This window comes from Lepisma saccharinum, chromosome 1 (assembly GCF_977018435.1).
Source record: "Lepisma saccharinum chromosome 1, izLepSacc3.1, whole genome shotgun sequence".
In the NCBI taxonomy this organism is placed as follows: Eukaryota; Metazoa; Arthropoda; class Insecta; order Zygentoma; family Lepismatidae; genus Lepisma; species Lepisma saccharinum.
Window position 1 is genome coordinate 197,041,880 of NC_139229.1, and position 135,014 is coordinate 197,176,893.

Sequence of the window (135,014 nt, forward strand, 5' to 3'; positions counted from 1 at the left end):
TATTCTTTATTTATATCTTTTGTTTCGTTCATTGATTTTTCCTAAGGAACATTTTTATATCCTGGCTGTCTTGATTATTCCGTGGATTCTTTAGATGAGCTTCCCTTTATATCAATTGACGTAAATATCAAACTTCCAACTAAACAAAGAGAAAGGGCTTAGTTAAAGATCGCCGCCTAGCCGGTGCTAACCTTAACTTGGAGCTACAATGTATGCGCCTCCAAATGTGCTTGGGTGCTGCCCTGAAATGGCGCTACACCTGGGGAAAACAACCCAAAAGCCGCACGAAACTCTCAGTTCGTGGGAACTGTAATAGACCCAAAATCGAAATTGCAACTTCGTTACTTTTGTATATTAATCGCTTATGCCATTACTGAATGATAATTCCCCTTTTCTCCTTATTTATATCCTGTTATTATTTTAAACTTATTTATTTATTTCCTTATAATTAGTATTAATATATACAATCGTTATTTCATCACCTCTGCTCTTTCCGTTGTCTCTATTTACAATCGTATAAGTTCTCCTGGGTGGTGCCATCTCTTACCCACTTTACAAACTGATTTATGCAGCATCTTTTATAACCATTGTTCCTCTTGCCTGCTGCCATCTATGGTCCTTTATTTCGTAGAATAGCAACGCAGTTTGTGTACGTGACACGAAATTCCCCTCCTCTGGGTAAAATTTTTCCTCCTGAGAAGTTTCGTATGCAAGGAAAAATTTTCTTCAACATCCATTCTTACTATTCACTTCTCATGTGTACTTTTCAACATTTGTTTAACGTCTACCGTACAATTATATCTTTTTCCATTATCTATATTTTCTCTTCTTACTTCCTTGGTAATCATATCTTGTATAACTATAGTGTTCCTAAACGTTTCTAATACCATATACGGACCTTCGTACTTGAAAAACAGTTTTTTAATTGTGCGGTCAAGGGTCTTACTTATTGGATGTGTTTTACAATAAACTATATCACCCTTTTTTACTTCTATCTTCTTTCCTTTCACTTCCTCCTTTGACGTCCTCTTCTTTCTCTTGTTATACAAGTCATTGACAAATTCTTTCCTTGTTCCTCTTTCCATAACCTTCTTTGGCCATTCTAAATCATCGAAAATCATCGGCTCTGCTTCTTATCCCAAGAAAATCTCTGTCGGGCTCATATTAGCCTCAGCTGATATAGAGTTATTTAATAACATAACTACCCTATTAATTACAGCACACCACCTTGTATGATGATCATGACAGTACATTCTGAGTAACCTCACAATCTCTCCATTGTAACGCTCAATTGGATTTGAACTTGGATGATATCTTGTTACATTAATCAATTTTATTCCTTTGAAATATGTATACTCCTTGAAATACTCTGAAGTAAATTGAGTCCCGTTGTCTGTCAACATTTTCTTTGGACTACCATAATGTTTGATAAATCCTTCATCCAACTTCTTGACTATCTCTTTGGTTGTGGCTTTCTTTAAAGGATAGCACATGATAAACTTGCTACATATGTCCACACACGTCAATATGTACAAAAATCCCTTAGACCTAGGTAATGGTCCTATTAGATCTATCGAAACCATGTCTAATGGCCATTTAGCGATAATATGTAATTCTTCTTTCTTAAATTTTATCTTTGAAGGTTTAGTTTGTATGCAAACTGTACAATTTCTAACATGGTTAACAACGTCACTCTTCATAGTCTTCCATACGTAAAATCTTCTAGCTAATAACGTTTTGTCAACTCCGAAGTGGCCAGGTCCTTCATGCACTATCTCGAGTACTCTCCTTATCAAGGTTCGTGGTACACTAATGCTTACTTGGTTCGGATTCTCATAACTCACTTGGAAAACTATGCCATTTATAACTTTGTATCTGTTCTTTATCTTAGACATCCTTGTTTTCTTGTTTTCTTCCTCTCCTTCCAACACCTTGATAATCTCCCTTAATTCCTCATCTTCCTCTGTTCCAACTCGCCATTCCACTTCATTAATACCATTTACTTCTTCCTCAGCGATAGCCTTGATTTCTAGCCTAATCACTTCCTCTGGTTCCTGATTTCTCTTTAAAGGTGCTCTACTTAGAGTATCTGCAACATGGTTTTCCTTTCCTTTTATATCTATAACATCAAAACTGTACTGTTGCAGTAATATTGCCCATCTCGTAAGCCTTGCATTCCACTGTCTTGCAGAATTTAACCAAACTAGACTCTTGTGATCACATACCACCTTGAATCTTCTGCCTTTCAGATATGCAAAGAACTTTTCTATTCCAAATATTATCGCCAAACACTCTAGCTCACTTATAGTATACGCTCTTTCAAAGTTCTTCAAGCTTCTGCTAGCATATTGTATTACATTATCTTCATTGGATTCGTTTTTCTGAAATAGGTATGCTCCCAACCCAATATTTGATGCATCTGTGCCTAAAAAGAACATTTTCCCGAAATCATGTTGGCTTATGGCTGGTGCTTGTATAAGGTCTTGCTTAAGTCTTTAAAAAGCCTCTTCTTCGTTTTCTTCCCATTTCCATTTTATATGTTTTCTTAGAAGTTCGTACAATGGCTTGGCCTTGCTTGCGAAATTGTGTATAAACTTTGATCGCCAATTACATATTCCCAGGAATCTTTGAAGTTGTTTCCTTGTGTTTGGTCTTGGGAACTTGCTTATAGCGTCATTTTTGTCTGGGCACATCTTTATTTCACCTCCAGATACTACATGACCTAGGAAACGTATTTCCTTCCTTGCAAAAGAGCATTTTTCCAATTTGACAGTTAATCCTGCTTCTGCCAATTTACTTAAGCCTCTTGCAACGGTGATTCGATTCGGACAAAACGGCGCCACGGAATCACGATGCGTAGCTTACAGTGTTCTCTGTTCCACCCTTCTTTCTCCCTCTTCTATCTGTCCTCATATTTTTCCCCCATGTGTTCCATCAGCACTATGAGGTAGAGGTAAGGGACTCGAAAAAGCCTCTGACCAGTGGCGTCGATTAGGGGGTCGAGGGGTGTAGTTGCCCCCACCCACCTTTTCCAACTTTTGTCCCCGCACTATGCTAAATCTTATGTACCAAGGGAAAGTAAATTGTCCTTGCCCCCACCCCCACTTTTTGCACCTTGTCCCCTAATTTTGGAACCCAATCGCCGCCACTGCTTCTGACAGTCGCTTCGGTTGGTTGAGTGGTCGACTCGCGATTTCGAAATTGAATTATAAAGGTTCGAGTCTTGATCAGAACATGTTGGTTCATTTGTGAATGAACTTCATATAAAAATCATGCATCATTATCGATCCAATTTCTTTTTAATAGGTAGAAAATAAAAAAATAATTAGAAAATAATATTAAATATATAACACAACATTAATAAGGTGAAACCGTTAATTGAATTTGGTATTCAAAAGTACGTCATAACCTACTCCTGCTGACGTCACACTTCAAATCGCCGAAACAAGTATAATGGACCCACCTGTATATTACTACCTAACGACGCGCTGGATTGAAAACAAAAGAATAGCGGGTGATCCACAAGAACATGGCAACTGAAAAGGGAGTCCAAGTATAGATTGTATTTGCGTTTTTCTATTTTGGCGATACGTGAAAGTACGGAGGATTGAAGTGACATTCACAAATATCCATACCCAGGCCGGGATTCTAGCCCGGGTCCCCTGCCGTCGTAGCGCGATGTTCTAACCACTCCGCCACGGGGGAGGTGGGGCTGCAACAAAATGAAAATTACACGAAAGAAGTTTCAAATGTAAGTTGCAACAGCATATTAAAGACGAAATATTTTGTAAAGTTTGAAAAATGTACAAAGTATGTTTCTAGTAAGCTAGGAAGAATAAAGGAATATGTGATATATTTTACTGTACACGAGTTATAACTGTCTGTCAGAACAAATACACTCGTATTTTACAATGACATGCTGACGGGCAGAGATTCCAAAGCAAAATGTCACTGAATCAACACAGAAACGCAGAGGACACATTGCTGCAATGCTACTACCTCATAACGTCACTCGAAGTTTCATAATCTTGCATACGAAAGGCTGAGAAGAGGTTGGTTTCAACCTTGCCTGCACCCTGCGGTTGCCTATCGCAAGGATGAAGTGTTTCGAGGCAACAAGGTGGTAAAAAGGGTTCTTTATTGTATCCCGCGCTTGAGACAGGGTATCGACATCCACACACGATATTTAAACTTGACTGTATGCTTGCTTTTGACGCAGGTGGAACTCGTATTTCTCGTGCTTCACTGCAGGGAGAAATCCCGAAATAAGAAAGGAGCGTAGTCCGGTAAAAGAAAGGCGCAAAAACGAAAGGCTAATTGTCTATGAACTTGGACGCAAAGAAGCACCAGCAGATTTCTTGGATAACGTGGAAGTAGAGGTTAGGTGACCAACAGTTATCGTGATTGGGTGGTTACAAAGGATGAGATTTAGAAAACGTTTTCTTCTTCGCTCCACTCGCGAAACAAACATTTCTGTAAACTTCACATCAAGTTCATACTCTCTACTTTCAATTAAATATTTATTCATATGTCCTATTCAATTAATATTGAATTTGTTTGAGATGAAAGATTCTATTGACATTTCCATTAAGACACACGATTTTATTCTTGTAAGTTTACTGTACGGGATCTCTGAGAAATTAACACTATCAAAAGGTAAAGTGCTCCCCTGTGCTTAGCACCACGCCATGAAGGCGTATAGGGGGTGTGGGGGTAACGCCCCACACTTTCTTGATCCGGTCGTGAGTGGGGGGGATGTGATCAAAATCACGCCCCCGCCATTCGACGTTGGGTGGGCGCCGGGGCCGCTTCCAACGTTAGAAAAGTTCCCGGATTTGAACCGGCCGGGGATCGAACCCGGGACCTTTTACGTATCTCAAATAAAAATTCAAAATGAATGTAATAATATCCTATATACTTACATAATTGGAGAAATGTAGCGTATCGTACGGGAGTTGCGTTACGGTAGATACACTTTGACCACAAAATAAATTCAGTAAATGAACCAGTAACCAGAACTGGGTAATAAATATCAAGTTACAAGTGCTAAGTGGAGACAAGCTAAACTTTAGCAATTTTTAGGCAGTAACAATACGAATAATATAATTGAATAATAACTAAAAATTTATAAATCAATGAAACGTTTTGACATTCTCTATAATATTAAATGTGCAGTGTGTATCAGAGGTTGTGGTTACTAGTTAGAAAAATTAATTCTCTTAATGTTACTTGTGACCAATTTCCATTGAATTATTACTTCAAAGATATATTATAATTATATGTTCTCATTTCTATTATTTTTTAATCATTTATATTTCACCCATGTTTGACTTTCAACGTTATTATGGTGATTAGGATGGGTCGGTCAGTTTCAAAATACACTGAGAAATTGAATTAAGCTCCTTGTAATGAAGGGATTTCTGGTTCGAAACTCTGGTAGAGGCACATTGCAGTGATACGGGTCCCATTTTGAATTGTAGGTCCAGTCCCGATTAGCCTATTTGTGCATTAAGTGAACTTACAACATCAATTCAAAGAACCAAATAAATATAAATAAGCATACTTTAATAATTCTTTTTTTACACCAGCGAGTGATCAGACACTATCCATGTCACCATTGAACTCTAAAAATTGGACATGCATCACTTCAAAGAAAAATTATTATAAAAATAATATTTTTTCATAAAATATATTCTTTATTTGTCTAAATTTGTCAAAATACAATTTCTTCTGTTCTGTTAAGAAGTATTTCATTGCAGGTTCTCCGCTATAACCTCTTGTTGGAGTGCAGTAACATTCATTTTTTCCTGAAAGGAAATAATGTCATAATATAAATTCTGGTCAGAGTTTTCATTTAAAAAACAACAACAATATTTTGCACAAGTAAAATAAACATCTTAGCCTTGAAGAAAATTGCAAAGCAACATCAAGAATTTACATTCTTCATGTCAGGACCATTCAGTTTTTTTTTATAAAAGTAACCTTGGAGAATGCCGTAAAACAGATGCAATTTTGGCAAAAAAAAATTGCTTTTACTTCATATTATTTGCTCAGAACTAGCAAAAATATTTTTAGTGAATGCTCAATATGTTATGTAACATCCAAATCTTTAATATTAGTGAAAATCAGTGTTTCCATCTACTTTTTTAGAAAATTCCTCAGCATTCCGCAGAAAAAATGTCATATTTCATCTTTCGTTTAACATGCCAAATTAAATATAAAATCTGCAGTATCATAATTAGATTTTAATCTTTTATTTTATTTTTGTCAATAATCCATAATTCTACCTACCTAATTACAAAGAAATGATGCTTGTATGGATTTTTAGCATGAAAACAACTAAATATTACCAATTTTTTACCTCTTGAAACTTAATAACAAAGATTGAACCACAAATGACCTAAATCTACTATAATTAACTTGTATTGTTTCATAGTTTTGAATTATTGTAACTTGAAATCCAAATTTTCTTCAAAAATGATCAATCTTGCGAAAGAAACTAATCTTATATCAGCCATAAAATACTTAATTACTGCTAAATCTGCATAAAAACTAACTGTTGGAGTCCATAAACATCTTAGCCTTGAAGAAAATTGCAAAGCAACATCAAGAATTTACATTCTTCATGTCAGCACCATTCAGTTTTTTATAAAGGTAAGCTCGGAGAATTCCGTAAAACAGATGCAATTTGGCAAGAAAAATTGCTTTTACTTCATATTATTTGCTCAGAACTAGCATAAAGATTTTAATTGAATGCTCATATGTTATGTAACATCTAAGTCGTTAATATTAGTGAAAATCAGTGTTTCCATCTAATTTTTTAGAAAATTCCTCGGTATTCCGCAGAAAAAATTACATGTTTCATCTTTCTTTTAACATGCCAAGTATAATATATAACATCTGCAACTTGTGCAATCGTGCAGTATCATAATTAGATTTTAACCTTTTATTTTATTTTTGTCAATAATCCATAATACTATCTACCTAATTACGAAGAAATGATGATTGTATGGATTTTTAGCATAAAAACAACTAAATATTACCAATTTTTTACCTCTTGAAACTTAATAATAACAATTGAACCACAAATGACCTAAATCTACTATATTAAACTTGAATTGTTTCATAGTTTTGAATTATTGTAACTTGAAATCCAAATTTTGTCCAAAAATGATCAATCTTGCGAAAGAAACTAATCTTAAATCAGCCATAAAATACTTAATTACTGCTAAATCTGCATAAAAACTAACTCTTGGAGTCATAAACATCTTAGCCTTGAAGAGAATTGCAAAGCAACATCAAGAATTTACATTCTTCATGTCAGCACCATTCAGTTTTTTTATAAAGGTAAGCTCGGAGAATTCCGTAAAACAGATGCAATTTTGGCAAGAAAAATTGCTTTTACTTCATATTAGTTGCTCAGAACTAGCATAAAGATTTTTATTGAATGCTCAATATGTTATGTAACATCCAAATCGTTAATATTATATACGAAGAAATGATGATTGTATGGATTTTTAGCATAAAAACAACTAAATATTACCAATTTTTTACCTCTTGAAACTTAATAATAACAATTGAACCACAAATGACCTAAATCTACTATATTAAACTTGTATTGTTTCATAGTTTTGAATTATTGTAACTTGAAATCCAAATTTTGTCCAAAAATGATCAATCTTGCGAAAGAAACTAATCTTAAATCAGCCATAAAATACTTAATTACTGCTAAATCTGCATAAAAACTAACTCTTGGAGTCATAAACATCTTAGCCTTGAAGAGAATTGCAAAGCAACATCAAGAATTTACATTCTTCATGTCAGCACCATTCAGTTTTTTTATAAAGGTAAGCTCGGAGAATTCTGTAAAACAGATGCAATTTTGGCAAGAAAAATTGCTTTTACTTCATATTAGTTGCTCAGAACTAGCATAAAGATTTTTATTGAATGCTCAATATGTTATGTAACATCTAAATCGTTAATATTAGTAAAAATCAGTGTTTCTATCTACTTTTTTTTAGAAAATTCCTCGGCATTCCGCAGAAAAAAAATTCATGTTTCATCTTTCTTTTAGCATGTCACGTTAAATACAACATCTGCAACTTGTGCAATTGTTCAGCATCATAATTACATTTTAACCTTTTATTTTATTTTTGTCAATAATCAATAATTCTACCTACCTAATTACGAAAAAGTTATGAATATAGTATATGGAGGGCATCACAAGCCTCATGAGAAACAAATCTATACAAGACTACATGAGAGAGAAAGAGAGAGATGATTAACATAAGTGAGTAACCTAAGAAGTGATTAGAGAGAAATATAATTTGGAATTAAGTTTTGTAACACAAAAAATTACCCATGTGGTGATTGATGGCTGGAAATATTGGAAATGCTAGCTTTTACTATATAGCTATTTTTAACAGTAAAAACATGCAGGGAAATACTTTGCGTCTCGACCATTCACTTTTTCACTACACACAACGCAGGCAACTTATTTCTCGCGATTATCGTTTCATGAGGTGGAGAAGATTAGTGCTTCTTTACGTCCACATATTTTAATTAAGCAAACAAAACAAAATACTTCTTTAAACACTGGCTTGAACTGCCTTGTTTCCACTCACTTTTTCACACACGTTACACAACACAGCTTAAATATATAGCGTGCATAAGTATAACACAATTAAACACACTTTTGCATTAATAATATTCAACTTACCGCTCAATAAACAACATTATTCTTCATAAGATGTGCACGTCTCCCGGTCAGCGTTGAAGGTAACAACATGGCTGCCGCAGAAAAGGTCCCGGATAGCCGCCATGATGACTGAATCCAACGTTGCGGAAATGTCTCTGAAACATTTCTCAGAGATGTAAGAAAAATGAGACGTTGCAGAAACTAGACAATGAAACTATAATATTGCAATGTTTCAGAAACAAAACTGGGACTTTATGTGATGCTTTCTGTAACGTCAACGCGAAATCAGAATGTTAGAAACATAAATGAAAGATTGTAATATTTCTGAAATATGTCTGAAACTTGGTGTGCTGTATGGGAACCTGGAAGTAAAATTAAAAGTTTAATTCAAATATAAACGAAAGAAGGCAAGGAGAGGAGATTTAAAATTGTAAACAGATTTAATAAAGGATCCAAAGGTTCGTAGGTAAGCGAAGATATGTGGCCCCAGAGAAAAGTGAGTTTACACTGGATATAAAGCAAAGCAAACAGCCCGACTATTTATTAAAGTTCTTCAAAGAAATGGGTCAGAGGAAAAAGACCATCCCTTTGGCTGGTCGCAAATCCGAGTTAACCAATTTTCAGGACCAAACTTGAAACCAAAACTGAAGAAATGAAAACAGACAGTTTCTGGATCAGCCCTTCTTTCAAATATTCATTGCCGGTAATTGCGAAGATGAGGGTGAATGGTAATACGATCAGATTGATGAAGTGACAATCACAAACCTATATGGATGACACAACCCAGGCACCAGACACTCGTTAGTCTGATAAATGCAGTTCAGGGTCAGACTCCAAGACACACATTTTGGCGAAGTACAAAAGAATTTCAACTATAATCTTCTTATTATTATTATTCAATTTGTTCGACATAGCATGCAGTTTTTCTTGCATATCAATTGTGTTACTGAATTCTAATTAGATTTCTTTATGTGTAAATATTTAGCGTACTACAAACTGCACGAGAAATTACGCTACTGGTTTTATATATGGCCTCATTAATCAGTTCTTCAGGAGGGGGGGGGGGTGCAAAACTGATATAGCAGTCACCGTAATCAAGATGTCTCGGACTCGATTTTCAGTGGCGGCACATATAAATAGTATAAATACCGTCACAATAATAGCAAAGCCTGTGCTAAGGTGATAATGCATACCCATAAACCATAAGGTAAAATGGTTTCTGTGAAAGGGGGAAACGAACGTATGACAATTAAGGTAACATTGTCCAGATAGGCTACTGAAACACCCCTTAACACTCCCAAATAAATTTGTCTGCGCTTGCATATGTGTGTGAGGGGAAGGGAGAGGAGAGCGTATAGTTTTGAATTCTATTACCCACGTGTTTAAGTGACATTTCAGAAGCTGAATATCTTTTCCCCGGCATCATGAAACATGACCTTGAGACTGCGTATCGTATTGTTAACTAAATAACCGAGAAAAGGATGGTAATTGTACATTATTGATTGTTTTGGTGAAGTTCACTTTTCTTTTATGTCACTTTTGACTAATCGCGAAGATGAGGATGAGCTCTGGATTTCTCCCTATATTTAAGTCGCATGCACAGTTTTTTCCTCCACAACTAACGTAAGTTTGAATAGAAAATGATAGTTACAAGGAACACAGACATTTGCTAGTAAAAAAAGCGTGATCTCGGCGCTTTACAAAAGTACGAATAACATTTTTTCTTTGTAATTAACAAATCACCCAACTTTTTAACCGCTACGGCCACTAGGCCTAACTATAACAAAGCGCCTCAGGTTCAACTACAGTTTTTGCCTCGATCAATACTCTCATCACGGGAATTTTAACGTCCTTTCCAGTAGCGGCTCGTGCCTAAAAAAACAGGTGAAGAAGTACATTTATAGGCAATGAAAAACAAATAGTAAGTGTCAATGGGCCCCCACAATTTAAAACGTCTTTTTTGTCTTCATCCGTCCATCTGGAAAATGGAGTCTGCAACAAATTACAGACCAAGTCATTTACTGGGTTCATTGTAGAAACCACAGCTCAACACATGAACACAACTCACGATAGGAAACGCGAAACACACACGCGGAACAAGATCTCGCGAGAACGCAACGATTTTGCCACAACCACTGGATGCAATGTTTTCTGTCGACGAGAGAACTGCTGCACCTAGATGGCGACACCCGTTCAATTCCAACGCTAGTTGACGTCACCGTTGCCATGACAACCGGTTAAAGTCTTCCGGAACCTGGCGGCGTCTGCTCTTGGTTTTTTTATGCTACGACGAACTCTTCACGTGCGTAGCGCCGAGCGGCGTATTATTTGATTATTATCGTGTGCGTTCTGCTGGGAAATAGTTTAATTTAACAAGCAAATTAAAAATGTCAATATTAATTTGAAAATTAGGTGAAAACATCTGCACTTGTTGCACTTGGCCAGCCGCCACTGGTCCTTTCTACAACAATTCTTTTCTCAAAAACCACGACAGTGCAATTATGCAACGTACGTGTATAAATTTTAGCCACAGAAGATCCTACATGTGTAGGGGTTCGAGGAATGAAGAGTGTCTGCCAAATGGCAACCGTTACGGAGAAAGGGGGACGGGATGGATAAAGCCGCGTTTACACCGAATGTTACCTGCAAACGTTATCAACTTTTCGTTACCAACACGGTTAACAACAGATGTTGTCAAAATGTTGGTAGCCATAACACTACTTTCACTTTACTTTAAACGTTTAGTTTATGTTTTTAATAAAATAAATTACTGCCTTGGTCAGCATATTTATATTTTTTCACTTTACTTTTCTTAATAACTTTTGTTAACATTTTGGCTGCAAGATGCCGACTGTGGAGGAAGTTGTACTCTCTGTGGCAGCATGTGTCATTTTGTCGAAACAAAGAAGACCGAAGATTCTGGGTGAGACCTTCACTGCAGACAGGAGCTAATTGTAGGGGAAGTGCCCCTTGATCTGTACCGACTTCTAGTGGATAACAACATTTCTGTTTCCAACACGGGAAATCTGTTGCTAACATGAGATGTTGATAAGAAATTCACAAGCGTTTTTCGAAATATTAACAACATTTGCTGGTAACATGTGTGAGCAACCCCGGTGTAAACGCGGCTTAACATGCTTAACAGCATGCATAAATCCTGGAAAGTTTCGATACAAAGTTTGTTTTCCAACAGTTTTGTTATCCTGAATTGGTATTGAACTACAGCTAGGATCGTAGCAGTTAGTTAACACACTATTCTGTTCATCTTTTGAAACTTTTCAGGTACTACAAATCGACAGTAACACTCGAAATAGACGATTACGTTACATTTACATGTAAATGTAACGTAATTGTTTGAGCAATGTTAATTTGTTCGAGCAATAAAATGTAAATAATAATTTAAGAACTAAGAATATGATTTACATTTATTGATTTTACAGTATATAGATTGATTTGGTGTTTGGTATCCCAACAACTATGTGCCTCCACCGGGTATCGAACCCGTCGAACCCGGGACCCCTAATTTACAAGGCAACGACGCACAGTACATTTCTTTCTGTACTGAAAACTTCCGTTTCACTTTACGGAAAGAATATAAAAACTTAGGAAAATATACTGGCTCTAAATTAAGATCATAACATTGTGTAAGATGACATGAACTTTCGCTTGCTATGCATAAGTAAATATTGAACAGTATTTATTGATTTCATTAAACAAGAAAACAAATGAAAAAGTGTGAGCAAAATAATTAGTTGCAAGTCTAGATTCATTGGTGACAGTTGTTGCTTGATATGTTGAAAATCTCGCCGTAACTGCCGACCTGAAAGCGCCATGCAGCTCCCTCTCTCACACTCTGTGTGGGAGTATGTAAATAGGAGTCCTAAACCAGCCTCAAATATGGTTTTAGAGATTTCAGAAACTGGAAAAATTCGATTGAAAATTCAAAGTTCATGGAAAACTTAAAAAACTAATTTTACCTCGGAAAATAACAGTTGTCTCAATAATCAAATCGACTGAGGAGTAGTGTTGTCCACGGGACGAGACGGGACAGGCTTTTAAAAATTCGAGACGAGACGAGATTGACCATGTGTCATGAGACAAACGAATATTTTCGAGACGAGACAGCATTTCCACGAGACTTCCACGAGACGAGACAGGTCAAAGTCTCGTCTCGTGGGCAACACTACTGAGGAGAATGTATTTTAAACTTTTTGGCCGTTATTGTTAGTTCATTCAAAGAATCTTGCTCATGATAGCCTGTACTCAGAAGAAAATTGCTACTACGAAGGAAAATTTCATAGAACGTTTAAAAGACAGAAGGTAAAATTTTCCAAAATATTGAATTCAATTATTGTCTCTTCATTCCGTTTCCAGTCTCATAACTCTTATTTTGATCAAATATTGCTTATTTGATATATTAAAAATGTTTATGTGCAGATCTACTTGCTAATTTAATAGATCAACGTTTAAAATGTTTTACATTATTAATGACTAGACTATATATCTTGCAATTTCTTACGCAACTCACACTGTTTCACATGCAACATTATTTTTCACTTTCAACCTCTCTAGTGCATTCCAATTTAATAATTTTATTCCACCCCCCAAATAATTTGAAGCTACAGAAAGCAGTGATAATTCCTAATATTTTTGCCTTACGAATTTGAAAAAAAGTGGTACAGCAGAATGCCTGTGGTTTCATTTGATTTGGAGGGTTAAACCTAGAGCCTATTGAACGTAGAGGCAACTTTAGTAAATAAGGCACAAACGTGTTTTCCTCCCTCCTTATGTATGTGATTGTATGTGTTACCACAGAAAACCAGAGTAGACGTAGAGTGAGGTACCGACAGATTTTTTCTTAGTGTTTAGAACTAAGTTACAATATTTAGAACTAAATTATAATATTTAGAACTAAATCAACCTTTTTATTTGCCTATTTTATTCATTATTCATAAATTAATATTCATATATTTATAAGACACAAATTATTGATAAACCAAAAGAGTTGATTTAGTTTTAAATGTTACAAATTAGTTCTAAATATTATAATTTAGTTCTGAATTTTGTAACTTTCTTCTAAACACTAAAAATGAAACTGACGGTATTTTTTTCTTATTCTACCTCTACTAACCAGGTAGTACATAACAGCGGTGTTGAGAAGCACTGGCCTGGAGAAAAAGAATAAAAAATTGCTTCAATGTAAGAGAGGTGGTCAGAATTGCAACAGCGTGTTTGTGTTTACATTCTTTAATTGACATATGTTTTCAGCCACTATTGGCGACGACAAAGGTGAATTATGAGTTACAGTTACAAAGGTACACTCATGCCCAGGCCAGAACTTAAACATACTTGATTTATTTATTTAAATTATGGACACGTCAGCACATTGGCCATTGCATTTAGCACTCACTTGGGTTTCCAACCGAGTTCTCACTGCTTTATTTGAAAATGTTGATTTTTCTCAAAATTTCGGAGTGGTTCTAGTCCCTTCAAGCCTCCCCCTCTTCTGCCTACCAGTGATTACAATCGAGACAAATACTAGAACTGCTGTGGTCCGCAGGGCAAACATGTCAACACAAAGCAGAGGATTATGCTGCCTGTGTGTCTGGGCTCCAGAGCCTCGTAATTCTGCAGGATGCGGCCCAGGCGATTGGCACGTGGAATTTCTACCCTTCACGAAAGTCACACCTTACACCACGCACAGGGAATCGAACCCGGATCCCTCGCTATGTAGGTTACCAGTATACCACTTAACACGCTCGACCACCGAGATATCTACATATGACCCATTAAAAAGCAGAGAAGAATGCTGCACGCTAGGTTGATGGAAATCAGATAGCCTAATTATTAAAGAATACTTTTCACTGCGAGGTGGAAGTTTAACGACTAACTGATAGAAATCATGCTATACAAAAAATATTTTAGTGGTTTATTTTTGACTTCAGAAGATGTATACTTTCTTAAATATTCCCTCAAAATATTATAAAGTTCATGAAATAATGTTGTTTTGTTAAACAAACTTTACTTCTTTCCTTCATACACGGGAACAGACCCACCTGTGTATCTCAGATGACGTCATACGCCGGAAGGGCGAGTTTTCAGGACCGCGTTGCATTCACCTTGCGGTCTTTCCACCATGGGAGAGCGCCAGCTCTAACCCCTATACCTTCATGCCATGATTCATTGCACATATGTTATATTTACCTTTACCTTTTGAATAAGTAACACTGAAGATTTCAAAGACGAATTTAAAATCCCTTTTTCTCCCATTTCCCCTGTTCCCTCTCACGCGTTAATTGGTCGAGCAATCTCGAGTCACTCTAGGGACAGAGTATACAAACAGAGCTACAATGTGCCTAGCTCGTAACTTCACTTGAAGTTTTAGAAAATTGTACATGAAAGGCCGAGTTATCTTTCCGTACAGCACAGTCGGTGTGTTATAGGGTAGAATATTGGCCACCGTTCTTCATCACGTCACTGTTCGATCATATCAAGTTACAAGGGGCGAGCGAGTGATTTAGCGAACCAAGGAACACCCCCTCCTCCTTCTGTTCTAGCCGTAAATACGATAACGTGATGATTCAGTTACAGAAGAGGAAAATTAAAGCTACGTACTATAGTTTTATTTGATTTTTCGCGGAAGACGTCACCTCAGGCGCGTCTAAAAGCAACAGTAAGAACTGGCTGTGGAGGAGAATCGGTAGGTAATGGACAAATCGCAGAATAACTGACAACCTCGCAGAATACAAGAAGAAGAAGAAGAAATGGAGTAGGATCACGGCTGTTATCGCTCCGTAAATTTAGTGAAATATTACAGTGTGTGCACGTTATTGAAATGAAATAGTAGTGAGAAACAATGCAGTAAGTACTTAACTTTGTAACTAGATAAAAATATGGGAAGGAAATACGTTCTTTATGTACTTTATTAACTAATTTGTGGTCCTTGCAAATGTAAACAAACAGCATACAAGTCGATTAGTGCACCTATTTTTTATACAGCACGGTTGGAGCTTTGTGTCGGATTTCTCCAAATATGAGTACTTGCTCAGAATGTTTTAAACCTGTATCAAGACAGGATATCTCATCCAAAATACAGTGCAGTGGTTGCTGCAATTGGTATCATATGAAATGTGTCCAGTTAAAGGAAAGTGATGTGGAATATTTAAAATCTGAAAACAGGGAATGGCGATGTACAAAATGCATGAAAGAACGGCGCAGTAGTCTACTTCTTGAAAGTGCGGAGGAACCAGCTAAGGTAGTGAATCCATCCCTAACGGACGTATATGAACTGTTACAAGCTCTTACAAATGAAGTTAAAAACTTGAAGCAGCAGCAAGAAGAAACGGAACGTGAACTAGGAAAATCACTAAACCTTGCTCACGAGAAATTAGATGAAAACGCTGAACTAATAAAAAAACAGTCCGAGAGTATAGGTGCATGCTTAGGGCGGATAGATGTGTTGGAAAGTGAAAATCTGTTATTAAAGAAGCAATTGAAGGAGACACAGCTTCAAGTAGACGATCTGGAACAGTATGGTAGGAGAAATACACTTGAAATATATGGTGTACCAGAAAACTTGAATGAAGATCCCTACGAAATTGTAAAAAAAGTAGGACAAGTACTAGATGTAAAGGTAGAAAATGAAATGATTGACATATGTCACAGAATGAAAAAACTTCCGCAACAGAAATCGGCAGGCATTATTGTAAAGTTTGTTAGACGTGTAGTTAGAGATAAGATAATTGAAAGACGTAAAGTTAAGAGAAATCTAAACTGTACACATCTGGGCTACACAAATAACGAATTTGTATATATTAATCAAAGTCTCACTCCCCTCTGGTAGAAAGTTTATGGCTATGCCAGGAAAGTTAAAAGAGAGAAAAACTACGCATACTTATGGGTTGATGGTTCAGGGTCTATAAAATTAAGAAAAAGAGAAGGTGATAGAGATATTTTTGTTCTGAAAACAATTGAAGATGTTGATAAGTTAGTATAATTTGAAATGGCTTCACAAAAGGATGTATATGTAATAACTGATGACATAGATAACTTGAAGCAATAAATGGCTTCGTCAGATATTATGGTTTACTATCAAAATGTGAGGGGTCTCAATACAAAAACTTATGAGTTTTATGTAAATAATATAGCAAGTAGATATGATATTATTGTCTTAACAGAAACATGGTTACATGATGGGGTCCTAAGCAGTGAATTATTTCATGATAATTATAGGGTCTTTCGTCATGATAAAACTGGTAATCATAAAGGAGGTGGTGTTCTTATTGCAGTTAAAAATAAAATACCTTCAGATGTTGTTGAACTAAAAAGTAATCTTGATATGTTATGTATTAAAGTCTCTATATGTAACAAATTGTATTATATAATCGGGATCTATATCTCTCCTGCTTCCAAAATTGATATCTATAAATCACTTTACAATTTGTTTGAATGCAAAGAAGAGTTACAAAATAATCTATTTATAATTGGAGACTTTAATTTACCGTTGATATCTGACTGTTCATACAATCTACAAGAAGGTGGGCCCTGTTATAAATTGTTGCAAAACTTTTTAAGTTTTTATGATTTACATTCAATAAACAATGTTAAGAATGGCAATAACAGAACCTTAGATCTTATACTTACTAATGTGAATAGTTACATTACAGTATCTAGAGATGAATATCCTCTTGTTAAGGAGGATATACATCATCCTGCATTAATTATAAATGTGTCTATGGAAATAAAGTTCAAGAGTATTAAAAATAATATCACTCTCAAAAGGAACTTTTGTAAAGCAAACTTTATGCGCATGTACGAATTATTACGAGGTATAGACTGGGCATATTTATACAAAATGAATAATGTAGAAGAGGCCATAACTTATTTTTATAATGTAATTAATAAGGTATTTGATGAAACTGTTCCATATAAGAAAACTAATATGCACAGCAAATATCCACGATGGTTTACTGTAGAAATTATTAATAAATTGAAACTAAAAGAATATCATAGAAAGCGAAAGAAAGATAGTGTAAATAGCGAGGTAGAATATAAAAAGCTTAGAAAAATAACTAAAACATTGATAGATAAAGCATACAAAATCTACATCAAAGAAATAGAACAAAATATACAAAAAGATACCAAAGGATTATGGGAATTTGTGCAAAGTAAAAGGGGCAAGAGAACCAATTATAATCCTACAATGGTCTTTGGAAATAAATTACTTGAAACGAGTCAACATATTGTTAATGGCTTTGCGTCCTATTTTAAATCAGTGTATGTAGATAGTACTGGTGTTTATAATCCATCAGAATATTCTAAAACGGAAGTCCCTTATGAACTATCAATTAGGACAATAACATCTAAATAATATTTTGAAGCCATAAAAAAATTGAAACCAAAAAAATCAACTGGGCCGGATGGAATCCCTCCTTACGTATTAAAAGCCTGTGCAGAAATATTAGAAAAACCTTTGTGTTCAATATTCAATTTAATAATAAAAAATCAATACTTCCCTAATCTATGGAAATTAACGCAAGTCTGCCCCATTTTAAAAACAGGAGATTCTAGAAATATAGAAAATTGTAGACCCATTGCAATTTTATGTGCACCAGCAAAAGTATTTGAACATATTATATATATGCGAATATTTAATCATGTAAAGAGTTTTATAAGTGAAAGTCAACATGGATTTTTTACTGGTAGATCGACAACAACGAATCTAATTAATTTTGTCCAATATGCACACAACATACTGCATGATCGTTCAAGTATGCATGTAATTTACACTGATTTCTCCAAAGCATTTGATAAAATTAATCATGATGTCTTGTTAAAAAAACTTTCAAGCTTTGGGTTGACACATAATTTTTTATCTCTTATTGAGTCGTATTTGAATCATAGGAAACAGTATGTAACATATAAAAATGCTAAGTCATATATGTATACTGCACAGTCAGGGGTACCTCAAGGATCCAACTTAGGACCATTGTTTTTCATTCTTTTCATAAATGATTTACCGTTACATGTTAAACATTCATATTGCTTAATGTATGCTGATGATGTAAAGTTATATAAACAAATTAATGGGCCCCAGGATGTTATGAAACTACAAACAGATTTAAACAGCTTATTTGAGTGGAGTGTTAAAAGTAATCTTGGACTCAATATCAAGAAATGCTGTTTTATGATAATATCAAATATAGAACATACCACACATTATGAGTACTTCATTAATCAGGAAAAACTGAAACAAGTGAAAAGTATTAAAGATCTGGGAGTAATAATTGATTGTAAACTAGAGTTTCATGAACATATATCTCATATAATAAATAATGCGTATAAATCTTTGCGTTTACTAATAAGAAATTGTCTCAATTTTAGCAGTACTACTTCTATTAAGCTTCTGTATAGTGCCTTAGTTAGAAGCAAACTAGAATACACATCTATTGTTTGGTCGCCACTTTACAAAACCCACATAAAACAAATAGAACAAGTGCAAAAAAAGTTTTTGAGATACCTATATTACAAGAGGTACAACATGTCTGCATACGCAAACAGAGTTTCATATGTCCTTTTACTGAAGGAATTTTCATTTATGACACTCAGCAGTAGAAGAGAATTAGGACAACAGATATTTCTTTATAAAATTATAACTGGATTGTTGGATAATAGAGAGTTTCTTCACCAAATATGTTTCAATACTAGCACATGTAATTTAAGAAAAAGAAATTTATTGCTATATAATATCCCTAAAACTGAAAAGTACAAACAATCACCATTAATTAGAATGAGTAGTATGTATAATAGAATAACATCCACAAATCCAAATATTGACTTTAATCTTAACATTTTGGAATATAAAAATGCTATAAAAGCCACACTTAACAGTGATACTTTCTCAAATGGCTGATTATTTATTGTATTTATTAATTATTGCAGAATATGTTCTATATGTATCCCTATATCCACATAAATGTGTGTGTGTATATATATATAGATAAGCTTAAGGATATGTGCCCATTAATATGTGTATGTATTTATTTCATTGTTGTTTCCATCTTATTATGATCATATTTATTCTGTACACCTCATGTGAAAGGTGATAATATTGGTTGAGGATATATGAATAATTTATGTGTGTTGTGTATATGTTTGTGTGTGTGTGTGTGTGTGTGTGTGTGTGTGTGTGTGTGTGTGTGTGCGAGCACGTCATTACTCTACGTTATATAAGTGTATTTATGTTATAGTTAATAACTATGTAATATGTAAGCATGTTATTTAATCCCATTTATATTCATATTCACATTATTTATGTTATATTAATGCCTCTGTAATTGGAGATATCATTTCTCTGTAGAAGGCAAATAAATAAATAAATAAAATAAATATGTACTGACTATGGACTTAGCATCAATGTCCTTCAAGAACGTAGTTTCTCAGGTGTATTACATGGAAGTGGAAATGTTGATATTGGAGTGCCTTATAACAGTTCACTCATTAGGTCCTTAGTTATGTTGTTATTTATATAGGGTGACCGTACGTCCCGTTTTGAGACGACAGTCCCGTTTGAGAGGCGTGTCCCAGTCGTCCCTTCGATATTATTTAAAAACACTATTTGTCCCGTTTTATAAAAGTCTAGGTGTTAGCTTGAAAATCAAGTATAAAGTTGAGACATTTCATGCTAAAATAAAGCTGTACCTATTGTTTTGCGTGTGTTCCGTTATTTGTAGAGCAGTGCATAAGCATGCCCAAGAAGCGTACATGTAGTTTCAATATGGACATGGGACAAGACACAAACCACAAACTCAAATGGCAAATCTCGCAACAGATGTATGGGGTGTAAGGTTTTCGAGGAGATTTACAAACGGTTGGTAAAAAATAAAGCCACTCTCGAGAAGATTGATTGTTCTGATACATACTTCTGGCACTCCTCAGCTTCAGCGTAGGGATAACATCAAAGGTTGGTCAGAAGGAACCAGAAATACTGTGTAAGTCACACCGAGATTATAATAAATAATAGCTTTTGACAACGAGAGATCATATTTCAAAGAATAAAATAATAATAATGACACTTTAATTATAACAATAATTTTATAATTTGGCCTAACTGATTTTTCAGGAGGGGAAGAGGTCAACTGATCTCCTTGGGATGTCCTGTTTTGGGGTCAAAGTATTATGGTTACCCTCCTACTAGGGCGCCAGAATATCTTGCTCCTGGGTTCTCATTCCATTGTAATTATCATACTCTTACCATGAAAAGGTCTCCCGCGTATTATCTGCGGTCCCGGGTTCGAACTTAGATGAGAGCTCCAAAATTTGGGTGATGACGCAACACAATTAATATAATTCAAAGACTTAATAAGGTTCTCCAGGCGGAGGAGAACCGGAAAATTTTCCACCTGTTCAAGCAGCTCTGGCGTCCACCCAGCGTCGTATAAAGTGGGTACCTGGAGGAAACTGTGAGGGTTAAAGGCGGTAAGGGGCGTGGTGCTGATCACATCACCCCCCCTTCGGTCGTGATCAAGATAGTGTGAGGCCCTAACCCCACACTCCCTATACGCCTTCATGGCGTGGTGCATTGCACAGGGAAGGCATATACTATAGAAAATAAACATTTCTCAGTTAAGTGCATCATTATTAGTAGTATTAGTATTACGTAACAATTTCGTTTTTTGACGTTAAAAGTGCTTTACTTTTTGTTTTAATATTTACATAGTAATGAAACATGAATCATAATTGGATAGTTTCATATGGTCGGGTCGAGAACAGAATTTGACGTCATTTGTATCATATCTTAAGAAATTTTTATTAATACGTAACAAATATGTTTTAAAGAAGGAGAAGTGTGCATGAGCGTCATAAAGCAATATGTATTTCGAGCAAAGCAAAACGAAACTCTAAATGGGACATTGGGAGAGGAGTGAGCAAGTGAGCGGAATTTTCTTGAAACTGACAAAATCCATTTAAGTCGCCTGTTCTTTCTAAATAAGAATGAGATGGATGTGACTATTAAGAACGGTTCGCAGTGCGTGTCGGAGTGAGGAAGAAACGTTTAGTAAATATATTTATTGGAAAACTGAGTGCTAACTTTAAAGTAATAAGCATAACCTTGAGTTGCGGGCCATAGAAACAAATGTTTAGAATCCGGAGCGAGCAAATCAATTGTCACTGAATACATGATAAAAACAGACAATTTGGTCCAAATTTAACAAAGTATATCTTGTCCCAACCCTCTATCCCCTGTCACGTTCCTGGTCTTGTGTGTGTGTGTATATATATATATATATATATATATATATATATATATATATATATATACATACATATATATATATATATACATATATATATATAAAGTGTCAGTTCATTAGAAACCGAATTCGTTGACTGTGTGCTCACTGAAGGTCTTCTTGAGACGATTCCAGACACTTTGGCGCCAGCGGCCAGCTGGGTCGCTCATAACTTGCTTTTGGTGCGATCACGATTCGGATGGAAACAGACAACTCTGCTAGTGATTGTTGCAGTCTAATTCTCGAATGAATATTTCACCTTTCAACAACTCCCATATTCGCAAAATGGTACATATTGTGGTTGGTTAAGTCCACTTTATGCACAGTAAGGCTAATCGGGACTGGACCTACAGTTTAAAGTGGATCCGAGCCACTTGTGCCTCCACCGGGTATCGAACCCTGGACCCCTTGATTACAAGGCGACGACGCTACCACTGCGCCATCGGGGAGGCCCAGTACATCAGTATATTTTAAATAGAAGGTGTTAATTGTATTTTTGACTGTAAACACGAGAATCTAATAAAAATGTTCCTACATTTTTCATCACGTTTTAATGAAGTCAAAAATACAATGTTCAAACTTTCTTGTAATACTTTTCTAGATATCCAAGTTACAAGATGTTGTAACTTCACAATGATAACTTTGTTGCAACTTTAATATATTTCTGTCATTGTAATCAGCATTTCTCAGCTACTATATAGTAAACGTTCATGCAACTTCCCACTCTTTAAAATTATGCACTTTTTGCGTGAGGCCCGCCATCATAAATTAGGAGGTAGGAAAAGAAACGGATGACACGCTCACTCAACAAGAGGCCTTGCATCAGTGGTGCTTTCAAATCTGGGCCGATTAACAATTACAAAAGTCAGAACGAGTTTAGATTGAGCTGATGCACTTGAGTCCGGACTGAGATTTTCTGTGTCTTCTACAGATGACTGCAGGCATAGCAGCTTCGTCGACGGTCAATATTTTCCAAATAACTGCTCTAAATCAAGAAATGTTCCAAAATAGTGGGACATTAAGTGAGATATAATATGTAGCCCATTACAACTTCATCCATGCAACGCTGTAATGCACTTTACTTTACCCTTGCATGTTTCACATTCATATTATTTATTATTATTTTTTGTATTAAGAACTCTACATCTTTCCAACGACATTGAAATCTAAAGTCTTAAAATACCACCATAAAATAGAGATTGTTCATTGTATGCTCGTAGGCTTGTTGCACTAAGTCGCTGTGTATTAGTAGCGACATGTTTTGTGCTGCCATTGGTTGGAAATGTTCCGTGTGTACGTCGATCCAAACTGTTTCTTTCAAGGTTAGTTGGTAAAACTACACACAATAATGAAATTAGACCGTATGATCGCAATAATCGAGACAGTTAGCTTCTTGTGCTTTTGTAGTCGAGTCAGTTCGTTCTGCCAAGACGACACCATCTACTTTTTATAAGTAGTGAATTGAAAACATTTCTTGTGACTAAGAAATGTCTCCCTCTGTTGCTAATATCGGACTCTTGAGATAACAGTGCAGAATAATGGTGTGTTCGCCTCTACCTCAGTTTGGTGAAGCGACTTGTTTTATTGCGACATGTTATGAGAGTTTTTTAGTCGACATTCCAAAAAAATGTGACGCAACATTAGTTTAGGGTTGTACAGTCACGGACACTTCTGGGTAGTAATGATTCCATTGAAAGTCAATAGTGTTGCTACAACACAGAAGTGTCCGTGACTACGATATGATTATTTACCAATAATATACTTCTCCCAACTCGGCCTCGAGAACATTGGTTCATTTCTTTTTCTCAATCGTGGTTTTTTATCCTGCGTTTGAGACTGGGTAACGAAATGAAGACAAACGATATTTAAACTTCTTGACTGTATGCTTACTTTTGGTGCAAGTGGAACTCGTTTGTTTGAGTTGGTGTTTTAAGTCCACTTTATGCACAGTAAGGCTAATCGGGACTGGACCTACAATTTAAAGTGGAATCCAAACCACGAAATGCCTCCACCGAGTATCGAACCCGGGACCCCTTCATTACAAGGAGAAGAAGCAACCACTACGCCATTTTTTTTAAAGGAATACCCCCTAACCGGAAGTATCCCCCGTTTTCCCCTATATTCTCAAGATTTTCATTTCTCGGTTATTCTCAATTTTCAGTTTTTCTCATTTGGACAAACACAAATACCCGTGCCTTTACGGGACTCGAACCCGGAACCCCTGGCGTCGTAGCGCGCCGTGCTAACCAGTCCGCCATGAAGGTCGACATGGCCATCTGGGAGCCCTTAGGTGGAACTCGTACCCGTCCTACTTCACTGCGAGAAGAACTACGGAAGTAAGAAAGGACCGGGCGTCCGGTAAAAAAGGTGCGAAAACGAAATGCTTGTGCTAGGACGCAAAGAAACACCAGCAGACTTCATGGGTGACGTGGAAGTAGAGGTCAGGTGATCAACAGTTACTGTGATTGGGTGGTTGCAAGGAATGAGATTTATAAAACGTTTTATTGTTCGCTCCATTCGCGAAACAAACATTTCTGTACGCTTCACATCAAGTTTATACGTCAATCATTCATTATTACAATTATGCCCTATCTCAGGGGATCCCAAACTTTGTAGTTTTAAAATTTTTCCGCGGCGACCAAGTCAGAATGTTGGCATAGGCCTATCTAAAACTTGCAACGCTAAGTTAGTGTTGTTAGGTTGCTTGCCTTATATTAAAAAATAAGCACATATTTCAAATTCAGAAACATTGTTTATGTAAAAAGGACTAAATAAGCAAATGTTTGGAACAATCATATCTAAAACCATCTGTAGACTAACAAGTAAGTGGCATTTCAGTGAAAATATCGCACCCCGGGGCGCCAAGGAGCACACTTTGGGAACCACTGCCCTATTCAATATTGAATCAGTTTGTGTAAAAAGGTTTAATTAAAACGTCTATTAAGACTCACACCATTATATGCTTGGATAGTTTTACAGTACTGGACTTCTTGTAAATTAACAGTTGATTCATTTTACAAAGAAATTAAATAAGTTACTTTTCCATTGTTCCTTTTTTTCAAATGTAGCTACAGCCATCTGAAGCACCACCCTCCTCCCCCAATCTAATAAATCCAACAGAAGTAAATGTTTTGTCGAGTATAGTCTCCAAATTCTGTTCTCAACGGGAGACATAAAATCGTAACAATTCTATTGCGAGTGACCCTTCATAACGATGAGGAAGGTGAGATCCTAGTTCCAGCGAATAATTCGTTAGGGCCGCTTCAGTAGATTATAGTGCACGCTGAGTGTGCACAGAAAATAGAGTTTCAAATACAATGAGTGGCTTCGCAAATGATCTACGGAGACTGTATTTGTATAAGCATTCTCTTCCTTTCCTGAGGAGAATTCAATAACACAGTGGCTTGGTGTAGCTTTCAGAGAGGAGCTGCACGTGACACGCTTCACTTTTAAACCAGCATTCAGAAAGCGACAGGACAAGCTGCATGCGTCGCTCTGATTAGGCAGTGTTCTCAATACCGTGCATCCTGTCACCTCGTGCTCTTGTTAGCTCATGCGCGGTGAATGTTTGAATTTAAACTAACTGTGCTAGTGTAGCTTGCCGCTTCTGTGTGAATTCTCTGTGTCGCTTGTCGCCTCACTTGTCGTCTGTCGTTTGCAGCTTTTATGCTTTCTAAGGGAGATTACACACGAAAGCGACAACCAACACGTGTCCCTTGGAATCGAACCAGCAGTAATGAATTGAACCTTTCGGACAGAAGCGACACGACAGGATGCAGGTGTCGCTTGTACCTTCCTTGTTGCTATGATTGGCCAGTTTTGTTAATACCGTGCATCATGTCGCTTCGTACTTTTGTTCGCGCATGCGCGGTGAATGTTTTGCCTTATATTGAATGGTCCAATGTCGCTTGTCGCTTTGGTATAAAATCTCCATGTCGCTAGTCGCCTGCCGTTTATGCCGTTTAAGCAGATTCCAGACCGAAGCGTAAGGCGACAAGCGGCAAGCCTCGGTAATCAATGCAACGTTTCGAACTAATACAGTACGGTAAGCTGCAAATATTGCATGTTGCTTGGTTGTGGCACTCAAACTGGCTATTTTATCAATGTTGTACATCGTGACGCCTCCACTTGTTGTCGTGCACGGGCGGTGAATGTTTTAGTCTACAAGACAAAAGGAACCCGTGTCTCTTGTCTATGTGGAAGCACACTGTCGCTTGTCGCCTCCGTCAGAATTCTTCTTCCCCTGACTCCTTCAAGGAGACTTCAGATCGAAGCGACACGTGGCAGGCGACAATCAACAGGCAACACTGGCATGGACGTCAGCAGGTTTTTTTCCAGGGAGGGGCAAGGAAGGTATTTTTTCCAGGGGGGGCAAATAAGTCACATTTTCCCCAATGTTCCCTCAAAAAACATTGCTTACATTTGAATTTATCATGTTCGTGCATTAATAAACACTTATTATTGTGGCTGAAATGAAATTATATGTGTGAAATATGTAATTTGTGGTTGACTTTCATTTTCCAGGTGGGGGGGGCACGTTCCCTCTTGCCCCTCCTTCCGAACACTGGCGACTTCAATCTAAAGCAAGAAATTCACCGCTCATGCTCGAAAAACCTAATGCATCGACCCGCAAGTGACATGTGCAGCTTGTCCTGTCGTATCAATGCGAAAGGTCCAATTGATTACTGAGGGTTCAATTCCAAGCGATACGTATTTCTTGTTGCCTGTTACCTATTGCATTTCGCTTGGTAGCGTGCTAATAAAGAGCTTCGTTTCACACAGTTGCGTCTTGATAGGTCGCACAAGCTTGCATTATTTTTCTGAAATCTTCAAACAACACATAAAAGTATGCAAAGTAAAAATTAAGATTCAGCGATTAGGGTAAATGTGATTATTTTCTCAATTCCACAGTGGGGCAAAAACTTCTTAAGTACGGCACTGACTGCACAACAGTTAATCCCTTCCTAACTCCGCCGCGAAAGGAACTAACTCTTCTTTTCCCCCTCCCCCTTCCGAATGCTCTGCGCCGAGACAGATACGTGCAAGCTACGCGCTCTCAATTGACGCCGTATAGCGCATTTCACAACTATTGCCCAATTCGGTATGGCACGTAGCTGCTTACACACAGGAAGAAATCATTTGACCTACAAGAATTGTGATTGGTTGGACGGGTTTTGCAATATTGATTGATACCCACAACGGATGCAATTGTATTAAAATTACAACACGTAAATTAGACAGGTGATATTGGTACCAGGTTCCAACAAGAATAGTAACCATTTTCTCGTCAGGAAAACTGCATAAATGATAATTTTCAAAAACCACGGTGGTATTTGTAATCACATGCATTGTCTCGACATTTTAAAATGAATTTGATTATGATAATTTATCAAATTATAGTGGTTCCAACAACATATGTACACTCACTCGGCCCTTATAAGACCACGTTTACACGTATGTGTGTGTGTGTGTGTGTGTGTGTATCCTTTAGTGTTAATAGAACTTGAGGTTTCGTCATAATTTTAGATTTCATCAGATGTTCACTGATGCTTGTCTACATTTTCAGTTAAAAAGTTTTTTGTCTTCTTTTTTTAATAATAACATCGAGTGTTTTAATAAACACCATAGCTCAAGCACAATAAGTTGCTTTAGATTTTATTGCACTTAGCTGTGGGTGTCTCTTAAAAAGTGTAGCAGCCAGTCTTCACCTGTCATTTAGAGCTCTCTATTAACACACGTACTAATTCCACGTCATGTTGTGGCATAAAACATTACTAACTTAACCTGACTGTACATCTTATGGTTTATTAGCAAATCTCTTCAAGGCGTAAAGGACTGATTTATCTTAACCTCAGGCTAGCTAGCATACTCGTAAGAGTTCACATAACTTACTCACTAGCATTGCTAGTTTAAACTACTTTAGACTGAGCGGTATTTGTACCAAAACTCCCAAAGGTCATTAGTATGATCTAACATCTCTCTCTCTCTCTCTCTCTCGAGCTTAGTTTAATCTTGGTTTGCCAACTAACGTCACTTCATATTGTCAGTGGCTTCGTCAAATTAGCGTCACTCCAAACCACCTGATATACGTTGCAAATCTCAACAATGAATGCATCGTTCTAATCTCGGTTTAGTGCCCAAAGTTGTTTTGATCTTGTTTCATACCATTATTAACTTCGCTAGCGTAATCTCTATCTAGATCACATGGTAGTGGTTACAAACCTCATTGAGACAAATTTCGATTTCAAATAATTTCAGAAATTTTGATTTCGAAAACATACTTTCAGACTAAAACAGGTAGTCTTGGAAAAATAAGCTTTGATGAGTAAACTACACATTGAAAATCAAATGCATCAAATTTATCTACTCTCTCTCTCTCTCTCTCTCTCTCTTTCTCTCTCTCTCTCTCTCTCTCCCCTTCCATTTTCTCTTATACGGTATTTTCTATTCTCCGGACTTTCTTCCTTTCTCTCTTCTCATCTTCGCTGTCCATCTGTCTGCTTCCTCTCTATCTTCTCTAGGAACACCTCCTCCGCCATCTTGTAAGCATTCTATTCCCCATCTTAATGCATGTACCGTACATGTTGTTATCCGTGACTCTATCTCTCTCTATATATATCTATTGATGAAGGAATTGGGAGCATAAAAGTAGAAACATTAATTTGCCTCAAACATCGCTCTGTAGCGCGCAAGTTGAACGCTCATTCACCCCACATTCCACCGGATGCAGAGCCGAGCAACAAGAATTTTCCACTTGGCTCTGCACAGTCAGCAAGGCAACGGCCCTCGCCAGCGGCGAGTGCACCTCCACTGTAAATTTCCATCTGCATCCAGGGATACCCCAGGTGCACAGTGGAGGTGCAAAGTCCACCAAATTATGACTCAAATCCAATGTATAAACCCCCTGGAGACGGTAAATCGAGCTCTCACTTCGCTCCAATATCACCACCAAACTGATCGACGAGAAGAGGACGACGGCCTGCTGAGAGATCGCAACACTACGAGGCGGCAACAAGCGAGAAGTCCATAAGCAGTCCGAATTAAGCCAGCCGAAGAATCTGCAAGAATAAAACAAGTCGCCGAATTGCCTGCCGTCTCTTATCGTCATCTTCGATCTCTCCAGCGGACACCTGTCACCGTCGCCGACGCCAGAAGCCGAGGGCCAGACCTACAGCAAGGGGTGAGTAGCGTTCAACATCACAGGCTCCCAACAATCCTTCATCAGCTTCCTTAAGGGTAGAGGTGGTTAGCCAAGTCAAACTTAAGACCTATCGTATTTATCTGAGCTACGTCCCGGCGTGACTCGATCCCGTACCTTACCCGACGTCACGCTACATGGTGGAGGTAGCCGGCTCCACTCCGTGGAATTGCATATATTTTTTTTACGTCACTCTAAACCCCATAATTTAAAATCCCCGCCGCACACAGCAGCAGCCCTAGAAATTCTTCTTTTTTCGATAATACACTTCGTATTATAAAACCCCCACTTGTAAATTCTCTCTTCCGCTCACTATCTTTCATTTCTTGTGAATAAGTGCATAAAAATTCCCCCCACCCTAAATTCGCATGAACGAATCCCAAATTATTCTTCACGAAGAGCTAGACCGTTCTCTTGACCAGATTCTCTCCTTAGCCTCCGCTATTAATTCCCCCGCTCCTTCCCCCCGAATAACCAGATCCAAGGCTCAACATCCCGATTATCCCCAGTTTCTAGGTGGTCTAGAAACACCCAAACGAAAAAAGAAACACCCAGAACCCCAAACCAGTACACCTAAAATTAACACCTCTACCACCATCAATCCATCCCCGTCAAGAATGTCAGTAAATATACCCCATGGCTTATACCCCGCCCCCTTCACAGGAAAAAACCCTCAAGAAGTTGAGCAGTTTTTTGAAAAGTTCGATAGTATTGTGGGCGCTTTGGCGTGGGAGGAAAATAAAAAACGCGAAATGTTGCCATTGTTCCTCGCAGACATAGCGCTCACATTTTTGAACGATCTCAGGAAGCAGCCAAACTTCAACATCCTCACCTTTCCGCAAATCAAGAAAGAATTAATTTCATTATTTAAAGGCAGTCACTTAGTCAGCATGCCTATCCAAATTCTATTAGAGACAAAGCAGGAAATTAACCAGCCCATGATTATGTAATTCGTAAGAAAAATCTCGTCCTTCAATTCTTCCCGCAAGCGACGAACCCTCAAATCCTTTCCTATGTTGTGTCGGGACTTCGATCTAAACACATCGCTGCGATAGGAGACAAAGAGTTCACCGACACAAGTTCTCTTATTGCACATCTGCAGAATCAAGAAAGGCAAGACATGCTGATTCAAGCTAGACGCAATGAGGAACAAAGTGAAGCGATGAAACTGATAGATGCCGCTAAGTACATGCACTCCATTTACGCAACTTCCTCCCCTCAGTTTCCCAGCTGTACGCAACCACAGGTCAGCAACACGCATCCTTTCCCCACACCTCAGCCTGCTTCGTCATTTGTGACGTATTCCCCCCCTACCCCCCTCCCGCAGATCTCTCAAGTTCCATACAACTTTCTTCCGCAGCAATCTTATCAAGCAACACCAGCTCTCCCGATCAACTCATGGCAGGTCCAAACCGCGCCCACAGCCTCTCCTTCCCTCCCCTCCAGTCAAGCTCCAAACACGCAGTCCGCTAGTTCTCCCAGCGCTGCCGTTTCCCAGTCTTGCAACGCAATTTTGCCATCTGGCGGTTCAACAGCGAACCAAATAGATTCAGTCACAAATCAATTGCAAACCTTAACATTAGAAAATAAAATTGAAGCGTTGTGTCACACTGTCCAGAACCTGGCGGATCAAATACAATCAAATAACAGTAATCAATTTCAGACCCGGCCTACTTTTTACGGCCAGGGGAATGTCAATCGCAGAGGTTCTACTCGCAGCACGAGACGTAATTTCAGATCTCGAGGTGGAAATAATAATTCAGTCGGGGGGCGACAAAATTCACAGTCTTCGCAATGCCAGATTTGTTTCCGTTCAAATCACTCTACCAGGGACTGTTTTTATAACCCAAACAATGAAAACAAGGGCGATTTAAACTGAAAAACCGTGTGAATCGATGGGACGGATTCACACGCAAGACAAAATTTAACACAGTTCCTATCCTTGAAAAAAACAATCTATTCTTCATTCAAGCTCATGGAAATAATAACCCCCTAGAAATTATGATTGACAACGCAAGCCAGATTAGTATTTGTCCTGAGCACTTAATTCCACCCAATGCAAAGAAAATTCAAATGCACAGCATTATTAAAGGCGTCACTGGTAACATACTTTCTATCTCAGAAATTGTAATACTCCCCCTTCACATAGGAAGATATAGGTACTCCCACCCTTTTAGAGTTGTGCAACCCAAAGAATTACCTTCTCTCCTTGCCAATGACATCTTGAAGACACAAAATTGTGACATTTCACTTAGTACTAACCTGTTAACTCTTAGACGCTTAGGCCATATTCCGAACTATAACCTTCCCACAAAATCACACACCTACACCATCCCTGATGTAATTTTTTCTAAACTACACCCTACTAGCAACCAACACAGTTTAGTAACAATCCCAGAAAATGTAACCCTAAAACCTAGAACCCGAACATATGTTTCAGTTTCCATCACTCCCCTCCTCCCCCACAATATCCTACTCACACCCTCTCAGGAAACACTCCTTACATACAATATCCTCATACCCCAAGCTCCTTAACACTTCTTCCCCTCTGTTACTAATTCATAACCCCTCAGAAAAACAAGTCACTCTCGAATCCAACACCCCACTCGGCCAAGCAACCCCCCTGTGACATAATAGTAGACATGACAGACGCATCCAACACTGATATGACTACCACCACATACGCATGCACGGAAGACAATACAGAAAACACAAGACTGAAGGAAAGTCAGAAAAACTTTGACCCATCTTGCATCAGTATTAACCCTGACTTATCAGAGGCAGACAAACAAAAAATCATAAAGTTAGTATTTGATTATGCTGATGTTTTAGCTTGGAAAGGCGATAAACTCACCACAACCCCAATTTATGAGTATGACATTGACATTGGAGGCAATCAACCTGCTTATATGAGACAATACCCCATCTTAGAGAGCAAATGAAAATTGAGCTTAACAAGCTCTTACAAGATGGCATCATTCGCAGGTCAGAAGGTAGTCCATTCCGACACCCAGTTCTCTTAGTGCGCAAGCGAGACAATTCGTTCCGCGTGGTGTCTGACCTTCGGGCGCTGAATAAAATTATTCAGTCCTCTTCTCTTCCAACACCTAACATTGATAACATTTTAGCAGACATGGCAGGCAAGAAATATTACACAACCCTTGACCTTAAGTCGGCATTTTTTCAGGTAAAATTAACAGAAAGGTCAAAGAAAATGACCTCATTTGCAATTAGTAATTGTGGAAATTACGAGTATGAAGTATTGCCAATGGGATTGAAGACAAGTAGTCAGGTCATGAACAATGTAATGTCTATGGCTCTATCTGGCATAGATAGTTCCGAGATATCAGCATATACGGATGACATAATTTGCTACACAAACTCAGTTGACGCAATGCTACAAGTTTTACATAAAGTCTTTGCTAAATTACGTGCAGCCAATTTGAAACTAGGGCCAAATAAATGTAAATTTTGCTTTGAAGAAATTCCAGTCTTAGGCCATTTTGTGTCGCAAAAGGGATTCCAAATTTCTGATCACATCCTGCGTGCAATCAAAGAATTCCCTCCACCTAAATCTAAGAAGAATTTGAAATCCTTCCTAGGCATATGCAATTTCATCACACGCTATGTACAAGGGTTTGCGGAACCCGCAGAGTGTTTGTTCAAATTACTCAAAAAGAAAGTAAACTTTCATTGGCATGAAGAGCATCAGAAAAGCTTTGAGGCATTAAAAGATAAAATTATTTCCGAACCCATTCTTAGACCTTATGACCCAAAGCAAACTTCATGCGTATACATCGACGCGTCCTACCAGGGTATGGGTGGTTGTCTTATGCAGAAAGATACTGATGGAATACTACATCCGATAGCCTTCTGCAGCAGACACCTTACAGACACTAAGAAAAAAAGCAGATGTCTTTTCTCTTGAAATTGCAGCTGCCTTTTATGTCCTAAAGTCATTCAAATTCTTCTTAATCAACACACCCTTTATAGTTTTCACAGATAACCATGCATTGTTTTACCATAGAACAACAAAACAGTTGTCCGGGGTCCTTGCTAGAAGATCACTGTTCTTCCAAGAGTTCGACTTCCAAATCCACCATATCCCATCATCACAGAATGGTATTGCTGATGCATTATCGAGGAATCCTGTAGACCCAGCATCTTCCTTGCCCAACAACACAGCACAAGACACTTCCCTTGACACAGACGAGGACATACTAAATCAAGTCTTCATGTTACAATCCGATGACTTTGACATAGGTACGGCACAAAGAGAGGACCCATACTTACAAGCATTAATCAAAATTCATGAAAACCACCCAGATGCTGATCACAAATTAGAGAAAACAGCATACTCATTTGTTCTTGACAATGGAATCCTTTATAGGAACACTAAATTTTCAACAGGCTATAGAAAACAGTTATGTATTCCCCAAAAACTAAGAAAAGAAGTGTTTCAATTAATTCACAGTAACAAAATGATGGCCGCACATCAAGGTGCTGCTAAAACATACTCCCATCTTTCTTTACGCTACTATTGGCCTAATCTAAAGAAATATGTGTATGCTGCAGTACGCAAATGTACTGAATGTCAAGTAGCAAAAAGAGCTCACGGAGCCGTACAACATACACTGCAAACGAGCCCACCCGCTAGTCATCCCTTTAGCCAAATACATATTGACGTGTGTGGACCACTGACTTCAACATCTGACACCGGACACAAATATTTTCTATCCGTTGTTGACAATTGTACCAGATTTGCCATAACTATAACCCTCCCCAACCATGATGCCAACTCAATAGCTAACGCTCTTGTCTCGCATGTTTTTCTCATTTTTGGTCTTCCAGAGACGATTGTGCTTGACAGGAGCTCCCCGAACTGTAGCAAATTAATACAGTAATTATCCAAAATTCCTGGTGTCACATTAAAATTTATTGATACTGCTGCACACTTCAGAAATGGTGTAGTCGAATCATCTTTTCACTACTTGAAATCCATAATGAAAACTTATGTGGTATAAAAACAAGGTAAATGGCATGAACTTTTAGCTAGCGCGACCCATGCCCACAATGTAAGTACACATCTTGGTATGAACAACTCCCCCTATTTTTTGCTATTTGGACAACACCCTAGATTAATTGCACATGCTGTTCTCCCTACTAATACCAACACCACTATCCACTCTAATGAACAGAGAATAGAACAACTCCAGGCCGCTCGAGAACTAGCACACAAACATTTAGCAAAGCGATTTGAGCAGCAAAAACAATGTGCCGACAAAAAGACACTACAAACAACCTACTCCCCTGGACAATTAGTGTATATTTTGGACACTACCCCTCATCCCCACGTACCCAAGGCATTTTCCTCCTCCTACAAATTTCAAGGAAAAATAATTTCACAAAACGACGCCAATTCCTATTTGGTGGAATACACCGATGGTCGTGGCAAACTGAAAACCAATGCTATCACGATTCACCGTTTGAAAACAAGGCACCTTGACTCGGACGAGTCTGTCACTTAAATATTCAATTTTTCCATTTTTCATCGTTGCACAGTCCATTCACACTTTATACATATTTTTTGCGCACCCACATGTCAATATAATACTTGTATTTTCGCAATTTTTTTCGCAACTCGATTTTTTTTCACAACGGACATTTTTCACTCAGTCGCACACAAGAACGAGCACATGTAAAAACGGAAGTTCCGCCATTTTGTTTCACGTAGTAACCTCTTCTGCCTGTTCCCTCCTCCTCAACACTGTACACATAAAAGTGTCGGGAATTAACTTTCAAAGCAAGTTTGAAGACTAAAATAAACTTTTAATATTCAACAAAGTAATAATAATAAAGAAGTAGAAAGTAAAAACGGCCAATCAGGAACGTAGTCTCTCAACTGACTACTGGTTGAGTACGTGAATTTTCCACTAGCTTGAGACAACGCGATTTTTTCTGTCTGCAGCAAGGAGATTGTAGAAAAAAACTCGCACAAGTATCTGCGCATGCGCGACCTACCCGTAGACGTATCTTGCACAGCTGACGATGTAGCAATCGCCTCAGCTCGAGCAAATACATCGCGGAGCGCAAAACGTAAACAAATGGTAATAAAATACAATCAAATAAAAATGCAGAAGTTTATATTATAAACTATTCAGTCTCGAGAATCTCTTGCATTACAGCTTGTTATTCCTTCTCTTTTCTAATTTATCATTAGTGCTCTTTTACCTTTTTATTTGAGTAGCTAACTCGGAAAACATTTTTTTTCTCATCACAAATCTCATGCTTAATACATGCTATTTTTTTTAAATGCAAACTCAGTTTTAAAATTGTATCTTTGTCCCTTTCAGGGTTCACTACCGACAATGGCAGTAATGTTACTACTTTCCCTTTTTTCCCTCATTTTTTCGGTCACCACGGCGACTGAACTTGTGAAAATCATCTCGGGAATTTATCTGAAAGAACTACCAGGAACCATCTCTTATCATTATACCATCCCCATCTACTACAATGTGAAATTACAAATGCCTTAATCCCAACACTTCCCATCAACACTACATAATGCCATGTGCAACAAAGGTGAAGAAGATTCCAACCAATGTAAACTTGCGGTTCAACTCCAAAATTTATTTAACACCTTTTTTCACACCTTTCCCTCTTCACACGACCCACTCCCAACACTTCCGTAGTTAGACAAAAGCGTGCACTCCTTGGCTTTATAAGTAGCATTGCTAACTATTGCTGTGATTTTGCCACTACTAAGCAACTAGAACCCTTATTCCAAAATGCTCATGAAGTAAAACAAACGATATCTAACATTAAATTACAACTGCAAGCTAATCATATTTTCTATCAAAATTTAACTGGTGAAATTCACTCTTTCCAGCATCAGATGGAGGATGTTTTTACTGAATATGCTAACCACTCTGATAGTTTGGCTAGAAATCAGGAAGCATTAATTAATAAACTCAAAAATTTAACAATCAAAGATGCACATCAAGCACAGGCATATCTCATCGAATTTATGACCCTAACCTTGCAGCTTAGCCAAATTTTCACCCTTTTTGAATATGAGAATACCATTAACAATTGTAAACATCATTTTCTCTCTGAACATGTAGTATCTAAAACAACACTGCACCGAGACTTGAAAAAGATTCAAAAAAAGATTCTTCCTACTGGATTTGATATAGCGATTCCTCTCACACTTATTGACATGTATTATCAGATACCACTGTCCCAATGCAGAATTTCTGCTGATACTGTCAATATTGAGTTGAAAGTGCCTATCACTTCCACTCAGAAGAAATATAAACTTTATTTAGCAATCCCTGTCCCCTTTTCGTATCAAAATTTAACATGCGTAGTGTCGCACAATCCATCGTATATCGCCATCGATGATTCTCATAATGTTGTCACTATTAGTGGTACAGACCTTGAAAATTGTCAGGTCCATACACAGAAATTGTGCCTTCTGCCTCCTCACACAGGAAGACACGATGGGCTCAATTTCTGTTTTTCCAAATTGATTCAAGCAACAACCGTGGCTGATACGATGAATGTGTGTACCTACACATGTCACTAATCCCACCTCACCGATGTGGTCAAATTAGATTTAAATGTATATGCAATCATTAATCCTCCTCCTACCATCACCTTTCTTTACGCTAATGGCTCCACTTTACATTATAATCTTACTACTTTTCACGAACCCGGTGCAGTATTGTTACACGTGGCTTGCCGTACAGATGTCCATATCACCCCCGATATCAAAATTCATGCTATCTTTCCTTGTGGTTTCGATCATTCAACAATCCACCGAACAATTCATATCCTTCCTGCTGCCTGGACCAACAATCCCAATTTTCTACTCGACACCCATTATAAAATTTCCCCCCTTGTGAATGCAACGGCTCTTTATCATAAACAATGGACATTTCATATCCCTCACCTTAACCTCTCCCAATATAAAGTTCTTGACATCCCTCCTATAACTCCACTTTACAGACATGCGGATTTTCCTATCATTATAATTTTTGTCTGGCTCACATGTCTCACTCTAGGTGTCATATACCAATTTAAACTTCTCCACATTCCCCTTTTCTTATGTTTTACTTCTAAGGCTCGTGCACTTACCCCTCATGACCTTATAAAATCTCCTGCACATACAACCTCCTATCTGTTCTTAATTTTCATAGCTCTCCTGCTTCTTTGTATTTGCATTACATACACGTACTTACGTCTAAAACCTCGCACTTCTTGCTGTTCATATTGTCACCGGCGAACCCCATCTCCTCCTAAGACATGTTCCGTCCCTATTATTAGTCCTCCTATTTCCTTAGCTGCTATATCTCAACGTCCCGCACATTCCCCACCACCCCCTCCCACTCTTCGTCAACTTACAACTCCCACTCGCTTAGCTCCTCCTCTTCCCACACATATCACCTTCGATGATGGCTACTGTCATTTCACTTATGTCACCTTCGACACCAACCTTTAATCTTCCGCACTTAGGCGAACACCTTCTGTTATAACTTCTCCTTCCCTACGCTTGTCGGCTCCCCCTTGCACAACGTCACCATCTGGCCATGCTACACTCACGGCGTTTCTCAAGCATCTCTTCGGCAGTTCCACATGCAGCCAGTCACCCAGCAGTCGGTCAGCGAGCAATCACCATGGCGCAGCAGTCATCCTGGAGCAGCTGTACATGCAGCCAGCCAGCCAGCAGACATCTATTGCAGCTCATCATACAGACATCATGCAGCCAGTCACCCAGCACTCGATCAGCGAGCAATCACCATGGCGCAGCAGTCATCCTGGAGCAGCTGCACATGCAGCCAGCCAGCCAGCAGACATCTATTGCAGCTCATCATGCTGACAGCCAACCAGCAGATATCTTATTGCAGCTCATCATGCAGCCAGCCAGCCTGCAGACATCATGCAGCCAGCCAGCCTGCAGACATCTTATTGCAGCTCATCATGCAGACACCATGCAGCCAGCCAATCAGCAGACATCATGCAGTCTTCATGCAGCTCATCATGCAGACACCATGCAGCCAGCCAACCAGCAGACATCTTATTGCAGACATCATGCAGTCTTCATGCGGCTCATCATGCAGACATCATGCAGCCAGCCAGCCAGCAGACATCCTATTGCCGACAGCCAGACACCATGCAGACATCATGCAGCAAGCACATAAACATGTAGCCAGCAGACCACATGCAGCCTGCAGCTCAGCATACCACCAGCGGTCAGCATTCCAGCTGAACATGCAGCCAGACCAGTGCAGTACCAGCTATACCGACAGCTCCAAAATTTTATTTTTACTTACACATTATTGTATACAGGGTTTTTATTTTTCTTTACTCTATGTACCTTCAATTATTATTTCAAAATATACTGTCCATAACCATCTCTACTCTGCTTGGTAACCACTCACAGTGGATACATCTTGGCCAGGGGAATGATGAAGGAATTGGGAGCATAAAAGTAGAAACATTAATTTGCCTCAAACATCGCTCTGTAGCGCGCAAGTTGAACGCTCATTCACCCCACATTCCACCGGATGCAGAGCCGAGCAACAAGAATTTTCCACTTGGCTCTGCACAGTCAGCAAGGCAACGGCCCTCGCCAGCGGTGAGTGCACCTCCACTGTAAATTTCCATCTGCATCCAGGGATACCCCAGGTGAACAGTGGAGGTGCAAAGTCCACCAAATTATGACTCAAATCCAATGTATAAACCCCCTGGAGACGGTAAATCGAGCTCTCACTTCGCTCCAATATCACCACCAAACTGATCGACGAGAAGAGGACGACGGCCTGCTGAGAGATCGCGACACTACGAGGCGGCAACAAGCGAGAAGTCCATAAGCAGTCCGAATTAAGCCAGCCGAAGAATCTGCAAGAATAAAACAAGTCGCCGAATTGCCTGCCGTCTCTTATCGTCATCTTCGATCTCTCCAGCGGACACCTGTCACCGTCGCCGACGCCAGAAGCCGAGGGCCAGACCTACAGCAAGGGGTGAGTAGCGTTCAACATCACAGGCTCCCAACAATCCTTCATCAGCTTCCTTAAGGGTAGAGGTGGTTAGCCAAGTCAAACTTAAGACCTATCGTATTTATCTGAGCTACGTCCCGGCGTGACTCGATCCCGTACCTTACCCGACGTCACGCTACACTATCTATTTATCTCTTTTTATCTACCTCCTCTTCTCTATGATTTAACATTATAATAAACCTTATTTATTATAAGGTCGTGTATTAATACGGTACAATATATGACATTCATCAAGTAGCATAATTTTGTGTGCTATTTATGTACGATTGACACGCAGGGAGCTGGAACACTAACACGTCTGGCTACCTTGCCGTGAACTGAACATTTTGTGTATTAGGGCGAAGAATCTAACGCCGAACGCCAAAAAAGATAATTACTCGCCACTCATCACGTACTGGGCTCTTGCGAGATTTACCCACATGCTACCTTTATTCTGCTCGGAGATATGACACTCTTTCACACTCAGAGTTCGAGTCGGGTGCATAGGTAATGAAAGTATAAGTTAGATTAGTACATTTATTTAACTTAGTCGTTCGTATATCCGCTTTGAAGAGCAAGTTCAATAGTTTCGCTGCACGCAAACTATCCATGAAGATCAAGTTTCGATTCTCTGATGCTTAAATTCAGAAAGGGAGGGCAGTGATCATTCAATCTTTCTTCTAAAGAAATACCAGTGAGGAAATGGAGGACTGTAATTTATTTAGGATATTATTTCCCAACATACTATAACTTGAATCAGCATTCCATTAATCTTAGTGGAAAAATGTTTGTATATGGAGATAATAAGCCATCAATTTGTGTCGTAACTCATGAAACGTTTAGTCTCCATTCTTACAAACGAAAGTAAAAATAGGCACAGAAATAATAATAATTCCATCGACTTCTTAATTAATGACAATGACTTACTTGCAGCAATTAATTAACTGTTAATTCTTTATAGACACAAAATATAATGAACGGTGGACATCTTTAGTATGATCTACCTCTTAGACCAAGATATGCTTCTACCTGTCGTTTCCGTTCTAGCAGGGTTGGTCAGAAGACAATATCACTTCAATTTTGGTCATCGTGAAACGTATAGATCTAGTGTATACATTTATAAGGAGTGTTTCTTCAAATATTCAATTAATTCATTCAGTCTGGTAGACCGAAATACACGGGTACCTTTGAGTCATTTCTACTAGTAGACTGTCTCCTAACAAGGAAAGAAACACGATTGACCAGTATACCGTATACAATGTGTATTGTCCTACAAAGTAGGCAGATAAGAGTACCTTCCTGTACGGTTTAAGCTTTACGTGATACAATGAGTATGGATCTAACTATAGCTCTCACTAAGAGAACGTATCTTTCTATGGTAGCCCACCCCGTAGAAAGTTTATTTAGATACCGGTGTATTAGGCTTGACTATTGCGGGAACAGAGCTCGGCTATAAGTTGCCTGCAGAACAACAAAGACTGAGTTCCACTCGCTCGTTCTCTTATCTGGCTGGTGATGTGAAGAGTGGCGTTGCCATTACTTGCATCTAGGTTACAGCATGTAGTGGCATCTGGCTTGCAGGACGATGCTGGCTTACTTCTGCAACTGTTCCTTCCAATTCCATCTTAGTTGCTGGTTTTTGGTCCTTAGAAGAGCCGACATTGTGATCCGCTTTTGAATTGCTCGGTTAGCTGCTGTTACTGGCATGACTTAGCTCTAAAAGTTGAATTTGTTTGGTCCTTTTGGTAACTGCCTTCTGAGAGTTGATCTGAAGCATCTGACTGGTTTGGCGGGTGTTGTTCAGAAGCCAGCAAATGCGATGAAGTCGATTCAGGTTGGCAATTGGATCGTGGACCTGCTGGAGTCTTGTTCTGACACGGCAATATGGCCAAGGACTCGTCCATGGTCTTGCAAAACCTCTTTTTTCTTGCACTTCTTCCCCGGAGTTGGTGGGACTCCTGTTTCTTGGGCGATACTGCTGCAGCTGACGCTGTTGCTGCTTCTCTTCTCTCTCCGCGGTTGCCTTTGAAGACGGCCAGTTGTTTTCTTCTGAAGGACAGGCTGGATAGTTTGGCAATACCGATAGTTGTCCGAATGGTCTGCTCCGCAATTGTATACGTTAGTTATAAACCAGAGATCTTGTTTGCTGCAATCGGTTGTCATGTGGTTGCAACTCACTTCGCGAAGCGTGGTGAAGCTTGGCAGTGCTTCCTGGTAGTGGCCGATTCTCCGGCAGTAGTTACATTGAATAACAACAAGACATAGTAAGAATTGTTAATGTAAAGAGAGATAGCTGAGCAGCTCATGTAGAGGAAAAGGGAATGAATTACTGCATGAAACATTTCACACAAAAAAAGAATCAAATTAGCAGCAAAAAGAGAACGTAAAATTAATATATTTGATGGTATCCCAATGATCTATCATTTATGATTTTTATTGAATTGTTTTATTTTACTTCGCTTTTCGTGCCTTTTTGGCAAATTTGCAAATATTGGGATAAGTGGTGGTGTCATGAAATTAATGAATGGACACTCACAAACATCCATGCCCAGGCCGAGATTCGAACCCAGGATCCCTGGCGTCGTAGCACGATGTGCGAACCACTCCGCCATGGAGATAGGCTATCATCAATGAAAGTGAGAAGGTGGACATGAATGGCAAGTTATACAAATGCATTGAAGCTGCGAAAAAGGAAAAAGTTAGCATAGAACTATACGGAAGTTGGTAAGTTAAGGTAATATTGAAAGGAAACACGTATATAAGTAGTATATTAACAGCACAATTTATTGATCCTATAGTTTTACAATTAACTGCTTCGGGGTTATATCTTCATTTGTAACAAATATGTATGTGTACCAAAGTTGTTTGAATACAAATCTGAACAAAAAATTTCCAACATATTAACCAAGAGAAGCAGCATCAAAATATGTATTCTTCAAAGCTTCTTCAATGCTTTGAAATATTGTTTTGTAAGGTCTAACTGATGCCTTGATGTACTGACAACCTACTTCCTTGTTACGCAGATAGTAGTTCAGCTTAATGTTATAGTCTGCTTCGTTGTTACTCACTAACTTCCAATTTGATTCTGGAGTCTCCAAAATATTGAAATAACTTTCAGAAAGGTACAAATTCTGAAAACAAATGTAACATATTAATTTTTATTTATATTATTAGCATTAAAGGCAACAAAAAGATGTGCAAATATAGTGAACAGACTCGGTGACCGAAAATACTAAGCGTAGTCTTTTGACCTCGTTACCAAAGTTTCCGGTTTCGAATCATGGATGTTCATTGTGAGTGTCCTTCATTAATCTTTTGCCGCCCAAGCGTCTCGAACGAGATACCCAAATGTAACCCTCACTGTCCCAAGCATCTCGATCGAGACGCTGTGTCAAGGTCGTAGTTTTTACGTTTTAACTTTTCTATTTTTGACTAGAATTTCCATTTAATTTTTTTATATTGTTCCTAACACATGTATTTAACAGAAATGTTTTTTAAAATTTTTTTGTCTTCATGAAAATGTAGGGGAAAAGGCGGGAAAATTACTTCTCTTTTGCTAGCTCTTTTCAACTTCAAATTTTTGCCGACAAAGGAAGACCGGCTTTGTTGTTCTAAAGCAATGCTTTTAACTCCCTTCACTCATTCGAAGGAAGCTTGTTTATCAGTATCCGATGTCAAAATGAAAGTTTTCCGTGAGGGCGAAAGCACGGGGTTGGGGGAGGGGGAGGGGGAGGGGAAGACTGGTTGTTGAATCTGCTTTGTGAGAATGGAATTTCGAAGCGCGATGAAGGAAACCTTTGTTTTTTTTAGCACAAGTGTCCACAAGTGGCAACAGGGGTTACCCAGCATTGTCTAAAAATAGAATTTCAAGCAGGTGCAAGAATTGGCGCTCATTTTTCACTACGTTCTAGCTTTTCGACCGTGAATGTTGTGCGTAAGTGTCGTTTTGTGCCCAAGTGCAAGGACATTTTTTGGGTGACGTGACAATTTTTAAAATAATTTTTGGGGGTTTTCTCCCTTCCGCCTCCATATATACCCCAAATTTGCATAAATTTTGCATAAATTTTGCATTTTGACATTTTTTTCGGGGTGCGGGAGAAACACCATTTTTTTTAAAGAAAAGTATTTTTGAGGGGATTTCCCCCTTTTCTCCCCATATGTACGCCGAATGTGCAAAATTATATATCTTCTGAATCTGTGATTCATTCTGCGTACAACGATATATCTTTCATATCTCTAGGGCATTTAGTTTCTGAGCTATAGTCATTTCAATGTAACTCTGCATTTTGAAGCTTGAATCCTTTTGGGGGTACAACTCAAGTTGCATTAGTCATATGATAATAATGCAAATATGTTTGTGTTCCTTACATGTCAGCGATAATTTCTATGTGCATTTTGAACTTTTCATATCCTTTTTTTGGGGGGGCGGGGGGTGGGGGAGAAACCTCTTTTTTTAAAAAAAAAAAGTATTTTCAGGGGATTTACCCTCTTTTCCCCCATATGTACGCCGAACGTGCATAAATTATATATCTTCTGAATCTGTGATTCATTCTGCGTACAACGGTATATCGTTCATATCTCCAGGGCAAATAGTCTCTGAGCTAAAGTCATTTCAAGGTACCGCTGCATTTTGAAGCTTGAATCAGTGGCGTGCCGACAATTCGTTTTGGGAGTATAACTTAAGTTACATTGGTCATATGATAATAATGCAAATATTTTTGTGTTCCTTACATGTTAGCGATCATTTCCATGAGCATGTCGACACTGTCATTTAGTTTCTGCTTGAGGGGAGGGTGGGGGAACAAAATGTTTTTCCGGAAATTTTGGAATTTTGAGATTTAGCCCCTCCCCCCGCCACATACACGCCGATTTTGCAAAAATTTCATATAGTCTGAATTTGCGGTTCATTCCGCGTACAACGGTATATCACTCATCTCTCTAGGGCAATTAGCCTCCGATCTACACTCATTTAATTGAAACTAGGCATTTTGCTCAAAATCGGCTCGGGACATGTGAAAAAGGCCTTGGGCGGCAAAAGGTTAATGTTCAATGTTCGAGGATATTGTGAATGTCTTCTAACATTCTGGCAATTCTTTTTTTTTCAGGAATTCTCATGAATACAACATCGTATTAAAAATCCTTATCAATTTATTAGCGAACAATGTATTAGGTTTCGTTGTACGACGTAACTCAAAAGTCTAAGGACAAATACATTTTAAACTTACACAAAAAACGTTGGTGGGTTGTGTGCAGAGTTAGGCTCAATTTCAGGGTTGTCACATGCACAATATACATTTATGAAATACGCGAAAGAAATAAAACCAAGTATAATGGTATAAAACTATAAAATATATCAGTGTTAAATTTGTCTCAAATGAGAAATACTTTCTGAAAGAAAGAAAATCAGTTTTTTAGTATTTCATCGCTGATGATTCTACACAAAGTAAAAGAGGAGGGAAGAAACGAAAGGAAACTAAGGTGAGGAGAACAGAGAAAGCAAAAGGGGAAGAGGAAAAGCAAAGGAGGGAAGAAAATAGAGGACAGAAGTGAATGGGAGAAGTAATGAGAAGAAAGGAAAAAGATGTGAGGATAGATTACAAAAATGGGGCAAACAGAAGTACAGAGGAGGGAAACGAGATGATATGAGAGGAAAAGAGGAGTTTTGAGAAGAGAGGATCAGACGAGAAGAGGGAAGTGGAAAGTAGAGTAAAGGAGAGAAAAATATAAGATCAAAGAGGAAAGGAGAAGAATGCAGTGGAGTCGGAAATCTAAATCAGGAGAGGAGATAAAAGGACTGGAGTATAGTGGGATGGAGACAAGAGTCGAGAACAGGAGGGAAGGCGATATGAGATAGAGGCAGAGGAGAAGGAGAAGAGAGAAACAAATAAGGATGGAGACGAGAGGACACAAAAAGTAGTTGCATAAAATATCGTCTCAGCGTCAAGAATTGATGCATTGATCAAATTATCGACATGAAACATTCAATAACATTTTAAAATGTATTAGAGAATGTACTAGATCGGTGCGATATCACTTTTGGCTGAGTTCAGAGCAATATAAAACCTTACACGTAAGATCTTTGATTTTACCTGCGATAATAATACTAAAAACATGAATGTAATTTTTCACATTTATAAGAATTATCCAATTTTTCCCACTGCTCAGTTTGTTGAAGTGGAGATTTTCGTATTTAATATGTATCCTCCCTCCATCTTTAATTCCAAACACAATTATTCCGTTTCAGACGGCGTGGACACTGAACACATTGTGATATATCCAAAACTTACGAAGACGTTGTGCTACTTGAGGGGTTTCAACATACGACCATCAGGTTGAAAACTATAACGGTAACCACTACCTTACAAGCTTTCGTTCCTGAAAGTAAGTAGAAGGAGCTAACCAATGTAAAATGCAGATGCAGAACTCTCCTCCTACATGTAATGTGCAAAGAATACTTGTTTGTAACAAAGAAAACGAATGTAGTACGAATCGGCGCAAACATTTCATGGAGAATTGCTCACGATGAAAACTATTTATTTGATATTTGCAGAGGTATCCTTGCATTGAACTAGAGTGGGAAAAGAGGTAAAATCAGTATGACCTGAATTACCACAAATATAAATAGTTATTTTATTAATATTTGTCAATGTCTTTGAAGGTGTACCAATTATCGGTAGAGTATCATAATATCCCTTTAAACGTGTGTCAATTTATTTATTTGTAGCCAATTTACACTGCTATTACAAATAATGTTACAATGCTCTTGTTTAACAAAAGTGGAATTGAAAAAAAAATAACCCTAGAACGGTCAAATCTTGAGTAAAAGGTAATTGATCTATTTGCCCGTTATTAAGAATTATTTACAATAGGTAATATTAAAATCCGTCGCGAATAAAGATGTCTAGCAACAGCTTTAGCCAAAGCGAGCTTGCTCAACAATCGTTTTTCGCCTGAATCCTGATTTACATGCATTCATATGGAGAATGACAGGAAAAGAAGAACTTCTAAACTACTGGACCAAATTGGATGAGATTTTAACCAGCGGAAGACCATATCATGAAAGTACAGATTTCAGATACAGATTACGGGAGTAATAAATTATTAAAAATCCAACGCTGGATACATTTCAAGAGGGCATCCCCGTTGAGAGAGGCCTCGCTGGACGTGAGAGACACAATAGCGGAGGAGTTAGCCTAATCTCTGCACGAGGGGCTGCTAGCAGAGGTCAAGGATCAGCATTAACACAGACCAGGATAGGAGGACAACGGTCAAAGCACCAAAAACAATAAATAGGCACCTAAACACAGAGTCTAGAGGCTCACCACGTTCAAATCTAGAATAGTAGTAGGAAAGTATATAGGATGAGCACCACTTACAAGTGTAGAAAAGAAGAGGTTATTTGATTGAACAACCCGATTTGCCTACACTTAAAACAATGCCAAGAGGGGCTTATACCTTAATTTTTTAAGTGTGATATGCTCTGAATTTTTAAGAATTTTGAATTCCAGTGTAGAAAAGATGAACTCCCCTCAGATTGATTCTGCCATGTGTACATTGATATAAAGCTCATAGCTCCTGGGTTCTGAGACCCAGTAGAGTGTGGTGCATAGCCTCATGGTTTTTATTGCCTTGTAAACAAGAGGCTTCTGGGTTTGAGTCCTGAAAAAATGTGAAGCCTCCCCTGATTGCAAAGTGTTAATATTGTTGCTTTGTAAACAAGAGGCTCGGGTTTGAGTCCTGATAAAATGTGTAAGATTGAAATACATGTGGCAAAATAATATGTCCACACGTGAGAATTTGAGAATAATTATTGTTAGTTGATATACAACTGATAGCTCCCAGATCTGAAACCTGGTAAAAAGTGTTCTCCAACAGCAATAATAGAGCAAAATTATTTTATATTGGGGATCACCAGAGCCTAGTTACTGCTGTTGAACTGCCCGCTCAATACAATAAGAGAAGAGTGGGCAAACATATTTAATTGCTTGCATGTTTTTCTAATCTTTGATCAGTCCTATGTCTCGGCCAGCAATAAATTATTGCACGCCTGGGAGATTATATTTCTTTCATGTCAGCAGATATAATCTACACTGTGTCTTTTCAGAGAGAAATAACATATCATCCATCATATTATTTACTCAAAGAGAAAATTCTTAGTAAAGAGAATATTGGCCTCTTTCTGTACGCCTGGGAGATTATATCTGCTGACATGCAAGAAATATAACCTGCACTGTGCCTTTTCAGGGGAAATTACATGTCATCCATCATATTATTTACTCAAAGAGAAATTCTTATCTACACTGTACCCCTTCAGAGAAAATTACATGTTATCCATCATATTATTAACTCAAATAGGAAATTCTTAGTAATGATAATATTGACTCCTTGGATATTGTCATGCAAACCTGAGCACAATTCTAGTTTTGTCTTGCTGTGTTAATATATGCCTGAGCGGGACTTACACCATATTTATTCCATATTTCAAAGTCCAACTTTGAAATGTATTTAGCTGATATAGCTCTGGGTTCTCAATAAAATGTGGACATAGTCCCATGGCTTATTGCCTTGTAAACAAGAGGCTCGTGTTTGAATCCTGATAAAATGTAATGCCTCCCTGACGGCAAAGTGTTGGTATTATTGCTTTGTAATCAAGGGGATTCTGTGTTTGAGTCGGCCCTCTAGAATTGCTCTGTGACTCTCTCATTTCTTACATCATAAACATATGATTTTTCACCTATGAGAATAACACTACATATGGTGTCATCGGGGAGTGTTTCGTGGAATTCACAGATAATTTTAATGTTTGTCCTGTCATTAACCACAACTTGTTTCCTTTTTGAAGTGTTGATTACAAACATGGGTCTCTGTGCTTTGAATTCATCTGGTGTGTAATACATGTCAGTATTGCCAGTAGTGACACGTTTGAATGCTGAAAATGCCCTATATAATTTGAGGAAATCATCCTTTGACATGTCTAAATTATAATTTTCTCTAGGAAATACCTCATTTCTGCCATTTTTAAGATATATGTTCTTGATGTTGCAGTTATCAAATTTACTTGAATTTTTTTCCTGATTATTGTGTCTTCCAGTCTGAAACAGAACCACCACAAAATCTGGCATATCATATTGTATACTGGAGAATGAATTTGTGGCATCAAACTCATAATAGGTACCAGATGCAGGCTTCTGTACACATTGATATGTATAAAATTGTAGAGGAATATGTGGATTTTTTATTATATCAGCTTTGTATTTAAGAGCATAACTGGCTTCATATTCAACAACAGGGATTCTTAGCTCCATAGTCTGAATAATGCATTTGCCCTCATCAGGTAGGGTATTAGGCAGAGCTTCCCCTGTAGAGTTTATTGCACTGTACCTCATCAAAGCATTGTTATCATTGGCAGCTCTTCTAAATGTAATTCTTAAACCACCCTTCCACATAATATCTTTGTAATCTGAGAAGAATCCTGGCAACAGGCGCATTGGGAACAGCACTGTGTGGTTTTTAGATAATATCTTATCACCAGCCTCAAATCCACCTATTTTGTAGTAAGAAGCCTCGGTTTTGGATAATTTTAATGTGGCCAAAGCTGTGGAGGTAATGCCGGGATAATCCACTCTGTTTATAACAACACCATGCTTTCTGATCTCAATTTCAGAGAACAGATGTGGCACAAAATTGTCTACCAATCTTATATTTGAATTTGCCGGATAATCTGTACCATCGAGCTTTACAACATCAAACTTGATGTATAGATCTGCTCTGTGGGGGTGTATAAAGCCATCCCCTACATCAAGATCAACCTCAATCTCTGTGTTGGGTTGATTTAAATTTGCAAATGTCCTCCTGTTTGGGGGGAATGATTGTAGCTCATAACTCTCAATATTTTCCATTTTCTTCTTGTATGTATTTTTATTTAAATATTAATCTCTATGATTGCAGTTGTTGTGGCTCCAGCAAAATCAACTAATTCTTCTTTTGCATTAGTGACCATCAACTCAATGTAATCTATTCTATTATGACACACAGGAAAATATAATGTTGGGGATGGATTGTAGATGATGGGCTCCATAAATTCAGAATTAGGTTTGAATGTTGCAATGATGCCAGTTTGTTTGTGAGTGCCTATGCCATTTGATTTGGTGATCATACCCTCGGCCACATTACAGTGAATATTTAGAGTCTCTATGGCTAAGAATTTGGGTATATTAATAGCAGTGTGTTTGATGGCCGCTTCAAGTTTTGTGTTGTTCTCAAATCCTAACAGCTCTCCTATAGTACCCAGATCCACTGTCTCTGTAGCAGATACAATCTCTACTCTGTGAGTGACAGAATTTTGACTTAACACTACACCTCTGGGTAATTGAGCATTTAGAGTGGACAGATTATACTGCCCTGGAGTAATGACAATTTTTTGATCCCCTACTGCAATTGTGTTGTTGTGGTGTGTAATATTAGGGATTAAGTACAAGCCATAAAATGCTCTGAGAGCTATTGTTTTGGGATATACTATATCATCATGTAATTTGAGTTTCAATATTGAATTTTGGCTGGTGAGATGGAATACCCCCATGATGTTTCAGATACCACAAGGCTTTTTGAAAATTTTCAATTGATGGTTTATTTATTTGAGACATATATCTAAGAACAGATAAACACAAATGTCCACAATTAACATCTTTGAAGTTTTGAACACGGGCATTATTGTAATAAAGATTAGCTGAATTTAGATATTTTACTAAATTTTCAGGCGGAACACCTCCAAATGAATCAAACACAAATGCCTCATTTTTTAAATATTTAAGATAACAGATCCAGTGAGTGCCCTGATTTTTGTACTTATCCAAATTAACAATGCCACACTCTTTGTTGAGTGGTTGTTCTGGTAAAGAATCAGACATGTACACACCTCTAAAATGTTTGATGCCCAGTGGCGTGATTAAAGCTTCAATATCTTGGTTTGTAAGCGGCTCTTGTTTTTTTTAAACTTATTCATGGCTCTCTTAACACCTTTGCCTTGTTTCTCCATGGCCTGGTTATGGCGCTTCAATTCATCTAATTCTGCCCTATTTTTCTTGGCATCTATTACTGTTTTTGCTATGGCAGCTGATCCCCCAGCCAAGCTCCCAACAGCCCCGAGAGCAGCTAAGATGGCAGGGATAGTAAATATAAATCCCCCCACATGTGATTTTTTCCTAGATTGCTGTAATTTTTTTAATTGGGGGGTACTAAGTAACAATTTCATGCCATGGCCCTTTGCAAGACAAGAGCTTTTTTTCTTGCGCTGCTTTTTGGTCAAAAGGCTATCAATAGTTTTAAGAGATTTAAGACCTGCATAAGGTACTTGATACATAACACCCTTGGCCTTCATTCTAGGTTTATTATATACATATTCACAACCCCCACCCATATTTGTTTGGTATTCATAGCTATGGTGGTCCCCAATGCTGCTATTCTCTGACTCAAAGAAGCATCTTTGCTTACAAATCTACCAAATGCAGCCTCTTCTAATTTCTTGTCTGCAACATGTCTCTTGTCAAGATCAGAATGTGTGTTGTATGCTATGTCATGGTCTCTACAAGCAGCATCTAGGGGATTAACACCAGGATCACCTCTGTTTAATCTATGGTCCAATTTTGTGCCTGGACCACAATACTGATAACCTGGAATGTGTAGTTCAAATGGCAGCTTGTTTATAATGTCATTAACCAAGCCCCGACCCTCAGAAATATTCCAAAATTTAGGTGGTAGAGTATTAATAATTTTTATAAGATATCCAATCCCCTTAGTGTCATTCACTATAAAATTAGACAATTTCGTGCTTATCATGTCCATAATTCCAACCTTTTCATTGTAAAAATTGTGGTTGCCAGCATTTTCCTCTCCAGCTATGACCAGCAACCTATCTACAAGTTTCCTGACATCATCAACCCACACAAATTCTTTAGGCAGGGTGTTGTATTGTTTGATTCCACTACCTGTCTTGATTTGTGACCATATGGGCTTGATTAAATTGTTGTATTTTGCTCCACTGCTAGACTTGACCCTTTTTTGTGTGGGATCATTGTTCTGGTATAGAGCATCTGATTTTATTAATATTTCTTTGTAATATTCATAATCTTGATCTGTATAGTCGCCAGGTCTCTTCCTAGTCATCAGTTCCCACAATCCAGGTGTGCCAGGATATTTAACAAAACCACCTTTTTCTCCAAGACGAGATTCTGAATATACAATCAGATCATCTCCCATAAATGTTACTCTGAAATTGCCAATTCTATGTATGATGCTACCATCACGCTCTGTGTCAGCATATAAGCCAAAGACCTCATCTTTGTTGTCTTTAGGTGTGGTTAAATATTTTTGAGCAAGAAGACCCAATTCAATAGGATCCTGAGTAGCTTCAATTCTTCGAGGAGCAACAGGACTAGGTGTATGAATACTGGAAAGTGGGGTGAATGGATAATCTAATATGTTTCTTGCAGCTACAGGTACAAGCTCTGTGATCAAATTTTGATTTTGCTCTGTAACAGTTTTGATATTTTTACCTAATTCACTAATAGCATCAATGATAGGCTGTTCTGTTTGTTTGTGTTTTTCATAAATTCCTCGGTTCTCTGATTTCCATCCCTTAAATCTTTTTACAAGATAATCTCTTAATTTAAGATCGTCAATAATTGGCCATTTCATGGTTATTTATTTATGTTTCAATGTCTAGAAAATTGTTGATTTTATTTCTGTATTTGCCACTATTGGGTTTTCTTGTCATATCAATTGTGACAAACCCATAACTGTCCTGGTTCCAGCACCCACTGCAAATCTTGGAAAAATCATTGTAGCTCAGGTCCCCACCTACATATTCATCATGTATGTGTTTGAGGTTGGTATGGTCTTGATGAAACACACATATAAAATTGCTGTTGTCTCGGATCAGCTGCTTCGGAATTTTAGAAAAAGTCTGTGCCAGGTAGAAGCAATCAATGTTTTTGTGTCGGCCCTGTGTAAAGAAATTTCTAACCTTGTTTTGATTATCCAGTATAATGTCATCAAACACAATAACAGAATTATCGAGACATTCATGGAGTGGCTTAACATCTGATTCAAAAGTGGCAATATCCAATCCATCATATAGCCTCATCAGCTGCTGATATTTTAATTGTTCCAAGCTCTTAGAGAAGACATACAAGTGCCTGTTTTTCCAGTCTAACCAGTTGGGTGCCAATAAAAAATTATCAACCATTAGTGTAGTTTTACCACAAGCAGATGGCCCAACAATAAGACACCTAATATTATCAGGCAGCAACTTGCCATTTCTCTTATTCTGCTGTTCAGGTTCTGGCAGCCTTTTTATAACATCCCAGGTGCTCATATTATCACTTTGCTTGCATCGATCCAGCTGTGTTCTGGGAGTCCTAGCCATTTGACAAATAACTTGTTGCCTTTTTTGCGGATAATTTTTTCTATGAGATATGTGTCAGGCTGTTTAGTTTTGCTGAGCTCTTCTTCATAGAACCGGCCTGTGAGAATTTCTCCTCGGTGATCTTTTATTATATATGTGTTAAGGGTCCCAGGTTTAACTTGAACCACTGTAAATAATTCAGTGCTCCAGTTTCTTGTAAAACCTCTTTTGAATAAGTGCTTATATTTGCTGATTCTTACTTGATCACCCACCCTGTATTTGGCTTTTCTTGTTGTTGGCTGATATTTAGGATAATAAACAGTGCTGATCAATTTTTGCTCATCAGATGAAGTTATTTCAGAGGGTTTCATGTTGATTGTGGAATGGACAGAGTTGTTATATTTATGTAGAAGTTCTGGAAGAATATTAATCCATTTATAATTACCTTGAAGTGTAAATTGTTTATACATAAGATTTTTTAGTGACTACTGGCAGTCTCTTATAATTATGTCTGGCTTGTCTGTGTAATTCATCAACAATAATTTGTCTAGACATAATATGTAAACAAGAATATTGCAACTATAGGGTGTTCAGCATCTGATACTACAGGATTTTCTAAATATAATTTGTCTCCTATATGTATTTTAAATTCCAGAGAGCCATCATCTTCAACATATGCTGTTTCTAATGTATTGGGATCTGTAAAATCCTCTAATTCTACACGGGTGATTTTTGCTTTGTTATCAGCATTTGTTATTGATAAGGTGGGGTAGTGGTGTGCCTGTGGTTGAAGCCAATATTTGATCTTGATTGGTCTAAGTGTGCCCCAACAAAAAACTGGTAATAAAATTGTGCAGCGGACAGCATACATATTTTGCCACCTGGTGTAAATGGTGAATCATATTCTTTGTTGGGGATGCTGTACAATTCAAGAATTACTGTATGTTTAGGATTCTCGATTATGCCGGTTATTTCTTTTTCTGCTGTAAGCAATCTGCTTGTTATAGATTCAAGGTGCTCATTGATAGTCCTAACAACATCATCATGGCCTGGCTTGATTTTTATGTCCACAACAAGTTTCTTGTACTGTTGCACAATTTCTTGTAGCTGGGTGGCAAAAACAGACAGAGCATTTGCTTGATTGGATTCCATGGTCCCTAGCTGTTGCTTGATATTGGCTACAATTTGCTGTAAATTTTCAACAACTGCCAATTTTGAATTTTGAGCAGTAAGATCATGGACCTGTCTTCTGATATCCTCAAACAGGGCATGCAGTTCATTAATATGTTGATTGGTTGGTAGAGTGGCCACTGTCTGAGTAAGTTGTTTGATCTCTGCCTGGATATTCTTGATATCTTCTGATTTCAATATGCGATTCACAGCTCTCTTAATATTTTTAAGTTCCTGTGATGTAGGCAGATTTGACACAGTATTTTGCAAAGATTCAAGTGCCAATTTTACATTGTTTAATTCAGAAACATCAGCCACACTTTGCATAGCATCTTGGAGCAGGGCTATATCTGCCTGAGAGGGTGTTGAATGTGGTAAAATTTCAAGTTTTGTTTGGATATCATCAATCAAGTGATGAAAATGAGATAGCTCAGATTCAGTGTTGAGGTTTTCAAGCTTTGTGATCTGTTGCTGGACACTGACAAGGGTATCTACAATCCCAGGCAATCTGGATTCTAGAGATTCTTGTACATTTGCCAAATCACTTTGCACTGCTGCTATTGTACCCTCAAGATGGGATATGGTACTTTGAATTTTTCCAAAATCTTCATATGTTTCAAGTTGCAGCTTAATATTGGCTACACTGCGAGTTATTGCACTCAAAGCATCAGAAGATGGCAAGTTGTTCATAAAATTTTCAAGTGTCTCAATTTTTTCTTTAACCTCGGCTATGGCATTGTTCAGAGGGTCCAGATTAGGTATCTGGAGTGACTGAATCTGTTCCTTTAGAGTGGAAATAACTAGATCAAAATCTTCTTGTGATTTTATGCTTTTGACAATTGTTTGGAGCTGCATCTGTACATTATTTATCTGCTCTTCCAATTGTTGTTTCAATTGCTCAGAGTTGGTAGCCTGGGTCTTAAATTTGGCTTGAAGAGCTGCTACAGCTTCTTCTAAACTTTGAAAATTATTCAATGTGGCCAAATCAGTATATTTCTGAAGAAATAATTTGAGTTCAGAATCAATTTTAAGAAGAGGGTCCATGCATTGTGATTGTAAATTTGTAATTTGTAATTGAAGACTGGCATTGAGTGTGGTTTGTAAAGCTTGTAAATCACTTCTTAATTTCTTGACTCTGACATCAAGCATCAGAATCTCATCACTGTGATCTTCATGTCTTGTATGGCCAAATATATCATTAGGCATTTTGTTTTAGTGGTTATTTATTATTGAATATCTGATTCTTAATTCTATAAAAAAAGGTATAAGCTTGTCATAGGATCCAGGGACCTCAATATATAAGCAGTCACCACCAGAAACAGTATATACAGTGCCGGAAATCATGTTTGAGTGCTTAATTCTGTAAATATTTCTCCCTACTGAAATTTTGACATCACCCTCAGGGGTTGTAATAAATTGCAATTGACCACCTACAGGTAATTGGTAATGATTTAAATTATTGTTAAATATGTACAATATTTTACCTGTTTCATCATCAACATCTGTAAGTATGCTGTTCAGATGAATAATTAATAAACCACTCAGTTTAGATATTATATCAGAAGAGGGTGATGGTGTTGGCAGCTCCATAATAGCCTGTTTTTTGAACCCAAATAAGTTCATAGGCATGTTTATTTATTTCAAATCATGCTCTGTAATTGGGCATTGATTGCCATTTTTCAAATAACAATGACCCCATGGTAGAGTATGTATGCCACATGATAAAATACATCTCTTATCATCATGTGGGTCCAGAGCCACTTTTCTTACAATATTGCTAGTCAATAAGTGATCCACACTCTGAATTCTATTTTCTGATGTTCTGATTAAATTCTGGGATTTGAGACAATCTTCATAATTTTAAAATTCAAGCTCTTGGTCTACAGTTACTCTGCCAATGCCCTTGGCCTTTTTGGCAACAACACCGCTACATGTTTCAAAGCTGTACATCTTGGCCCTTAACCCAGCAAATACCACAATAACATCACCAAGTGTCTCATCTTTTAACTTGCCAGGCACCTTTTTGTTGTGGGGTTGAATTCTTGTATGTTCACTGCTATCAAAATATTCAAGCAATTCAGGCTGTGACATATCTTGATAAACATCTTCTGTCTGAATATCAAGAACAAAACTATCTGTGTCCATGTACATCAGTTTTACACGATCCTTATAAAAAGGTTTCAGCACATCATAATACAATTTTAACATATGTAATTTGGCCAATTCCCACGGCCCCTACATAAATAGGCTTATCAAACTTAATTTTTGTTTTTTTCATGTTGAAGAGTGCCATATTTTTATCATAAATTCTTCTATAATTGAAATTAGGCTTTGCAATCAATTTTTTGCTCTGGCTGGGGTCAGTAATTATTTTAACATCGGTATGTTTTCTGACATTTTCAATAGTTTTGCCATATACAGAATTGACCATCAATTTAAACAAAGATTTATCAAATTGGCTCATTGCAGATGTTCGAAGCTCTGTGTTTGTATCAATATATGGTTTCAACCATCTTGAGTGCCTGAACCTCAAAACTTTGCCAATTTTGGTCACTTGAACACCATGATTCATCAGGAACTGGAGGTTTTTGTAATATATGACATAGCCCTGTTTTGGCTCCAGAGTCATCATCAATTTCTTCTGTTTAGAGCCAGGTGAGCACTTAACCTCAGGAATTGGGGGCAGATCAGAAAATTTCTTGTGTAAATCATCAGGAATTGTCAGATCAACTTCTAAGAAGATGCCATAGTCACTGTCATCAAAATCCTTAAGATCTTCAATATTGAAATCTTCAACCCACTCAAGCCCTGCATATGGCAGTTTATCCATCATAGCATAACCATAGAGGCTGTTTGCATCTACATACAGTATATAATTTGATGGCCGTGCTGGATCATAATCATGAATATATTTGTTATTTGCTCTGGCATATCTCTGAGAGCATTGCACCATGCCCCCTCTTATACATTGCTCCATAAACAGATACACATCCTGATCTTGGATCAGATCCAATTGCATTTTAGTGTTCAAAAACATTGCAGACCATGCTAGGCCCGGAGCACTGTAAAAATACATTGGATCCAGCTTATAATTTTGCATGGAAGATTTTCTAAATGCCTGCAGTATATCAGCTAAGAGGGTCACATCAAGTTTTAAATATGCATTGTGATAATCACCAAGTGTCTAGCATTTTAAATTGTTCCACATCAATTGGGCATGGTGATAATCATCATCAGTGATTCCTGATCCTCTGATTTTGCTGTAAAACTCTTGTTGTGGTGGCAGAGCACACTCATCAAATTTAGAAAAACCTGTAGCATAATCATATGGATATACACCCTTCCGCCTAATTAATTTCAGGTCCTGATTTGGAAACAAAGCACATGTGATTTTGAATTGATCAACAGATAATTGAGTGGCCAGTGTAGCCAGGCTAGCCGATAAAATTCTGTATGAATCAAGAAATCTTAAGTGAATAGGAACACCATTAACTTTAATTATTTTGCTAATAGCTATATATTTCTCATCATTTTCTGCTAAAATATTTAAATTCTGCTTGTCAAACCCCTCGCACCTGATCAAATGATGAAAATCATAATTGGATGCTCCATGGCAAAATATAGGGACAAATTTTGGTCTCTGGATCTTAATATTACAGCTATTACACAGGGCCATTAAGAATTTACCATCTGTATGGGAATGGTGTTTCACCTTGATATTTGTATCTGAAAATTCAGAATCACATACCGGACATTTTTCTGCATTGTTGAAATCTTCAATCTGTTTCTCTGTTAAAGGCATCATAGGTTTTGATTTTAATAAGAAATTAGATGCTATGTCATGGCACTCATTTTCTGTTCTATGTGCAAATTCTTTGATGGCATTTGGTCCCATGTATAAGTGTGGCTCACTAGCTACACCATCCCGTATAACTATATAACAAAAACTGGAAGGTTCATGTAATTGATATGGTGTAATTGAAGATTCCTCAGGGTCTGGGCTACAGAATGCAAGAGGTTTGAGATTTGATTCAAAATCACAGACTATATATGCTGGGTGTTCCAACAAGGCTTCAAACTTTTTGAATTTTGCATTTTCACTTGGCATTGGCATCACCATATGAACAGGTTTATGGTTGCCACAGTATTTCAGATGCTCAATTAACTTGTTTTTAGCAATTTCTGCATTCACTTCCCGAACCCTATTCACTATTTTTTTACCATCAAATACAGTCAAACATCTTCTGCACAACTTGAATATTGTATTGGATTTGCCTTGTTGTTTTCTGACTAAAGCTTCAAGACTGTGTATCAGAGTATAATGATATGTGCCATCCCCTTCAATTAAGAGCAAATCAATCGGAATAGCAGATTCATCATCAAGTGTACTGATTCTGAGAGGTTCTATCAAGCAATTGCCACGGCCAGTAGAACAAATAAAAACATTAATAGATAATTGTTTGCCATTAATATCCCTGGCCTTTTTTTCAAATTTATCAATATTCTGAACAGACATTGGATATTCTATGCCCTCCATTGCTTCATCAAAATTGTGTTCATATTGTTTATAATAAGTTATTCTCTGAGGATTCCTTAAAACTGGATACAAAGCAGCTAAAATACACCACAAGAAGCATTTCTGGTCGGTATTTTCTATATTAACCACGGCTCTTTTGCTTTTAATATTGGCAGGTAATGGCAGATATGTAGATCCTTGTAATGGGCTGAATTCAGAAATATTAACATAGAGCTTGTGTGGAGATCCGCATAGGCTCCATCCAGACTCTTTTGCTGCAAATTCAGAGTGTTTAATATTCAATTGATCTATCAAACTGCTTATTATTTTGTCTGAATTTGTATTTGAATATACAGGTACAGTTTCTGTTATGTGGGGCTGTGTAAATTTTTGTGCCATTTGGTTTCTTATATTGTGTAAACAATTTGAGAGACAGATTATAAGAGCTATTTTGTGCATTTAGAATTGCCTGCACATCAGGATTTACACTGTTCAAAAAATTCTTAATGCCACATCTTGGCTCTGATACAAACCGGTGATCTCTTAATTGGCTATTAAAACTGCTACGGATGGGTTCATAGCGTGGCTGCTTTGCCGGTCTAGCATTAACAGGTGTTTCATGCTTTCTTTTCAGACCAGATGTAGATGGTTGTGGGGGCAATGTTGATGACTGTACATAAGAATTACACTTATGCCATTTGTAATATGCCTTGCTTAATATTTTATGGCATCTTGGACACATTTTTGTGGCCTTTCTGCATTTCTTAGAGTCACAAATATGCCGGTGCCTAGACCAATTAGAACTAGATATATTTTTATTACACTGATTGCAATATTTTTGTTTTGGCATTTTTATTGTTTACTTATATAAAATTTCTTGGTCCAAAAAAACAGAACTATGCCAAAACAATAACTAGGCTCTGGTGATCCCCAATATAAAATAATTTTGCTCTTTTATGCTGTTGTATAACACTTTTTACCAGGTTTCAGATCTGGGAGCTATCAGTTGTATATCAACTAACAATAATTATTCTCAAAATCTCACGTGTGGAGATATTATTTTGCCACATGTATTTCAATCTCATATTTTATCAAAACTCAAACCCAAGCCTCTTGTTTACAAAGCAACAATATTAACATTTTGCAATCAGGGGAGGCTTCACATTTTATCAGGATTCTAACCCAGAAGCCTCTTGTTTACAAGGCAATAAAAACCATGAGGCTATGCACCACACTCTACTGTGTCTCAGAACCCAGGAGCTATGAGCTTTATATCAATGTACACATGGCAGAATCAATCTGAGGGGAGTTCATCTTTTCTACACTGGAATTCAAAATTCTTAAAAATTCAGAGCATATCACACTTAAAAAATTAAGGTATAAGCCCCTCTTGGCATTGTTTTAAGTGTAGGCAAATCGGGTTGTTCAATCAAATAACCTCTTCTTTTCTACACTTGTAAGTGGTGCTCATCCTATATACTTTCCTACTACTTAGAATAAAAGAGATGTTTGGAGATAGCCCGAAAACAGTTTTGCCAAGAATCGACACCGGAATATGAGCTACGCGCGACCTAGCCACGAATCGTGATCAGGCGCGTGGTCTGGACTTGTCTTTTTAACACGAGTGATTTTTTAAAGCCATGGAGTAGAGCAAAGTAGACCCAAGGGGGTCGTTTCCCCTCGCCGTCAACGCATCCGTGTACATATGTGTGGTTAGGTGAGAATAACACCAGACACGTCCACCTGTTTCAATCGTCGGAAACAACGCCCTAAGTTAGTAGAAGTTAATAACCATTGATAGCAAAGTTAATACCGAAGTGCATAACAGTCAATACCAAAGTTAATAACATTCAAGAGCCATGTGTGTCCAGGTGAAACCGCGAATGGTTCATTACGTATGTTCGTCTCAACGCCTAAGCCATGTATCTCTACGTACGAGTGACAGCGAAGGACTGACATACAATTGCGCTAGTTTTCGTATGGAGTCGACAGTGTACGAGTATCGTCATGGACGTGGACGTGCCAACGAAGTGAACGTGTCAAGCCAGCATCCGATGATGCCATATGGAACTACCAGTGATCCACTTTCGCCGACCAGGATAACCACGAAGTACAACACCGGAGTGTGGACACCTTCTAAAACTGTAGGACCACTTTCACCCTATCCAGGTCAGAGGGAATGCAGAGAAGGTAAGATCCAACCATGTGTGTGTGAGAGATGACACCAATCTACCGCGAATCTGCGTAAATCATTGTATAACGTAACTCAGTGCTATGGCATAACTAGACATCCTTATTCCGGCGGACAAAATCAACGTTATAGAACAAAGTATATGTTAACAGCCAAACAATAGTTAATTGAAATATATTTTTACCTCCAGAAACGATAAAAGGGTTCGCACAAAGAACAATTAATAGCATTACACTTAAAACCCTAAACAGTAAATTGTAAAAGGCAATGTAGCCAAGAAATCATATGAGTATCGTCAAAGTATTAATTAATTTAACATTTGTAATTGCAATATTGTCCCAATATGCCATGTAATGTGTGTATGAATGAACGATAGAGTGAAAGAGAGCATGATGTACTTACTGTTTCTTTATATGTGTTTTAATATATGTGTATATTCTGAATCACCGTCGTACTAGGTCACGTCATTTCAGGTGCTTGAAAACAAACCCTCCTAGGTTTATTCTTAGTATCTCCGACTGTAGGCACTTATCCTGACCGTTTTATAATTCAGGTAATGGTTTAATTAGAGTGACAATTGTGTCAAGATTCTGTGTTATTTTGTTGTTTAATTTTGCATGGAAAAGAACCGTCTCACAACCCTAGTAAGGAGACTCGAATCTTGGACCGCTAACATCCTAGTCGTGAGTTCTAACGACTACACCACTACCTTACCTTCCGTTGAAACAACAATTCTTAAGTTTTCTACACTCCAATATTGTAAATGTCGTTGGATACATGTAGTTTAACTTTTACTTTAATTCTGAGTTTCCTTCTTGTAGTATTGACTTCTGTCTTTCGTGTGACTGCCGATACCGGCCAATGATGGCTATTTATTTTCGCCGAAAGTCGCCCCCCGTGGCGGAGTGGTTAGTACATCGCGCTACGACGCCAGAGTTCGAATCCCGGCCTGAGCATGGATGTTTGGGAGTGTCCATTAATAAATTTCATCACATCATCACTCATCCCCATCCTCGCAAATTATCCAAAAGGGGCTCAAAAAGCGAAATAAAATAAAGCAAGTCAATCAATAATTTCCGCGGAGATTAGATTGGGAACATACGGCTTGAATGATAGTACTAAGAAAGATAAGGTAATCGTGACTGGACCTACATTTTGAAGTGCGACCCGAATCACTATGTGCCTCTACTGAGTATCAAACCCGCGATTTATTGATTACAAGGTGACGACGACACCATCGGAGAGGCCCCTCTAAAGATTTATGTACACCACTACTTACAATTATATGCATAAAATATTTATCAGGAACTTTTCATCAAATGGACGTGCCATCATTATTTTTGTTATTCAATAAAGATTCATTTACTTACTTCTTTGACATACATTTCCTTGCCACGAGTTTTGTTTTTACACAAATTTTAGAGGTCTTAACTACACGTAATCTAGATGATGAATATTTATCTCTGATTTTATAGCGTCTTTTTACTATTTATGTAATAACAATATTTTTTAGTCAAGATAGAAAGAACAAAATAGTATTAACATTGGTTTTCCTCAGTTTTCTTAGTCTTTGGATACATACAACAATACTCCATACGCAGCAGAGAAATTAAGTACTAATTAATGAATTGTCATTTTATTACAAATAATTATATTAACGTATTAAATAGAAACAATTTTATTATTATATTTCTGACACACTTGGCTCGAACTGGTTTCTCAAATTGTAAATGCGTGCCTAGAGATGTGACGAGTTAGTATGACTCCCTAACTAGCCTTTGTTATTTTGTACTGGAATTATACAAGTATCGGTATCGGGATCGGTATCGGTATTGGTATCGGCAAATGGTGGTATCGGCTCAGCTCTAATTCTTACACATTCATTTAATTGAGTTTAAAAAAATATTGCTTTCATTTCTGCCATTGACGTAGACAGCGGAAGAAAGCGTGGGAAAGTTCCTGAAATTTTTTATAATCTCTCTCTATTAAATTTTATTATTTACATCTACCTTATGCTCAGATAGGTTAATCCGTTTATTGACAATCGCGAAGTTTTCTTTTAATATATAATATTTGTTTTTAAACAACGGAAGAACATTGGTCGAATTTCATTTCTTGCTCTTTTGAATGAATATATACTTCAACAATAGCAATTCCGTTCGGTAACTGTGATAAAAATGTCTTGGTTTTCAAAGGCAGACAAGCTTGTTAGCGTAGCTTGCTCGCGTTCAAACGTGAGTCACGCTATTCAAGGCAGCTTCTTATCGCAAAACACTGTGCGACGAAGCACAGTGTCTGCACCCAGCAAGTTACAAAGTGACCAGAATCTAATTTTAAAGAGAATCTGAAGAATGATAGATTTCATCAGAGGCCGCGAGATAGGCACCAGCTCAACACTCGTTTAAGTTTAAGTTCCTGTAGGGCGCGGACGGGGATGCTACCTCTGGTTTTGAAAAAGTAACATGTATATTAACGATGTAAGGGTAATATCTTAAAGAAAAGCCGAGAATTATTGTGGTGGCTGTAGATTGCAAAATGAGGTCGGGAACAAAAAAAAATAATTCTCAAGTATCTATGCATCTCTCTCCGAGAGACTCAATACGAAAACTCAGTGGACTGGGAACTACGGAATGAGGGAGTAAGCCCTCTTCATCCCAGGTTAAAAACCCAATGAAATATTTTACGTGTTTTAAAATTATAATTTTCTAATACACGTACGTTGGATTAACAAATTTAAAAGATGTGACTTTTTACAACCATGCATGTTATTAACTGTGGTAGAAAGAACAATTAAGAAGGCTGTGTCCGAGTAGATATCCATTCTGATGTAGTCGGAGTACATTCCAGTTTTTATTTGTTTTAAGTACGCTTTATGCAGAATAAGGCTAATCGGGACTCGACCTACAGTTTAAAGTGGCAAGATTGTGCCTCCGTAAGGTATCGAACCCAAGACTCCTTGATTATAAGGCAGCGACGTTACAGCTACGCCATTGGGGAGGCTTCGAAGTATTTGAATGTTTATAAATAATGTAAGTTTTATTTCAACCTACGGAATCCTCAAACTACCAACATAGAATGTGTGGAAGTGCCTGTTTTTTTTCCGTTTTCGTTAAAATAAAAATCAACTGGTATAAATGTTGGTATTAGCAACGTCACACATAAAGTCAAGAGATGAGACACTGCATGTAGCCTACGATGTTTTGTTAGTCTGTGCATAGTCTATGGTCTGTGTATCTTCTTTTTTTCTAGAAGAACAGCGTATGCAACGGACATGCATATATCTGTTTATTCTGTCGTTTTGGTTTACATGTGTATGAACTTTTATTGTATAATATATCTAATTTGACTAATAAAACAATAATAAATATGTTTATTTGCTCGAAATGATAATTTTAAAGAATGATAAATGGCCAAACATAAATTAGAACCTACTTAAAATGGACGTTAATGCAAAATTTGATCTGTGGTTTTATTAATGAGAAATAAAATGTGCATGTTATAATTAATACGTAGAATATCTTTGTTTTACGTTGGTGTATTTAATTTTCTTTTTATTACTTCCTTATTAATATTTCTCCTATTATTAAACAAGAACATGGTTACATTTTTTGTAATAACAGTGTTTTTCATCAGAAATTTACTAAAAAAAATAAGCAAATAAATGAATTGGCACACGTTCAAAGGGATATTTTCACGTATAAGATCATGAATTATTATACTCTACCGATAATTGTGTACTGCTTCAAAGACATTGACAAATATTAATAAAATGACTATTTATATTTGTGGTAACTTTTACTCCCATTTCCCACTCGAGTACAATGCAAGGATACCTTTGAAAATATCGAATGAAAATTTTTCATCATGCGCAATTCTCCATAAAATGTTTGCACCGATTCGTACTACATTCGTTTTCTTTGTTACAAACAAGTATTATTTGCACATTACATGTAGGATAAGAGTTGCATCTACATTTCACATTGGTTAGCTCCTTCTACCTACTTTCAGGAACGAAAGCTTGTTGAGTAGTGGTTACCATTATAGTTGTCAACCTAATTGTCATACGTTCAAACCACTCAGGTGGCAGATAATTTAATTACGTTTTAGACATATCCGATTGTGTTCATTGTACACGCCGTCTGAAACAGAATGATTCTGTTTAGAATTAACGATGGTGGGAGGAAAAATATTAAATGACAAAATCTTCACTTCAACAAACTGAGCAGTGGGGGAAAAATTGGATAATTCTTATAAATATGAAAATTACATTCATGTTTTTGGTATTAATATCGCAGGTAAAATCAAAGATCTTACGTGGAAGGTTTTATATTGCTCTGAACTCAGCCAAAAGTCATATCGCACCGATCTAGTACATTCTCCAATACATTTTAAGATGTTATTGAATGTTTCATATTGATAATTTGATCAACTCATCAATTCTTGACGCCGAGACGATATTTTCTGCAACTACCTTTTCTGTCTTCTCGTCTCCAGTCTCTTTTGATTTTCTCTTCTCCATTTCCTTATTCTCTCCCCTCCTTCTCTTCTGCTTCTATCTCATATCGCCTTCCCTCCTGTTCTCGCCTCTTGTCTCCATTCCACTCCTCTCCACTCCTCTTATCTCCTGTCTTGATTTAGATTTCCGCTTTCACTGCATTCTTTCTCCTCTCCTCTTCGTTCTTATCTATTTCTCTCTTTTACTCTACTCTCCACTTCCCTCTTGTCGTCTCCTCTACTCTTCTCAAACTCCTCTTTTCCTCTCATATCATCTCGATTTCCTCCTTTGTACTTCTTATTGTCCAATTATCGTAATCTATGTTCACATCTTTTTCCTTTCTTCTCATTACTTCCCCTATCCACTTCTGTCCTCTATTTTCTTCCCTCCTTTATTTTTCCTATTCCCCTTTTGCTTTCCCTGTTCTCCTCTCCTTAGTTCCCTTTCGTTTCTTCCCTCCTCTTTTACTTTGTGTAGACGCATCAGCGATGAAATACTAGAAAATCGATTTTCTTTCTTTCAGAAAGTATTTCTCATTTGAGACAAATTTAACACTGATATATTTTATAGTTTTATACCATTATACTTGGTTTTATTTCTTTCGCGTATTTTATAAATGTATATTGTGCATGTGGCAACCCTGAATTTGTGCCTAACTCTGCACACGACCCACCAAGTTTCCTAGTTGGAAATGTTTTCTTAAGACTATTGAGAGACGCTGTACATAGCATTATAGTCAGGAGCTTATTTGCCACTAGGATATGCTAGGCTAGAACCTAAGGTTCCAAGTCAAGGGGACCGCACAAAATACAGATGCTGAAGGGTGAAAGGTGACAAAGACCAATGACTATTACAATTCCATAATATTGCTATAATAGCATAATAAAATAACATGTTAAATCCTTTTTACCGTTCTTGTTTATTTCAAGAAAGAAGATAGAAGTTTCTAGCGTTTAAGTAACTTCTTACATCATATTCAGAATTCTATATTAACCGGAGTGCTGGCAGACAGCTTGAAGAATCAAATGTAAACATTTTAAATACCAACAATTCAAAGTCAAGTGGTTGATGGTTCATATCAACATCCTTGTTTCTCAGTTCGCAGCCAGTGTCGTTACTGTAATATGGTATCGGTCTCTTTTCCATTGGTGAGTATGAGGTATTTGTATTGTGTGGCGAAATTTAGAGTGTAATTTGTGCATACAAAAGAAAATTACAAAAGAAAACATGTTTAGGAAATTCTAAAGAAAGTACCCATTTTTTTTTCTCTTCGAAAGTCTGTTTTGTTCATATTGACTTCGAGTCTCTCATTCATTACTATGCTGCCACTAATGCCGAAAGGAAACAATTTTAGGTGAATATTCTGTTGTTTTGTATTGTATTATCGAAGTTTAATGAATAATTGTTAATCAGATGTGTCTATAATTGAAAGTTTACAAGCGTTATTAATACAGAGCATGCAATTAGTGAAAGTGAAGTACCGTGATAACAAAATTGTTAATGACTATGATGATGATGTTGATGTGATGATAATGTCAGAAGGCCAAAAACAAAGGATAGCTTAGGAGCATACTTGTTATAAGTCACCCTTATTATAGTAATAACTTTAAAACAGATATAAGTTAAGTGTTATGAATGAATGTTTAGATCTAAAATTATAATGTCAGGTATAAGACACACATACCTTTGGAAAAGGACAGGTCTTATTTCCAATATCGAGGTTTTGAAAAATTGAGGAATATATTTTATCTTCCTTCAACAATTTGTTGCATGCATCTTCGATCCAGAAGTCAGGTTGAGTTTTGCAGTCCTTCTTGGAATTACGCGGACAGGTCTCTACCCCAATTTTAACCTGAAAATATTTTTTGAGTCAAGAAATTAATTAAAGCAATGAACTTCAAGTAAATTAGAATACCATTAATTTCAATAATAATAATAATAATAATAAAATCGTTTTTATTAGAGCGGGCGTGTTTCGGCCCCTACGGCCGTTCTTACAACAGACCCTTGTCTGAAAGATTAATACAAGACAATGGAATAAAGAGTATACATTGAAAAAAAGAAATAAAAGTAAAAATAAAAACATGAAAAGGATTACATATCAATACAAATAAGAACAGTTATATATACGAGTATGTAGGTATACTATACGCGTATATGTATAGATAATGAAAAAGAAAAACAGATTTATCTATAAATTGTTGAACATAGGTATGTAATGTTTGTTGCTTTTGTCTTTAGTACACACACACACGCCCTTGGCAGATAACTTGATGGTAATGGGCGAGAAGTTACTTTTACACATGAAATTGCACAACACTAAGAATTTGGGTTCATATCTTCTAGTTTAGATCAACATGGTTAGAGAAGGATATTACCTGTCTATTCGATGATGAAGAGTTCCTCGGAGAAGACTCTTAGAATTGCGCTATGCAGGCTCGCTCAAACTCCCCGATGTTTCTCCTTCCTCGATCCAAAGCAAAAGACCCCACGTCGCCCGTTACACTCTAACTTATCCTTTGTTCCACCACCTGGTTATTGCTCCCTAAAACCAGTTGATCAGCAACTTAATTCCAATCAACCAGGAGGATTGATTTAATACTGACCTAGCATTCTTTGAATGCTTGAGATAGTAACGGCCGACGAAGGAGGTTATTGCTTTTGGCTTCCTACTTTTCTCTAATCAGGGGAACCTGTTACGATACCTCCCTTGGGAATTAATTTCCAAAATTGAAATTTATATTCGAAATACCCATGTTGATCTATCCTTAGAAGTTGGAGTTCTTTTTATTAACGTAGAGAAGGAAATAAAATAAAATAAACCATATTTTCCACGCCAAAACCCAAAATTAACAGAATTAAAATTGTATGAACACATCAAGTTCAGATGCGGTAATAGGCCATAAGTAAATTGTTAAGTCTTAACTGTTTATGTAACTGGCCGTAATAACAATGTAAGCAAAACAAACGCACGTGTTTTTCGAAGAGAGAAAAAATGTTTTGGTGAGCGTAAGCAATGTTTTCCGCACGTAATCTGTCTGTCGGTGTCATAATCACTGGAGGGCGGAGCCCAACGTCTATTTTGTAATGGCCACCGTGGCTATCACTTGATAACACAAAGATGGACACAGTTCGAGGGTGTGGCTAGGTGCACGAAGAGGGCCACTAGTCACGTGATTGTTTCCAAGAATTTCGCGATGGCGCGTCATAGGCGAGCGGCCTGTTTAAACAATTACGTATTGTGAAGGAACTGGATTGCATGCCATTGAAAACAATGTAATGAGTGCCATCCACATTGGAGCTCACACAGTAGTTTATTATAAAACGCACGTATTCGCTGAAAGTGTTGGGTCACAATAGTTCGTTGACCACAAAATTTCATAGGATCTGGAACTACAGACGTAAGTATGATTTATTTGTATCCAGGAAACACACACGTACTCTTGTGGGTGAAAATTGCCGTTGATTCACTGTGGGATTTCCCTTTGGAAATTGATACACTTGATAACTTTACTGCGATGTTTTCTCAAAACTGGTAAGAAAACTATCGACAAGGACATGTAAGCTTTTTAGTATGGGTAAAATAAGGTTGGAGACGGAAATAATTATTAGAAAGCTAATTCCTTCTGAAATACGTTCTTTAGGTCCCCCTGTACTTCCCCAGAAAAATCCCAAAAAATCCTGCATGGGGAACACCCTTAAATTTTGAATAAACGGCCGCCATCTTGGATTTTTTAAAAAATGCGATAACTCGGTAATGGACAATCATAAGGAGGTGCTGTTGGTGCCAAACGTTTCAGTTTTGAAAGAAGGAACTTATTATTGAAAAAAATGTAAAATAGAGATTTGATATAAATTTATTAACATATTATTGCATAAAACAGGTTTAAAAACATACAAAAAAAAATCATTTTTTTAGTACAGAATTGTAGAATTTGTTTCGAAACATTTCAAAATGAAAAATGAACACGTATACATAAACAGGTAAGGTATAATATGCCTGACAAATTTCCGTCTTCCATTAAACTCGTCTTCGTTTTGCATAATCTTCTCTGGTGGAGGCTCTCGTACGTTTTGCTTCGACATGATCCTCGGTATCGCAGTAGGCTTCGATATAGTCTTCATCCTCGGAATCCAGGTAAAAAGGTAAAGTGCTCCCCTGTGCTTAGCACCACGCCATGAAGGCGTATAGGGGGTGTGGGGGTAACGCCCCACACTTTCTTGATCCGGTCATGACTTGGGGTGATGTGATCAGCATCACGCCCCTGACCGCCTTTACCCCCCAGGGTTTCCCCCAGGTACCCATGTCATTCGACGCTGGGTGGGCGCCGGGGCCGCTTCCAACGTTAGAAAAGTTCGCGGATTTGAACCGGCCGGGGATCGAACCCGGGACCTTTAGCATGGTAGTGAGTTGCGTTACCGACTGAGCCCCTGCGGCCACCTCGGAATCCAGAATATTCCGATTGAAGCAGGACTCCCCCGCACATTCGCTGCACATAGTGGTGCATGTCAGCCCACTTCGCTTGCACTCACAATTTCGGGAGAAGTCTCCTTTGCGCCCACACGCACGAGATGCAGCAGGTTGTCTGGCGCCGGGGGTAAAGTGGATGTGACAGGCTTATGGTGTCCCTGTTCGATGGTCCAGCCCCAATCTTTAGCTGAAAAGGAGGATTCACCTGTCGGCATTCCTGCAAAAGCTTCCACTGCTTCCATCTCCTGGAGACTTCCTGGCATGGTGGAAATCCAATGCGCTAATACGCTATCAGACATATTTCGGCCTTGTGTCAAACCACCGCTAACCTTTATAGATCGCATTAAGACCTGCTCTATAGTCATGTCCGCACCAAAACTTATCCGATCGCCGAACTGTAAAATAACCCTGACTGACAAAACGTTCAAACTCTTGATCCGACAAAGTAGTCTTAAGTTTAAACATATTCTGGAGGTAAAGGTGGGCTGATTTAGCGTAATGAATATGGCCAGCTGCATGGAGGTGAACTAACATGCGTTGAACGGAGAAGAGATGAAGGTTCCAGTCGCCTGTTCTTTCCGCTCTCACGAAGTCATGCATTATAGAAACTTGCTTGAAATACTGCAGCCATAATTTAGCAGTACGACTTCTTTCTTCAAGTGTCTTCATCGCACTGGATACAGCACTCAGTAAAGGTTTGACTTTGGATAGGAAAGATTCTGCGGAGGAGGACAAGTTTAACACCTCACTGTGAATTCCCCTGAGAGTTTGGACGTCAGAGCTGATCAAAAGTCCGCCTTCCTCACAACACTCCAAAATCAAATGAGCGATAGCTGCCTGAGACAGCGAATGAGCTCGTAATGCTCTTGCATAAGCATGCCCATTAGCCATGTGGACAACAGCGTTCTTGGCAAATACCTCACCCCACATTTCTTCCATACCACTGCCACCCATGATTTTGCCCACCCATGTAACTCATAAGCAGATGAAATCCACTTAATCTCACGATTACCTTGGGCAGCTCATCAGTTTCGTCTACCTGATAGACTATATCCATGCCTTTAATGAAAAGGGGCTGATCAAATGTCACAATACACCTTTGTTGCCGCTTCCTGCATTTTTCTACCGCGAAAAGAAGACAGGTGTTAATTGAGGTGGGGTTAGAAGGTTGGAGATTGACGAAGGTCAAGGGTATCACTGCTGACTTTTCGTAGGATCTTTTTCCTGTGGCAATCTCCATGAAGCCACTCCATCCCGTATGAGGTTCTTCAGCTGACTTGGGACCCGCCATCCAAATCCATTGGTATGAGGTTCCGATTTCTGCATCTATCGGCCGCAATTCCAGGAAGAGGACGTCTTCCATTACCAGGCGATTCAATCCATGGTTCTTGGGCCGGTAAGTAACGATTGGGATGAAGCCAAACTTTCCAAGTCGCCGTTGGTATAATCTTCGGTCGTGGAACACGAGAACTCGTCTGAACAGTTGAAGAAGCCGTTACACACTGCACTCTTCCCATCCCATGATAGGTTCCATGTCCATCCACAGTTCGAGTGTTATGATCAGCATTATCGAAGACAAACTGCACAAATCCATGTTTCTGAACTTCACTTGAAGTGTTCATTGTCACGGAAGTTTCATACTTACAGATTTCACTGTAAGAAACAGAGCAGCCTAAATTATGCAGAAGGTTAATTAGATGTTTCGATCGGAAACTCCTATGAAGAAACACTCCAATTCCAACCTGCACAGCTGACACAAATAAACGTGAACGCACCGAAGAAATGATACAGTGCGCAACACTCAACACCTTCTGGTTGCAATGTGGACCTTTTACTGGTTTCATTAGACCAGAAAGCAGATGAGTGAGCATGTCACGTAATTGATTTTCTCCACTTTTCGATATTTCTTCGTAGGTTGGATATGTCGAGCAATCATAAACTTTAGATCTTATCTCTTCTTGGAGGATGGTAATAGCCGCGTCTTAATCCTCTTCTTTTCTTCCACAGCGTCTTTTATCTGTCGCTGTACCACTTGTCCGTTAAAATCCTCGATGCAACGGGCCTAAAAGAAACAACAGTCCCGAAACATTTCTTGCTGGATGACATAAGAACAGTATTGCCGTAGCGTGCTGATAAAAGCTCCCGCAGACCCTTTTCCCTATATAACTTGTCACTGTCGGTACTGAACTTTAAGAGCATCTCCATAACGTCAGACAGCAGGTACTGGCAGTCATCGTAGTCATCCAGGAAGTTGTTCGATACCCGGTGGAGGCACAAGTGGTTCGGATCCCACTTTAAACTGTAGGTCCAGTCCCGATTAGCTTTACTGTGCATAAAGTGGACTTAAAACAGCAGCAACTCATCCAGGAAGTTGCATAATTTATTGAAAGCCTCTAACTTGGACTAGTCAACAGGTCTTCCGACCACATTTTCAGATGGCTCGCCTGGAATGCTTGAACCAACGATTGAAAATTGTGCATCACAGTTTTTATGATATTGCGCTTCGGCCGCAATCAGGTCACATTAGCTATTAATGCGATTTAGAACTATTTTCCCCCACTTGTCGCACCTATTTGCGCACATACTCCGAATACTTGACATTTTATGTAAAGTTTCCACTTGGCATATTTTTGGGTGGCGATGTGGGTGCTTGTTGCAAGCTTCCTTATCAACTGTCTCCCCGCAATAAAGACAACACGCTTTAAAGTTGAAGGGATGTAGCTCACTTCTGAGGAGGGGTTTTGTTGCATTTGTTCCTATAGGTAGAGACACTGGAACGTAATTTCCATGTCAGTATAACGTTTTCTGCACTGTACATGCACTCGCACATGACTAACGCCCTAAATTTTCCCCCCAATCCCATCTTTTCTCTTTATACTGAGATTCCTCAAAGTCTCTAACCCTCTTGTCACATTGACACTGTCAATGTCCACCATCCCGCCTTCACCGCAGAAAATGCACTTCTCCTCCATCTTCTGTTCAGCTTTCAACAACCACATACGATCACTAACACCTGATAAGATAAGAAACTATCAAAAATAATGGTAATGCCGTTTTTTTCTAAACATTCAGTTTTCTTTGTCAAAATTCTTATTGATTTCATTAAATTTTTGCCGTAAACTGGACTTTCTTTAGAAAAGACATGTTTTAATCGATTATACTACACAAACCATGCATTTTAGCGCAAAACAGCACCTCCTCATGATTGTCCATTACTGAGTTATCGCATTTTTTAAAAAATCCAAGATGGCGGCCGTTTATTCAAATTTAAGGGTGTTCCCCATGCAGGTTTTTTTGGGATTTTTCAGGGGTAGTACAGGGGGACCTAAGGAACGCATTTCATAAGGAATTAGCTTTCTAATAATTATTTCCGTTTCGAGCCAAATTTAGGTCTAAATGTACTATACTATTTGCACCACATAACCTTGTGTTACTACGGGTGCATGGAGATATATGCCGTGTTAAATGCACTGTTTATTAGCATAGTTTGGTGCACTTAATGATGAATAAATAGTTTCTGAAGATTTTTGCATGGTATACTCCCGTGCAAAAGTTACACAACTGGTTGCACACAGATTTTGATTTTCAACGGTTTTTTCAAGGAACTAATAAAACTGTCGACACATTTGTAGACACTGACGAAACACGAGTTTTGTCATGCAACATTTTCACTTAAACCATGTAAACTTGCACCGTTGCTAAACATAGTTTGTGCATTTATGGAAAAGTGAATGGAACATGATGCGTTGAAACTCATTAAGTACACTCCTGTGCATGACTGTAAATGACAGGTTGCACACACTGGAAGGTTCTTCTTTGTGGGTGTAAAACTGCTTTACATGAAAGTTGTAGAGTTGAATGTGACTCGTTAAGTGTCATATAAAATGCACTTTTGTAAACACTACGGCATGACCTTGTGGGAGGGGTCATGGACATTTTGTAATGGAAGTGTATAGAGGTGAGAAGTGGACACACTAGGATACGTCCTTGATGAATTTCTGCTTCTTCATTGGGTGAAATTTACAAAGACTGGCAGATTTTGGGGGAAAGTTTACACATAATGATGACTTGGATTATGTAAGCTGCACTTTTGATGGAAGTAGCGTGATATTTGTGGAAAGCAATGCACTTTCGGAACAGAAGCATATTGTGTGTAGTTTGTGGGGACAAAACTACGGTGTGCATTCTTCTCTCTGATATTCTGCTCTTTTCCCTGCTCCCTCTTCATGTCTTCTGTTCTTCTTTTGCGGGAGCATTGATGGGGAAAGGGAGTGAAGAATTTTGTCCGGTGTGGGAGTTTCTTCTTATAGAAAGGGTGGAAAGTGTTTGTTGCATGTACTAAAATACTGGCTGGCTGTCTGGCTCACATGGCTGTTGCATGCAGTTTTCCTGGGAAGCTATACCATCGGTATGCGTTCGGATTCGGGTTCGAATCCCGTTCTCCTCTCTGGTGATTGGCCAAACTGCTTCATGTTAATTCCCAAATAGATACCCTGGGAAAATCCTTCTCCTGTTGATAGCTCTTGACTGGTGTGATGAATAGACAAACTTAGGTAAAGGATAAAGTATAATTTCGTAGACAAAAAGATGAGAAAAGGGGTGTTGATCTAGACTTATTAACACAAATAACAAAATTCCAATGCTGTGCCATACCTCGTGTGAACATTTATAATTTACCATGATAATCCAAAATTAAAAAGGACTAATAACTATTAGAATAATAAAATATATGGGTAAGCTTATAATAAATCAGTTTTGTCACATTTATGTGAGAATTCATAAAGAAACCAATGAAATATTTGTTAAATTTATCGAAACTATTACATTGTGTCCCTCATGTTATGAGAAATGTCTTGTTGTCAATAGAAAAATGAGTATACCTTAAAAGTGAATGTATTTAGTGACCTGCCCAAAGGTGCTAATTTGTGATCTTTAAAACATCGTAACAATTAGTCACGGTGCCTATTTGTGACGGCTCACTGCTGGTCCAAATACCGTGCGTTCATTTCGATCTTCAGCCGAGAGATCGGGAGAAACGTGACGGGCGGCGCTGACGGAGATGCCGACAAGAGCTACACGTTATATGTCCGAAAATGATTTGCCTAAAAACGTTGAACGAAACGCTAAAACAATTGTTGTCTTAATTACGTAGGCTACTATACTATATGTGTTGCAGTAGCTCAGTCGTTAGGGCGTTTTATTACCATGCGAGAGATCTGGGTTCGATCACCGACGGGGGAGAATCGGGATTTTGTCCACCTGTTCAAGTGGCTCCGGCGTCCACCCAGCGTAGTATAAAGTTAGTACCTGAAGGAAACTCAGGGTCGTACTGCTGATCATATCATCCCCACCTTCGGCCTGATCAAGAAAGCGTGGGGCCTTAACCCCACACCCCCTACACGTCTTCATGGCTTGGTGTTTTTAAGTTTACTGTACATTCCGATTTTGTCGGAACAGAACTTTCCAATCTCTACATGGACTTTCTTCCAAGTTCCGTAGGGATGCGAATAGGCTCCCATTTATCTTGACACAATTCATACATAAGATATTTCGTTATAAGAACAACGGCCAATATCCTGTGCGTGTGTGTGCGCGCGTGTGTGGGGGGTGGGTATAATTCAAACGTGTGAGGTGATCCTTTTCCCACTACTCCATTCTCAGATTATTCGTATCCGAAATAACTCTAAACTCCACACACTGGAAATGTAGCCCTTTCGACATCTTGGCATGCACGTATCTACTAGCAAAGTAATGTGTCGAGAGAGAATAATTAACGATTTGTAACGCACTCTGGAAATTTCGTTTGGTTTTTTCCCAATTTGAACTGACATAATATTCATTAACAATCCAAATGTTGACTAAAGAATAGCTTATTCGTTCGGCTACTTTCAATTCTTCATTAGCGTATTCACCGCAACTCTCTCTCTCTCTCTCTCTCTTAGCCTTCCCGATGGCGCAGTGGTAGCGGCGTCGCCTTGTAATCAAGGAGTCCCGGGTTCGATACCCTGGTGGAGGCACACTTTAAACTGTAGGTCCAGTCACGATTAGCCTTGCTGTGCATAAAGTAGACTTAAAACACCAAATGAAAATAAAAATAAAAATCACCGTAACTCTCTTCAAAGCCAGAGGATCCAAGTTCGAAACCTGTAAAAAAGCGACGCAAAATAACTAAAACAGATGTTTGGAATCAATCTGAATATATGTTACGTTGGATGCGTGATGTAATATGTTTTTTTTAATTAGAGACCATTTGTATCATTTGTATATCTGATAAATACTTCTTCTGCGATGTATATCTGTAATGACTGTAATACATATCGTTGTTGCGAACAATAAGTAGTTTCACGTTCACCACACTCTTCGGTTGTTTAGAAATCGTAAGGAAGAAGGAACGCTAAATTTCCACTTTCACATGTCAATGAAACTTTAACATAAGTTCAGTGTAGGTCACAAAAGAGATTTATATATTGTCATAATATTTTTAATCGTCACGAAATGTAATTACAATAGAATACGATACTACTCCTTGCGTTCCTGTAAATGTTCACCATTAGTCTGGTGGAAAGAAAGTAACGAAGATTTCCGTGTTTCCCTGAGCAGAGATAAGCACTAACTCCCCAACTTCTTCGATCAGTGACCTTCACTGGCAGAGTGACGCACAGCAGGCCTGCGCTCGTTCCAATGTGCGTATAAAACAGGTATTTTTTTTTTTGTTTGCTGATTGTATTGTTCCAATCCACAGTACTATCAAGCTAGCAATATAATATTTTCGTGAAATAAGTAGTAAACAAATTGTATACATTATAGTCTTTCTCCATAGTGTTATTGCCTTTCCTGCTATTTACACGCGGGAGATGGGGTTGTTGTAAACATTTCTGAACCTAAAGGTCGAGCACGAGGAAAAAGTCGTTTAAGAATTGGAGGTAATAACAAGGAAATAGAAGTTGAAGGTAATGCTTGAATAAATTATATTAGAAACTGAGTAAAAACAGTTTCCATTTTACATAGGGCTCTCAGATCACTCTTCAGAAAAACGTAGGACATATTGTCTCAAAATGTTGGACATGAACGCATTTGCAGAAAATATATTAGGTTACTAGCATATAACGAAAATATGAAACATCTTCAGCTCAAAAATTAATGTTCAAGTGGTGTTGAGTTCAAATTCCCCAACTGCTAATTAATTACACGATCGTATCTGATTTCAAATTGTGTATGCAAGACGGAATGTTTTTCATCGAGACAGGGCCAGCAAGGGAAAACAATCCATGAATTCGGGAAGGAAGAAGTTCACCATTTCGTAAACAAAGTCGGGAAGTTCTTGGTTATTGAAATATAGAAGATACTACGTACTATACACTCGGAGAAACCAGAATTGTGTGCCTTATTTCTCAAATGACTGTTTATGTAATTTCTGGAATGAAATTTGTTTCTTCGAACAAATTACCCACACTTATAGTATCGATAAAACTTCACAAAGTAAGCATTTTTATACATATATCCGGACTTTTCTGGATCTAGAAAATCGGGAAGTAATTTCTGAGCTAGGATTAGATTTTCTTTTCAAACATCCGGTAGCAATGGTGCACATTCTTTGTTTTAAGCATACTTCTCAGAGGAACCACATTAGCTCAGACATCCCTCAGATTTTCTGTTTCTCCATCTAATCTGAAGTTACGTGACGCCCAAAATATAAGACATTTGTGATTTCTTTCAAATTTCTTCCGGAGGTCAGACACAACTATAAAATCTAGGACACGTCCGAAAATAAGAATTCTTCTTATAGTCCTTTTTTTCTTATTTAGCGTCGTTTTTCTGTCACATTGATTCTAATCGGAACGACGAGGTGTGATATGATGAAATTGATGAAGGGATACTCACAAAGAACACCCATACCCACGGCGGGATTCGAACCCAGGACATCAGATATCGTAGAGCACTGTGCTAACCAGTCCGACACGGACGGAATTCTTATAGCCCTAATCATTCCATAAGCATTTTCTCCATCTTTAACTAGGAACGAAACACAAAGAAGTATCTAAATAAACAGGTGCCAGTTCACACTCTAACCGTCAAAAAACATACGCACGTGAAAATGCAATATAATATATATTTTTTTTAGTTAGTTGTGATTTATTATTGTATATTAAAGAAATACATTACTGATAAAATTACGGAAAAAGAGGAACAACTCCAATGAAATACTCATGCCTTACGGAGAATTTGCATTTCTTGCCGAACAAGGTTCCGAGTTCGAGTTCGAGTCCGAGTCCAGACCAAAATGGATTCATTGTGTATGTTAATTTTAACGTAATCATAAATCGTCGAATGAGTAATTAAACTACAGAGGAAGAAAACTGAGGCAATTACTAAGAAAAACAATAACAAAGCAAAATTTGATCTTAAAGCCCTGGCTTTATGCTATATATTCCATCACGGGGACTGACACTTTACGCAGGTGTAGACACGCTTCGTTCAATTTAATGATATTGTGATTACATAATAGATCATGCAGCCACTTAACTGGTCCCTCCCCCCGAAATTCCCATTTTATTACTAAATTCTAGATTAGCTTAATATCACGTAGTTTACCTATTCATAATATGCGGCGGTTTGGTGCACTTGGTGGATAGTTTCGTTGTTTGGTTGTTTTAATTAATTTTGCATTAATCAACATCAGGTTAATCGTGGCAGGGAAAGTGGATGGAAAATGACAATGAAGAAGAACGATGGGCCTTTGGTTTTCGATTAAATAAACTCTTTCTTCATGCAACTGAGTCGCTGCGTAAAATCGCTCAAAATATCGTTTATTAATTTATTAATTTTGCTTATTTTATATTGCTTTTTTAGCACTTGCGTCAACTAAGGCGATGAGGATGATAATGAAGTTATGAAATGGATGATATGACATGGTGATCCATGCCTTACACAAAATTCTAAGTTAGGACTAATGAATATCGATTCATCTTATCATTTGTCAAGTAGTTGTTTTTATTCCAATCTCTTTCAAGGAAATCTGTAATGACATCATGTGTTGCGCGATGATGATTTGATGAAAACCAACACTACAGTGAACTTTCTTGACAATGACTCTAATATCAGTAAAGAAAATATTTCCTTACGAGTAATTTTTGTTAAGAAACCAATTCCTGAAACTTTTCCTGGAGGTCTCATGGCACCCAGCTATTGTTTGTTATGGCTGGGCCTGGGGGTATGAATCACGGTGCTGTCGATACTCAATCGTTCCTGAGAAGCCAAGTTCACCAGGCAAACCTAAGCGACAATTTTGTTATTTGGGTTGCATAGACAACAGGCTTTAAGATGTTACGATACTGTACGTCACCTGGCTCACGAACAACTTTCTCTGACTGTACACGCAACCTCTCAGTTCGTTTTAAATTTCCATTTTCGCACTACCTGGTGTGAAAAATTAGAAATACAATAAGAAACATGGGACTGTTAAATTCATAAGTTGCATTGTAAATACCGAGATACCAGCACTTGTACTGAAAAATTAAGACATGTATGGGGGAAAAAAAATCTACACAAGTTTTCTGTATTACGAAGACACATCGATCTCATAAAACGTAAAATGATATTTCGAAGAGTAAACATTCATGCTTCTGTACATAAAAAAGAAAATAATAATAATAAGGGGAGTGACGTGCACTGAAGAGTAGCTAGTCTAGCAGTGATAGATCAATCGATATCACAACTAATCTCTAGTTATTTTAGAATTCCGGTATTGTCTTGTTGAAGCCGCAGTTTATAACGACTCTCCTCACCCTGATATGATCCTCCGGAATCATATCAAAGATTCGGTCATATTTAATATTATTCTTAATTATTTTACTGTTTATATTCACTATAACAACGTTATGAAAGATGAGATATTTAATAGTTGAACTAATGACCTAATTCTGTCATTCGAGAAGTTTAGAATTTGTTATTTGCTAGCTTATTGAAAGCAAAATCTTTCGTTGTTGACAATTAGTCAAAAATATGTGTTCTCAGTTTTAGAATCAAACTATTATGAAAGTCATAAGAGCTAAATTTCAGTTGGAGTTATTAGTAATATAAGCCTTATGGACATTGGAAAGAAGTTTTTAAGAATGTGACAACTTTATAGTAGAGAATATTATAGAAACTTTAAGGATCATAACTGTTGTTTTAGACATAGAAAAATGAACCTTATGGAACATACTGTTTAATCTTTAGAATATTGCCATTATACACAAATTAGTTCTGCATATCACAACTGTAGCTATGTTTATCTTTTGTGTCACGGGAGGCGCTCTGCTTGACATGCGGGGGTATAAATACAGCTTAGGAACCTAATTCTGGGGCATTTTCATTATCGACTCCGATGGATTAACATCTTAAATACACAGCTCCCTTTATGGGAGGGTTCAAGAACTCAGTCTTCGTTCCCAAATTAGCTTAGAGACATAGTTATTCTGTCGTATGGGTAGGTTCGCCCTGTGGACATGCTAACATGTCACCATACGAAAGAATAAGTTAATTTAAACTTTATTTTGAAGTTTTCTGAAATTTTAAATAAAATCTTCACAAAATGTTAAATTTCGACTCAGAACTTACTGTTATTCTGACGCATGGTTAGGCTCGCCCTGTGGACATGCTAACATGTCACCATGCGTGAGAATAAGTTAATTTACGATTTCTTTCAACCTTTGTGATAATTCAGTTTCATTTCTTCGAGACTTATACGTAATATATTTTCAATTGTTGCATAATGCAACAGGACTTAATGTTATTCTGCCGTATGAGTAGGTTCGCCCTGTGGGCATGCTAACATGCCATCATACGGAAGAATAAGTTCAGATGATTTCGTCTCCATGATTATTATTTATTGATCAAGTTATTCATTATTGATATCTGGCATGGTTAGGTTTCGCCCTGTGAACATGCTAACATGTTGCCATACCCGATATCAAGTCGATGTCTCTAATATTTTACGAATTATAGCAGTTTGTATTTCTGCATATATCTTGAAGCCAGACCATAATGTCCAATTTATATTAAAATCGGAGTCAATGCTTAAAACCTTCGCCAGTCACGTCAAAGTTATGCTTCATTATGTCAAGGAGCGTTCATAAAGTTTCAAGCAAGCGCCTGGCCGTCTTTATATAACTGATATGACAGCTTGATCCATATTATGTAAATAAACTGCAAAAGTCGCGTAGATTTAATTATAAGAAAGAAATCTGTTCTGTCCTTTATTTATGGAGATCTGTAACTAAGATGTAAATTTATAAAAGTATCTTGAAAATAAACCATCTTCAGGAAAATAATTGCCCATAAAGAAGCCTACTAAAGACGCAGACCTTTCTTCAGAAACAGATGTTATTCATTTATAAAATCTCCCTTTTTCCATAGCCTGTTAAATGATTTAGTACATAACAGTCGAAGCTTCATATCCCACGTATTTGTACTACTATACCCGTACCTGAGAGGGGTCAGAGTATCCCATTAGCCCACTGAGTTTTAGCCGAGGTGAAGAAACCGATGAAATAGGATATTGAAAGGTGATTGAAGGAAACAGGAAGGTAAAGATGAGGATGGACGCTTTGTCTTCGTGATTTTTTTAAATGTAATAGCTGCGATTGTATAGTTTTTCGAAGGCGATTTATGCTCGAGGACACTCACGACAGAGGGTGGCCTAAAGGTTCGAGAGAGGAACCGCCACGAAGCCTAGTTCAGTATGAGAGCAGCCTAAAGTGTCGCGATGGATGTTTCCGCTCACTTTCTTCGTCTCCTTCGAAGTTTAGAGCTGGCGATCGAGAGCAGGTCTCTCCCCAGCCATGCAGCTAAGCAATGATGATTTTAAAGAGATATTATTTGTTTTATTTTGATTTTGAGCGTTTTCCCTCATCAGCTGTTATGTTTTCCTTCCTAATTTGCGTAACGCTATGCGTCGCTCTTCATAGTCATTCACCTGTTGATATGTGTTGATCACGACGGAACCTTACAACCCTTCGGTACCATCATCAGGCAGGTTAGAAGGAGCTACTGAGCAGCTATTTCGCCAGTCTGACAGGTTTCATGGATATTTGCATTTTACTTCGGTCGATGAGGTAGTCATGTTTGTTTGCAACTGCTGTTATAGTTACGTCGGGCACCATCAGATGGAGCACGGGTTAAGGCAGGTCTGCCACTCAACCTCCAAATGGTAAAAACTCAAATTTGTTAATCCGGACTTTGAAAAACCGACTCTTAGTCAAGTTAATAGTCAATTTTTCACTTTGTCAAAGTTTTCATACTAATAAAATTGATACTTTCATAAATGTGTATAGTGTGTGATTAAAATGGAAACATTACAAGAATTTTCCCCTTACTCTGAATGAATCGTCGAGTTCTACTTTCAGTTCAATTAGGGCTAGTATCTCCATTGATGTATCATTAATCCGTTTAAGGTCGACATCATCAATCACAAACTTGCTATCTTGGTATACCATGCATGGTTCAAATTTCTCCAATAGAAGCATATTCTGAAAATACGTAAGAGTTTATTATAGTCGTGGATACATTATCTAATAAACTAACGTTCAAATTGCTTTCATAGAGAAATCAATATTTGAATGCAGATTTTACGCCATTATTTCACTAACCTTGACTCTTGCATTTGCAAAATTGAGGAGATGTATGTGCAATATAAATATTATTCGATATTATTATTAAATGTATTATTTTAACAAAAATAAAACTAAGTGGCTAAAGTAACGAAGTAACTAACAACATGAACTAAAATACTTACAAAAGAAAACAAATATTGAGATATTGCGAAAAACGTTATTATTCCGCAAATTATTATCCACTTTTCTCGATGACCTTGGGGCATCGTTCTGGCAACTTCGAAATGCCAAAACGTAGCGTAGAATTGGGCGAAAAAGTCATCGATGTGCTGTTTAACAACGTTGGAGCCACTGAATAAGTTTCCGTTCAAAAAGTTATATAAAGATTTGAACGAGTGAATGTCGATGGTGCAATGTCCGGTAAATATGTTCAACTCGTTCAATTTTCTTGGAGAGACCACGACCAGTCATGATGCCAGTTGGTGAGAATTTCGGTTCACAGGCAGCCGAAGCTTACTCTGGCATGGTTGCCACTGCGACTTACTCATATGTTTGCCTCGGTCGGAAGAGAACCAAGAGAATGGACTCCCGTGTTGTTTCAACAATGCTTCACGGGAAGTATCGTATCGTTCCCTTAGGAACCGGGGATCTTAACCTGAGACCTTCACACGTCCCTTGAGTTGCGTTAGTACTTTTCATCTTTCGTACTCGCTTGGCGATTAATCCTCATGCAAGAGGTTGTACCTGGATAGCTTAGAACGGCAAATGAACACACAATACGCACTAATTTGGACTTTAGGTCTCCTAAGATTGTCTCAGCATGATGTAAGGAAAAAACCTGTTTCAACCAGAAGCTGATGTTCTCCGAAGACTCGGGGTATGGAAGAAGAACATAGACTTGTTCTTACCGATGTCGAAGTATAGGTAGAGTGTAACTGCACCACTACCTTTGGTGTCAGACCTGCATCAGGACTTCAGACCGATGTGCGTAGCAAGACCACTCCCTCTCATGTAGTGTCTACAATGCTCTGCTCTCTGTTCAGATCTCACTGATCAACTGGCGAACGGACTCTGATCCCCCTCTATCAGAATACACACTATTTATTCTCCAAGGATTGCTGTTGTAAACAAAAGGTCGATACCCATCTTTACTTCCTCAAAGTTGTATGTTAACCTGGTGCCGGACAAAGATTGATGTAATATCTTTACTCAGAAATACTTCGAGGTCCTAGCGACTGCTTCGTGGTTGTGCTTCTGATAGACAAGAATTGAGAGTAATTACCTTTGTGGTCATAATAAAGTATGAAATTGTATAGAATTGATACGGTATAACACAACTGATTTCAGTAAAACTGTGAGTAGTGTAATTGGCTATAGGATAAACCCACGAAAGTATGAACCCCCCTCAAGCAGATTTGGCTATACTTAAAACAAGCTCAACATGCTCATATGAGCTTTTTACTCAAGTGTGGAACCCCCTCTAATCCAAGAGTTTTGTAAAAAATGCCCTCGGGAATTTCTCAGAAAGTATGAACCCCCTCAGATTGATTTGTTCATACTTACAAAAGTTGCATCAGCTTGATTGTTGTCCATAAACTTGTCAATTTTTTGGCCACACTTAAAACTAGGCCAAGACACACACACATACACACATATACACACACACATACACACATATTTACTTCTGGTTTAAGTTCAATTGGATACCAGGTTCAAATTGTATATCTAATATTAAAATATTATATGCAGAGACCCTCTAGAATTGCTCTGTGACCCTCTCATTTCTTACATCATAAACATATGATTTTTCCCCTATGAGAATAACACTACATATGGTGTCATCAGGTAATGCCTCATGGAATTCACAGATAATTTTAATGTTTGTCCTGTCATTCACCACAACCTGTTTTCTTTTTGAAGTGTTGATTACAAACATGGGTCTCTGTGCTTTGAATTCATCTGGTGTGTAATACATGTCAGTATTGCCAGTAGTGACACGTTTGAAGGAAGAAAATGCTTCATATAATTTGAGGAAATCATCCTTGGACATGTCTAAATTGTAATTTTCTCTAGGAAATACCTCATTTCTGCCATTTTTAAGATATATGTTCTTGATGTTGCAGTTATCAAATTTACTTGAATTTTTTTCCTGTTTGTTGTGTCTCCCAGTCTGAAACAATACCACCACAAAATCAGGCATGTCATATTGTATACTGGAGAATGAATTTGTAGCATCAAACTCATAATAAGTACCAGATGCAGGCTTCTGTACACATTGATATGTATAAAATTGCAGAGGAACCTGTGGATTTTTTATTATATCAGCTTTGTATTTAAGAGCATAACTGGCTTCATACTCAACAACCGGGATTCTTAACTCCATAGTCTGAATAATGCATTTGCCTGCATCAGGTAGGGTATTGGGCAGAGCTTCTCCTGTAGGGTTTATTGTACTGTACCTCATCAAAGCATTATTATCATTTGCAGCTCTTCTAAATGTGATTCTTAAACCACCCTTCCACATAATATCTTTGAAATCCGAGAAGAATCCTGGCAACAGGCGCATGGGGAACAGCACTGTGTGGTTCTTAGATAATATCTTATCACCAGCCTCAAATCCACCTATTTTGTAGTATGAAGCCTCGGTTTTGGATAATTTTAATGTGGCCAAAGCTGTGGAGGTAATGCCGGGATAATCCACTCTGTTTATAACAACACCATGCTTTCTGACCTCAATTTCAGAGAATAGATGTGGCACAAAATTATCTACAAGTCTTATATTTGAATTTGCCGGATAATCTGTTCCATCGAGCTTTACAACATCAAACTTGATGTATAGATCTGCTCTGTGGGGGTGTATAAATCCATCCCCTACATCAAGATCAACCTCAATCTCTGTGTTGGGTTGATTTAAATTTGCAAATGTCCTCCTGTTTGGGGGGAATGATTGTAACTCATAACTCTCAATATTTTCCATTGTATGTATTTTTATTTAAATATTAATCTCTATGATTGCAGTTGTTGTGGCTCCAGCAAAATCAACTAATTCTTCTTTTTCATTAGTGACCATCAATTCAATATAATCTATTCTATTATGGCACACAGGAAAATATAATGTTGGGGATGGATTGTAGATGATTGGCTCCATAAATTCAGAATTAGGTTTGAATGTTGCAATGATGCCTGTTTGTTTGTGAGTGCCTATGCCGTTTGATTTGGTGATCATACCCTCGGCCACATTACAGTGAATATTCAGAGTCTCTATGGCTAAGAATTTAGGTATATTCATAGCAGTGTGTTTGATGCCTGGTTTAAGTTTTGTGTTGTTCTCAAAGCCTAACAGCTCTCCTATGGTACCCAGATCCACTGTTTCTGTAGCAGAAACAATTTCTACTCTGTGAGTGACAGAATTTTGACTTAACACTACACCTCTGGGTAATTGAGCATTTAGAGTGGACAGATTATATTGCCCTGGAGTGATGACAATTTTTTCATCCCCTACTGCAATTGTGTTGTTGTGGTGTGTAATATTGGGGATCAGGTACATGCCATAAAATGCTCTGAGAGCTATTGTTTTGGGATACACTATGTCATCATGTAATTTGAGTTTCAATATTGAATTTTGGCTGGTGAGATGGAATACCCCCATGATGTTTCAGATACCACAAGGCCTTTTGAAAATCTTCAATTGATGGTTTATTTATTTGAGACATATATCTAAGAACAGATAAACACAAATGTCCGCAATTAACATCTTTGAAGTTTTGAACACGGGCATTATTGTAATAAAGATTAGCTGAATTTAAATATTTTATTAAATTTTCAGGTGGAACACCTCCAAATGAATCAAACACAAATGCCTCATTTTTTAAATATTTAAGATAACAAATCCAGTGAGTGCCCTGATTTTTGTACTTATCCAAATTAACAATGCCACACTCTTTGTTGAGTGGTTGTTCCGGTAAAGAATCAGACATGTACACACCTCTAAAATGTTTGATGCCCAGTGGCTTGATTAAAGCTTCAATATCTTGGTTTGTAAGCGGCTCTTGTTTTTTTTAAACTTATTCATGGCTCTCTTAACACCTTTGCCTTGTTTCTCCATTGCCAGGTTATGGCGCCTCTGCTCATCTAATTCTGCCCTATTCTTCTTGGCATCTATTACTGTTTTTGCTATGGCAGCTGATCCCCCAGCCAAGCTCCCAACAGCCCCGAGAGCAGCTAAGATGGCAGGGATGGTAAATATGAATCCCCCCACATGTGATTTTTTTCTTGATTGCTGTAATTTTTTTAATTGGGGGGTACTAAGCAACAATTTCATACCATGGCCCTTTGCAATACAAGAATTTTTTTTCTTGCGCTGCTTTTTGGTCAAAAGGCTGTCAATAGTTTTAAGAGATTTGAGACCTGCATAAGGTATTTGATACATAACACCCTTGGCCTTCATTGTATGTTTATTATATACATATTCACAAACCCCACCCCAGTTTTTGTTTGGTGCTCATAGCTATGGTGGTCCCCAATGCTGCTATTTTTTCACTCAAAGAAGCATCTTTGCTTACAAATCTACCAAATGCAGCCTCTTCTAATTTCTTGTCTGCAACATGTCTTTTGTCAAGATCAGAATGTGTGTTGTATGCTATGTCATGGTCTCTACAAGCAGCATCTAAAGGATTGACACCAGGATCACCTCTGTTTAATCTATGGTCCAATTTTGTACCTGGACCACAATACTGATAGCCTGGAATGTGTAGTTCAAATGGCAGCTTGTTTATAATGTCATTAACAAGGCCCCGGCCCTCAGAAATATTCCAAAATTTAGGTGGTAGAGTATTAATAATTTTTATGAGATATCCAATCCCCTTAGTGTCATTCACTATAAAATTAGACAATTTGGTGCTTATCATGTCCATAATTCCAACCTTTTCATTGTAAAAATTGTGGTTCCCAGCATTTTCTTCCCCAGCTATCACCAATAGCCTATCTACAAGTTTCCTGACATCATCAACCCACACAAATTCTTTAGGCAGGGTGTTGTATTGTTTGATCCCACTGCCAGTCTTGATTTGTGACCATATGGGCTTGATTAAATTGTTGTATTTTGCTCCACTGCTCGACTTGACTCTTTTTTGTGTGGGATCATTGTTCTGGTATAGAGCATCTGATTTTATTAATATTTCTTTGTAATCCTCATAATCTTGATCTGTATAGCTGCCAGGCCTTTTCCTAGTCATCAATTCCCACAATCCAGGTGTGCCGGTGTACTTAACAAAAGCACCTTTTTCTCCGAGACGAGATTCTGAATATACAATTATATCATCTCCCATAAATGTTACCCTAAAATTGCCAATTCTATGTATGATACTGCCATCAAGCTCTGTGTCAGCATATAAGCCAAACACCTCATCTTTGTTGTCTTTAGGTGTTGTTAAATATTTTTGAGCAAGAAGACCTAATTCAATAGGATCCTGAGTAGCTTCAATTCTTCTAGGAGCAATAGGACTAGGTGTATGAATACTGGAAAGTGGGGTGAATGGATAATCTAATATGTTTCTTGCAGCTACAGGTACAAGCTCTGTGATCAAGTTTTGATTTTGTTCTGTAACAGTTTTGATATTTTTACCTAAATTATTAATAGCATCAATTACAGGCTGTTCTGTTTGCTTGTGTTTTTCATAAATTCCCCGGTTCTCTGATTTCCATCCCTTAAATCTTTTTACAAGATAATCTCTTAACTTAAGATCATTAATCATTGGCCTTTTCATGTTTATTTATATACGTCTCTACGTCTAGAAAATTGTTGATTTTATTTCTGTATTTGCCACTATTAGGTGTTCTTGTCATATCAATTGTGACAAACCCATAACTGTCCTGGTTCCAGCACCTGCTGCAAAACTTGGAAAAATCATTGTAGCTCAGGTCCCCACCTACATATTCATCATGTATGTGTTTGAGGTTGGTATGATCTTGATGAAACACACATATAAAATTGCTGTTGTCTCGGATCAGCTGCTTCGGTATTTTTGAAAAAGTCTGTGCCAGGTAGAAGCAATCAATGTTTTTGTGTCGGCCCTGTGTAAAGAAATTTCTAACCTTGTTTTGATTATCCAGTATAATGTCATCAAACACAACAACAGAATTATCGAGACATTCATGGAGTGGCTTAACATCTGATTCAAAAGTGGCAATATCCAGTCCATCATATAGCTTCATCAGCTGCTGATATTTTAATTGTTCCAAGCTCTTAGAGAAGACATACAAGTGCCTGTTTTTCCAGTCTAACCAGTTGGGTGCCAATAAAAAATTATCAATCATTAGTGTAGTTTTACCACAAGCAGATGGCCCAACAATAAGACACCTAATATTATCAGGTAGCAAGTTGCCATTTCTCTTATTCTGCTGTTCAGGTTCTGGCAGCCTTTTTATAACATCCCAGGTGCTCATATTATCACTTTGTTTGCATCGATCCAGCTGTTTTCCGGATGACCCAGCCATTTGACAAATAACTTGTTGCCTTTTCTGCGGATAATTTTTTCTATGAGATATGTGTCAGGCTGTTTAGTTTTGCTGAGCTCTTGTTCATAGAACCGGCCTTTGAGAATTTCTCCTCGGTGGTCTTTTATTATATATGTGTTAAGGGTCCCGGGTTTAACCTGAACCACTGTAAATAATTCAGTGCTCCAGTTTCTTGTAAAGCCTCTTTTGAATAAGTGCTTATATTTGCTTATTCTTACTTGATCACCAATCTTGTATTTGGCTTTTCTTGTTGTTGGCTGGTATCTAGGATAATAAACAGTGCTGATCAATTTTTGCTCATCAGATGAAGTTACTTCAGAGGGTTTCATGTTGATTGTGGAATGGACCGAGTTGTTATATTTATGTAGAAGTTCTGGAAGAATATTAATCCATTTATAATTACCTTGAAGTGTAAATTGTTTATACATAAGATTTTTTAAGGTTCTGTTGAATCTCTCTACAATTGAGGCCTTGAGGTCACTGTAACTCGAATAATGTTTTATTGCCTGGCTTTTAATAAATTGTTGAAACACTGAATTATAAAATTCTTTGCCATTATCTGTTTGCAAATAGCGCGGGGATCTTCCACTCTGATTGATGATTGTTCTGATGGCTTCTGTAACACATTTTCCAGTCTTGGATTTGAGTGGCACAGCCCAGGCAAATTTTGAAAAAGTGTCTATCACAGTAAGTAGATACTTGTAGCCCTTGTTGATTTTGTCTAAGTTTTTCAACTGTCCACTTGCCATTTCAATCAAGTCGCTCTGCCATAAATCATCTATGCCCTTTGTGACTACTGGCAGTCTCTTAAAATTATGTCTGGCCTGTCTGTGTAATTCATCAACAATAATTTTTCTAGACATAATATGTAAACAAGAATATTGCAATTATAGGGTGTTCAGCAGCTGATACTACAGGATTTTCTAAATATAATTTGTCCCCTATTTGTATTTTAAATTCCAGAGAGCCATCATCTTCAGTATAGGCTGTTTCTAATGTATTGGGATCTGTAAAATCCTCCAATTCCACACTGGTGATTTTTGGTTTGTTGTCAGCATTTGTTATTGATAAGGTGGGGTAGTGGTGTGCCTGTGGTTGAAGCCAATATTTGATCTTGATTGGTCTCAATGTGCCCCCAACAAAAAATTGGTAATAAAATTGTGCAGGGGACAGCATATATATTTTGCCACCTGGTGTAAATGGAGAATCATATTCTCTGTTGGGGATGCTGTTCAATTCAAGAATTACTGTATGTTTTGGATTCTCGATTATGCCTGTTATTTCTTTTTCTGCTGTGAGCAATCTGCTTGTTACAGATTCAAGGTGCTCATTGATGGTTCTAACAACATCATCATGGACGGGCTTTATTTTTATGTCCACAGCAAGTCTCTTGTATTGTTGCACAATTTCTTGTAGCTGGGTGGCAAAAACAGACAGAGCATTTGCTTGATTGGATTCCATGGTCCCTAGCTGTTGCTTGATATTAGCTACAATTTGTTGCAAATTTTCAACAACTGCCAATTTTGAATTTTGAGCAGTAAGATCATGGACCTGTCTTCTGATATCCTCAAACAGGGCATGCAATTCATTAATATGTTGATTTGTTGGTAGAGTGGCCACTGTCTGAGTGAGTTGTTTGATCTCTGCTTGGATATTCTTGATATCTTCTGATTTCAATATGCGATTCACTGCCCTCTTAATATTTTTAAGTTCCTGTGATGTAGGCAGATTTGACACAGTATTTTGTAAAAATTCAAGTGCCAATTTTACATTGTTTAATTCAGAAGCATCAGCCACATTTTGCATAGCATTTTGGAGCAGGGCTATATCTGCCTGGGAGGGTGTTGATTGTTGTAAAATTTCAAGCTTTGTTTGGATATCATCGATCAAGTGATGAAAATGAGATAGTTCAGATTCAGTGTTGAGGTTTTCAAGCTTTGTGATTTGTTGCTGGACACTAACAAGGGTATCTACAATACCGGGCAGGCGAGATTCTAGTACATTTGTCAAATCACTTTGCACTGCTGCTATTGTACCTTCAAGATGGGTTATGGAACTTTGAATTTTTCCAAAATCTTCATATGTTTCAAGTTGCAGCTTAATATTTGCAACACTCCGAGTTATTGCATTCAAAGCATCAGAAGATGGCAAATTGTTCATAAAATTTTCAAGTGTCTCAATTTTTTCTTTAACCTCGGCTATGGCATTGTTCAGAGGGTCCAGATTAGGTATCTGGAGTGACTGAATCTGTTCTTTTAGAGTGGAAATCACTAGATCAAAATCTTCTTGTGATTTTATGCTTTTGACAATTGTTTGGAGTTGTGTCTGGACATTATTTATTTGCTGTTCCAATTGTTGTTTTAATTGCTCAGAATTGGTGGCCTGGGTCTTAAATTTGGCTTGAAGAGCTGCTACAGCCTCTTCTAAACTTTGAAAATTATCCAATGTAGCCAGATCAGTATATTTCTGAAGCAGCAATTTGAGTTCAGAATCAATTTTAAGAAGAGGGTCCATGCATTGTGATTGTAAATTTGTAATTTCTAATTGAAGACTGGCATTGAGTGTAGTTTGTAAAGCTTGTAAATCACTTCTTAATTTCTTGACTCTGACATCAAGCATCAGAATCTCATCACTGTGATCTTCATGTCTTGTATGACCAAAAATATCATTAGGCATTTTGTTTAGTAGTTATTTATAATAGAGTATCTGATTCTTAATTCTATAAAAAAGGGTATAAGCTTGTCATATGATCCAGGGACCTCAATATATAAGCAGTCACCAGCAGAAACAGTATAAACAGTGCCAGAAACCATGTTTGAGTGCTTAATTCTATAAATATTTCTCCCTACTGAAATTTTAACATCACCCTCAGGGGTTGTAATAAATTGTAATTGCCCACCTACAGGTAATTGGTAATGATTCAAATTATTGTTAAATATGTATAATATTTTGCCTGTTTTATCATCAACATCTGTAAATATGCTGTTCAGATGAATAATTAACAAGCCACTCAGCTTAGACAGCATATCAGGAGAGGCTTGTGGTGTTGGCAGCTCCATAATAGCCTGTTTTTTGAACCCAAATAAGTTCATAGGCATGTTTATTTATTCCAAATCATGCTCTGTAATTGGGCATTGATTGCCATTTTTCAAATCACAATGACCCCATGGTAAAGTATGTATGCCACATGATAAAATACATCTCTTATCATCATGTGGGTCCAGAGCCACTTTTCTTACAATATTGCTAGTCAGAAAGTGATCCACACTCTGAATTCTGGATTCTGATGTTTTGATTGAACTCTGGGATTTGAGGCAATTTTCATAATCTTCAAATTTAAGCTCTTTTTCAACAGTTACTTTGCCAATGCCCTTGGCCTTTTTGGCAGCAACAGCACTACATGTTATAAAACTGTACATCTTGGCACTTAACCCAGCAAATTTCACAATAACATCACCAAGTGTCTCATCTTTTAACTTGCCGGGCACTTTTTTGTTGTGGTGGTGTTGAATTTTTGTATGTTCACTAGTATCAAAATATTGAAACAATTCAGGCTGGGTCATATCTTTATAAACATCTTCTGTTTTAATATCAAGAATAAAACTATCCGTGTCCATGTACATCAATTTTACACGATCACCATAAAAAGGTTTCAGCACATCATAATAGAGCTTTAACATATGTAATTTGGACAAATCCAATATTGCAGCCCCTACATAAATAGGTTTATCAAACTTAATCCTTGTTTTTTTCATGTTGAAAAGTGCCATATTTTCATCATAAATTCTTCTGTAATTGAAATTAGGCTTTGCAACCAATTTTTTGCTCAGGCTGGGGTCAGTAATTATTTTAACATCGGTATGTTTTCTGACATTTTCAATTGTTTTGCCATACACAGAATTAACCATCAATTTAAACAAGCCCTTATCAAATTCGCTCTTTGCAGATGTTCGAAGCTCCGTGTTTGTATTAATATATGGTTTCAACCATTCTGAGTGCCTGAACCTCAAAACTTTTCTAAGTTTGGTTACTTGAACACCATGTTTCATCAGGAACTGGAGGTTTTTGTAATATGTGACATAGCCTTGTTTTGGCTCCAGTGTCATCATGAGCTTCTTCTGTTTAGAGCCAGGTGAGCACTGAACCTCAGGAATTGGGGGCAGATCAGAAAATTTGTTGTGTAAATTTTTTGGAATTATCACATCAACCTCTAAGAACAGGCCATGTTCTCTGTCATCATAGTTCTGAAGATCCTCAATATTAAAATCTTCAACCCATTCAAGCCCTGCATATGGCAGTTTTTGCTTCATTGCATGACCATAGAGGCTATTTGCATCCACATACTGTATATAATTTGATGGCAATTCTGGATTATAATCACGCATATATTTGTTATTTGCTCTGGCATATCTCTGAGAACATTGCACCATCCCCCCTCTTATACCTTGTTCCATAAACAGATACATATCTTGATCTTGGATCAGATCCAATGGCTTTTTGGTGTTTAAAAACATTGCAGCCCATGCTAGGCCCGGGGCACTGTAAAAATACACTGGGTCCAGTCCATAATTTTGCATTGATGATTTTCTGAATGCCTGCATTATATCAGCTAAGAGGGTCACATCAAGTTTCAAATATGCCATGTGATAATCACCAAATGTCTGGCATTTTAAATTGTTCCACATCAATTGAGCATGGTGATAATCATCATCAGTGATTCCAGATCCTCTGATTTTGCTGTAAAACTCATGTTGTGGTGGCAGGGAACACTCATCAAATTTAGAAAAATCTGTAACATAGTCATAAGGATATACACCCTTTCGCCTAATTAATTTCAGGTCCTGATTTGGAAATAATGCACGTGTGATTTTGAATTGATCATCAGATAATTGAGTGGCCAGTGTAGCCAGGCTAGCAGATAAAATTCTGTATGAATCAAGAAATCTTATGTGAATAGAAACACCATTAACTTTAATTATCTTGCTAATAGATATATATTTCTCATCATTTTCAGCTAAAATATTTAAATTCTGCTTGTCAAACCCCTCGTACCTGATCAGATGATGGAAATCATAATTGGATGCTCCATGGCAAAATATGGGGACAAATCTTGGTCTCTTGATCTTAATATTACAGCTATTACACAGAGCCTGTTTATATCGACCATCTGTATGAGAATGGTGTTTCACCTTGATATTTGTATCTGAAAATTCAGAATCACATACCGGGCATTTTTCTGCATTGTTGAAATCCTCAATCTGTTTCTCTGTTAAAGGCAACATAGGTTTTGATTTTAATAAGATGTTAGATGCTATGTCACGGCACTCATTTTCTATTCTATGTGCAAATATTTTGATGGCATCTGGTCCCATGTATAAGTGTGGTTCACTAGCTACACCATCCCGTATAACTATATAACAAAAGCTGGAAGGTTCATGTAACTGGTATGGTGTAATTGAAGATTCATCAGGGTCTGGGCTACAGAATGCAAGAGGTTTGAGGTTTGATTCAAAATCACAGATTATATATGCTGGGTGTTCCAACAAGGCTTCAAACTTTTTGAATTTGCAATTTTCACTTGGATTGGGCATCACCATATGAACAGGTTTATGATTGCCACAGTATTTCAGATGCTCAATTAATTTGTTTTTAGCAATTTCTGCATTCACTTCCCGAACCCCATTCACCATTTTTCTACCATCAAATACACATAAACATCTTCTGCACAACTTGAATATTGTCTTAGATTTGTCTAATTGTTTTCTGACTAAAGCTTCAAGACTGTGTATCAGAGTGTAATGATATGTGCCATCCTCTTCAATTAAGAGCAGATCAATCGGAACAGCAGAATCATCATCACTGATTCTGAGAGGTGCTATCAAGCAATTGCCAGTGGAACAAATATATACATTAATAGATAATTGTTTGCCATTGATATCCCTGGCCTTTTTTTCAAATTTATCAATATTCTGAACAGACATTGGATATTCCAAACCCTTCATTGCATCGTCAAAAAAATGTTCATGTTGTTTGTAATAAGTTATTCTCTCAGGATGCCTTGAAACTGGAAACAAAGCAGCTAATATACACCACAAAAAGCATTTCTGGTCGGTATTTTCTATGTTAACTACGGCTCTTCTGTTTTTAATATTATCAGGTAATGGCAGATATGTAGATCCTTGCAATGGGCTAAATTCAGAAATATTAACATATAACTTGTGTGGAGAGCCGCATAGGCTCCATCCAGACTCTTTTGCCGCAAATTCAGAGTGTTTAATATTCAATTGATCTATCAACCTGCTTATTATTGTATCTGAATTTGCATTTGAATATACCGGTACAGTTTCTGTTATGTGGGGCTGTGTAAATTTTGTGCCGTTTGGTTTCTTATATTGTGTAAACAATTTGAGGGACAACTTATAAGAGCCATTTTGTGCATTTAGAATTGCCTGCAGATCAGGATTTACACTGTTCAAAAATTCTGAATGCCACATCTTGGCTCTGATACAAACCGATAATCCCTAAGTTGGGCATTAAAACTGCTATGGATGGGTGCATAGCGTGGCTGCTTTGCTGCTCTGGCATTAAGAGGTATTTCATGCTTTCTTTTCAGACCAGATGTAGATGGTTGTGGGGGCAATGTTGATGACTGTGCAGAGCAAGTATTTTTATGCATATATGTGAAGTATTGCATGCTGTATTTTCTATTGCATTTGGGGCATATTTTTGTGGGAGTTCTGTATTTGTCCGGGTTACAAATCTTTTGGTGCTTGGCCCAATTGGGGCTGGATATATTCTTATTGCATTGATTACAATGTTTTTGATTCGGCATTTTTGTTATTGTTTATTATATACAATTTCCTGGGATTCAATTCAAAATTCTATGCTGGATCAGTTGGGTTCAGCACTGTGCTTTGTGTGTGTATGTGTGTATGTGTGTATGTGTGTTAATATTTCTCGCTTTGGTATTTATATAAAATTTCCTGGGTTTTAAATCTAATCTCTATGCTTAATCAGTTGGGTTCAGTACAGACAAAAAAAAACTGCATAGCTCTATGTCAATTAGTTCTTGAGATTTGTATTTAGGAACCACTTTGGGCTGTGTGGGGGTGGGGGTGGGTAGGTGTGGGTAGGGGTGCATCTTGGCTTAGTTTTAAGTGCTGTGTTCAAAATAAAAATATAATAGCTGGTAGCTGTATCCAAGCCCTATTATAATTTTTGTTTCTCTATTCTGTTACTAATTTTGATCCTAGGATAATTATATTTATGGGGGTGATTCTGCATAGCTGGAGTATTTTCTCCTGTGCGTACCTCCCGTTTCTCTGCTGGGTGTACATGCAATCAACACTGCACGCCATGCCCTGGCGCTCGCAGGAACTAATCCTTCAAGGCAATTGCTGAATGCAAAAGAACAAATCAATATATTGATTCCCAGGCCGGTTGAGAACTAGAAGAAAACAGCGGCCTTCAGAGGCACTGACCTAGCACAAATACCTGCACAAACATGCATGTCCCAGAAGGCACTGACCTAATGCCATGTGTATTGATTTTATATAACAACTTGGACAAATATAAGCCTGACTCTAAATATGAATAGATTACAACAAACAAGCTGGATGTAACAATTATCAGATTTTGTATAAAAAAAATGCAAAATATCCCAGTTTCAATTCGATCCATTTATCTGAATCGAAGAAACCAGCAATTCACATATCCCCATATCATTGTATGCTTGCCCTATTACCACCTCTTTTGCTGTTGTGCTCAATTAATTTTCACTAATTGGCAATTTTCTTGATGAGGCCTAATAGAACAAGATACGGCGGTACGAGAAATATGTGAATTAAAGATATTTTAGCAATATACGACGTCTTAAGAAAGGCATATTCAGCTCCAAAGTACTTTGTCTAACACTTACTACCAATCCCTATTACTAACAAAGAGAGTTGGAAATGATGTAGTATTGAAACTTGTTCCCAAGTGTTCACCGAGTTCAGACATTTGTTCATAGATGGCCCTGTTGTTGTTGCTTATCAAATAGGGAATATCTCTAAAACAGGCAAATTTTGTTTACTGTTTTCTACAATTGGCAATACTGACATGTATTACACACCAGATGAATTTATTTTTGTTTCTGCATTCTGTCACTAATTTTGATCCTAGGATCCCACCTCGGTGCTATCCCATCCTACAGCGCCATGCATCGGGAATCCGAGAAACTAACTGAAGGCAATAGAACTGCCGGGGGGAATCAATATATTGATTCTACCTGACCCAGTTCTTAGCTCCATGCTAGGAAATCAATATATTGATTCCCCCCGGCAGTTCTTGTCACAGAGCAATTCTAGAGGGTCTCTGCATATAATATTTTAATATTAGATATACAATTTGAACCTGGTATCCAATTGAACTTAAACCAGAAGTAAATATGTGTGTATGTGTGTGTGTATATGTGTGTATGTGTGTGTGTCTTGGCCTAGTTTTAAGTGTGGCCAAAAAATTGACAAGTTTATGGACAACAATCAAGCTGATGCAACTTTTGTAAGTATGAACAAATCAATCTGAGGGGGTTCATACTTTCTGAGAAATTCCCGAGGGCATTTTTTACAAAACTCTTGGATTAGAGGGGGTTCCACACTTGAGTAAAAAGCTCATATGAGCATGTTGAGCTTGTTTTAAGTATAGCCAAATCTGCTTGAGGGGGGTTCATACTTTCGTGGGTTTATCCTATAGCCAATTACACTACTACTGTGTAAACTAACTATTAAGTTCACACACGAGATGGTTTAACGCTGGATATTACTTAAATTAGAAGCAGTGAAGTTAAAGATAAAAGAGGAATGTCTGGCAACCCTAGATCCGCAACGGCCAACACCTTCCATACGCGTAATACTTTGCGTTGTAATTATTTTTTTTGATAATGCGTTATATTCTTGAATGCATTTGCAAATTCCGACCTACGAATTTCCTACAAATTATTCTTTAGTGAAATAAAAATAATAATAAAATATAAAATATGACATTCGGCGGACTAAAATACACAGCTTCTTGCATTGCAAAGTATGGTTGAATGCAGTGAGGCAACCACGGTGCGGTCAGGGGGCAATGTCCCCTTAGACGGAAATAATTACAGGAAAAACAGCCAAGAGGGGGCAAACGTTGAAGTAAGAAGTAGGATCAACAAAATCTAAGATGACGAAAAAGAAAATTCAATATGGAATTAGTTTTAGGAAAACTGACGCCGAATCGACTGTCGTCTTTAATTCATACGACTGTCTCTTTCATGAGACTGCATGCTACGTGATTTGTACCAGTCACTGAACGAAGACAAACTCATGCAGGAACAAGCTTCAAATTTCATACCAAGCATTTTTATCTTTCTCTTCATCGCTTTTAATTATATATGATATCTGCTATTTCATATGTAATTTCTAAGTGTGTGGTAATACAGTCACGGACACTTCTGGGTTGTAATGGCCTAATTTACTTTCAGTGGAATCGCTACAACGCAGAAGTGTCTGAGACTGTACATGATGCAAGGACTTCAAATCTGCGTATTTTGTTTTCTGGTAGGCATTACTTGACTTTTCATTATATTTCTTTGCCTTTAAATATAATTGTGTACGCATCCTTACTGATTTTTATCCGCCACTACAGATACTGACACTCGGTCCCCCAAGAGCATCCGCAGAGAGGGCAAATAAGGGTAAATTCCCCTTCGAATTCAAAATGTATACTAAGTCGGTCTAAAATATCAATTTTTATCTAAAATTGAGTAATTTGTTTTTGCTCGGTACTCTCGTACCTTTTGTGTTTGTTCGAGTCACTAGTATTGGCACAATGTTAAAAGTCAATAATATTTTTGGGAGGCCTCCCCGATGGCGGAGTTATGGCGTCGTCGCCTTGTAATCAAGGGGTCCCGGGTTCGATACCCGGTGGAGGCATAGTGCTTCGGATCCTACTTTAAACTGTAGGTCCAGTTCCGATTAGCCTCACTGTGCATAAAAGTGGACTTAATAATAATAATGATATTATTATTATTATTATTAATAATAATAATAATAATAATAATAATCTCTTCACAAAAAGTTTAGAATATTGTTATGTTAATATTAGGCAAAACAAGTTTGGAATATTATTGCTTGGCTATAGGTGATAAGCACGGTGGCATATGTCGGTGAAAAGACCAGTAGGTCTACCAAACAGAAACCATGTGTTGTTGAATTCCAAGGTCGTGTCTATCACCTATTGTCTAATATAACAATATTCCAAACTTTTTGTGAGGAGTGCATTTTCGAAGTGTTTATGACCTGTGAAACTGATATTGCTTGAGAAAAACATAGATAGTAACAATTGTGTAGCTCATTTTGACCAGAGAAAATTTTATTCATATTATTTATTAATTGTCACTTATCGATTGTTTATTGAATACCAGACTTGCCCACCTCGATTTTAAATTTTGTAAAAAATAAAAATACATTTCGTAAAATTTTCCTGCTCGTTTCAGAGCCGTAGCTAGGAGCGGCGGGAGTCGGCCCTGGGAGCCGAGCGATCTAAATGAAAAAATGTAAAAGAGAATGCCATGGCGCCCTGTGAAATCATTTGAGAAGTAGAACAAACTATGTACTTCAGACTGTTGCTGCTAAACAGTTTTGTCTTAAATGAATTGTTTTGAGGAAAAGGAAAGCGCACATTTCACAGGCAATTTATACCATTTTTGGTGTTGGTTTGTTATAAGGTGGACGAATTGATTATTTAATATATTTAAATAATATGTTATACATGTAGGATGTGTGCGTGCATGCGTGCGTGTGTGTGTGTGTGTGTTTATGAGTGCGTGTGTGTGTGTATTAAATAAACTTTATACAAGCCATATGTACATGTACAAAAGAATTATATTGGTCATGGATTTTCTGGCTTTGTGAGTGTTGCCTAAACGGACATCCAAGTTTGGGACATTCAAGTTAGAATACACCTTGCAAAATAATGAATTATGGTAAATCGTAACGGAATGATGATGATGATGATGATGATAAATGCGAAACTGCATGTATGCTACTGGCCCCCGTCCTTCTTGCACGCACAGTAATAAACCAGCTGTTTCAATCATCATCACACACAATAAATCACACCACAGCATCTGTTTGGTAGATTTCGTTTCGTCGACTTGTGAAATATATAATATCAATACACTTCTGGATGCGACATTTATTAATTTCTTGACGACATTATTTGACAGTGAAAAACAAGTAAGGGAAAATTATTTAAAAAACACTCCAGTTGACGGATCTTGTAAGGTTAAAAAAGGTGAGGATTGACAACAAAAAAAGAGCGATGTGCGACTTTCAGAAAATGATGTTCAGTTTATGAATGCACAAAGGTTAAAGGAAACACCTTTTTGGTTCTTTCGGGAAGAGGGAGAAACTTATGTTTTCCTTGTACATCTTTTCGTTCTCCATTGTTCTTGCAGACCCTTTCCTAGGCATTGTGCAGTTTCAAACAACACGTTCAACGCAACGACTTTGAACAGCTAACGCGCCATAAATATGGCGAAACCGTTTCTGCTAGGCCGAAATCCGGTCACAAATCAGGTTGTCCGCCACGCGAGGGACAATAAGCGAAGATCAAAGGAATCGACAGTTCCGTATCACTCTCTCCATCTCTCTGGTATTAGTGTCGTACGTGAGAGAGATTAGATTTGTGAAGAAAATTTTCTGGCGGCTATAAGTAGTAGAGGTGCCCGGGTTCAAGGACAGAAAGTGAGGCTCGCCTTAATGGTTTGCTCTCGTAAGGCATAAGCCTCATTTTCTTGCAGTGTTGCCAACCCCTTACTCGAAAAAATCACCAAGGTTTTTTTCTTGGTCTAACCTAACCTAAAGCAAGGAGCTGGCAACCTTGCTTTCTCACAGTGTTGCCAACACTTTACTCGAAAAAATCACAAAGGTTTTTTTCTTGGTCTAACCTAACCTAAAGCAAGGAGCTGGCAACCTTACTTTCTCGCAGTGTTGCCAACACTTTACTCGAAAAAAATCACCAAGGTTTTTTTTCTTGGTCTAACCTAACCTAAAGCAAGAAGCTGGCAACCTTGCTTGAGGCTTGCCTTACAGTGCATAAAGCAATTTTTGCCAACCTACTGGTATTTTTGCCATAGCCTTTTACAAAAAAAAGAGAGGAGAGAGAGGGGGGAAGAGTTAAACAACCGACAATGCTGCCAACACCTACCTTCAGCTTTTTTTTTTCTACTTAGCAAAAGCTACCTTGCTTGAGGCTTAGCCAATTTATATACTGGCGTAACATACACTGGGCAAGGAGAGCCGGCAACAACACACACTGCCGTAAAAGAGAGAGATGGATGGATGGCAACACTGTATGTGTGTGCGTGTGCGTGTGTATAATATGTAGCATTATTAACTAGAGAGTGTTGGCAACCCACCTACAACTAAAAAAAAAAATAGAGATGCCAAGGTTGTTGTAAGATGAAGAGAGAGAGAGACCTATAGCTGGCAACAGTGGTGAGCGAATGCACCCTATCGTAAATTTTTTCCAAGTCCCGGGGACCAATGTTTATATATATTGTGACCTTTGTAAACCTCTCTCGGGGGGGGACGATGTGCCACACATACGCGCGCGCGTGCCTCTTATTATTTCCGTATTGTGATGCAAACAAACAAATAATAATTGTTGTTTTTTAGGATTCCTGGCCCCTATAACCTCGCCAGGGTGCGTGGTGTCCAACCAAAAAAGTAAAAGGTTCTAATGGCCGCGTTCCCGTACGGTCTTCGAACGTAAAATTGGTTCACGTGAGCGCGAATCTCTTCCGGAATGTTTTTTTAATTTGTACATCTGGCTGTACATGCTATTTATCATCAACTTTGCCGTGTTCTGTTTTGCGTCCATTTGGAGCAGTTTGCCCGGCGGCAAGGTCTACTTCTCGCAGTTTTTAATTTTATTGATTTTTTTTATGCAAGGCCATGATCGTGCGGATGCACATGGCGCGTTGAGCGTGTCGGGCGAGAAATACACGTGGAGATTTGCTTCTGTGCAGCCGGTGGGATATTCGTGCAGCTGCGATAAACATCGACTTCCGTGCCCGGCGGAAGGGACGTTCCGGTGTGGAATTCGCACCACTCCCAAAGTTCAAGTTGAAAGGGGAGAGTCTAGCTGCAACTATGTGACGCTCGGGTAGAGTGACGTGAAGTCCAGTGCCAATATAATCTCGTCCTCCGTCCTGTTTTTTAGCGCCACGTTAATGTTGGGAGAGAAAAAAAGGGGGGGTTACGGTGCACGTAGCCCCCGACCAAGCTTGTGGTGGTACTCGAGATGCTGCTGTGGGAAACACAAACATCGCTTGTTCTGCAACGCTTCGCTGAAATAGTAATGCGAGAGATGCAAGTTGAGTTGGTGCCCTCGAACCTGGTCCGCGCGCAACATGCTCTGGCAGCATGTTGAGACGATTGTTTACACGAGTCTGTTTTTCAGAAACACGTCCCTCACCAGCATCGAATCCTTGGGACGTTGTACTACAATAAATCGTCTATCTTGTTTTTCTCGTAGAGCGTCTGCACGGTTTCGCCCTCAGGCATTATCTTCTCTCCCAGGTTGAAGTACAACGAAACGTACTTCAGCGTGTACGAGGAGAGGTTCCCGAAAAGGTAACGCACCACTTCGATGCCGTCCAGTTCGAGTTTCGGGGCGACCAGAAAATCAGAGGCAACATTGATACGGCCTAGTGAGTTGGCAACATTGACACGACCTAGTTTTGTTTATATTGTCATCGCAATCGGATGTGACGACGGGGGTGGGGGAGAGATGATTTTTGTTTCTGTGGTGTGGATGTAGGTCAGATCAAACACAGTACTGTGAAAGTTTCTGTAACGTTTTTGCAACTGTACGCGATTATACTACCGTTTTGTGTGTGTTAAATTGCTAGCAGCTTTTTGTAGGTAAGTTTTGTTTTTGTTATTTCTCTTGCATGTGTGTGTGTGTTAATAATAATAATTGCGAGTGGCGTTAGTGAACAGGAAGTGTTGTTTTGATTAAACAACGAAAATTACGCTAAACAAAAATTATGTGCATACATAACGTGCGCTTGAAAAACTATTCTTCATCGCGAATAACATAAAAGCGAGGTAACAATCGGAGGGAGGGGAGGGACGATGATTATGATCATGTTAGTTTACTCATGGTGGATGGTATTGACGCGTGTACTCTGGGTTGGATTTGTTTTGTTTTAAGTCTGCTTTATGCACAGTAAGGCTAATCGAAACTGGACCTACAGTGGGATCCGCCGGGTATCGAACTTGGGGTTTAAAATTATACAAATGTACAGAGGGAAATTTTTTTTTTTTAATTTGTTGATACTCTGGGTTGGATTTGTTTTTTTAAGTCTACTTTATGCACAGTAAGGCTAATCGAAACTGGACCTACAGTGGGATCCGAACCACCTCCACCGGGTATCGAACTTGGAGTTTAAAATTATACAAGTGTACAGGGGAAACTTTATCTTTTTGAATTTGTTGATACTCTGGGTTGGATTTGTTGTTTTAAGTCTACTTTATGCACAGTAAGGCTAATCGAAACTGGACCTACAGTGGGATTCGAATTATACATGTACACAAAGGAAAACTTTATCTTTTTGTCTGTGAAGGTTCTAAGGTTTTGTGAACATGTTGGAAAAGCACTAGTATATACATAGAGCAAAGTTACAAGGTTCTACGCCCCATAGAAGTCCTATTGGAAACATAATGATTAGTGCTTAAACAAGAACATTTTTATAGTTTCACACCTCTACTAGAATGGTAGAAAAATATACTAGTAGGCAATAAAATCTGAAGAAGATTCGTGTCTAGCAAAAATAGGCTAAATAGAATTACACATGCATACAATATTTATTGTGCTTTTTCTATCTACAATCATATTTTTCTTATATATTTTTTTATTTTTTTTATAGGGTTGATTAAACCACATATTTGAAGAAGACAACACCACCCATATATAAATAAACCCCTCAAACTAACACTAATTAGAATTAGCTTACAAAATTTTTCTCATAAGGCATTTTTTGTTTTGTAAACACACTACCACCAACAGATCACATATAAATAAACATACCCCGAAAAATAAAAAAAATGCACACCATGAAAAGTTGCCATGTTTGCAAAAGAATCATATCAAGCAAAAATTTTGCAAGACATTGTCGCACCTGCGTGCCAGGCAAGCATTTGGCTGCCACCGAACTATGTTCCGGATGCAATAAACACATCACAATTGCGTATGCCAAGAAGCATAAGCTTACTTGTCTAAGCGAAAGTACATCTGGGGCCCAGCCTTCGACCTCCACCAAGAGGAAGGCAAAAGCAGCCTCCATCAATGCACCACCCGCCAAACGCGTCAAGCCTGCGATGAAAGCGAACCAGTCTGCTTTCGAGCGTTTGTTAGAGGACTTTGTCCTCACTTCGGAGGGCTCATGCGACGTGCGTAGCTTTTTGGAGAACGTGCAAGCCGAAATTATTTCCATCCTCGGCGATGCGCTTGCAACGCACTCCGCCAAATTCTACGCATCGCTACGTTGCCAGTACAAGAAGTCGTCTGACGAAATTTACAGCTTCTGCCACAACACCAAGGCGAAGACGCTGCATCTGGCGGATGTCGAAAACCTAGAGGTCATCTACAACAAGTTTGCCGAGGAGCTGGTGGCAAAACAGGAGGAACATCAAGCGAAGGGCTCGGGGGGTTCGCTGTGTGGGGAGCCTCACGAACTGTGCGTCAAACTTTGCAAGTTTGTGCCTCTCTCCGCCTCCAGCTACGTCCCCTTACCATCTGCTATTGTGGCAAAGAGGGCCGTCCTGAACATTCAAAACAGTGACGCCAAGTGCTTTCTCTGGTCCGTGCTTGCAGCATTGCACCCCGTTGAGCCAAAAAACCAACCAAAACGCGTTACCCACTACCTACCCTACGAGCCAGAGCTGGAAGATGCGATGGCTGGGATCGACTACCCGGTGGAGGTCCCGGACATTCGCAAGTTCGAGGCCCGCACACACAACCCGCGGTTGGCCATCAACGTTTATGGCCTCACTAACAAAAATGTGGTGTACCCTATTCGGGTGAGCGACGTAGACGACGATGGTGCGCAGGAAATTCACCTTCTGCTCATCAAGGACGAGATCCATCACCACTACACCCTCATCCGTTCCCTCTCTCGGCTTGTTTCGAGCCAACGGAGCAAAGACAAAACCCACATAGAAGTTTGTCGCAGGTGCTTGTCTACATTTCTTAATCGAGAACAGCGGGATTACCAGCGCATCAGAGGTCCCAACATCGCTGTCGAGAAGCTTGCTCGCCACAAACTTTATTGCAATGCCAACGAACCGGGGGTGGCAGTCTTGCCCAAACCTGGCACCGTGGGACGTTTCCACAGGCACGGTGCCATGGTAGAGCATCCCGCTATCATCATCGCAGATTTCGAGGCCTTCCTCAAACCCCTGTCCACTTGCGATCCCGATCCCGAAGTTTCCTCCACCACCCCATACCAACTCCACGAGGCCTCGAGTTACGCCTACGTTGTGGTGCGACGAGACCAACGTGTTGCCCCCGAGCCCTACGTGTACCGTGGTCCCGACGCAGCCAAACACTTCCTCGAGAGGATGGTTGTCGAGGCCATCGAGATAGGGAAGGTACTGTTGGCCCCCAAGTCTATGCTCCCACTGTCCGCCGACGATCAACGTAGACACGACGAGGCCATCGCTTGCCCTGTCTGCGTCAAGGAGTACACCGCCAACAACGGTAAAGTTCGCAATCATGACCACTTCTCTGGAGATTACGTTGGCCCTTGGTGCAACGGATGCAACCTCATGGCCCGGGACCCGCAATTTATCCCGATCTTCTTCCACAACGGCTCGGGGTACGACTTTCACCACCTGATCAAGCATCTTGGGTACGACAACGAGGGAATCGACGTTCTCGCCCAGAACGAGGAGCGTTACATCAGTGTGAGCAAACGAGTGTCGATCCCGGTATCACGCTCTACCGTCGACCTTCGCTTCCTCGACTCCCTGAGGTTCCTCCCGGCAAGCCTCGATGCTCTCGCGGGGAAGCTTAGCGACGAGCAAATACACATCACCTCTGCGAATTTTCCGAACTTGGACGCCGGTCTCTTCAGGCGTAAGGGGGTCTACCCCTACGAATACGTCACAGACCCTGCCAAGTTCGAGGAGACGTCGCTACCTCCCCAGGCGAAGTTCTACAGTCAGCTACGAGGCTCGAACATCACCGACGAAGAATACCACCATGCCCAGTCCATGTGGCGCGAGCTGGGTTGTCGAACTCTCGTGGACTACCACGACGCGTACCTCAAACTTGATGTGACGCTCCTCGCCGACGTGTTCCAGACGTTCCGTGCGACCGCAATGAAGATCTACCAGCTGGACACCGCCTACTTCTTTAGTCTCCCCGGACTGGCGTGGTCAGCCATGTTTCTGGTGACGAAGATCGAGCTGGAGCTTCTTTCCGATTATGACATGGTGCTGTTTGTGGAACGCGCTATCCGGGGTGGCATGGTCCAGGTGTCGCAACGGCACGCTCGCGCCAACAACCATCACATGGCTACTGGCTACGACTCCTCCCAACCGTCGAGCTACATCATGCACACGGACGTGAATAACTTGTACGGGCACTCCATGATGCAGCCACTCCCTTTTAGAGGTTTCGAGTGGGCTGATCCTTCCAAATTCGACGTTGAAGGTTTCGACGATTCGGAACATGGGTTCTTCGCCGAGGTGGACCTTGAGTTTTCCGAGAAGCTGCAGGATTTGTTCTGCGATCTTCCCCCTGCACCCGAGTTCAAGTGTCCACCCGATTCCAACCAGACGAAGCTCGTCATGGATTTCGAACCCAAGAAGAATTACGTCCTGCACTACCAGAATCTCCGGTGGTTGATGCAGCGAGGGGTCACGGTCCACGCAGTTCACCGCATTCTCAAGTTCGAGCATTCTCCGTGGTTGCGTCCATATATTGAAGTCAACACCAAACATCGCACCGCAGCCACGTCCGAGCTTGATAAGGATTTCTTCAAGCTCATGAATAATGCGGTGTTTGGCAAGACCATGGAGAATGTACGGAATCACGTGGACATAAAATTGGTGACGAGGAAAGAGCGATGTCGTCAGCTTGTCGCGAGTCCATTGTTCAAGTCTCGAACAATCTACAACGAGCAGCTGGCTCTGATTCACATGAAGCAAGGTGAGGTGAGGCTCAAAAAGCCCATCTACGTTGGAGCCACGGTTCTGGATCTGAGCAAATTTCACATGTTCGAGACTTACTACGACATATTATGTCCACACTAAGGCCACAACATCTCGCTTCTCTACACGGACACGGACAGCTTGGTGTACCACGTCCGCTCACCCGACGCGTACGGGGATATAGCCACAGTTCCATCTTTGGTTAACCTCTTCGACACCTCGGGCTATCCCCAGCCGAACCAGTACGGTATCCTGGCCCGAAACAAGAAGGTGCCCGGTAAACTCAAGGACGAGAAGGACGGAGACGTGATTCTTGAATTTGCAGGTCTTCGTGCCAAGGCCTATGCCATCAAAGCGAGGGCAGCGTTACCAAGAAGGCCAAGGGTGTCGGCAGACAGGTGGTTCGGGAGCATCTCACATTCGAGGACTTCGTCGATTGCCTCAAGACCAGGTCGTCGGTGTTAAGAGCAGAACAAAGAATCCAGAGCGTCGACCATATCATCACCACAAACAAAGTTAGAAAGATTGCTTTGGATGCGCACGATGATAAGAGGTGCATCCTGAAGTGCGGAATTCACACACTGCCGTGGGGGCACTATCGCTTAGCAGAAAGCAAAACCTGCAACATATGCCCATCTTCAACAGAAGATTCATAAAAAAAAAAACTTTGACCGTATTCTTAAATAACCAGCATGCCTATGAACTTGTTTGGATACAGAAAGCAAACCATCATGGAAACTGCACCAACAAATTCCAATAACCTCTTATCTTCCGCGTTACCTAAACTTAATGGTCTACTAATTGTTCACCTCAACAGTATATGGACGAAATTGGATGATGAAATCGGCAAGATGTTTTACGTCTTCAATAACAATTTACATTTCTACGAGATTCCGATCGACGGGAAACTTCAAATCACCGTGAATCCGGAAAACGTAGGCGAAATCAAAATATCTACCGGCAAGAACATTTTTCGAATCAAGCACGACAAGATGCTTTCTAATATTACGTACGATGTTTCTGCAGGAGATTATTTTTACGTTCAACTCCTAGGAGATTACGACAAACTCATTCCTCTCTTCGTAGAATTACGTATCGTCTATCCTATTATAAATAACCGTTAACCAAAAATGCCTAACGACATTTTCGGCAACACCATGCGTGTAGACCACGCAGAAGAGATTCTCATGTTGGACGTCCGAATTAAAAAGTTGAGGAGCGATTTGATCGCTTTGCAGGAGACCTTAAACAAAAGTTTAGAGTCGGAAATCGCTACGCTCCAAACGCAATGTCTCGACCCTATTCTGAAAATCGATTCCGAACTGAAAACGCTCATAAAAAATTACGTCGACGTGCCTTCTTACGACAGCGTTCAAAATATACAGTTGAGCGTGGATTCGCTTCAAAATGATTTGGCCAAATTACAGCAATTTCAATCGAAAAATGAAGATTTGGAAAAATTGAAACTCGAAATCGAAGAACGAACTTCCGCAATAGAAAAGAATTTCTCTGAACTTCAAACCGTCGTGAACGATATTGATGCGGAACGCTTGCACGTCGTCGTTTCCAAATTACAAGAAGAATTCACCGGCACGTTGGAAGAAATTAAATCCAAGCTTCAGACTTTGGAAGATACCATGACGAACCTACCATCGTCGGACGAACTGCAGGTCATCGGTAAAAGCGTCGCGAACATAAAAATTCAATTGGAGGCCTATCAAGATTTCGAACACATTCAAACCACCATCGCTACGCTTCAAGCGTCTCTGGAGTTGATCAACGAAGAGATTAAAAATATTTATGCTGAAGCGAGTGCGTTGACGAGCATTCAAGACACGTTTAGCACGGTTCAGCAGAAGATTGAATATTTAGAAAATTTGAACGTCGAAACGAATCTTGCTCATTTTCATCACGTCCTCGACAACATACAGGGTGACTTGGAATCGTTACGGACAAGCGTACCTTCGAGCGAAGATTTGGAAAAATTGAAAACGGCGGTGACGGCACTATCCGAATCGAGCGACATCAAAAGTTCGTTGAGCGATCTCGAGAGTAGGGTGGCCAATCTCCCCACCTCAAAAGAATTACACGCTTTGAAAAGAAACATATCTCGAATGCTGAAACGACTGGAAACGGAAACGGCGAACGTGGAACAGATTCGAGACGAAATCAGTTCGCTGGTGTCGACGTTGCCCACTTCGCAGAGCGTCGCGGATCTTTACACGCAGTTTACCGAGATTCGAAGCATCGTGAACGATCTTACCGAGAAGAGTTCGAAATTGAATCAAGTTGAGAACCTTCAGAGTATTGTCGTCAACATCAGAGATCAAATTGGAGTGCTGGAATCCACGCAGGAATCGACGCTGGCCTCTTTCGGTGCCAAGTTGCAAGAACTCAACGAAAACTACAAGCAGTTGAACGTGGAAGTGAAAATCAAACCGTCATTTTCTACCGTAACGGATACCATAGTCGAGCATTTGTTGCCCGTACAAAATACACTGGGACAGCTTCACAGCAACCTCGTTAGCGTCGATACTAAATTCGCTAAACTGCATTCTCTGCAAGCCATCGAAATCAACAGCGTACCCAATCAACAGAGAATCTCCACGTTCGTCGAAGGTAACAAACTGTACATGTTACATCCTTATCATCCGTACTACAAGTTTCTCCTCGATGGCACGATTCAGATAAACGAATTTTCGTACTGGTCTGACGGCAGAAAAGCTAGCGTTCCCACCATGACCTTGATATCGAATCGTGGTGTCCAGAAAGCAGGAAACATTCCTCTGGCACGTTGGAACGAAACGCGCAACATATATGAAATACACGAAGACGAAGATCTTACTGTTTTCGACGTGAGTGCCGGCGATAAGCTGATCATTCAAAACACGAGCGAGGTGCCACCCTCTTTGAATCCCATCACGCTCGTGCTTCTCTTGAAACGTAATCTCTAAAAAAAATGTCTAGGCAAGCCATCGTCAAAGAATTACATAAACCAGCACGCCGCAACTACGAACGTTTGGCGGTGGTAACCAAGGGCATCGACGACCTCTGGGAAAGTGACCTCGTGGAGATGAGTAGCGGCAAGTTAAAAAATGTACATAAATTGAACAAGGGCAACAAGTACCTCCTCACCGTCATAGACACGTTTTCGAAATTCGCGTGGGCTCTACCTTTGAAGGCGAAAACAGGAACGTGCGTCACGGAAGCATTCAAGACAATTTTTCGCGAAAGCGACAGACGACCTCGGTTTCTGCACACGGACAAAGGGAAGGAATTTTACAACGCCGTATTCCAAAAGTTTATTCGGAAACACGACATTCGACATTATTCGACTTTCAGTCACATCAAAGCCAGCATCGTGGAAAGATTTAATCGAACCTTGAAAACACACATGTGGAAACGATTCACGCTTCAGGGAAGCTACAAGTGGGTCGACATTCTGCCGGAACTCGTCGATACCTATAATCACACGGTGCACAGAACGATAGGTATGAAGCCAGCTGACGTTACGAAATCTGACGAGCAGCGTTTAATTTCTACAGTTTACTGTCCAAAGTACACTCCCACGACTACCAAGAAATCAAAATTCAAAATTGGAGACCAGGTGAGGGTCAGTAAATTGAAGCGAACGTTCGACAGGGGTTTCACAAAAAATTGGAGCACGGAACATTTTACGGTGATTCGAGTTTTACCCGGAAACCGACACACGTATATAATAAAAGATAGTAGCGGCGAGATTTTGAAAGGAAGATTTTACGAAGAGGAACTCTCTAAAACGAAACATCCTGACACGTACCTCATCGAGAAAGTATTGCGTAGGAAAGGTGACAAACTGTTTGTCAAATGGCTGGGACTTCCGGAAAAGAGTTGGATCGACGCGAACGAAGTGATCTTGTGAGTACGTGGAACGTGGTGAAGCGTCTACCGGATTCGGAAAGTCAAACGAAAAAAAAGAACGGCGGGTTGCTTCCCGACAACATCCGCTGTCTAATCGTAGGTCCTTCGGGGTGTGGGAAAACGACACTGCTCGTGGACAATTTTCTCCTCGCACCGAATTGGTTAGATTGGAAGAACAGGCACCTGTACGTGTTCTCGAAAAGTTTGGAGCAATCCAAATACCAGCAACTGATGAAACTGTACGATGGTCTGGACATTGCAACGTTCGCATCTGAAATCATTCCACTCGACGATTGCCGTGAAAATTCAGTCGTTGTGTTCGACGACGTCATCCTGGAAAATCAAAATGAAATTCGCAACTTTTTCACGCAAGGTCGTCACAAAAGAATGGATTGCTTTTACCTAGCTCAAACGTTTTCCAAAATTCCAAAACAGTTAGTACGCGACAACGCTAATTTCATATGTTTGTTTCGTCAAGATCACACCAACCTCAAGCACGCGTACGATGACTACGTAGGCGGAGACATGAACTACAATCAATTTTCGGAACGCTGCTCCCACTGTTGGAACAGTGACGATTTCGGATTCGCGACGATCGACATGACGAGGAAACCCAACGACGGAAAATACAGAAACAAAATCAACGACTTTCTAAACGTTGCAACGTTGTGAGAAACGACGTGTATAAATAACGTTATGACGAAACGAAAAATCGAAGACGAAAATCTTAAGCTTCGCGATTACCTCGCGAAACGCTTCAAAGGTTGGAAATCCGAGAATCGCGGATTCTACGAAGAGAAGAAACGTCAAGATCAACCTGTGATCGATGCCATCAGCGGTCTAGGTAAAGAAATTAAAAGCGTCACGGAACAAAATAAAAATTTGATCAACGAACTCGTACCACTCGCAGCTAAAAGTTACACCGTACCCACGCCCATTTCGAGCATTCCTTCGACGCCGTTCGAACTGAAGGACGTACCACGACGTCGAGCCATAAGCAGCACGTCTTCGGATAAAATCGAGTTGGGACCTTTGGCACGAGACTACCTGAGCACGCGGAAATTCGACAAGGATGAAGTGTTCGGATTGTATCCGAGCATGGAAACCAACGAGGGTGTGGTGTGGAAGATTGGAAAATCGAAGGTGACCTTCGAAGGCAACGACATTAAAGTTAATTTAGGCGATAAGGATAGTTGGAACAGGTATCCGGGTACGGTGGGACTGTGGGAACTCGTTGCCAAAAAGCAGCCGAAAGATTACACCGACGAAGATTACCAAAGTTACAAGGAAATTTTGATCATGACGGATGCCTTGTACCAAAACAACGACGCCTCGCAGAATAGGGTGAAATCGAGCAGCGGCGAGAAGTACAGGAATCTCATCAAACCGATATGGAACCAGGTCAAAACAGGCAGCGGCGTCAAACTCTACAACACGTTACCCAAAGAGTTTGTGTGGGTGGACGACGTGCGCAAGCTCATAGACAGGTTGTTGGTTATTGCAGGAGAGGAGAATGCAGGCAATCGTAATTTCTACAACGAGAAGGTTGGCATCGTGGACATGATCAGCGCCAAACTTTCCAACTTCATCGTGAACGACGACAAGGGCATAGGGCACCTCATTAAAATTATCAACACGCTGCCTCCGAGATTCTGGAACGTGGCCGAAGGAAAGGGACTCGTGAACGACATCATCAACAAGTTACCTTTCGAGATGCATTTACCTGGCTACCAGTACTGCGGACCGGGTACGAAACTCGAGAAAAGATTGGAGAGAGGAGACAGGGGTGTGAATCCGTTGGACGCCGCATGCAAAGATCACGACATCGCCTACAATACCACGCAGACGGATCTGGATGTACGTCACGAAGCAGACAGAAAGTTAGAGCACGCAGCTTTCGAAAGATTCGTCAGCAGAGACGCATCGTTGGGTGAAAGAATTGCAGCATTGGGCACCACCATCGCCATGAACACGAAACAAAAATTTGGGTGGGGTGTATAAATAAATAACATACAGTAAAAAAATTATAACAACAACATGTCTTGCATAACCGACTTACCACCCGAACTGCTATGTAAAATATTCAAACACGCTTGCGAGGATGTAGGGAAACTTTTACACGTAGCAAGAACAACTCCGAAATTTCGTATCCCTTGTAAAATGCTTATCAAGGACCATCTTCGGGAGATCAGTGGAATGAAGTGCGGTGATCTCGACACCCTTCTTTCGGCTGCAGGGGAAAAATTAAACAGGAGAATGGACAAACTGCACGAGGCGAGGCAGGGAAGAAGACGATATACTGATGATTGGCGTAGATCTAAACAAGAGACGGAAGATATTATCACGCACATCATCGCGTTTTCCGAAGCACGAACTTTCTTCCTCTGTTAAAAAAATAATAATATATATACATGTCGAAAACTTGATATATAAATAACACACATCGTGAAAAAAAATAATCTTCGGTATATATAAATAACACACATTGTGAAAAAAATTAAATTTCTATAACACACTAAAATTTCTCTTCGATATGAGTGAAAAAAACATGAGTGATCTCCAAGCATTGAAACAAATGCTAAATTTGTCAGTCGAATATGTAAAAATTCAGGAATTGGAAGTCGACAAACCTTACACGATAACTTCCGGTTCAATCGTTTCTACCCAGTATGGTCCCAAGGTGCGTCTGTTGCTCAACGCGCAATACAGTCTATTTTTACCAGATCGATACGCTAACATGTTATCCGACGAGAAGCTAGCTATTTTAATCGAGAACAAAACTCGAATCGTGTACAAGGGTACAAAAGAACTTCTTGGTAAGAAAACGAAGCACGTAATATAATTTGTTTAACGACGCTGCGCGGAGTATATATCCTTGAAAAAAAAATTACACGAAACAAAAAAAATCTCGGAACATACATATATATATATAAATAACATACCTTGAAAAAAAAATTACACGAAACAAAAAAAATCTCGGAACATTTATATATATAAATAACATACCGTGAAAAAAAAAAGAAACATGAAGCCCAAGGGTGTTGTGTACCAGATACCATACTCCAATCTAAAAAATCTAGGCACCCTCGATGGGTTACTCACCAAGAAACAACGCGAGAAGAAGCGTTCTTGCTTGACGAAAGGACACGGAATGAAATTACTTCTCAGCACTCCACAATTGAGACGCTTGCAGCGTTCGCGGAAACAGCAAAAGATCGGAGGTTTCATATTCAGCATCCCGGCCATCCTGGCAGCATTGGGGGCCGTTGGAAGTTTGGCCGGCGGTAGCGCCGCCATCGCGAAAACCGTCATCGACTCGAAGAAGAACAAGGCCGAATTGGAAGAACAGAAACGTCACAACCTGGCCATGGAGAAGAAGGGGAAGGGCGTGATGAAAAAGTTTAAAAAAAAGAAACAACAGCACTCACCAACCGAGACATTGAATCTCTGATCGAACCGTTACAAATCAAAAACTTCAGAGGAGTTTTCATGTCCGACTCGTTACCTTCAACCGTTAAAAGTAGAGAATGTGGAGTAGTCAACTTGGACAGTCAAGAAAATCCAGGCACGCATTGGATATGTTACCACAAAAACGATGACAATAACAAAGCATTCGTTTTCGATTCTTTCGGAGGCGTTCCACCTACAAATTTAATCCATTATCTGAAAACAAACAAAACTTCTATATACTACAACGACGAACGCATTCAAAATTTCGGAGACGAGAACTGTGGTCATCTCTGCCTTTCCGTGCTCGCGTTTCTCTCTAAAATAAATAACCCTACGATCGAAGATTTCCAGAAAGCATTGTGGAACCTGAAACACGATGGGCGTGTTCCATCTCACGAGCGAATCTTCGATCTTGAAACTCACGCTGCACGACGACATCGTGTATCCTAAATCCGTAGCTCTGCGTGCATTCTACAGCATGTACCTCATACCTAACGTCACGCAGCACAACAACAAAATTAGCGTCGGAAGCAAACACATCGTCGTCACGCCAGGCCAATACAATCTTTCCACTTTGCAAGCTCAGTTACCCAAAGGCACGTACCTTTCTCAAAATTCGGTCACGCACAGAGTGGAAATCGTGTCCGCGTCGGAGACCGTGGACCTGGGCACCATGGGAGAACTTTTAGGTTTCGAGAACGACACAAAACTCGAAGCTGGCATCAAGCACACAGCAGCAAACATTCCTAAATTCTTGGCCATCGAAACTTTGAACGTACACTGCAACGTGGCGGAAGGCATGATCACGAAATCCTCGGACGGAGAGTTGCTGGGAAGTCACAAGCAGATGGGAATCATCGCCACGTTCAAACCAAGTTCCGAGTTCATGGAACCGATCATCTACACACCCTGTTCGCCGATCTATTTTCCAGTATGTCGAAACCGCATAGACGACATAGAGTTGGTGGTGACGAACGAGAAAGGAGACGTGGTGGATTTCGCAGGTGCCACGACGACGGCCATCGTGGAGATCAACGTATAATAAATAACACGCATAGTGAAAATGGAGCAAATCGAAAGTTACGAATTGCAATCTTTCCCACCCAACCGTCGCACGTTCGCCAATCTCAACGAAGCGAACAGGGAGATCGAATACGACGTGGACGTAAGCGATGGGTTCGTTCATCCTCACAGAGCGGACCTCTACCTTCAATTCGACGTGGTGAAGAAGGAAAGCGGAGACGCGTTTCCGCCCAATGCAAATTTGATACTCGTGGACAACTTCGTGCCTCACCTGTTCTCGCAGGTGGAGGTGAGGAAACACAACACCGTCATCGACAGAATCGATTATCCAGGCATCACGTCGACGGCAGTGGGAACATTGAAATTATCCAAAACGGACGCAGCATACTACCAGGCGGGAGGATTCGAAGCGGGAACGAAGATATCGACGACAAGTCACACGGTGCTCTTTCCCATGCGTCTGCTGCCGGGATTCTTCTCGGACTACAAGGAGATCATGTGGAAGGGAGGACTGCGCGTCACGTTTCGAAGAGCGGCCAACGACAACGACCCACTGTTGCGATACACCAACTTGAACGCAGACGGCACGCCGATAGCCAACACATTACCCGAAGCAGCCAAGTGCGTCATCCGGAGCATGGAGTTGAGAATCCCGATCGTGGAATACGAAACAAACTACGCCCTCAAGTACAAAGCAGAGATCTTGAAAAGTCCACAGGTGCCGATTCACTTTCACGGTTACCAGTGCGTGCAGAAGATGGCGTCGGGAAGTCACATGGAATTCGACGTGACGACGCAGTTCAACAACATACAGTTCGACATGCCAGATTTCGTCGTAGTGCTCTTTCAGACCGGGCGCGATAAGAATCAGGAAAAAGATTCCAGCAAATTCGACGACTGCAAGATCAAGAACGTTTATCTCAAAAACGGTAGGAACGAAGTGTTCCCGCGCGAGAATTACAACCTCGACGTGACCAAAGATGATTACCTCAAACTTTACGAAGCTTACACCTCTTTCAAACGCGTGACCGAAGGAAGCATGGACATGTACTACACGCCCAGCAAATTCAAAACCCGCAGACCCATGTTCGTCATCAACACATCTAAGAGAAAGCAGGTGGTGGTCAACGATCGCACCAACATCAAGATCGTCTGCGAGTTCCACGACGCGCTGCCCGAGGACACCGTGTGCAGCGTCATCCTGATTGCAGAGAAGTCCTTCGTCCACGACGTGAAGAACGAGAGGGTGACGGAACAGTTTTAACATGTTTAACATCTTTTCTTGCACAAATAAGAAATTTTTTGTACTAGCACAATCAGTTACAATGGCACAATACGAATTTCACTAGTTCAGATCAGTTACAAATGTCAATTTCATCAGTTATCAGTTACAATATCTTTTTTTGCACTATAGCACGAGAGACAAATCAGAAAATTTGCACAAAAAAATTTGTTGTTGTTTTTACACAAGAAAATTAACAATAAAATTCTTTTTTTTATCGTTTCAGATGCTGTCGAAACATCAAAAACACATACACACACACTAGAAAAAAAGCATGCAACTTTATTTGTAACACACACACATACATTCTCCATCTTCATCAAGAAAATATTATAATAAACATAATTATTTTTATCTATATCTCACAATAAAACTCTATATCCAAAAATATTACAACATCAAAATAACACTAGAGTCGTTAGTACACGTTGCATGCATTACGGAGGTCCTCTGTAGAGTTTCATGGAAGTTTGAGAAAAAAAAAAACACGTGAAACTCTACAGAGGTGTGGTTATCTAGAACCGCAGCCGTTAGAACCTTTACTTTTTTGGTTGGGCACCACGCACCCTGGCGAGGTTATAGGGGCCAGGAATCCTAAAAAACAACAATTATTATTTGTTTGTTTGCATCACAATACGGAAATAATAAGAGGCACGCGCGCGCGTATGTGTGGCACATCGTCCCCCCCCGAGAGAGGTTTACAAAGGTCACAATATATATAAACATTGGTCCCCGGGACTTGGAAAAAATTTACGATAGGGTGCATTTGCTCACCACTGTTGCCAGCTATAGGTCTCTCTCTCTCTCTTCATCTTACAGCAACATTGGCATCTCTATTTTTTTTTTTAGTTGTAGGTGGGTTGCCAACACTCTCTAGTTAATAATGCTACGTATTATACACACACACGCACACGCACACACATACAGTGTTGCCATCCATCCATCTCTCTCTTTTACGGCAGTGTGTGTTGTTGCCGGCTCTCCTTGCCCAGTGTATGTTACGCCAGTATATAAATTGGCTAAGCCTCAAGCAAGGTAGCTTTTGCTAAGTAGAAAAAAAAAAGCTGAAGGTAGGTGTTGGCAGCATTGTCGGTTGTTTAACTCTTCCCCCCTCTCTCTCCTCTCTTTTTTTTGTAAAAGGCTATGGCAAAAATACCAGTAGGTTGGCAAAAATTGCTTTATGCACTGTAAGGCAAGCCTCAAGCAAGGTTGCCAGCTTCTTGCTTTAGGTTAGGTTAGACCAAGAAAAAAAACCTTGGTGATTTTTTTCGAGTAAAGTGTTGGCAACACTGCGAGAAAGTAAGGTTGCCAGCTCCTTGCTTTAGGTTAGGTTAGACCAAGAAAAAAACCTTTGTGATTTTTTCGAGTAAAGTGTTGGCAACACTGTGAGAAAGCAAGGTTGCCAGCTCCTTGCTTTAGGTTAGGTTAGACCAAGAAAAAAACCTTGGTGATTTTTTCGAGTAAGGGGTTGGCAACACTGCAAGAAAATGAGGCTTATGCCTTACGAGAGCAAACCATTAAGACGAGCCTCACTTTCTGTCCTTGAACCCGGGCACCTCTACTACTGCTATACTTTTATATATACGTATACATATTATCCTTACTACCTAATCACTATAATTTATTCCACAAAATTTAAAAAATGTTATGTTGTAATGAGCAGTTCATGCATTTCCAATATCAATTAAAATAATACATATATAAACTCTATTCTCGTTCTCGTTCTGTAGGTACGTAGAGTAGGATGCGTAAGTATTACGAAGCAAACTGTCCATTATCATATTTATTGTCTTTGTTTAATCCGGTAAGGGATTCAAGAATTTAAACAAAACATCAAACAAGCAACTGACAATCTCTGCACCAGCACACCTAAAAATCTCGTCCTTAAAATCTTGTAGGATGCAAGAGGAAAATTAATGAAAATAGTCATGGACAATTTGCCGAATACCGGTGCATTCAACTGGATATACTTAAAATACGTTAAAGTATTTTAAATCTATTATTCTAACTTCAAAAACTCACCGTTGAATTTGCAAGAACTGTTGACAGAACGCAGGCAAGAACGATGAAGGTTTTCATTGTTTCTGTCGCTGTATGCTGCTGGTCAAGGTCGATTGCGACAATTAGTGAATGCAGCAACTATGTATGGATCCTAGAATAAATAAATGTGTGTGTGTGTGTATATATATATATATATATATATATATATATATATATATATATATATATATATATATTAAAAACTGAATCTTCGAGATGAATGTATCAGCAAGCCAAGAACCAAAAATCATATCTTGAAGAATCACCTAACAAACCTTTGCAGTTAGGCAATAGCTAGAAGTGAGGGGAAAAAACGATAACTGCTAAGAACGTTACATGGGCTCTATTTATTTATATCTATTATACAGGGATAGGGTTGGCTAGCTTCCTATGTTATGATGTAAATAATAAATTCCCCGTCTGCAGTACATGTTCAATACACATTTACAATGTCACTGAAGGATGTTTTCGCACAGTAGCCATTGCCAGATTGAGAGAGGGCATGTTGTGGTACTGTTATGTCAAATAGGTGAAATGTTCGAGCAACATCAAACAGAGTACTACCGGTGTTTACTTCCTTCACGGAACTCCTTATTTCTATTTATTTCGCATTTTCTAGACGTGACTGCCAAAATTAGTGAGTATGCCGAATTTGAAAGCAATCGGAGATACTCCCGGTATTCTGTAATTGCTCCGAGGGTGTAATCTTAATCAAACTCTTTCTAAAGATACCGAAATGACCCAATCTCAGCCTTTCTTCTCACGCACTACAGCTTGGATTTCATTCTGATAGGCTCTGGCGTCCTGGTTCACGGCCAGTACAAGGCGAAAAATAATCTTGCTAGCACTTTGTACGTTCATGCTTTATTTCGATTCTACGAGCTTTCGAAAGCTTTTCTATCCTGTATGCAACCGCACGGAACATCTTCATGGTTGCCACTGCCATTTATTTTTGCTGTGGAATAAGATTATGGAAGTGATAGTATCTTGCATCGCCTAGCTGACCTAGCAAACCATCGACTTGCGATTAAGCTCATTCTCGACTTCAGTGAGCATGTCCATTGAGCACTCAATTGGATGACGAAAAGAATCAAATGGAAATGAAAGATATTGCAATTGGGCGGAGATGCAATAAGGTGAATTGAAAGAGATTTTAGAAGCAGAGAAGCCAAGCCACCACTACTTACTTCGCCTAAGGAGCCATAGGAATTTGATCAGTCTTGGCAATAGTAAAATGCGAGATAAATTACACTGTTTACAAAAGCTAAACTAGTAGATTGCCCAGGAATGCGGCAGCACTTACCTCTGCTTTCTGGCGGTGACTGGCAGCTACAATCGCTGATGTACAGATCTATTACAAGTAACAGAAGGGACCAGCTTCAGGGAACCCTTCGCTTATATAGTAGCCAGTTCCGGCGTCCTTTGCCATCTCCGCTTCCTGTGGAAATCTCCTATAGAGGTCAGAGCATTCAAGGAGATGGAGGCGACAGGATGTGATGTGCACCAGGAAGTAAAAATCCTGCACCCGCATTCACAGCCATCTACATTATGGCATCGAAACAATAGTTGACATGCCAACAGAGATGTTATAAGGCGAAGTAACTGATCTTACAATTTTCCTTGAGATAATGTATTTATGATCGAGTATGTTGCTTACCGTATTTGAGTCATTTGCATCGCTTGAGTTTGGTTTTTAAGTCCACTTTATGCACAGATAGCCTTATCGGGACTGAACTTACAGTTTAAAGTGGGATCCGAGCCACTGTGCAATGTGCCTCCACCCCGTACACCATGAGTACAACGCGTTCCTGGATTTATTTTGGATGGGTCCAGGGTGTCCGGACCCCCCTTTCCCTCGAAAGACTTCCTTGGTATATAAATTAAATAATGAAAATGATAAAATAATTATATAACTAAAATGAAATCATGAATATAAACTTCTTGCTTAATCGAGGGTTATTCATTACTGCCAAACTTATTGTATGGCAAGGATTATATTCTGATCGTACGACTTTGAGTGACAATACCAAAGAAGGGATTTGCAAGATTTATTACTACTTACAACGTAACATTCATAAAATATCACTAGGAGCTATAATTTTCGTCAACAATATTCAATTATTTATCTTATCAGGCATTAATTTCCTTTCTAGGGCTAAACCAAGTGTCTTAATATATTAAATAGTATTAAACAATTTCAAAATTTTAATTAATACTATTTAATTAGCTTAATTTAATTATGATTATATTTTTATCACGTGAATAGGTAAAAGGACGGGATACGTGTAGTGATATAACAGCACGTAATCATTATATAGCAACTTACGTGTAGGTAAGGAAGTTAAAATTTGTTAAAAATCAACTACTGAAACATCCTCAAGGGGATGATGCATTTGCATACAAGTAGAATTCACAAGTTCTGTAATAAATATGTACACTCCAGAGGATGCCTAGTCTATCTCTATCTTCTTATAAGTTATTTTCAAGAGAAATAATTAATGTCGGTGACGACCGTGAATATTTGTAAGTGCGATTCCATACCTACAGCACACAAAATACCGTTTCAACAAAACACCATTAAGACAATTGTTCTTCACTTTGTCCATACCTCGAGAAATTTTATTTGTTATGTAGGCCAGTACCGGATGTACAAATTTTGGGACCTCCCAACAAAATATTACTGAAGGCCCCCTCGATATAGAAGACACGTACTTGTGAAAGGGCATGTCAAAACTTTGGCTGTTATTCAGTGTATATGTGCACTTGCGATTTGATTTATACTAGCGTCAGAGGATGATCGAATGAAATTGAGGAAGGAACACTCACATAGAACGACCATGCACAGGCCGGATTCGAACCCTGTATCCCCGTCGTAGCACGCTGTGCTAACTAACGGAGGTCGGCATTCCTCTGAAGGAATAGGTAGACTTGTATTGTACTCTTCATACCGAAGTTTTGTAACATCATGTGCAGATGAACATTTTTGATAAATGACTTTCCAGAGCTATTTATCTGATTCTGTAATTGCTCTGCTTTAATTATCAGTTCGTAATGCTTTGGGTTGGGTATATTGCAGTGTTGGAGTAAATTTGAGGGCCCCCAAAGTAAGCAGTAATTTCGATCTATCCACAGGATTTTCGTCCCTACCTCCGCCGGGTTGGACTTATATACAAGGCTGTGAAAAGTCCAGGAACCCATAAATTCTAATGGGTTCAATTGGGTTCCGCTGCAGAACGGGAACTTTTTTTGTGACACAATTTAAATTCGATTCAAGTTGCGTGTTCTTTCATTGAAAGAAAGTTCCTGGACCGTATTTAAATTGATCTGGAAAACAGGTTCCTGGACCGAATTGAAATAATTTACAGATAAAAAGATTCTTTACGGTCCAGAACCTATTTACGCTTGCTGATTTTCTATGCTGGACCGGAATTGAATTTATTAAAAATTCCTGGACCTTAACAACCCTGCTTCTATGCAGTAAGACCCGTATTAACCCTTAACTCATATGTAACGTACAGTAGAAACTCTACTCCTAATTCCACACCAAAGATCTAGTGGAAAAAATGTTCAGTTATTAGTATGCAACACTAAACAGAGCTACAACTGAAAACTTCTGCATCTTACCCAACTTAAAATGAACAACAAATCCTTTCACCTTACAACATTTCGGTGGTATTTTCTTCTTTCGTTAGCGGTGCTGCACAAATTACTAAGTCCATTGTCTTTCATACACATATTTGAGTATGTAAATAACATGGCAAGCCCCCCCCCCCCCGAAAATCTTGCTCATCCCTGCCCCCGCCGTACCGCGGGGTTTCGCTGTTTATAGATCCGGCACTGTGTACGACAACATCCTCTATGCACACAATCCCCCAACGTACACACCTGCACGCGTACGCGCTAACACACACACATACACACACACACATTATATATATATATATATATATATATATCGTAACAAACTGCAAGGTTCGTGGGATCTTACCAAGAATCTTAACCATTATGCTTGGGTGATGTAGCTTTGTCATTCATTCATCCTCACTGGTGAGCACTCGCCCTTGGCAGATAACTTGATGGTAATGGGCGAGAAGTTACTTTTACACATGAAATTGCACAACTGGGTTTATATCTTCTAGTTTAGATCAACATGGTTAGAGAAGGATGTTACCTGTCTATTCGATGATGATAAGTTCCTCGGAGAAGACTCTTGCGCTATGCAGGCTCGCTCAAACTCCCCGATGTTTCTCGTTCCTCGATTTAAAGCAAAAGACCCAACGTCGCCCGTTACACTGTCACTTATCCTTTCTTCCACCACCTGGTTATTGCTCCCTAATACCAGTTGATCAGCAAGTTATTTCCAATCAACCAGGAGGATTGATTTAATACTGACTTAGCATTCTTTGAATGCTTGAGAGAGTAACGGCTGACGAAAGAGGTTATTGCTTTTGGCTTCCTACTTTTCTCTAATCAGGGGAACCTGTTACGATACCTCCCTTGGGAATTAATTTCCAAAATTGAAATTTATATTCGAAATACCCATGTTGATCTATCCTTAGAAGTTGGAGTTCTTTTTATTAACGTAGAGAAGGAAATAAAATAAAATAAACCATATTTTCCCTGCCAAAACCCAAAATTAACAGAATTAAAATTGTATGAACACATCAAGTTCAGATGCGGTAATACGCCATAAGTAAATTGTTAAGTCTTAACTGTTTATGTAACTGGCCGTAATAACAATGTAAGCAAAACAAACGCACGTGTTTTTCTAAGAGAGAAAAAATGTTTTGGTTAGCGTAAGCAATGTTTTCTGCACGTAATCAGTCTGTCGGTGTCATAATCACTGGAGGGCGGAGCCCAACGTCTATTTTGTAATGGCCGCCGTGGCTATCACTTGATAACACAAAGATGGACACAGTTCGAGGGCGTGGCTAGGTGCACAAAGATGGCCACTAGTCACGTGATTGTCCCCAAGAATTTCGATGTCGCATGTGTTTGGCGATGGCGCGTCATAGGCGAGCGGCCTGTTTACACAATTACGTGTTGTGAAGGAACTGGATTTCATAACATTAAAGCAATGTAATGAGTGCAATCCACATTGGAGCTCACACAGTAGTTTTATAAAACACATGTATTCGCAGAAAGTGTTGTGTCACTATAGTTCGTTGATCACAAAGGTTCCTAGGATCGCTGAGGCACTAACTGGAACTACAGACGTAAGTATGATTTATTTGTATCCAGGAAACACACACGTACTCTTGTGGGTGAAAATTGCCGTTGATTCACTGTGGGATTTCCCTTTGGAAATTGATACACTTGATAACTTTACTGCGATGTTTTCTCAAAACTGGTAAGAAAACTATCGACAAGGGCATGTAAGCTTTTGCACCACATAACTTCGTGTTATTATGGGTGCATTGAGGATATATGCCGTGTTATAATGCAGAAGGCCTTAGAAAGTTGGCTTCGCGGGCTTACAGCAGACAACAATATGGGGGTGTGTCTGCGAGAACCAATCAGGTCCGCGAATGAGCGAGCCCGGTTGCCACAGCTAGCTCTCGCTGCACCCTTCTGGAAGGGTGAATGACCTCTGCCTCTTGCTACCTCGGCCTGTTTGTTCGGCTGAGGGCAGACGACACGAGAGTATCGGCAATAGTGTGCGAGTGACGTCTGCTGTTAGCCCGCGAAACGCTCTTTCTAAGGCCTTCTGCATTATAAATGCACTGTTTATTAGCATAGTTCGGTGCACTTAATGTTGAATAAATAGTTTCTGAAGCTTTTTGCATCGTATACTCCCATGCAAAAGTTACACAACTGGTTGCACACAGATTTTGATTTTCAACGGTTCTTTCAAGGAACTAAGAAACTGTCGACAAATTTGTAGACACTGACGAAACACGAGTTTTGTCATGCAACATTTTCACTTAAACCATGTAAAATTGCACCGTTGATAAGCATAGTTTGTGCATTTATGGAAAAGTGAATGAGACATGATGCGTTGAAACTCATTGAGTACACTCCTGTGCATGACTGTAAATGACAGGTTGCACACACTGGAAGGTTCTTCTTTGCAGTGGCGTGCACTGAGGAGTAGCTAGTCTAGCAGAGATAGATCAATCAATCTCACGTCTCTAATTATTTTCAAATCACAATATTTATTATCTTGAAGCCTCCTCAGTTCATATGCAACATTTCTTTCCACGCGCTTCTCGTTCCTCGATGTGATCAGCTGGGAAGGCTGAATACCCTAGCTGGCTCTTCTTCCGCCTTACCGGTTCCAGGCATAGACAACCGCCCGAAGCGAAAAGGAAGAATTCTGCCTGTACCTCCCTTGCTCCTTCGCCCCCCACTGCAATGGTTGAATGCCCGTGGTTTCAGGTCCTCTAGTGTATCTCCTAGAGGACAGATAGCGGATTGGTTTCCCTTCGATTCCTTTGTAAATCCTCTAAAGAACTCAGGGGAAAATTTTCTGCAGTACTTATGTTCTCTGTATTTACACAACCTTTTAAACGTTGTACAATATTATGTATAATATGGGATGTAGTTTTATTTGTATATGAATGGGAACGTACTTGTATTATGTGCAGACAAGAATGTTATGGTTTCTTTTCTTTTTTTCAAATATGGAATATATAATGATTAAATAACAAATATTTGCTCACGCTCTCTCTCTCTCGCTCTCGTTTTAGTAGTGTTTTATTTAAATATTCTAATAATTTGGCCTCCAATAAAAAAATGGGTAAGTTAAACAGTCATGAATACGGATGTATTAATTTGGGCAAGAAAACGCGCATTCTAATTGTTGTTGTTGGTTTGGTTTATTTTACTTCACCTTTCTGCCACATTTGGTTATCGCGAAAATGAGGATGAGTGATGATATAATGAAATTGATGAAGGGACCTCACAAAGAACAATTCAGGCCGGGATTCGAACCCGTGACGAGCGCGCATTCTTGTTCCTATGTGTTGTACTCTGCAGTGAATAATGAAATAATTTGGAATGTAAAATGTATCCCAGAACTAAAAAAGTCAAATGAATATGGTTGAAGAAACTACAAAAAAGTGTGTTTTGTTACCTGTTCATCCCCTCTAATATATTTAATTTTTGCCACCTTCCATCACTTTTTCTAGCTGTATAGATTTAATCGCGATAAGTAGCTAATGAGCTTATGGAAGTCACGAGTGACAATCATAAACAGAGAACTCTGGACTCCTGATTTCACAGTGCCCTGCAGATCCACTGGGAGGAAATTATTTGTATTTTCTTTTTCCTTTCTTTATCGTTGCTTTTCCATCACTTTACCTAACTTCTGCCATGACGATGAACGTTTATTAAATTAAACGGATGAAAAGTGGTTACAAGGAACACTTCATGCACAGGCCAGGGCTCGAGCCCGGATCCTTCAGTAACGAGATCGTGAGATGAAGAAATTAGGGAAATCAAGTAATGCCAATTTTTTGGAAAAACGTTAATCATATGCAAATATGGTGTTTCAAAAATCCAATTGAAATTTACGTACCATTGAGTAAATACGCAGTTTGCTTTAGCGATACCCAAGTATCCGAATAGTTAGAGTTTTCCACTCATCTTTGTTGTCGGCCGACCTCCATGGGGGAGTGCAAGTGGCCCCGGATCGGTACCAGGTGGACGCACTTAGTGGTTTGGGTCCCACTTTAAACTGTGGGTCGAGTCCCGATTAGCTTTTATGTACATAATGTGGACTTAAACACCAAATCAACCAACCGCGGGGTAGTGGTTATCACTGCACGCTATGAAACCAGGAGTTCCGGATTCGAACCCCGACCTCGGCATGGGTGTTTCTTGTGTTTGTCTCTTCATTAATTGTATTGTACCATCTTCGCGTTTAACCAAATGTGACAGCGACGCTAAGTAGCATAAATCAAATCATTGATTGATTGTTTCATTTGGTTTGTTTTACTTCGCTTTTCCTACACTTTTGGCTAATCGTCAAGATGGTACGATAAAATTGATAAAGGGACAAACACAAATAATACCCATGCCCAGGTCGGGGTTCGAACCCGGGATCTCTGGCTTAAGAGCCCGTATCAGCGTCGCTCGAAAAAAGCAGCGGACAGATGTCATTTATTCTTCCTAGTCTTACCAATAGTGATTCCATTTCCCCCTTCGAACGCAAATCCATTGCATGAGAGACCTATTGAGAGTTTGCTGGAGGGAGGGTTGCTCTGTCGAAAGAAGCAGACAACAAGGTTCCCTGTCCGCTACTCTCCCCCCGCTCAAGGGTCTGACCTTTTTTTTTTTTTCAGCCCCCACGTTTATAATTCCGACAGGTTTCCTGTAACAAGACAAAACTTTTTTCGAGTGTCTGAAAGAAGAAAAACACGCATTGACGAACATCGCAATACAACTTACATGTAATAGAGCCAAGGACTATTTAGGGAAGGTGGGGTGTCCAGGGAGTCCGAATCTTCCACGAGCGAGAGACTTACGAAGTACTAAAATTAAATAATGTAAATATGCTTGTTTTGTTTAGCATCTGTCGTATAATCGAGAGAGGTGTATTTCCGTCAAACTTATTGTAAGGGTCATACAACTTTGGATGACTGTATCAAAGAAGATTTATGCACACCACTACTTAAGTAACATGCTTAAATATTAAATTAAGAGCTTTTCTTTTCGTCAAATGGATCTAACATCCTTTTTGTTATTCAATAAATATTCAATTCCTTATCTGTTTCACAATCACCTTGCCAGGGCAGTTGTTTTTATACAAATTGAAGCGACCTGAACTATTCATGAGCTAGATAATGAATACGTGCGGTTATATTCCTAATCTTATGCCGTATTTTTCCCATTCATGTAATAACAGTAGTAATTAATATTTTAATTATTAATTTAATATTACATTTATTTTAATTTGTTTTTATTATTAGAAGAAGGTACCAACATCATAGGTGTGCGCAGACCCTCTGATAAGGTGGGGGGGAAAAACCTTGAAAATTCAGTCAGATCGGGAAAGAAAAATCTCATTTTGTCTCACTGTTTTCGTTTTTTGCATGGATGTGATATATATATGTGTGTCGTCCAGTGTCTGATAAAGAATTGAGAATATTTCTCAACGTAATGCAAAAATTCTGTTTGGGGAATAGAAGACGCGGTAGCGTATTAAATACACAAGAGTGCTAACTTTATCCGTGAGACTTAATTGTAAATTATTTAATTAATAAGGGAATAATACTTTAGTTTTTCTAGGAGAAAACATTGCAACAAAGAAATTCAACTTTTTTGGATGTGTAAATTTTCGTAGACAATATTACTTACAGCACGATATGTTAGTGTAACTGTAATATAAGATGACCTTTGTGTAGATATACTGGCTGAAATGATGAAGACTGTACGAGGTTAATTTTATTTCCAAAGCATATGTTGTAAATGAATAAGAAATATTTGTGTGCCGATGTTTTTTCAGATATGCTCTTTCTTTTTTAAAATTATACATATAAGTAGTGAAGACCTGTTTGTGTGTGTATATTTGTGTGTGTGTACCCGTCAAAATAGTTCTTAGCTCCAGATTTGTATTGTACAGTAGACGCATTTCGACCGAAACAAGAGAAAAAAGTGTTGTTTTTTTCATTATAAAACTTTCATAAAAGGTCATTGTAATGCTCAAGTACATTTCCTACTTCAGGAAATGTTACCTTATTACGATGTGCTCTAAAATCGTGAAAAGGCAGGGTAACTGCTTATCTGCCTGGATCAACAACGGCCACTGATCATTTGATACTAAGAAATTGTTAAATCATGAGTCGCCAATCTTGTCCCGAGATTGAAATTACATTCTGCTGCCTACCTGGTAGGTGCATTTATTCAGTGGCTGTGAGATTGTTATTTGGTTCTATAGGTTATATATAAGAGTTAAATGTGTAAAATTATTATCCTCTAGAAATGGTGTTTCCAATTTCCGGAATAGGTGTGAAAAGAATTTTTGAAAGTTGGAGGACGTTCAACATCTCAAGAACCGTCAAGTTTATTTTGCGGTTTGTAGTGATTGATTGATTTAGTTTACTTTACATTGCTTTTCTGCTTTTCTGTCACTTTTGGCTAATTGCGAAGATGAGGGATGAGTGATGCTATGATGAAATTGATGAATGGACACCCATACCCAAGCTGGGATTCGAACCCAGGACCTTTGGCGTCGTAGCGCGATGTGCTAATCACTCCGCCACGGGGAGCAGCTTTTCTGATTGTAGTTTCTCATTCGAGTATTTGCAGTGAACATAATTGTCAGCGATGTTTTCTCAATCCTTTCATCGTTAGATCTATTTTTGTTATTGAAAACATCTGAGAGGCAAAAATACGACATTAAGGAATTAAAAGATTACAAAAACTACATAACTCTTAAATGTTAAGAATTAGAAAGCTTATAAGTGAACCTCCCCGCCTCGGTTAGCGGTAATAATGATGCTTTGTAATCGAGGGGTGAGGAGTTCGATCCACGGTTAGGCACATTTAATTAAGTGGCTCGGATTCCACTATAGGCTGTAGGTTTTGTCCCGATTAGCCTTTGTGCAACTAAACATTGCAATTTAGTGCAAAAATCAGCAAGCTTGGGCAGTTTTATTCTTTGTAAGCCTAGGTCTACCTGTTAATATATTATTATTTATGACGTTGGAAAATAATGTATGCCGAGTGGCCAATTTCTATTCCATGGACAAGAATCAGATGTGAAACACATATAAAACTATTGGTAGTTATTTTCACTACTAATCACATCTGCCCAGTGCGAGAGCTGCAACTGTATCCATTGATTTATGTCAATGATATTGATAGTCAATGCTTTTGTCTCCTAGTGTAGGTGAATTTGCAGTGAAAATATGTTTGTTCTCTCAGTGTTACCTTCGCAATACAATTGGTAACATCCTCCAACTTATAAAAAATATTTTTTAACACTCGTTCCAAAAATAGTGACATGATTTACATAGGATAATAATTGTTAACATTTAGCTTCGTAGGTATCGTATTATCATCACCGTTTGACCCTCCAACAACCAAACAGCAATCCCACAGCCACTGAACATATCCACCTACCAGATAGGCAGCAGAGTATCTGTAAATTTTTTTGGCAAGTTTGGAGACTTGTGATTTAACAATCACTTAGTACGTATTAAATAATCAATGTCCGTTGTTGATCCATGCAGATCTGCAACTGCCACCTCCAACCATGATTTTACGTACAACACGTTGTAATAATCTTGCGATCTTATAAAAGCAGGAAATGTACTTGAACATTGCAATGGCCTTGACCTAAGGGATGTTTTATAATGGAAAATATTACGTAAGATAGCTTCTAGTTCTTTTATTTTCGATCGAAAGGCGTCTACCGTATTATTAAAATCTGGGGAGCTTAGATCTGTTATGGGGGTTTCATCAACCCCTAACCTCTTTGTAGCGCCGCCTGGCTCTATGTATTTTGTCCAATTGTTACAAGCTAGCAAAATTGTGAATTTTGTGACGGTCCTGTGAATCCGCACAATATAATTATATGTTTATTGAAATTATTAATTCCATATTATAAAAATCACTTTATATTAACGTTTAAAAAATGTATAATTATTACTTTGTACAACGTTAATTATGTTTTATGTTATTCATTGCACTATACGCTGTATAAACGAGATATTTGGAATTCTAACGTTGCTATAGCAACGAGAATCAATAGTCATTATGTGGTAATGTGTGTGACAAAAATGGAAATATAGGTAATAGTGAATTGCTCAGTTATTTCACTAATATATAGACCCATAGAAGTTGTATCTTCACCTTCGCGTTTTAGTTTCAAATAATTATGAACGAAATGTAATCGTGCAAATGATTGACTTGTGAACGTCACAGTATAATTGGTGGCCAGTATTGTGGAACGTTATCAGCACGATCTTGAGTGATGTGTTTTTCGTAAGTGTTAACTTACACCATTGTTCTCGTGAGTCTAGTTTGTACATAAATTTATATTATGTACGCATCAAGTAATCCTTATAATCTGAGATCCAAAACAAGTCTTACAGCTAGATCTATCAATTGTGGTGATGAACCTGATGAATCACAAAATAAGAATGGTGCCATGAATATGGTGAAGTGCTGCAAAGATTCCGACAAGGAAAGGTTGGTAGCTTGTGAAAATTGTGGCCATTGGTATCATTTACAATGTTTGGGTTTGTCCGATAAGCATTGGGAATTATACCAGTTAAATGAAAATTATTTCTGTAGAGATTGTGATCGATCTTATGATCCGTTCAGTATTGAAGCTTTTGTGCAATGGAAAAGAAGTCAAGAAAATGTTCAAGAAATTGACATTCGTCCTTCTGTGTTGGCAGAGACGTCAACGGGGCAAAGTAATGTTCTTTTTCAAATGTTTGATCTGCTGGCAGAGTTAAGAAAAATCAGCGAGTCACAACAGATGGAATTTACAAAAATTAGGGAAACTCAAGAGTCTCAACAGCTTGAGTTTACAAAAAATGAGGCAAACTCAAGAGTCTCAACAGCTTGAGTTTACAAAAATGAGGCAAACTCAAGAGTCTCAACAGCTTGAGTTTACAAAAATCAGGGAATCTCAACAGGAAATTCAAAATTCACAGCAACTACTCAAGCTTGACTTCCACGAATTGAGTACATCGTTACGAAAGGAATTAGCTGAAGTTGCAGAGTCCTGCAAATTAGCAACACGTTCATTACATCAGGAAATGGAAAGAGAAGTGCAAGGACTAACAGAGAAAATCGAGGAAGTCAACACTACTTGTACAGAGAATTCTGATAAACTTACTGGATTGAATGATCAGATTACAGAATGCCAGAACAATGTTTCAGGGTTGTCTCAGCAAGTTCAAAGACTTGAAGCCGTTATGAGCAAGGACGAAATAACTAAGCGCGTGGAAGCATGTGAGGAAAATATTACTAAGTTAACATCTAATATTTCGACTAATGTTGAATCAAGTAATCCTGTACAAGTTTACAGTTCTCATGTGAATAGTAACTGTCAACCTGGTATTCCTGCACAGAACCTAACCTCTCCTAAATCATCTGATTCTTCAGCGTGTGATGTTTCTGATGATGAACACAATCGCATTGCTTCAGAAAGACACAAACGTTCTAGAAATAATCGAGTGAGAACCAGTAATACTAACAAGTTATGTCAACCAACCCGTTATTTATATTCTGATGGTTCTGGTCAGGAAAGAAAGAGGCAAGTAAACCAAAAGTCAGCAAATCCGCAGAATCATCGATGTGATTATCCTGACAATTGTATGCGTTCGCTTACTCAAGAACCTCGACGGTTGGTAAGATTGAATGAACTTACTGTTCTTCCTAAATATTCTGGAGATCCTGAAAAATCAAGCCCACGTAAGTTTATTAAAACTTTAACGTCCTACTTAGACTTACTGCAAGTTCCTGACATGCAAAGGCTTGAATGTATTACTAATTGTTTTCAAGGACCTGCAGAAGGTTGGTATAATACTCATGTCGATTCGTTTACATCATACAAACAGTTTGTTGACGAATTTCTGAATCATTACACGTCTTATTCGTTAACTCAGGCTCAATTATCTGAACTTAGAAGTCGTAAATATGATCCTAAATCGACGAGTAGTATGGAAGTTTTTGCTATTCGTACGCATTCGGCATATTATAATTTAGTTGATCGTCCGAATGATGCAGAAGTTATTGATATTTTAATCAATCAGTTGCCCACATCTATTGCACAAACAATATTAGCTGCTAGATTAGTTAAAATGGATGATGTAATTGCGTTACTAAAGAGGTTGGATTTAGTGAATTCAAGATCAAACAAGAGTTTTAATGTTCATGATAATGTACGTGAAAAAAATTTCCGACATGATGGGAATAATTCTAAAAGTTTTACCGACAATAATAGTGCAAGGGCAAAACTGAGAGTTCAGAGTGTTGCTAAAAGTTCATCGTTTGTGAACGATGATGAACCTAATGGAAATCAAGGTTCAAGACATAACGTAAGACCTAATGATACTGTTCATTTTGTTTCCTCTAGCGATGAAAATAAAAGAAATAAGATTCCACGTACAGATGTTCCGTTTGTTGCTGAAAACCAACAATCAAACTCCAGCCAGAAGACGATGATATTTAATAGAAATAATAATTTTGGGAAACCTAACCTAACTAACAGACCATAAAATCGTTACAGACTTAATGGTGCAGGAACTCAAAATTTCCGGCAAAATAGAAGTCCACAAAGCTCACGATACTTCAACAATAATGGTAGATTTATGAGCAACAGTTTCAATGCCAGAAACGAGCAAGAACAACAGCAATTTATACTGCATCCTAACTCTCAGTTCTCTAACAATAATTTCCACTCATTCCAACCATGCAGTGTATGTGCCAATTGCGGATATTCGTCTTCTCAGTTGTCAACGGGAAACAGTTGCAATGCAACTGCAGTGGCGAATACTCCATTAAATGAAAATGCTCCATCTTTCGATCCAAGAGAAGCTTCTTGTAAACAGTTCATTTCTTCTGTCCCGGAAGCAACATTAAAACAGTTGCAATGCAACTGCAGTGGCGAATACTCCATTAAATGAAAATGCTCCATCTTTCGATCCAAGAGAAGCTTCTTGTAAACAGTTCATTTCTTCTGTCCCAGAAGCAACATTAAACGAACGTCGCGGGTGAACGTGGACCAGTTTGCTCGCACTAACATAATGGAGGGTCCGTCTAAATCATATCGTAGTGATAATACAGGCACAACTTGTCAGTATGCTGTATTAAGTAATTCCGTTTTATCTGAAGTTGATCATTGTTATCCGCTTTCAATATTTTTTCAATTAGATTGGTACGAAGATGAAACTACTTGGATTTTAAATGATACTGGTATACCTACTCATATTACTGATCAACCTCTGATCACAGGAACAGTTTGCGGTATTACCATACAGTGTGTCATCGACAGTGGAAGCCAGTGTAATTTAGTCAGTTATGAATTATGGTGCAGTATAAAATCAATTATTCCGAGTGCCAAACTGGATACAGTGGATCAACTTAAGTTATTGCCGTTTGCAGGACATCAGAAGTTTCGTGTTGCTGGTCGGAAGATTATAAGTATTTCAATTAACTCGGAAGTTTTTACTTTGGAGATGTTCGTATTGAAGCAACTGCATGCTGAATTAATTCTCGGAATACCATTTTTAAGGCAATACAAAGCTGTACTCGATTTTAGAAGAAACGAAATTAGTTTGATGGCGTCCACTGGTTCCGAATTGGTTCAGCCATTTAACTCTAGCAAAATCACAACTGATAGGGATCGCTGCCAGATGCAGGAAGTTACTATAGTTAAAGAAGCAGAAAATTTACTTGTCGTTTCTCTAGATCAGATCACAACGAAGGTGCGGTCGTGTGAATCACTCAACACGGAGCAGCAGTCTCAGCTTGAGAATCTAATAATAGAATATCATAGTTTGTTTTCTGATCGACCCCGATCTGCATTCGTAGAACCTTATCAAATTGAACTAGACACAAAGGAACCAATCAAGGCACCTATATATCTGGTACCGTTCGCCAAAAGAGCAGCGTTAGAAAGGGAACTAGAGAAATGGAAAGCCTGGGGAATAATTAGAGAGATGTCTTCGCCTTATTTAAACACAGTACATATCGTCCCAAAATCTAATGGTGAGTGGCGTCCAGTGGTGGATTTTCGTCGCCTAAACCAACATGTAATTTCACCACTTAGCCATGTTGAACCGATAAACGAGCTACTTCAACATTTTAAGGGTGCAAGATATTTTTCTTCGATTGATCTCTCCTGTGGATATTTTCAAATACCACTTACGCCCGACTCATATAAGTACACAGCTTTTTCGTATCGAGGACGACAGCACGTGTTTTGTTACTTGCCATTTGGTATAAAATCAGCTGTTTCTGTTTTTGTTGAAAGAATGAATAAGGTGTTTGGACCAGAGACTCATTCATTTCTAATGATATATGTGGATGACATTTTAATATTTAGCCCAACAATAGAGAAACATTTTGAACATCTTGATTATGTTCTACAGACATTGCAGAAGACGAACATGTCCATAAAATTTGCCAAATGCAAATTTTTCCAAACGGAAATTAAGTTTTTGGGTCATGTGGTGTCTGGTTCCGAGATTAAGGTCGATCATGATAAAGACTCAGCTATTCTACAGTTTCCTGTTCCTCAAAACAAAAAGTCACTTTGCAAATTTTTAGGACTGGCAAATTGGAGGAATCGTTTTATACAGGGATTTTCAGATATCGCTAGTCCATTATATCATCTTTTACGCAAGAATGTGCTATTTTATTGGACACCTCAGTGTCAAGAAGCTTTCTTGTTATTAAAGAATGCTCTAATTTCAGCACCAGCATTGAGTCAACCCGACTTTGAGTTGAGGTTTTGTGTTTCTGTTGATGCAAGCCAGAAAGGATTGGGTTGTGTACTTTGGCAAATTGATAATGATGAAATTCGTGTCATACA

At 38.8% G+C, this 135,014-nt stretch overlaps 1 protein-coding gene across 1 annotated transcript; it reads right to left on the bottom strand.

The window, feature by feature from the left end:
* Positions 1–41,991: 41,991 nt before the first annotated feature.
* Positions 41,992–119,905, bottom strand: LOC145991067 (uncharacterized). Its single transcript, XM_083126789.1, has 5 exons — positions 119,820–119,905; positions 118,499–118,628; positions 81,830–81,982; positions 66,687–66,854; positions 41,992–42,359 (listed from the first exon to the last, which is right to left on the bottom strand). The coding sequence occupies exons 2-5, from the start codon at positions 118,553–118,555 to the stop codon at positions 42,129–42,131; spliced, it is 609 nt and encodes a 202-aa protein (XP_082982915.1). The 5' UTR covers positions 118,556–118,628; positions 119,820–119,905; the 3' UTR covers positions 41,992–42,128.
* Positions 119,906–135,014: the final 15,109 nt, after the last annotated feature.

Coding starts and splice junctions, on each gene's coding strand:
- LOC145991067 (XM_083126789.1), bottom strand. CDS start 118,555: ATGAAAACCTTCATCGTTCTTGCCTGCGTTCTGTCAACAGTTCTTGCA. Junction 66,855..81,829: donor AACTCGACGATTCATTCAGA/GTAAGGGGAAAA, acceptor AAATATTTTCAG/GTTAAAATTGGGGTAGAGAC. Junction 42,360..66,686: donor AGACCTGTCCTTTTCCAAAG/GTATGTGTGTCT, acceptor ATTTGTTTTCAG/AATTTGTACCTTTCTGAAAG.